The sequence below is a fragment of the Betta splendens genome, chromosome 13 (assembly GCF_900634795.4).
Source record: "Betta splendens chromosome 13, fBetSpl5.4, whole genome shotgun sequence".
Lineage (NCBI taxonomy): Eukaryota > Metazoa > Chordata > Actinopteri > Anabantiformes > Osphronemidae > Betta > Betta splendens.
Genome location: NC_040893.2, coordinates 3,885,192 through 4,029,370, shown reverse-complemented (window position 1 = coordinate 4,029,370; position 144,179 = coordinate 3,885,192). Strand labels below are relative to the sequence as shown.

The following is a 144,179-nucleotide window of genomic DNA, read 5'->3' as shown; positions in this document are numbered from 1 at the left end:
CCACCATAAGGTGGTGGTTATGTTTTGCAGCATAGAGGAGGGCAGTCTGTGGACAAAATGTGAGTATGTGATGCCACATTTTGTACAATGATAAGAAAGCTTCATCAAGAACTTCCAAAAGATGTTTCACATTTTTTGACATACGTGCAACAGTAGGTTTATCAGACTTTTAAGCACTAAACATAAACAGTATTTATTCAAATGATTGCCGATGTAATTATTCATTAGGGTAATCTCATACCTTTTTTTGCAAAGAGGCAATGTATTATAACTAATTACTACACTAATATTTACAGTACTGCATATAAAGCCTCTATACACACAAGAACTAAAAATACATATTTAAAATAATTTTGCACTGTACTGTACCATTCCATCAGCATCTTTGAGGTCTAGGCCATTAAGTGCAACCATCCTTTTAGCTATGGCGTAGCCCAGTGCCCTCTTCCCAAAACATGACACCTTATGGAGAGCTCTGGAGGGACATGCACAACCCATATACATATATATAACCCATAACATATAGTTACTTAGTTACCTACTTACCGTAATTGAGGTTTATTTGAGCATAAAACCTTGACAACATTCATCAAATGCAATACTGTACATATACATGCTTTAGATGCAAATTAAACATAGAAATATTTTGAGTATTTAAAAACTAAACATATATTAAACAAGACCGACCAGAAATAAAACGATACACCAAAACTTACGTTTTACCGTGTTCATCGGCAGCCAGCAGTACTGCATCAGAGATGTCCCCCAACTGATCCTCCTCTTTTTGCAACTGGGCCCAAAAGAAAGCAGAGCTATTTTGGTTCCAGGGATGTTTCTGAAGATGAAACCAGTTCTCCCCTCTACCAATGTCTAAAAAACTGGAAGGAGGAATACTGGTGTGGAGGAAGCTAGAAGGAGATGGAACCTGATGACACTTCGCTTTGCCCGTTGAGTAGCTCACATAGGATTCAGGGCTAGGGATTATTTCACCAGACTCTTCACTATTGCACTCCGCACCTTAGTCAAAAGATACAACATGTGAGAAGTGGCAGCTGTATTTCCTGTTAACTTGAGATAAATAGATAGTTTACATGAATAAAGATGGTTTTCTTGATAGACAGATAAATAACCTGATGAAGACCACCCAGGGCACACTGAAAGGGTGGAGGACAATAAAGTTTGTGAAGAGGAGTGGTAGGTACTACAGGTCCTAAGATCCTCCTCTAGCACCTCCACAATGATTGCCAGCTCTTCTAGGCTTTTTCTGAGGTGTTTTCCCTGAAAGCCAAAGACAGCCAAGTCATACATGTTATGTAAATTGGTCATCTGACTGACATGTAATTCTGTTCAACCTTCCTTTTACATGAAGAATGAGGAACCTTCTGGGAGGGGCTAAAGTCAGTGGTTTATATCACTCACCTTAGCTCTGCAAGTTTTGACCCGCTTCTTATCGCCTGTGGAAGAAAAGTAAATTTAAGTCTGCAAATACTTCTCATAGTTTGACTTCATTTACAGATACTGTAAAAACAGGAATCATTATAGTGGTTTACAAACATTTGCTGTATCTGACAAAGCAAACCAATAGCCTTGAAACAAGACAATTAATATCACGCATCTTAGGTTGTACTAACCTTTTGCTGTTTTGCTATATCCATCCTGGATTAACACATTAGTGTGACATGAAAAGAAAAAAAATGCAGTATTTTTTATCAGTGCGATTAGTTTTGTGTATGATTTATCAAACACTAACACAAATATGGCTGGGTTAATAACGGATACACTGAAAAAAATAGGGTCGTATTCTGCAGTGGTAATTTCACAATCGAAAAAGTTTTATAAAAAAGTAACAAACACAAACATGAAACTATAACAAACAGGGATTAATATTCAGTAAATTTTGTTCCTGTTTTAGCCAGTTGGCTGTGGGATTAAAATGAATACTAAATTAAAATATAAAACTAAAGTAAAAATAAAATTAAAATTGTTACTGTACTAGCAATTTAGTAAAAGTCCATGGTAAGTAATTAATTTACATTTACAGGCTTTTAGGCATGCAGTGTTTATGCTACATGCTATAATTTATTATGTTATTAATTGTTTTAGTTAGTTAAAGTGTTATTAAAGTATAAATATTAATTGTGCTATACAGTTGTGGAGTGATTACAAACAAACCATATTAAGTAGTCATTTTTATTTAATTCAATTTGTTAAGAAATAATCTCGCCATGTAACTTATTCAGTACCACACTACTATGGTGGCAGACCGGTTTAAATAATCCTACTAGACATGAATAATGTTTAAAATTTAAAATAAATGGTGAGAGAAGCAACAAAGAACATTAGTTCCTTAATAGAACTGATGACAGCTATTTAACTGTACAACTATCAAATATTTTTTTTTCTTGCAGATGCCCAACATATACTTTTCTGTTTTTTATACTGTATGTACCAACCAAAATGCTTACTGTGTGTACATTGTAACATCAAATTCCCAAATGAGGAATATCTTTACTATCACTCGTTACCTTCAAGTCTTGAGAGTCACTGCCTTTGGCTAGGCGAATATTTCTCAGCAGGTCCCTCACAGGCATTTTGACACGTACTCCAAGGTAGACCTTCTCACTAACATTGATCGAGCGTCTAGTACCTAAAACGATGAATTCAAAGTTCAACAACAACACTGGTCCACAAGAAAAAACACACTATTCCTTCATGTCTGCTGTGTCTGTCGGGTTTCGTCAGACTTATGTGATGCAGTTTGTGAAACAACTGGTAACTGCTGTCAGAGAGACAGTTAATATGACGCAATTGTTTCTGACAATTGCGTCATAATTGTTTGAAGTGTAAACAAATATATTGTTTGAAGTGTAAACAAATATAAAGCCAGCATGTTTAAACAACTATAGCTGTGACACTCATACCACACACTTGACTAAGTTCTTAGTAATTCTAATGCCTAACACTTACTGTGAAGTTTACTAAGGAATTTATTGGGAGACCTAAGTTTTACTTGAGATTTTAATTGAACCAAAACAAACATAACATTGTCACGGAACTGTTAAAGGCATTGCAACAAGCTCCCTACCTGCATTTCTACCGCCCATATCCGAGGCGGTCAAGGCGGCAACAGGTGCGTTTGGCTCGGCTGGCAAAAAAGCAGAGGGATAGAGGCTAGCGCCGATGTCCGCCGATTCATCGCGTACTTCTATCGGGCCCTTTATCTTGCATCTCCCTTTCATGCTTTCTATCGACTGAAAAGGTAGGAAAACAGTTAAAATGACGAAGGTTGAGAAGCAGCTCTGAACCGACCTACATAGAGTTCTAATCCAGATTCAGGGAATTACGGATCAGACGCCTGCGTGGTTCACACCCAAGTGATTTGATTAGCTGGAATGTTCCGTCTATTTGTCAGTGATGACTTCTACTTCACGGGGGCGGGTCTATCATTTTTAAGCGGGGAAACCTTAATAAACATAACTACATATTTCAATAATACCACCGACCAACCCCCATGTTAAAAGCTAGATGACAAATACTTGATTTATGATTACAACACAATTTAACATTTTCAATGGTTGATGATTCTTTAATGCAAACATTTGATAAATAAATATACATAAAAACATACATAATACTATAAACTCTCTACTATAAAAATTATTACAGGCAGAATTATAAACTAGTAATTATTTAATTTACAGCTGACCGCAATATTTTTGCCAGACTACAGTATACATTTTTAGCAAGCTGACTGGGATTAAAACTGCTGGTACCTGCACTAATTGGGCAGTTGGTGTCACGATCCCTGGGCTGGTTCTGCCAGCCATTCTGTGTCCCTCTGTCCTCTGCTATGGACCATGCCCACTCCCTCTCTCTCCCTCTGCAAACCCTGCAATCAGGACAATTTCACACACCTGGACCTTCCCCTCTGCCACCCTTTAAAGCCATGTCAAGCTCTGATCCTCAAGGGCCGATATGCCCTCTGGTTCTTCAGCGTGCTCTGCTGATTGCCTTGATCAGGTGTGTCAGTTGGCTTTTTCAGTTTGTCAATGACTGAACGCACCTGGTCAAGGTAATCAGTAGGAGCTGGGGCAGGGAGAGGTGGAAAACCAGCAGGTCAGCAGCCCTTGTCTGCATCAGTTTGACACCCCTGCTTTAAAGACTCCTCCAGCCCTCCAATGGCCACTGGGTGTCACAGCGACAGCTTCTGAAATGACGGACCCACATGCACAGCACAAGCCACAGACTTGAGTAAGGGTTTAATTCTAAATGGCTGCACTGAAAGTTGAGCTGGGAAAGATGGCTGCACTGGAGCTTGAGTCGCTGGAACTGGCCACGGTTTTGTGACTAGATCAGGTGGTGGTTCTGCAACTGGAGCATACTGCAGTTCTGTGACTGGAACAGGCTGGGGTTCTGTGACTGGAACAGGCTGGGGTTCTGTGGCTGCGACAGGGGAACCAGAGCAGCTAAGGCTTTCTGGGAGGGAGGTCCTCGGCCACTTGAACCAGGTTCCTGGTTCGGGAATTAGCCTGGGCACGCTCCTGTTGGGGGACCTCATCTGTATAATCTGTTATTAACAGAATTATTATTAAGGTCCCACATGCTCATACAAAGGAGGTACTGCGGCCTAAATGTAAAGTCTTCATTCTGATAGTAGTGAGTGAGAACAAAGATATTTCAAATCTGAGCACCAAAACCAGGCGCCAGGCGGGGGAACCAATCCTGGCACCCCTGCTAAGACGTCCGGACTCCTGCTGATGAAAAGCGACAAACGGAGGAGAAATTTAGACGTCAGCCATCCTGATTGGACCAAACAATAGGACGGGCGTGACCAAAAACACGGTTATAAAAAGCTGCCGTGACCAAAGACTCGCCCCTTGTTCTCTCCGACCTTGTCCCTTCCCCTTGTCTTCTCGTCTTTGAGTCCACTGCAGACCTTCCTTCTCTCCATCCACCTGGAGCTTTCTTCTGCCCCCGGCACGCCTGGAGCCTCCACCGCAGCCAGCAGGAGTGTGAAGTAGGACTAGCGTGAATAAGGCTTGCGGTCTCACAAACAAATCACAAATCTGGCGTTCCTCACTGGGAGCCAGCCCGGAGGTTGATGGTGGAGTCAGGACGCAAGAGGGGACAGAGTTCATTAAAAAAACTCCTCCACTGCACAGAGGGATTACTGCAGAGTCCGATTGAGACCGTCCTCGAGCAGGTGGAGCCAGAGTGCGGGCTAGAGATTGATGAGACGCTGGAACTGAGGCTCTCGGGGATAGAGGCAAAGCAGTAGCAGAAACATGAGCAGGACCACAAACAGAAACAGGAATTGAAGACTGACCTAGAGCGGGGAGCGCAGCAGGAGCTGGCGTTGAATGAGGGAACACTGTGTTGCAGAACGCTATCCAATTCCTTGCGCCTCAAGCACAGCTGGTCGAAGAGGGTTCACACTCCGGGGTAACCTAGCCAGAAATCCTCTTCCTCCAGGAACCTCAACAGTGCCCAGCTGTGCTTCTGGGTTGGCTGCTTCTCAGTAATCCTGTGCCAGCGCCGAGAAGCAGAGGCGGAAATGTCTGGGTAAGTCGGCACAGGCAAAATCCATGGCGCCCCAAAAACTCTTCTCCCCAAACAAACAAAACTAGGTTGAAACAAAAACTGTGAGTTGGCTGGGTCAAAGTCTGGCCAGATCGTACTGTCACGGCAACGGCTTCTGAGATGGCGGACCCATATACTGTAACCAGCACAGGAGGCAGGCAGGTAAGAGTAAGGGTTTAATTCAAGCTCGTGGTCAGGATACAGGTGAGGTACAGTATGTTACACAGTGGCAGATTAGCAATGGCCCCAGAGGAACAGGCCAAGATGGAGTCACAGAGGCAGGCATTTTGACAATGGAGTAATCAGGTAAGGCTATGGCACAGACAGGGATGATCCAAGTTGATGTTTTCTGTTGTTGTGTTTTTTGTTAATGTCGATGTCTTTTCTCTTATTGTCATTGTGTTTCCTGTTAATGTTGTTGTGTTTTCTTTTATTGTTGTTGTATTTTGTCTTTTTTTTGTTTTTGTGTTTCTCTGTGAATAATAATAAATCCGTAGCCTTGATGGGGCAAATATGTTTGTGTAAAGTGTAGATAATCCGCTTGGTAGTCACGTGATGTATCGACACCTCTCGCTCTCATTAGTCACTGCCTTTGACTTCAGGATGGAACTTTTTGCTTGACGAACGTGCTGTCCTGGTTTAATCCTGTCTGTTGTGTCATGTTTTTACCTTGTTAGTCACGCTGTGGGCGAGAGTAGAGCCATGGATGCCGGTTCTTTAGTATTTTACCCACCCCTCCAGCTATGTTCTACTCAGTCATGCTAACTGCTAACCCTCTTTGTGCTGCACTCTCACGTTTGGTTATGTTTAGCCTTGTTGGGGGACCTCGTGCATAAACTGAATCATTATTAAGGTCCCACATGCTCAAACAAAGGAAGTACTGCGACCTGCATATATGACCTGCATCTTCATCCTGATCCTGAGTTGAAACAAAGATATTCAGATTTGAGCACCAAAACCAGGCGCCAGGCTGGGGAATCATACCTGGCTCCAACCGCTGAGATGTCCGGACTCCCGCTGATACAAGCGACAAACGGCGGAGGAACTTGGACATCAGCCATCCTGATTGGACCACACAATGGGAAGAACATGACCGAAAACATATATAAAAAGCTGCCCTGACCAAAGACTTGTCCCTTGTTCTCCCTTTTTTTGTTCTCCTTTGGTTAAATTCAATTCAATTCAATTCAAATTAATTTACATAGCGCCAAATCACAACAAGGTTATCTCAAGGCACTTTACAAAGTAAGGTTTAAAACCTCACACAACTAAACATACCAAATCCCACATACAGCAAGCATTTAATTTGACAGCAACAGTGGAGAGGAAAAACTCCCTCTCTAACAAGGAAGAAACCTCCAGCAGAACCAGGCTGTATGTGGGCGGCCATCTGCCTCGACTGGTTGGGGTGAGAGGATAGAGAGAGGGAAAAGCACAGCAACAACAACAAGCAAAAACAAGCAACAACAGAGCACAGGCAGGATGGTTGGACCAGGGACTGGATACAGGCAGGATGGTTGAATCCGCAGCTGCCCATCACAGACACCAAACTTTCAGTCCAATGATACCTGTAGGTGAGGACAGAGTAGAGGAGAGAGAGAGAGAGAGAGAGCGGGAGAAAAGCACAACTACTGGAGAGAAAGAGACAAGGTTAGTTAAACATGGGACAATGATGGGAGGTTATTGGACGAAAAGGTAGAAGGAAACAGAGGAGCTCAGTGTATAAATTAAGTCCCCCAGCAGTCTATGCCTATTGCATCATAACTAAGAGATGGTTCCTGTGACTAACAATCATTGCCAGTGACCTGAACCATCTCTAACTATAAGCTTTATCAAAAAGGAAGGTTTTAAGCCTAATCTTAAAGGTAGAGAGTGTGTCAGCTTCCCGAACCTGAAGAGGGAGCTGGTTCCAGAGGAGAGAAGCTTGGTAGGCTTTTTAAGGAGCTGTTTGGACATCCTATGAGTAAGGAGTTACAGTAGTCCAGCCTAGAGGTAAGGTAAGGTATTTCTAAGATGGAAGTAGGCGGTTCTGGAGATTTGTTTAATGTATGATGTAAAAGAGAGATTCTGGTCAAACATGACACCAAGGTTCCTCACAGTAGAATCTGAAGCTAATGTTATGCCATCCAGGGTGGCTATCTGACTCAATAGTGTCTCTCTCACACTTTTAGGCCCGACAATAAGAATTTCGGTTTTATCCGAATTTAGTTGAAGGAAGTTTTGGGACATCCAGGATTTGATGTCTTTTAAACAACCCTGAATTTTGACTAGTTGATCTGTTTCATGTGGTTCCAAGGATATATATAGCTGAGTATCATCTGCGTAAAAATGAAAATTAATAGAATGCTTTCTAATAATCTCACCTAGAGGACACATGTATAGGCTAAACAGAATTGGACCAAGCAAAGAACCCTGTGGTACTCCATAGCTAATCCTTGTGCATATGGAGAATTCCTCATTAACATGAAACAAACTGGAATCTGTTCAACAAATAGGATTTAAACCATCCCAATGCTGTTCCTTTAATCCAGATTCTATGTTCTAGTGTCTGTAATAGAATTTTATGATCAATTGTATCAAATGCAGCACTAAGATCTAACAGGACAAGGACAGAAACTAGACCATTGTCTGAAGCATAGGTGACTCTAACCAGAGCTGTTTCTGTGCTATGATGTTTTCTAAATCCTGACTGAAAATCTTCGTACAGGTTATTCCCACTCCAGGGTTGGTTTTTTCAATAGAGGTTTGACCACAGCCACCTTAAAAGCCTGTGGTACATAGCCTAGTTGTAAAGATTGGTTTATTTGATTTAATATGGACGAGCTGATTAAAGGTAGAACCTCTTTGAATAATCTGGTTGGGATTGGATCTAAAAGACAAGTGGACGACTTGGAAGAGTTGATTATTGAGGTTAACTCCATATGAGTCATGGGGAAGAAGCTGTCTAGGTAAGACAGAGGATTTGGTTTATTTAAAGTTGATGGATCTAGACAGTGCTTTCTGTCGTTTGGAAGAAGTTGCCGCTGAATGTTTTTTCTAATGATGATAATTTTATTAGAAAGTAGTTCATGAAGTCATTGCTGCTGAGATTTAAGGGGATAGTAGACTCAACACAGCTATGACTCTTTGTCAGCCTGGCTACAATGCTGAAAAGAAACCTGGGGTTTGTTTTTGTTTTCCTCAATTAGGGAGGAATAATATGTTTTTCTAGCAGCAAAAGTGCTTTTTTTATAGTTTATTAGACTGTCCTGCCATGCAATGCAGTTTACATTTATTTTGTTGGAACGCCACTGTCTTTCTAGTTGTCTGGTCCTGTGCATTAGGCTGCGGATCTCTGAGTTATACCACGGAGCTAACCTCCTCTGATTCACTGTCTTCTTCTTCAGAGGAGCCACTGTTTCTAACATTGTACGTAGAGAAGCTGCAGCATCATCTACAAGACAGTCAACCTGTTCATAAGGATTAAGGTGACTAAAGGGGCGAGTGCTTTCCCTTTTCCTCTCTTTCTCCGTCCTTCTTCTTAGATTCAAATTTTGTGAATCTAAATTATAAACATAATTGGTATCTCCAGTCAGGAGCTATAAATCCAATTATTTTAGTTTGTGCTCCTTGCATATCCCCAACAGCCTAATTTTTTATCCTACCCGTTGATTATACAGTGTGTTGCAATTAAGATGTGTAAGGGAGTCAAGTCATGCTAGCCGCTAAACGTTCGTACAGTATTCCAACTGTTGAGACCACAAGTTATGTTTCTGCTTTTTGTCAACTACGCATTGTAACACATTTATGACAAGTAAGAGAGTAAAGGGTGCTATCCTTTGTTCATGCTCTACTTTAGATCTGGTCCATATATAATCTCGCTCTAGTTCATTTAAGTTTCACTCAAGCTCCCTGTTTCATGTGTAGCCATGCTCTAGCTCCTTCTTTAATGTGTAGTAGAGACCATGCCATCGCCGCAGCAGGAGGGGAGCCCAGGCGAGCGGCTATGACGACGGCGGAGCCAAGGCGGACGGCGCCGGAGGAGGCAGTGCCATGCAAGCAGCAGGAGGTGACGAGGGCGAGGCCATCAGAAAGGGCGACGAGTCCAGGATGGACGTGACGGTGGAGCCAGGACCAGAGACGAGGATCGGCGTGGAGACAGAACCAGAGGAGGAGCCAGGATGGACACAGCTGATGCTGAACCAACAGGAGCTGAGCTGAACGTGCCTGGTGACAGGAACGGGAGCTTGAACCGCCGGAGCAGCGACAGTTACAGCGGCGGTGACACGAATAGATGATGTGCGTAGGGCGCGTGCCAAGTCCCTCCGCATTAGCCGGAGTCTGTCAAAGAACGCCTGCACTCCGGGGTACTCACGCCACCAAAACTCATCCTCTAGTATTTCGATGTCTAGTTTGACTATGCAGAGCTGGGCAGGAAGACTGGACACTTCCGCGTATTCTCTGGCCAGCCTTTCGAGGTCCCCGCGGATATCCTCTGGTAAACTCGGGCAAAAAAATTCCATTACTCCGATGAGAGGTTCGTGCATGGAGCCGAACAGACAGGAAAAACAAAAACGGTCACTGACCTGGGTGAAGGCTGGGCACTGGCTGGGTCCAAGTCTGGCCAGATTGTTCTGTCAGGATGCGGCGGAGAGCGGACCCACATGCACAGTGCCAGAACATGAGGTAGGTGGTGAGAAAATCAGGGTTTATTCCAGTAATTGTTGTCACAAACAGTCCAGGTCATACATGATAGAGCCAAATAGATCCAGGCGAAGGTACAGTCAAGGGACAGGCAGGAATCGGAAAACAAACATGATCTTGCACAAGGTGACTAGACTGGAAATGCTGGAAAGTGGTACGGAAACTCAACAATCTGGCAACTGGCTATGGTAAGTACTTCTGGTTAAATACAGAAGACCGATTGCTAAATTATTGACAGGTGTGCATGGTGAACCGGGAGTGACAGGAAACTGCTGTGATCTGGGAGAAACAGGAAGTTCATAAAACTAAAACAGGAACTAGAACATGACAACATGGATGAAAACTCAGACCTTTCAAAATAAAACTGGAAACAAAACCAAAACCTGACAGAATTGAATGGGACCCAGTAAAACAGAGCTGAGACCAACGACAAACGTATAAGCTGGAACTAATATTTTAATTTACAGAAACAGTTAAAGACACCTCAAAAATGACTGCAGATGGCACCATGGAACGCAAAATCTCCATCTTCATCCTAGGACAGGTACATACAGTAATGCAATGAACGAGAAGTTAACTTGACAAACACACAACTGATCACTTGGTACTGAAGCATGGCTTGACTCTCAAATGTGACTAATAAACATGGTTACATTCTTAAGAATATTGTTTAGTTAGCTGATAGTTTATAGCTTAATTTAATAATCTAGCTTGAGCTACAAAACAAGGCTCATCTAATAAACATGGCTTGGCTCACATGCATGAAACTGCAAGTAGTGTAGAAGGCTTGGTCTGAATAAATGAACTATCAGAATGCCTACTGCTTGGTGTGACATGAAGTGGCTGAGATCCTGGAAAAAAGGCAGACAGTCCGGAAACTTACTGTAATTGTGTGTATATGCTGCTGGTTAAGAGGCTGGCACAGGTGAGCATACTTGGACAAAATAACCAGGAAATGAGTGACAGTGGCAATGGCAAGGGGTATGGCTAGAGTGAGCAAGGGAGAGCAACAGGGCAGACCACTTCAGGGATGACTGGGAGGAAGCATAAGGAACTATCATCATCACTAAGTGCTTTGTCGGTGAGTAGGCAAATTTTGAATTCTATTCTACATTTGTAGGAGAAATGTGATCTCTCTTTCTAAGTTCTATCAGAACTCCAAGAGAGTTATAGTAGTCCAGCCTAAAGGTTATTCCTTCATGATGAAGGTTCATTATGTGTTCAGAAGAAATGTAGCTCTAGTACAAAATTCTTCCAATCCTTTGGGAGCAAAATACAAAGTACATTGTTTTAGAGACTCTCACAATATTGTAGTAGACCTGGACTCGCTATGAACTATGGGTAAAACTGGGAGGGTGTTTTACATAGGTGTGTGTATAATTTAAGACTGAAAATTTTCACACTCCTGGCAAATTCTGACTGATTCATTCAAGTTACTTTTATTCAACCAGTAAAGGGTTTTTTGCCTGGAAAGGTCACAGACTTTTTCCAAAAGATAATAAGACAATGTCAAGAGGCACAATTGTCACAATTGTCTCAAAAAATATTACTTATAAAAGACTCAGTCACATTTAAAGAAAAAGTGGTAATTTTTTAATTATTCATTGCTTCTCAATAATCAATAGAAAAGCCTTTGTTGGCTATTACAGCAATCAAACACTTCCTATAATTGCTGGCCAGATTTGTGCATGCCTTCACTAGTATTTCTGCACATTTTTCTTTAGCAATGAGGTCCAACCTTTCAGGTTGGAGGGTCTCCTAAATAAAAGATGAATAGTTGTTTTTTTTTTACAAATCTTGTACATCATATTATCTTTTGAGGGAAGCCTGTGTCTTTTCCAGGCAAAAAAAAAGCTGGTTGAAAGAAAGTCAGTGTCATGTATTGTGTCATCGTTCTTGTCATGTTTATGTCATTTCCTGTTTTATTTTGTGCTATTTACGCTTTAGTTCTGTCCTATTTAGTTCCTGCTTGATATTTCCAGTTTTATTTTTGTATTTCCTGTTTTGTTTCCTGTCTACCTTAGTTCTTGCTTTACTTATCTAGTCTTGTAACACTACCAGCTGTAATCTATCAATCATTAATTCGGTTATTTAGACTCCAGTACTCATCTGTTCGCCAAATCGCGAGATTGTTGCGCTTTGTCACCACTTTCCAGCGTCTCGTTTGTTCACCAGCCAGTGCATGACTCAGTACCTGTTCTTGTTTTTGATTTTGTTTTGCCTAGGTCCTGTCAAAACCTCTGCCTGTGTTGGATTTCCTTGTTTCAGACCGCTGCCTGCCTGACCACTCTTTTGCCTGCTGTGTTTTGGAATGCTAATAAAGCCTTCTTCTTCCAAGTCCTGTCTCTCATGCTGTGAATGTGGGTCCTAGTGGATATGGATCGCTCCTGCTCAGTTCTGTGTGCAAGTGTGTAGTCAAAGTCAAGTTAAAGTCAGCCTTATTTTCAATACCACTGCATGTGCTAGACATACAGGGGACTGAATGTGGCAGTTTGCTGCATCCCATGGGGTATGAATAAGATGCAGAGGACAAATTTCCCCATCGTGGGATGAATATAGGAATCAATTTATTAAGTATTATTTATACTCGGCAGTTATTCATTTAAGAGTTGTAACAAATGCTTGTACGTCATGTCCATCGCCTTGACCTCGGCACCTCCTGCCGGTTGCGTGGCGCTGCCTCCTGCGGCACCGTCCGCCTCGACCACTCAGCCTCCAGGATCGTCGTCCGCCTGGAGGACAACGCCGTTCGGGGTGGGCCCCGTGGAGGCTGGCCCAGCTCAAGGGCACTGAGGGTGCCACCCTGCCTCAGTGGCGGCTCAGCAGGATCTCGCCGCGTCTCCACCCGCCTTGAGAAGGAGCAGCGAGACGTCTTTGTTGTTTCATGCACCCTGGACTTGCCTCATGGACATTCATGTTGTTTTTCTAGTTTATGAGACTCCTCTCTGGTGGGTCTTCTTGTCTGTCGTATTTGGGCGTGAGTTTTGTTTTGATGGGAGTTCCCATTGTTCCCTCCCCCAGTCCGCCCTCCGCCCGCCCTGTTGGTGTTCCATGCGGGTTGCTTTTGGTTCTTGCCCTCCGCCAGTCCTCCCTCCGCCCACCCTGCTTGGCTGTTTTGGTTTCTTTGGTCGTCTGGAATCCGCTCTTGGGGGAGGGGTACTGTCACAGCCTCTGGTCCTGCTCCTTGTTTTATTTTGAGTTCTTTATTTTCGGTATTGTCTGGTTCTATTCTAGGGTTTTATTTTGAAGGACTTTCTGCCACTCACTCCACAGCTGTGTTTATGGTCACGTCTTGGTTTCACTTCCGCTAATACTTTGAAAGGATTTCCTGTTTACCTCATGTCTCAGCTGTTCCCTGTTTCTACCGGTCATCAGCCACACCTGCACGTCATCAGTAATTAGGTCACTGTGTTTTTAAGCACCACTTCTCACCCTAGTACCTCGCCAGATTGTTAGTTCGTGTTGCGTGTTATTCACCACATTCCAGCGTTCTGTAGCCTAGCCCAGTCTTGTATTGTGAACCTTGTTTTGACCACCGACGCCAAGCCTGTCTAGTCCCTGCCTGTCTTGTATGCCTTGGTTTTTTGATCCTGCCTGATACCGACCTTGCCTGCTTGCCTGACCACGATCTCACGCCTGACGGAACGGTACTGTAATCCAGAATCTTGTATACAAACCTTGCCTGTCCCTGACACGAGTCTGCCTGATTCTCAACATTGCGCCGTATGTACTGTCTGTGTATGACCCTGCCTGATCTTGACTCTGAGTTGGAATAAATCCCTCTTGTTATTCATATCCCAGCTTGTCCGTGCCGTGCATGTGGGTCCGCCGCCTTTGACGTTCTGACAGAACAATCTGGCCACAATCGGACCCAGCCGGCTTTCAGGAGCAGACTCAGTCAGGAATTTTTTTCTTTTTTCTTTTTCTTTTTCTTTTCGCGTGCGGAGGAGGATTAAGCCATGGATTTTTCGTGCGCCGAATTACCCAGCGACCTCCGCAATTATTTTAAGATTCTTGCGGAGGATTATCGGAAGGCGCCCGACCCAGCGATGGGCCGTGGAGGTGGCGGTGTGCACCTTGGAGGACGAGGACAGCGTGCTAGAACGCCCCAGTGTCCGTCGCCTCTACGAGCGGATGTGTGCGCGACTCGGAGAGTTTGACAGCGCGCTCTGCACCACACCAGCCCCCACGCCATCTGCTCGGATTACGCCAGCCCTGGTCGCATCTCCGATGCCCCCGGATTCAGCTGATGCCCCTGCTCCTCCTCCCACACCAGGTCAGTCCGCGGTCCTGGTTTCAGTTTCCTTTCCCCAGCCCCGTCTGACCATTGCTACCGCACCAGCCTGCCCAGCTCCAGTTTTACTCCGCTAGGAGGACTTCCTGCACTCGTGCGGCCTGCCGTCTCATGCCCCCGTTCTCGCCACAGAATCACAGACAGTAGCAGTCCTGTCGTGTTTTGCTCAGGTTCCAGCCCAGTCGTGTCCCGCTCAGGTTCCAGCCCGCCCAGGTTCCAGCCCAGTCGTGTCCCGCTCAGGCTCCAGCCTGGTCATTTCGCGTTCAGGCTCCAGCCCGGTCACGTCGCGTTCAGGCTTCAGCTCGGGCACGTTGCGTTCAGGCTCCAGCCCGGTCATGTTGCGCTCCAGTCAAATCACGTCACGCTCACGCTCCAGTCTTGCCCCAGCCAGGTGGCACAACACGCCGGTCGAGCCCGGCTCTAGCCCAGTCGGGTCCAACGCCCCATCAAGCTCAAAGGTCGTAAGCAGCCCTGCCGGCTCCAGAGAGGAGACCGCAAGCAGCCCTGCCGGCTCCAGAGAGGAGACCGCAAGCAGCCCTGCCGGCTCCAGAGAGGAGACCGCAAGCGGCCCTGCCGACCTGGTAGCACTGACCGTCCCTGTCCCTGTCAGTCCTAGGGAGGCGGTCGTGTTGCCCACCGCTGGTCCAGGAGAGAGCAGTCTGGTCCTTGTCGGGCCTGACTAGGTCGTTCCAGCCGCAGTTCCTGTCGGCCCCACTGAGGGCACCATTCTAGTTCCTGTCGGCCCCACTGAGGGCGCCGTTCTAGTTCCTGTCGGCCCCACGAGGGGCGCCGTTCTAGTCCCTTTCGGCTCCACCGAGGGCGCCGTTCTAGTTCCTGTCGGCCCCACCGAGGGCGCCTTTCTAGTTCCTGTCGGCTCCACCGAGGGCGCCGTTCTAGTTCCAGTCGGCTCCACCGAGGGCGCCGTTCTGGTTCCTGTTCCTGTCGGCTCCACGGAGGACGCCGTTCTAGTTCCTGTTCCTGTTGGCCCCTCGGAGGACGCCGTTCTAGTTCCCGTTCCTGTCGGCTCCACGGAGGACGCCGTTCTAGTTCCTGTTCCTGTTGGCCCTGGAGAGGTCGTTCGTGTATCTGTCGGCTCCACGGAGGGCGCCGTTCTAGTTCCTGTTCCTGTCCCGACCCCCAGGAGGAGGTCGTCCCGGCTTCGGTTCCTGCCGACCTCCCGAAGAAGGTCACCCCAGCTTCGGTTCCTGCCGACCTCCCGAAAAAGGTCGCCCCAACTTCGGTTCCTCACGACTTCCAGGAGGAGATCGTCCCAGCTTCGGTTCCTGTCGACCTCCCGGAGGAGGTTGTCCCAGCTCTGGTTCCTGCCGACCTCCCGGAGGAGGTCGCCCCAGCATTGGTTCCTGCCGACCTCCAGGAGGAGGTCGCCCCAGCATCGGTTCCTGCCGACCTCCCAGAGGAGGTCGCCCCAGCATCCGTTTCTGGTGGCCCGGCTCCGGCCGCGCCTGCATTGGTTCCCGGTGGCCCGGCTCCGGCCACGTTCGTCTCCGCCCCAGCATCGGTTTCTGGTGGCCCAGCTCCGGCCACGCTCGTCTCTGCTCCAGCATCGGTTCCTGGTGGCCCGGCTCCGGCCACCATTGTGTCTGCTCCAGCATCGGTTCCCGGTGGCCCGGCTCCGGCTACGTTCGTCTCTGCTCCAGCATCGGTTCCCGGTTGCCCGGCTCTGGCCACGTTTGCCTCTGCTCCAGCATTGGTTCCCGGTGGCCCGGCTCCGGCCATGTTCGTCTCTGCTCCGGGTGGTCCGGCATCAGCTGCGTCCATCCCGGTCCCCCGTCTTGTCCCGTCTCCAACGTCATGTCCATCCCGGACTTGTCAGCTGGTCTGGTGGCCTCCCCCTCGGCACCTCCTGCCGGTTGCTTGGCGCTGCCTCCTGCGGCACCGTCCGCCTCGACCACTCAACCTCCGTGATCGTCGTCCGCCTGGAGGACATCGCCATTCGGGGTGGGCCCCGTGGACGCTGGCCCAGCTAAGGGGCACTTAGGGTGCCACCCTGCCTCAGCGGCGGCTGAGCAGGATCTCGTCGCGTCTCCACCCGCCTTGAGAAGGAGCAGCGAGACATCTTTGTTGTTTCATGCACCCTGGATTTACCTCATGGACATTCGTGTTGTTTTTCTTGTTTATGAGACTCATCTCTGGTGGGTCTTCTGGTCTGTCGTGTTTGGGCGTGAGTTTTGTTTTGATGGGAGTTCCCATTGTTCCCTCCCCCAGTCCGCCCTCCGCCCGTCCTGTTGGTGTTCCATGCGGGTTGCTTTTGTTTCTTGCCGTCCGCCAGTCCTCCCTCCGCCCACCCTGCTTGGCTGTTTTGGTTTCTTCGGTCGTCTGGAATCCGCCCTTGGGGGAGGGGTACTGTCACAGGCTCTGGTCCTGCTCCTTGTTCTATTTTGAGTTCTTTATTTTCGGTATTGTCTGGTTCTATTCTAGGGTTTTATTTTGAAGGACTTTCTGCCACTCACTCCACAGCTGTGTTTATGGTCACGTCTTGGTTTCACTTCCGCTAATACTTTGAAAGGATTTCCTGTTTACCTCATGTCTCAGCTGTTCCCTGTTTCTACCGGTCATCAGCCACACCTGCACGTCATTAGTAATCAGGTCACTGTGTATTTAAGCACCACTTCTCACCCTAGTACCTCGCCAGATTGTTAGTTCGTGTTGCGTGTTATTCACCACATTCCAGCATTCTGTAGCCTAGCCCAGTCTTGTATTGTGAACCTTGTTTTGACCACCGACGCCAAGCCTGTCTAGTCCCTGCCTGTCTTGTATGCCTTGGTTTTTTGATCCTGCCTGATACCGACCTTGCCTGCTTGCCTGACCACAATCTCACGCCTGACGGAACGGTACTGTAATCCAGAATCTTGTATACGAACCTTGCCTGTCCCTGACACCGAGTCTGCCTGATTCTCGACATTGCGCCATATGTACTGTCTGTGTATGACCCTGCCTGATCTTGACTCTAAGTTGGAATAAATTCCTCTTGTTATTCATATCCCAGCTTGTCTGTGCATGTGGGTCCGCCGCCTTTGACGTTCTGACAGTAGATACCTCATTCAGTAATTATGCATAAGCTCTCAACAGAACGTTTTGCTCTCAGAGCACTGGTGTGTGTGTGGTTCCTGGAATTTGAGAATATAGAATAGGAGGTAAAGTCTTTAGCTACTGTACCAAGCTTTTGTCTTATGGAATCAGCAGCTTAATTTATGGCATAGCGATAGTATGTCTAGTGTGAAAGCAAGAAAACCTGCTCTTATCAATTTAGTCTCATCTGTCTAAATTTGTTTATATTGGTAGTATGACATGTAGAAGAAAAAAGTCCAGTCCAAAGTAAAGTGATGTCCCCAAGCATATTTTTGGAGAGGTGTGTAGGTACTGGAAATACATCTACTAGACCTTTGCATCTCTGTGCTAAATTATTACAACAAACAACATTTAATTTTTGTTTAGCTGGCATGTCATTGGAATCAACATCTACGGAAGCAAATGATCTGTGGCTGAAAATTGACTCATTAGTATATTACACTCATTAGTAAATTTGTGGGTGCCTCAGAAGAACTGCAGAAAGATGAAAGGCAGCAAGTAACATTTTATTTTTAAGAAAGTCAAACAGAAAATGAGAGCACAGGCTGAAGAAATATTGCAAACGTTAAAAGAAGTTAAGTTAAAGGAAGGTAACTACTGTAAAGGTGCTCATTAGGGAGGACAGATTAAAAAAATCAGAAAACTACAATTTAAAAATATTAGTTAAACAATTACTGAACACAAGGAACTAACAAATAACTTACTGTAAAAAAACAAACAAAAATCTGAGTGTTACATATTGTCTAAGGTGATTATTTCCTGAAGCACTTACAGTAGAAGTACAGTACAGAGTTGGGGATTAACATCTACAATAGTTACCTTGTTTTTTCCAAATGTTTGGTTAAATACCTTTCAGTATAAAATGTCATCTACATGTTTTCTAGACAGTAGAATAGACTTCTGTATTTTTTTGTACATTATTGTTGCCTATTATTGTTCTAGGTATTCTAGAACTAGCTTTTAACCCAATATGTTCTAGAAAGGTGCAAGTGTTGAGTACATTTAGTCCTCTGACGCCACATAGTGGTTTCAGAAAAATCCTACAAGCCTTTGTTTGTGTCAACTGTAGTTTTAAGGCATTACCACTGGGTTGCAGAGGTGTATAATAATGAAACATCCAACCGCTATATTGTTGGCATTGGGACCTGTGAGACTTGACCTCTTTTTTATTTTTCCACCTTACTTTTAATTTTTACCTTTGAAATTAATTGTGCATCCTGCGAAGACCTGATCTGTCTTCATTCATTCGTTTTCAGTGGTGCACACTCACTGAAAGAGTTTAATACAATGTGGTTGTTCCTTTACACAGCCAGACAATCAAACAAGTTTCAGTATTTGTTTCTTATTCATCAAACAAATGTGACATGCATCAGCAGTAATAAATTGGAGTAAATACACTTTATTTCCCTCTTTTACAATTGAAACTGCAGGACATTGTGTGTGTGTGTGTGTGTGTGTGTGTGTGTGTGTGTGTGTGTGTGTGTGTGTGTGTGTGTGTGTGTGTGTGTGTGTGTGTGTTTAAGTCACTGTTTTGTTCTAGAAACCATGCAAGCCCACACTTGTGTAAGGGAGTATTCCTTAAACGGGTTTCTGTTTGGCTTGTGTTTCACTGCGCCTTCCTTTTCTGTTACCAGTGAGAACCACAGGGCTACTTCCTTGTAGGTATTAGATTAGTTCTTGAAAGAATGACAGTGAGTGATTTATTACAAACAACACTTTCAGTCATTTTCTTTTGCAGTACTGAGATAGTCACTGAATTCCAGTGTTTAAATATTTAACCAGGAAATGTTTATTAATAAGAGACCATAGGCAGATACTCATGTTTAATGTGCAACTGCGGGACGGTAGAACTTTTAGGGAAAACCCCACAAATGACCTGTATGGTTTTAGCTGTTAGATAATCGAAAACGTGACATTGTAAGTTAACATGCAATATCTCACAAAACTAAGGATAAACCACCCAATTATTTTCTGTATTTTTAATGGTGCAGTTCACTCTCACCTGACCTGACCTGTGAATCATAATCCTATATGGTTGAGTGCTAAAATATTTTCCCCCAGTTCATTTCTAAATGAGACTTTGGAACAAGTCTGTACAATGTAGGGACAACTTGTCTTTCTGCCACACGTGTGAGTGATAGCTAAGCCAGGACAGTTCTGGTGAAAGCTGATGTTTAACTAAGATAAACTGTAAAGGCACCTGGTGCAGTTATCCATGCCTCAGCAGAGAAAACAAAAGAAGGATGAATTTAAAAGATACTATAATGCATTTTTAAACACAAAGTAATACTGTCATTATGTTTTACATTTCATTACATTTACATTTCAACTCAATGTGTGAACTCCATGCAGAAAGGCATCCGTCTGAGCTGTGGATATAGAATTCTACAGCCCCTGTTAGCTGGCATTGCTTAGACACATACAGCTCCCAAACCTAATATAACCAGAAGGTACTGTGGACTGGATGTCAGTGGCTTGGTTGGTAAAGCATATCCAGTTTACGATATGTGGCCATATGTTGAGGCGTCCTTGGACAAGATACTGAACCCATGAGCTAAAAAAAATGTGACCCATGAAGGAGCACAAACTGAGAATACTCAGCTATGGGTAAATCACAATGAAACATGTTTTGGATACTCATATTTGAATTTCATTTTTTTGTTATGCCACAATATTTAGTGTCTTGTAGGGTCATGTTGGCTGGGCTCTTTTGTCAAACAAAACCTTAAAATAAAATATGTAAGAAAATTATGTAAATGTAAGTATTGTATAACATCAAAATAATGTACTTAATACACATAACATTAACATAGTAAACAGCATATACACTTGAAAATCCAATACAGCAATTAAAACATTGTACCTTTACAAATATATAACAATCCTCAATTTTGGTTGACAGTTTTTACTATATAAGTAATTACATGTATTTAAAAGAAAAAGAAGAAAATCCTATTATTCCACTTATACCCTTCGGCCAATCGTCAAAAGCTGACAAGAGAACACTAGTACTACTAACATTAGCTGCTTGATACTTTTTGTCTGCCCTCACTGTTTGGCAATTTATTCAAGAGCAGCTGTGCAAGCATTAGGAAGCTTTCCCCCTTCCACAGACTCGGCCCTCGGTAATAGTCCTCCACTGTCCTCACTTTACAACCTGACATTAATAATAATGTGTGTGTGTGTGTGTGTGTGTGTGTGTGTGTGTGTGTGTGTGTGTGTGTGTGTGTGTGTGTGTGTGTGTGTGTGTGTGTGTAAAATAGGGCCTGTGTGTGAAAACAGAGCGAGAGTGTGACTCAACAAGTGAAAGGTGAAAGAGGAGCCAAATCCCCCCAGAGCAGATTTTGTTGACTTTGCAGGTTGGAACATGTAGCAGGCCTCTTTGAGACCTGGTATGTGCACAAAGGCTAAAGACCAAGCAGATCCAAAGCTTGGCACACACACACACACACACACACACACACACACACACACACACACACACACACACACACACACACACACACACACACACACACACACACACACACACACACACACACAGGCCTGTTGAACTCTAGAAGAATATGTGAGTACTGTAAAGTCAGTTGTGTAAGTCAACATGACAGATTTTCATTTTTATTGCATCCTTTCATTAAATTATTTAAAATGGAATGTCTGCCTGTAGTTCTGACATGCCGATACATACAGCATGACTTAGTTACTCAAAAAGTAACTACACAATTAGCTGTAGTGAAGATCCTATGTGTCTTGTAGGCACTTGGTAATCAACTGTCTTTGTTTTGTCTGGTTTAGATGATAACAGAAGATAAGTAAGTCAAGGTGCATTAAGTGTACTGACAGCAGCGGTGATATAATCAGTGTTGCATCCCACCCCATAGGCTAAACTGACAAATGAGGATCATTCTGAAAAATAACTGTTTTGTGTGCTGAATACTCTAGTTCCTTGCTTCCTTAAGCTTTGTCATTTCCGTATAAGTCCTACAGAGACGCACACACATGTACATGCACACATGCACTCTTCAAGGTCAGACAGTCTGCACTCTTAATCTCTCTTCAGTGTGTTTTGTGTTTTCTGCTACACAATGAATACTGATGGTGAACAATCCCAAGCCCAAGCTCTCTCCTTTTTTGAAAGCCTCTTTGCAATAACTATCTGTACTAAGCCATACTTTGCATCACCCACTGCACATAAAAAGTCTTGTCACACAGTGGAGTGGTGAACTGAACAGAAACTCAGTTTGAACATGTAAGTTGCAGCTTTTTCTTTTCATTTCTCAGTAAGTTAGCACTGGTGTCTGGGTAGTGGGTGAAACGGAGTTACAGTAAGGATGTGGTTGAGGGCTTTTTCTTTTCGAGTCATCTTAGGAGGTGGCACAACTGTGTACTTTATATCTTCAAAACTAACAAATTGCATTGATTTCAGTTTAAATGGGCAATTAGAGTTAAATTTCTGTCACAGAACAGGCAATCATCATGTGCTGTTAGTACTACCACCTTTAAAAATAAAATGCATTTAAATATTTAAGCTGAGCAAACCTGCTAGAGTTCACCGTTAAGTGAAACACTGCAACGTGCAAATGTTTCAATTGCAGGAGTTTCTACTCATGTTTTCTGTGCATTGCTGGTTAGTGAACCTTGACGTACATGCAGGTGTTTCCCTGCTGCACCAAAATAGGCTTGTTTTACTGTCAGCATTACTGCATTTATGCAACTTAATCTTTCAATGTTTGTTAATTCAAAAACAAAAGTAACAGGTGTTACAGAATAAAGGTGCAGCGGATGTGACAATATTAATTTATTCTGCAATATCCACTCCATATGTCTGTTTTGTCACTAATTTTATTTTTAAGGTTCAGAAATAATATGAAACAGCAAAACTGGAAATTAAAGAGTCTTTTAGTGTCAAACTCTGTGCATACATCATCCTGACCAGGTCAAACATCCGTACAATCTAGAAGCATCTTATAATTACAACTTATGTTTGACTGAAAAGGTTTAACCCCAGCTAATGATGGTTGACCTGAGGCAGTTACCCAGGTCTGTTTCCAATGAAACAGACCTGTTTCCAATGAAACAGACCTGAAAACATTAATCAAAGAGAAAGTTCTTGTATTTTGATGCAAAATCTCATATTTGTGGCTGCCTTAAAGTCAGAGTGTCAAAAGGGAAGTTTACCCCAATGACTGTAAAAACACACAAGTTTGACACACTGTTGTATGACCAAATTCTGTCTCGTTTTAACATCATGTTTCTAACCTTGAAAAATGAAGTGAAAATCAGAGGAAATCTATGAAAATGTATTGTTTTTATTGACAATATATATATATATATAATTATATATATTTGTTTTGCTCTTATATTTAGTTCTTCACATGCTTAATCATTCTAATATTGCCTATTGCTGAGTCCTCTAATGTATAAAACACCCCTTATGTCCATATCAGATACAGGGAGACATCAGTTGACCTCTACATTAAACCAGGCATGTCAATACTGCAATACATGTGACACTTAGAAAAAAAAGGGCCTTATTGGGCAAAAGGTTGGCATAGGGAGGAAGACAGATTTGGTATGTAAATATGTCAAAAACCTGCAGAGTCTTTTAAATGTATTATCTTTTTACTGCCCTTTAATTTTTCTGTGCCTAATTTTAATCAAGATGTCTATGTGACAAAATTTACCTATTAACTTGTTTCTATTAACTGAACCTGTTTTGTCGTCATGGTGACAAGTGAATAGGCTGCCAAGATTAGTTAGAAAGGTTAGTTAGTTGATGCTATTTTGTGATAAGTGTGATAAATGTCATTAATTAATGCTGTAAAAAAAGAACAATGATATCAGACTCACCCCCTACTGGCCTGTCCTACTTGTCCATTTTTTGGCAGTCCATCGCTGGGTCACATATAGAGACTGTTACAAATATGGGACGAACTAGACTCGAAACGCTCACCTTGAGCGGGGACCAGGCCACTAAGGCCTATAAACTGTGTGGGAAAGGAGGACCCAAATGCAACAACCCACACACGTGTACAATTTAACAATAGAATGCTTTACTGTATTAAACAACGAAATATTAACATGAACTAAAGTGAAAAAAGAAGCCATAACTAACTTAAAGTGCTGCTAAGCAGGAGAATGAATAAGTCTAACCCTGAATCCAACATTAAACAGGGACTGAAAATAACTGCACCAGCAGGGTAAAACAAACCTGGACGAGACTAGACAGAACCTGGACGAGACTAGACAGAACAACAAGGCCAAAGCAACAGGTGACATCCATGTAACATTTAATGACAAACCGACAAATGACAGAACACAACGTAGGGCATAAGGAACTTAAAACACAGGTGAAGATGATTACCCCAACTACAATATGGAACAAAGCAGGAAGTGACATCACATGGCTGGGACAACATGAATAACACAAACACTGGGACCAAACACCACAGATGACCACCCGCAGCCTGAAGGCACAAACCATAACAGAGAGAGACAAAGCCATTTAGCAACCCATTGTATTGAAACCAGGAGATTTTTGCTGCAAGAATACTAACATTGTGCTATTACTGACAAAACAGTTTTAGTTACTTCTTCTTAGTGTGGTCATCACCAGGATAAGTTAGGAATGTACACTACATATCAGATAGTTTTGTGATGCCAAGCCTTATATTTATTTGTCTTTTTGGGTAACATCTTGTAGACAGGAACATTTAGGGCACCAATAATAAATAATAATGTGTTAAAGACCAAGTATACAGTATAACAAGTATATTTTATTTATCTGTTTTATGCAACTGTGCATCAGACTGTGACAGCATATGAAACTGAGTCACTCTATACATTGTTGGCATTTTCTGTGATTTACAAACAAGCCAATTTTAATCAGCATATTAATGTTGACTCACCTCTATATTTCCTGTTGAGATACTTTGTTAAAAAAGTTAATAATAAATAACAGGTTAAAGTCACTTATCAAGAATGTGTGATTACAAATTAACTGGACTAACTCAGTATACACATGTCCAAACAGGTAAGCGCAAACACTGATGCCACACAAATCTCGCTGAAGAGTTCATATTTCCCCCACATCGGGCTCATGTTACTCCTCCTTACTTCACGGATTGCGGACATTGTACAAAAACGTCCAAACAATCCCATTCATTTAACAAGTTAATTTCTTCTAATCTTTGACAAAAGTGTCAGGTCATCATACACAACTTCACAATCTCGTAAGAGTTTATCCTGTTAAGGCTTTTGGAGTCTTTATCAGCAGTATTACGCAATGCTGAGAGATAGAAATTGAGACTCCTATCATATGGGGTGCCAAATGTAAAAGGAGCACCTATAACTAGTTTTCTCACATTTAACTAAATGACACAACATGTTTTCTCACATTTAGTTAAATGTACAAAAGTCTAAATGTAAATGTTAAATGTTAAATGTTAAATGTTAAATGTAAATGTTAAATGTAAATGTTAAATGTAAATGTTAAATGCTAAATGTTAATTGTAAATGTTAAATGTTAAATGTTAAATGTTAAATGTTAAATGTAAATGTTAAATGTTGGCCAAGTGTAAAACTGAATATTCATGAATGGGCAAGTAGACTCCATCCCTACCCTCAAACAGCGCTGGTCTCAGATCAGAGACGCGAACTCAATCACCTCAAACAGTGCGCGCAAACCCCGCCCACATCTGAATCTGGATCGTGCACGACAGAGCTCCTCACCTTATCTCTAAGGGAGCGCCCAGCCACCCTGCGGAGGAAGCTCATTTCAGCCGCTTGTATCCATGACCTTGCCCTTTCGGTCATGACCCAAAGCTCATGACCATAGGTGAGGGTAGGAACGTAGATTGACCGGTAAATTGAGAGCTTTGCCTTTTGGCTCAGCTCCCTCTTCACCACGACGGACCAATACACCGACCGCATTACTGCAGCCGCCGCACCGATCCGTCTGTCAAACTCACACTCCTTCCTTCCCTCACTCGTGAACAAGACCCCAAGATACTTAAACTCCTCCACTTGGGGCAGGAACTCGCCTCCAACCTGGAGAGAGCAAACCACCTTTTTCCGGTCGAGAACCATTGCCTCAGATTTGGAGGAACTGATTCTCATCCCAGCCGCTTCACACTCAGCTGCAAACCGTACCAGCGCACGCTGGAGGTCCTGGCCTGATGAAGCCAACAGGACAACATCATCTGCAAAAAGCAGAGATGCTATCCTGTGGTCCCCAAACCAGACCTCCTCCGGCCCCTGGCAGCGCCTAAAAATTCTGTCCATAAAAATAATGAACAGAACCGATGACAAAGGGCAGCCCTGCCGAAGTCCAACATGCACCGGGAACAGGTCTCACTTATTGCTGGCAATGCAAACCAAGCTCCTGCTCTGGTTGTACAGAGACCGAACAGCCCTTAGCAAAGAGCCCTGGACTCCATACTCCTGGAGCACCCCCCACAGGATGTCACGAGGGACGCGGTCAAATGCCTTCTCCAGATCCACAAAGCACATGTAGACTGGTTGGGCAAACTCCCACAAACCCTCAAGCACCCTGCTGAGGGTATAAAGCTGGTCCAGCGTTCCACGACCAGGCCGAAAACCACATTGTTCCTTCTGTATCCGAGGTTCAACTATCGGCCGAATTCTCCTCTCCAGTACCCTGGCATAGACTTTCCTAGGGAGGCTGAGAAGTGTGATCCCCCCTATAGTTGGTTATCCTGTCCCCCTTTTTGTGAAGAGGGACAACTACCACGGTTGTGCAGTCCAGAGGAACTGTCCCCCTCGTCCACACGATGTTGCAGAGGCGTGTCACCCAAGACAGCCCCACAACATCCAGAGACTTTAGGTACTCAGAACAGATCTCATCCACCCCCGCTGCTCTGCCACCGAGGAGCTTACTAACTACCTCAGTGACCTCAGCCTGGGTGATGGGCGAGTCCGCCTCTGAGTCCCCTGCCTTTGCTTCCTCAGCAGAAGGCATGTCGAAAGGGTTGAGGAGATCCACAAAGTACTCCTTCCAAAACCAAATAACATCCCCAGTTGAGGTCAACAGCTCCCCACCTCCACTGAAAACAGAGTTGGTAAAGAAATGCTTCCCCCTCCTGAGGCGCCGAACAGTTTGCCAGAATCTCTTTGAGGTCGAGCGATAGTCCTCCTCCATGGCCTCCCCGAACTCCTCCCAGGCCCGAGTTTTTGCCTCCCCAACGGCACGGGCTGCAGCACGCTTGGCCTGCCGGTACCCATCAGCTGCCTCAGGAGTCCCACAGGTCAACCATACCTGGTAGGACTCCTTCTTTAGCTTGATGGCGGCCCTTACCTCCGGTGTCCACCACTGGGTTCGGGGATTACCACCATGACAGGCACCGGAGACCCTGCATAAAACGACTACACAGTCTATCATCGACCTCCGGCCTAGGGTGTCCTGGAGCCATGTGCACCGATGGACACCCTTATGTTCGAACATGGTGTTTGTTATGGCCAAACTGTGCCTAGCACAGAAGTCCAATAACATAACACCATTCGGATTCAGATCAGGGAGGCCGTTCCTCCCAATCACGCCTCTCCAGGTATCACTGTCGTTACCTATGTGGGCATTAAAATCTCCTAAAAGAATGATGGGGTCCCCAGTTGGAGCACTTTCCAACACTCCCTCCAGAGACCCCAAGAAGGCCAGGTACTCCACACTACCATTTGGCCCATAAGCACAAACTACAGTGAGTGACCTATCCCCCACCCGAAGGCGCAGGGAAGCCTCTCATCCACCGGGGAAAACTCCAACACATGGCGACTAAGCTGGGGAGCTATGAGCAAGCCCACACCAGCCCGCCGCCTCTCACCACAGGCAACTCCAGAGTAGAAGAGGGTCCAGACCCTCTCAAGGAGTTTGGTTCCAGAGCCCAGGCTCTGTGTGGAGGTGAGCCCGACTATTTCTAGCCGGTACCGCTCGACCTCCTGCACAAGCTCAGCCTCCTTTCCCCCCAGTGACGTGACATTCCATGTCCCAATAGCCAGATTGGTTATCCAGGGATTGGGTCGCCTAGGCTCCCGCCTTCGACCGCTGCCTAATCCACTTTGCACCGGCCCCCTACGGATGGTGGGTCCACTTGAGGATGGCCCCACGTCACTCTTTTGGGCTGTGCCCGGCTGGGCCCCGTGGGAATAGGCCCGGCCACCAGGCGCTCGCATACGAGCCCCAACCCCGGGCCTGGCTCCAGGGTGGGGCCCCGGCTGCGCCATACCGGGCGACGTCTCTGGCCTTGGTCTTCTGCCTTTCATAGGGGGTTCATGAACCGCTCTTAGTCTGGCCCGTCGCCCAGGACCTGTTTGCCTTGGGAGACCCTACCAGGGGCATTTAGCCCCCGACAACATAGCTCCCGGGGTCATTTGGGCACACAAACTCCTCCACCACGATAAGGCGGCGGTTCAAGGAGGAGTTTGTATTACGTGTAGTGGTATTACATTTTTGCTATACTATACAAATTCTCAAAAATACAGTATCGTGTTTACATGAAAAGCCTACTAGAAGGCAGTTATAGGTATTATGCTGAATTTAACCCATAAAAACACAATACTGTATATGACAAATGTCTTCAGAGATGTCTTGCACATGGTTCATTTTTGTTTTGGTTCATACTGTATCCTGCAAATTTGGCTTTTACAGTATATAGAAATGGTCTGGCTTAATGATACCCTATAATGCTTTTTCAGGCTAAAGAATATTAGACCTGGATGTCTCGATAAGGTGTCAAAAACATTTGATTAAATTGACTTCAAGTCTATCTCCCTGACAAAACAAGCTGTTTATAGAGTGTGTTACTTAGTATGCAAATGAGACCCCCCATTTCTTTGCAGGACATATTGCACATATAGTGCATATTGTAGACTTAGGGGAGGTCAGATCCGTTCACAGCGTCCTTGCTGTCATCCTGGTAAGGCCAAGATATGTAAAAGTCAGTCTTGGGTAACTCAGGTATATTAAAAGGTAGATTTTGTATAATAAAGGCCCTTTTTAACCTTCATCAGCTATGCAGCAGCATTAGCATTAAGCAAACTTAGATTAGCCATATCTGTCTATACAGAGTAGCTAATTTAAAATTCCACAATAATGATGGAGCAAAGGAATTTAAGAATACACAGCTGCTGTATACATAATGCATATACTGTATGTGCAGGTGGTCCCTGTGATGGATGCTCTGTGTGCTGTGCAAAAATCAGATTTATTGGGGAGACGATGAAATTGAGTGCACACGTTGCAAGGCACTAATTTAGATATACAAGCAGTGGCCAATAAAAAGGCTAAAACAATGGATCATACTCAGCTCATGTGTTTTTTAGCTAATGTAGTCTTGGGCATTAGCTTTAGCAATGCCTTTTACCTAATTAACTTTTTCTCTTATACTTTAAACACATGAATATGACATACTATACAGTAGGCCGAAAGTGACATAGGCTGAGGTTTTGGCACCACATGTTTCTTCCAAACTTTCCAAAGTACAACTCACCTGCTGTTGCTTTTGCTGGAAGTCATAGTTTCCCCAATAGCAGTTAATGTATTACTGTATAGCTTTCAGCCACTAAAGCTTTGAGTATTTATAGATATTATTATGAGTACAACATTTCAACTTAATGGTGTTTGATTAAAGATACACTTAAAGCAACAGCAATTAATAAAGTCGTTATTTTCAAATCTGGTAGGTATTGTTTTTATTGTGCAGTAGAGATGCAACTTAAACACCATCAACAGTGAAACTGAATATATTTGTGGTTGGAGAAGCTGCAGCATCTCAGGGGGATTGCTGGCTTCAGGCTGTTATAAAGTCCGTCAGACAAGCCACCACTTTGATTTTCTTCAGTGTAACTACAAGATATTAGCAAGATAGGCAGCATGCACTGGGAAAAATGTAAGTACAAAACTTCTAGGTTTTTTATTTACATTCCACTGTTGGTTGCACTTTTGCTAGACAGTCTATAATGTTGCCTGATAAAGTTTTTGACTTAAGCAAAAGAGGTAAAAGAGTGGCAGTGGAATTCATTCTAATTTAAAACTAGATTTTTGTACTCTGACAAGTATCGTTACCCTTCCTCATATAGAGCGTTTGAAACGCTAAACTTAGAGGCTTGAGCAAAGCATATTGTAGAAATAAAACTTTGCCTGAATGTTTTGAAAATTATGATTTTGTTATTGCAATTGTAATTTATGAATTTAAAAAATATAATTAATTTATATTTTATACAAACTACATTATTAGTGCATTTAGTAATTCTACAGCCATAAGATGCAACTTAAAACACTAACTTAAATTAGCAAATTTTGGAAGTCCATCAGTTAATATCAATATCAGTTTTCTAAACTGAAATTTGTGAGGGTCACTATTGTGTCGCTCTGTCAAACCTTTTGAAAAGAGGAAGGCTGTAATTTGGGGAAAAAATGGCTGCGTGTTGGTATTGAGGCTGTAATCTTGATATGCAAAATGGTGGCAGGCATCTGCCACAGTAAAATACTGCACAGCTGTGGAGCTTCCTCTTTTATGTTTTCCCTGTGCATGTACCATGGTGATAGTTTGTCCGTGTGTGTGTGTGTGTGTGTGTGTGTGTGTGTGTGTGTGTGTGTGTGTGTGTGTGTGTGTGTGTGTGTGTGTGTGTGTCATTGTTTCAAACTAAGCAATGCACATCAGCATGTCTTTAATTCATCTCAGAGATAACTTCTGTAGTATTATTGGTATCTTTACATCAGTGTCTTTTATTATGGTTTTCTTTTTTTGCAACTCAAGTTCTAAGACATCTCAGACAGATGGGTTCTCGTTTTCCACTCAATAATTTAGTATTAGAAATCATTGAAAATCAAGTTTAATGACCTTTAGTCATTTTATCAACACCATGCATGTCTACATCTTCCCTGAGCACTTAAATGTATAATAATATGTAATTTATAAAATTCACTTGCAACGAATGTTCTGTGATTGCTGATATTAATCACTTATGATACACACCACACCCAAGGTTCACCAAACTTCACACACACCTTTAGTCAGCTTCTAGGAATTCACAAAGCTGTTTTTTTAATTGTGTGCCAAAAATTACCTGTTAATTGGTAGGAGTGTTGTGAAATCTTTTCATGCACTGTTAAATTTCACCCGGACTTTGAATAAATACTTTGCTGACAAAATTATTGTACTATTCAAACTAGAGTTTCGAGATTAACAGGATTAATGGAGGTAGGCTAAGTGAACTATTTTAGCACACTAGCAATTCAGTATTAAACTGGAGCCCATAAGTTGTTAAAAAATTTTATTTCACAACATTCATTTACCACCCTAGTATACAGATAGATACCTGGTGGCCTGGTAGCTTAATCGGTAGAGCGTCATCCTGGGAAGCAGAGGGTTACCAATTTGATCCCACCAGGTATGTGTTTGAGCAAGACACTTTACACTAGGCTGGTGGTGGTGGATGGTCTCTGCCAAAAGGTGTGCCTGAACAAAATCCACGATTTTATTCAGGAAGGGGTTAATTTGAGTAAATCACTATTCACATCAATTAATGGGAGGTTAGGTTTCGGTTTAGTTTGTTTGTTCTTTATTATTTGGATTAATTTGACAACCGACACACACACACACACACACACACACACACACACACACACACACACACACACACACACACACACACACACACACAAACACACACACACACACACACACACACATATATACATATCCATGTTTACAATCCTTGCGCGCCTGGCAAGGCTGACGGCGAAGCAACTAGTAGCTCAGTGTTCCAACATCCACAAACGGCAACTGCTATCACAACTTACAACACAAATGACAAGGGGGAACCAGGACACCAGGTCAGGTCAGAGGGGAGATTTCACCATCTCCCCAACCGGAAATTGGGTACGAAGCCCCAATAAGCACAGATACGCATCTTTCAGCGACTGACCTGAAAGATAAGATCATGACGAGATTGAGCAGGCAACCCTGAAGACAACTACAAGTGAAGTACCATCAGAAAGTTTCATGGAAGATGTGAATGCAGCACTGAGAGCGATCCCTACCACAACAATCACAGAAACCAATGAGCTGATATATGCTTCAGCATCAGTGATCCTAGAGGTGCTTAGCTGTAAAAGCAACCATGGGAGCCATGAGAAACAATACCCACCATGGAAACGAAGGTTGGAGGCAAAAAATCAAGGTAGCTCGAAGGGAAGTGAGACAAATGACAGAGGCCCAGAGAGGTGCAATGATAAGACCGATGCCCAAGAGGTACAGCCAGATGTCCCTACCTGAAGCACTCGAAACTGCCAAGCAAAGGCTACAAGCCTTGGCCAGCCGCCTAAAGAGATACACCAGAGATAATGAAGCCAGACGAATAAACCGGCTGTTTGCAACACAACCTGCGAAATGTACTCTCAATAGCAGGGTAATAACAGCAGAGCAGACCCACCAAGGCTGGAAACTGAACAGTACTGGGAAAGGTATATGGGAAAGGGAGGCGTCACACAACAGTGATGCACAGTGGCTGGTGGACCTGAGGGACGACCACAGCAACCTCCCTGAACAGAATGCAGTGACTATCACAGTGGCAGACATCCAACAAAGAGTCTCAGGTATGAAAACCTGGACAGCACCCGGCCCTGACATGATCCATGCCTACTGGCTAAAGAAGCTCACTGCAATCCATGAGCGCCTGGTAGCACAAATGAACCAGCTGCTAAGGGATGGGACTCACCCTGAATGGCTAACTGAAGGGCGAACGATCCTGATAATGAAGGATCTTTCAAAGGGCACAGTCCCATCCAACTACCGGCCAATAACCTGTCTCTCCACAACTCGGAAGCTCATATCAGGCATCATCGCAGCTAAGATAAGTGGGCACATGGGTCAATACATGAGCAAGCACAGAAGGGCATTGTTAAGGATACCAGAGGAGCCAAACACCAACTCCTGGTAGACAGAACAGTCGCCGAAGAATGCAGAGTGCGACGCACCAACCTGTGCACAGCCTGGATCGACTACAAGAAAGCCTATGACTCAATGTCACAGACATGGATCACTGAATGCTTGGAGCTGTACAACATCAATAGAACTCTAAGGGCCTTCATTGCAAACTCGATGAGGTTGTGGTAATCCAAGGTAATCCACACAGAAGGAGTCTCACTCCCAGAAGGAACAATAGCAGACATTGCAGACAACTACAAGTACCTTGGAATACCACAGGCGAACAGCAACCTTGAACAGGCAACAAGGAACGCGGCAACAGTCAAATACCTCCAACGAGTAAGGCAAGTCCTAAGAAGCCAGCTCAATGGCAAGAACAAATCCCGGGCAACAAACCGCTACGCCCTTCCAGTGATCAGAAACCCTGCGGGAATAATAAGGTGGCCAAAGGAAGAGCTACAGACCACAGATGTTAAGACACGAAAGCTCCTCACCATGCAAATCCAGCACCCTGAGACTGTACGCTAGCCACAAGAAAGGAGGCCGAGGCCTAGTGAGCGTGAGAGCCACTATCTGGGATGAAACATCCAAGATTAGATAGAGATACAGACCACAGATGTTAAGACACAAAAGCTCCTCACCATGCAAATCCAGCACCCTGAGACTGTACGCTAGCCGCAAGGATGGAGGCCGAGGCCTAGTAAGCGTGAGAGCCACTATCCGGGATGAAACATCCAAGATTTTAAGTACATCAAGGATAAGGCCCCGACAGATGACATGCTGAGTGAATGTCTCAGGCAGTGAAGAACAGAGGATGAGATGCTGGAAGAGGGACCATCATGGGAGGACAAGCCCTTACACGGGATGTACCACCGGAACATAACTGAAGTGGCTGATCTCAACAAATCCTACCAATGGCTTGAAAGGGCTGGGCTGAAGGACAGCACAGAGGCACTCATCCTGGCTGCACAGGAGCAGGCCATGAGCAGCAGAGCCATAGAGGCCCAGATCTACCACACCAGACAAGACCCAAGGTGTAGACTGTGCAAAGAGGCCCCTAAGATGATCCAGCACTTAACTGCAGGGTGTAAGATGCTGCCAGGTAAAGCATACATGGAACGCCATTACCAAGTGGCTGGCATAGTATACAGGAACATCTGTGTGGAGTATGGACTGGAAACCCCAAGGTCAAAGTGGGAAACACCTCCCAAGGTGGTAGAGAACCAGCGAGCTAAGATCCTGTGGGACTTCCAGATACAGACAGACAGAATGGTAATGGCAAACCTACCAGACATTGTGGTGATGGACAAAGTGCAGAGGAAAGCCGTAGTGGTGGAGGTGGCAATACCAAGCGATGGCAACATCAGGAAAAAGGAACATGAGAAACTAGAGAAATACCAAAGGCTCAGAGAAGACTTGGAAGGCTTGGAAGGTGAAGGCCACAGTGGTGCCTGTGGTGATCGGAGCACTGGGGGCAGTGACCCCCAAACTGGAGGAGTGGTTACAACAGATCCCTGGAAATACATCTCAGTCCAGAAAAGTGCAGTCCTAGGACAGCAAGGATACTGCGCATAACCCTCAAGCTCCCTTGTCTCTGGTAGAGGACCCAAGCTTGGAAAGTGGATGAGACCACGAGACCCGGGGAGGGTGAGAATAGAGTGGTATATGGTGTGTGTGTGTGTGTGTGTGTGTGTGTGTGTGTGTGTGTGTGTGTGTGTGTGTGTGTGTGTGTGTGTGTGTGTGTGTGTGTGTGTGTGTGTGTGTGTGTAAAATATATATTTATTATGTATAAAAAAATCCCCACTCTCCCACTCGCCCCTTCCTTGGAGCGGTCTTTTTCCTACAAACTTAAGTCCCTGGGAGCCTTGAGGGGTCCTTGATGGTCCTGCACAGTATCTTTTCCTAGGACTACACAGAGGTCTAAGATGTTGTTCCTGGGAACAACATCAGATGTTCCTGTACACTATACAAGCCACTTGGTTATAGTGTTTCATGTATGCCCTGCCTGCTAGCATCCTGCATCCCACTGTTACTGTACATGTACGTGCTGGATTTCAGGGGCATCTTTGCACAGCCTGCACCTGGGGTCCTGACTGGTATAGTAGATCCCAGTCTCTATTGATCTGGTATTCAGAGCCTGCTCCTGTGCTGCTAGGATTAGTGCCTCCGTGCTGTCTTTCAGTCCAGCTTTGTCCAGCCACTGGTAGGATTTTTCGATATCAGGCACTTCTTCTATCTGCCGGTGGTAGGTATTAAGGTATTCAATAAGCACGTCATCTGTTGGGGCCATTTTCCATGGAGCTTAGTTGTTTCATCCTGGATAGTGGTTTTGACACTCACTAATCCTTGGCCTCCTTCCTTCTGCTTGGTCTACAGTCTCAGGGTCCTGAATTTGGGATGAAACCTTTCATGCATTTTAAGGAGCAAGGATACTTGATGCCTGAGAGAGCGTAGGTGTTGATTGCCTGGACTTAGTTCTTCCAATTCAGCTGACTTCTCAGTACTTGCCTTACCCTTTGGAGGTACTTAGTGGTTGCTGTTTTCATTGCAACCTCTCCATGGTTACCATTTGCCTGTGGGATTCCAAGGTATTTGTAGCTAACCTTCACATCTGCTATCTTGCCCTCTGATAGTTCTATCCCCTCAGTCCTGACTTCCTTTCCTCCCCTTGCTACCACCAGTCCACACTTATCCAATCTGAATGACATTCCAATATCTTGGCTGTATAACCTGGTATGTGTCAGCGAGTCATATCTTGTATATATATATCTGGCTCGCTCTTCACATACAGCTTGATATCACCCATGTAGAGAAGGTGGATGATGATTGTGCTATTCCATAGCTGGTATTCATAACCATCTTGGTGATCATCTGGTTGAGGAGGTTCAGGCCTTTGCAGAACAGCAACGGGGACAGAGCATCTCCCTGGTATACGCCGCACCTGACAGTGACTTAGGCAATCAGCTTGAAGTTGGCCTTTAGGGTTGTTTTCCACTTTCCAATTGAGTTCTGGATGAAGGTTTTTAGGGTCCTATTGATCTTGTATAGTTTCAAGCAATCCATGATCCATGTGTGAGGCATTGCGTCATAGGATTTCTTGTAGTCAATCCAGGCAGTGCTTAGGTTGGTATGTCTGGTCTTACAGTGTCGGGAGACTGCTTTTTTTATCAGTAGCCGGTGTTTTGCCTACCTGCTGTTACTACCAATTCCTTTCAGGGCACTGCTTATGTATTGGTCCATGTGTCTGCTCATCTTGGCTGCTATGATGCCTGACAGGAGCTTCCATGTTGTGCAGAAGCAGGTTATTGGGCAGGATTTGGATGGCTTCTCCCTTCTGGGGGTCCTTCAGGATCAGGACAGTTAGGCCTTCTGTTAACCATTCAGGGTAAGTTCCATCCAGTATTAGCTTGTTCATTTGTGCCACCAGACGCTCATGGAGTGATGTTAGCTTCTTCAACCAGTAGGCATGGATCATGTCAGGCCCTAGTGCCGTCCAGTTCATCATACCTCGGACCTTCTCTTGGATGTCTGCCATTGTAATGGTTACTGGATGTTGTACAGGAAGGTTGCTGTGGTCTGCTCTCAGGTCCACCAGCCACTTGGCATTGCTGTTATGTGATGACTATTTCATGTCCTTCCAGTCTTCCAGTATTCTTCAGTCTCCAGCCTTGGTGGGTCTGCTTTGTGTTATTACCCTGCCATATTCTAATAAAGGTTATTTTAAAAGGTTGTCAGTTTGCTCAATAAAACACAGGGTTAGGATGTTTCCCTGGTTACAATGATATTCTTTCTTCCTATTAATTCTATGCACCTCTCTTCTTTCTAATAATCATGAATCATATCTAGTTCTAGTAATCGACATGCTCACTAGTCAGGCAGCTTATCTCTGATTACAATCAGGTGAGAGGCAGGTTACAACCTGGATAAGCTGCCAGTTTATCTCAGGGCTACATATAGAGACAGACATGTCATATGTATATTTATTAACTTTTCCTATTCCTTCTGGAGAGTAGGACAAGACAACCAAAGGCACGTTAGGTCATGTTTATTTACTTCTTTTGTGTGTGTGTTATTGCTTTTCTAGCGTCACCATCAACACTAGCTCGATCCAGACCGTATCAGGGTGTTCGAGTCAGGGATCCAGTCAAAGAGCTGTTGAGGAAGAAGAGGAGTCTGGAGCCACACACCTCCAAAAAAGCTCCCCCTGCAGTAAGGACACTGTGACACAACATATCAACATTTAGCTTTTTATAACACACTTCTTTTTGCATATTTTTTACATTTAAAAAATTCTTATAAATTTTCATAAAAGTAGTAATGTTCTACTTCTTAGTTGCTGTAAGGTTCTTGAGGCATACAATAACACATACTGACATTACATTATTAAATTATTATTATTACATTATTAAATAATAATAATTAATGCAGATGAATAAAGATAGAGAATAGAGATAGATAAGCTGTTGTACAACTGTTTAATGATGAAAACTTGTGCAAAATGTGCTGAACAGAAGCTGCACCATGGCTCACCTGTACTGTATGTGTCATGGTGCATAATTTACAGAAAGGGTAATACAATTAAAAAAAAAGCAGGAGCAAAAACAAAAAACTCTTGCAGAACCATAAGGATGTTAGTAGTGGTGACCCAGGGGCTATTCCAAAGCCAAGGGGGGATTTTGTCCTTATATAATCCAGGTGTTTTCTGTGGCAGTTACAACCATTGCATGCATGCCTCCAGGGCTGGGCACACAGCCCTATGCAAAATAACTTGCAGTCTTTCCAAAGTGCCCTCCCACCTACTATGCATTACATCTACCAGACCGGGTCAAGGTGAGACATAAAAAAAACACATGCAGACACACAAAAGTCCTTAAAAACACTTTAATGTATAATAAGAGAACAATTAACAATAAGCAGCTTTAGCTTTGGACAAGGTTAACTTTTCTCCTTTTATTTTATATTTATTTGTTTAGATGTTTAGATAAACAGCAACCTGCAAAATTTTAAACAAGCAAAACAATACATTTAATACATTTTTCAGAATTAAGTTAATGTCTAGTTCTCTTTACAGCATACAGGTCATTTTATAGTTTTGCTGATTGAGCTCTGACTCTACAGCCTTATGAATTGTTTTGGTGGCAAAGTTTCCATGAACTTATGTGTAGCTACTGTAAATCTGGAATGTGAATGGAAGCTGCATTGCTATGGCAGATTTGAGAATTCTGATGGCATAACACTGGGTACAAGAGATTACTATTCAACCAGAGAGATTTGGTTTGACATCCTGGTGTCTGCAAATCTACCTCAGTTCACAATTCAACTTGTCCACTTAGCACTTATAACATGTAACAACAAGATAACTGATGTCAGGAATAATACTCATCAAACCTTCTTCTTTAAATGTCATTTTACAATTCAAGTAGTTTTTAAATGATCTAAATATGTGTAACCTTTCACTCATAGCACTTGCTGAATTGTAAAACTATCCAACTTAAGTATGTCTTCAGGTTCTTCTGGCACCTGACAGGCACATGTCCTAGTGTCTGACAGCAGGCAGCAGACAGCTCACTTCTGCTTATGGCAAGCAATACATGAACACTGACAAACTGTAACCACTGTCATTTCACCTGTTTTTCCCCTTTGCACTTTTGTTACACAAACAGCTCTGCACTGCACACTGGTGATCTGCATGGGCCATCATACCATCTAAATACCATTTTACTTACAGTATGCACTCCCATCTTTCAATGACTATATATTATTTAGTCATTGCTTTGCATGATGGATCACTCTTTGTACACAAAACAAAGATGTAATTTTTATTTTCATGTGAAACTTAATAGGAATAATAATGTCAAGTGATGTCTCCTGCATTTAGGAAAATCCAGCGATAACGACCATACAGGGCTGGTTGGGGAACAAGATAAACTGTACCACTAGTCCATGATCACACTTTGGAGTACAGTTAGGTTACAAGGTAACATTCATACAAAACCGAACAATTCAGTGCATTAGATTGAAACAAGATAAATGTCAGTTAATTTTACAATGAAGGATCAAAAGATGAATAAACACTCTGTGCCACTTTACTTAGTACATCTGTAAAATATAATTCAACTCAGTACAGCAACTCTTTTTTTAACGTGATATTTTTATTGACAGTTTTTGTGAGATAACATCTTCACAGCTCATTATCCAACAGTAGACAGGCACCCGTGGCCTAAAATATCAACACTCAACATCACTTAGAGATAAGGTTTCTTCTTGACCTTGGAGCAACAGTTGGCAAAATATTCCCACTCTAAGGTCCATTATAAGCTGTTCTGGAACTTTCAGGCACAGGATCCTCCCCAGCAGATGGAATATGCCCAGTTGTCATGTTTGTCCAAAAACAGCGAGTCAAGGAAGATCATATTACATATATTTAAATATAATTCTCAGCGAATCACAATTTTCACTGTTAGAGTTGTAAAACTCTAACAGTGAAAACTTTGTTTCCTGTTGTAAAACAGGAAACAAAGTTCTACCTAACTACCTTACCCAATAAACCACGATGTACATTTACACATTGCTAAGGACACACAAACCTCAAAATAACCTCAAATCAACTGCAGAAAATGGGTTAAAGTCCTGAGTTCCTCATTCATATGTCAACAGAGTGATGCTAAAGATGAGGCTGATAACTAAATGAGACAACAGGATTAAACAACATATATAATGAGACAATAGACTTGGACATTAACACAACTACAGTAGTTTATGTACTGTAACACTGGCACAAAGGGATTTTGTACGACAAACAACAACAGCTACTACTACAGTTTTTTGAGGAATTGTCAGGAATGCAACACCTGACGGCGGTACAGTGGGTAGCACCGTCGCCTCGCAGCGAGAATGCTGGGTTCAATTCCCGGAGGCGGCCGGTTGCCTTTCTGTGTGGAGTTTGCATGTTCTCTCCGTGTACCCCACATGGGTTCTCTCCGTGTTCTCCGGCTCTCTCTTGGCCTCTCTTCATTGCCCGTAGGTGTGAGTGCGTGTGTGAATGGTTGTTTGTCTATGTGTTGCCCTGCGATAGGCTGGTAACCTGTCCAGGGTGTACCCTGCCTCTCGCCTATAGCCAGCTGGGATAGGCTCCAGCACCCCCGCGACCCCGCATATGGGATTAAGCGATATGGAAAATGGATGGATGGATTGCAACACCTGACAAAAAAGGACAATAATTGTATCACGTTAAGCAGACACTGAGGTGAGCAGAAATCGCTTTTACCACTGCATTCCCATTTGACCATTCGCACACGCAGGCACTCACATATTGATTGAACTTGGGGTTCAGAGTCTTCCCTAAGGGCACTAACTCAGAAAAAATATCCTTTGATTGGTGGTTGACTGCTCTATCTTTTGACCACGTTGTAACAACAATCCAAATAACCTCTATCCTGTGACCGTTTGGCCCTCGAGCCTGTCGGAGGCACGTTTAGTTTTGTTCAGTTTTGTCTTCTTTATAGGTGTTGCATCATTTCCTGTTTGGTTTCCTGGTTTGTATTTAAGGCCTTTCGTCCTCACTACACTGTTTTTGGTTCAGGGTTACTGTGGTTTGTTTCAGTTACACGTCAGGCTTTGTTCAGATGTTACAGTACTTGCTGTTACTGTGTTCGTCTGTCCCGTGAGTTACACATGTCAAGGTCTGTCTGTGAGTACTGTATATATATTGTTCATTTGTATGAAGATGTCCTAGGTGTTATCTTTAGTCCTGACATTTTGTGTTTGGAGATATGGTCCTGCTTTGCAGTGCTTTTGTGTTTGTTAATATTTTTACCCAGTTAGTTCTTGTTGTTCCACCTTGTTTGTATTCTGTGTCTCACATTTTTAATAAATATTGAAGTTATATATTTGGTGGGTCATTACATTTGGGTCCTCCTTTCTTCTAAGTCAGCCTGGCCATCTCAAAGTAGGTAACTTCGAAGTGAGGGAATTTGTTTGTCTGCTTAGCAGCCGTTTAGTTTATCTGTTGGCCTTTGTAGTCTTAATGTGTTCAGTGTGTGATACATCGCAGCACTGTGTAACAGTTGTGGTTAAAATTGAGACTGCATTTTGACTTTGAAAAATGTGAAACTGTCTTTTAAGTGCTGAGGGTTTGAATTGTTAACAATATTTAAATGAAGCTTTCAAGTGTGTGTTTTTGTTTTTAATACACTGTAAGGACATTTGTGTCCACATAGGTATACTGTAATTATGTATTACACACACACACACACACACACACACACACACACACACACACACACACACACACACACACACACATCCTTGTATTTACCTGTACATTACATATTACATTACATGGAAGTGAGGACCTCTATTGACATAATGCCTTACCTAGCCCCTAACTATGACCATCACAACTAAAGTCAGATGTCTAACCCTTGCTCTAATTTGAACCTTATTCCAACCTCAGCCCTAAAATCACATCCTAACCCTCAAACAGGTCTTCAAGATGTGAGGACTGGCAAAATGTCCTCACTTTGTCAAAATATCCTCACTTTGGTAGGAAAATACATTCTACAAACACACACACACACACACACACACACACGCACGCACGCACGCACGCACACACGCACACACACACACACACACACACACATTGACTTGCACCTGGACTTGACGTGTAAGTGTAAATATTGCATATTTATATATCAACAGTACAACATGGTCTTTCACACTACTTTCACAGTAGCATGTGATGATTGTTTTACTATAATTATATAATTATTATAATATTATGTTTGTATAACTCTTTTTTGTAGGATGTGATTGCACAGAACCACCAGTCATCATATGCACAAGGTACTTGTGCATCTGCATCTGAGAGTTACCTGACACATTTAGCAAATGGATTCCTGACAGAAATGTCTCTGTCTCTGCATGTTGTCAAAGTCTCACTCTCCACTCTTTTTGAAATTCAGCCATCTTCAGTTCTAACGTTACCGGCAGCTCCCCAGCTGAATGTGTAGCTGCTGATGGAGGGGTGCAGTACACAGCATGGAAAGCTCCAACTGCTACTGCCAGCACTGGGCTGCAGTCTGCTATGACTCCCTGGTGTTCATCTGAATACAGCCAGCAGGACGCCTCAGCTCAGAGTCTGCCCTACCCCACCACCCCAACCCTGACTGCTGATGTGTATATGCAGGCTCTTTGCCCCAGTTACACCATGTTGACATACACTCACACACCACTGCTTACTAATTTTGGGGTGAGTAGACGTTAACTGAATCAACAAATTTTAGGTTTTATCAGGCAAAACACAGTGAAAATGTAGGGTTTAGCAGACACTTCACATACATTAGAAGGAGCCTACTAAGCAGAGATTTGGAGCCAAACTCCCCCTTTTTTATATTTCTACAGCTAAAGTTACCAAGCTCTCTTGAGGATTCGTTACTTTACTATAGTGAGGCCCCTACATTAGAAATAAAGTCTATGTACGTTTCCTATTTTGCTTGTGCAGTGGTGGGTATTTCTTAATATGTACTGTCCCAGCAGGAATTTCAACGTTGAGACAACACTGAGGCAACAATATAATTATGGTTGAATAACCTTAATCTTTATATTTAGATTTTAAAAGGTGAATCAACATTGATGGGGCAACGTTATTTAATGTTGCATTATGGTTAATATTCAACATTACATTGACGCTGATTTATGTTATGTTATGATGTTGACTTATGGTCAATTATCAACCTTATGTTTATTTTGATTTATGGTAAAGTTTCAACGTTACGTTTACGTTGATTTATGGTCAATTATCAACGTTACATTTACTTTGATTATTGTTTTTTTAGCAACCTTGCATTTTTTTGATTTATGTTTTTTTTAATCAACTTTGCATCTATGTTGATTTATGGTTTTTTATCAATGTTGCATTTATGTTTAATTAACTGTTGATTTTGAAAGATGAAAAACATTGAAATTGCAACAAAACATGTTAAAACGTAACTGTGTACCAAACTGTTGCACATGGAGGGTACTCTCCTGGAGTGAGTAGACTCTGACCTAGAGACTGGTTGCAGAACAGGCAATATTTATTGTTGGAGTACAGAGGTGAAACTGGATCTATTGCTATCTGGTCGCTCCGGTGTCTATATGCCACCTGGTTGATGAGCCGTGCTTGTTGCTACTTATTTTCTTATGTCAACCACCGAAATCCACCAATGCAATGACTGATGAAGTTAGTTAAAACAGTTTTAATGTTATAAAGCTGCCTTTTATGACAGTTTTCATAATAAGTTTAAATAACAACAGCAAATATTCCAATTTAACTGTATGAGCAGTTTGGAAGGTTCAGTTTGCAAAAAAAATGTGAACCTAGATACGATGGCTTTAAACAAGATTTTAGTTTCTCTGTGTATAATAGTGGTATGGCCTTATTTATTTTTATTACTTGTTCCATGCAGACCATACCAGTGGCACCTGCACCAGCCTCCCTTCCTCAGATGGACCTTCAAGACTCGGGGTTAACATATGTTCCTTGGGCTCAGCCCCTCACCACCATATCTACCATGCCCAGCACAGGTGTCCAGTTTGGTGCTGGATCTGCTACCCTGCCTGGTTCACCTCTAGTGCACATGCCCTTGTCCATGTCTTTGACCACCATGATTCCTCAGCTTGAAGCCCAGGTTGTAGACCCTCAGTCACAGATCTTGGAGCTCCCCCAGCCTCCAGAGCGCCAGTTGGACCCTGAGCGTCAAGACCATTCCCTGGATGAAGATCAGAGAGTAGAATCTGAATCATCAAACCTGCTTTTTAAGCTTCTAGGTGACAAAAAGGGAGATGGTGAAGAAGACGACAAAGACCCATACAGCAGCTCTCTGTTCACTGTTTGAAAGTGAAAAAAAGGTGTTTTAAAAAATGTATTTTTACTTTTTTCACAGAATCAGTTATATTGTGGTTTTATACTCAACTTACCTAATTGGTGTGGTATGGATGTCACATCCATACCATAACAGTATATGCTGAATGCTGTAGCCAAAGTATCTACATCAAGACCACCAGCTAAGATAATCAGGGAAATCTATGGCATATGTAATTACAAAAAACATGACTTGTAGATATCCTGTATTTTATTACTCTATACAGTATATAATATTTAATAATTTACTCTGTCAGGATGTATGATCTATTCAATCATTCTCTGTTAAATAGCCAAACAAAAGTTTTCTTTATGTTATGTTCATTTGAGAAGGTGAAAAAGCATATTTTCTTTCTTCATTCTTTCTTCATTCATTGTGTTATTTTACGATATGATGTACATAATGTATCAGCCAATTTTTAACCATTGAGACATTTAGATTTTAGCTGAGAGTGACTTTTGTATTTGATCAGTGTTGTCTTCGTTATTTTTTTTTTATTAAAACATTACTAACATTATATTAATACATAAATATAACATTTAAAAGCAAAAAAGACACTGTTGGCTTGCTCAGTCTGGGTAATGTGACACATTTTATCACAGTTTCTGTGGTTCATCTTGCTATGCAGGTTTTTCTTTAGTTTTAAAATATTATTAATGTACATGGCCTATTCTTTTTAAACATTGTTTACAAATCTGTTAGCGAATGTTAGTGAGCACTAAGTGCTCCTGCAGAAATAATGTGTGATTTGTTGGCTGTGAAATGAAAAACACAATTTATTTTTATACAATTTTCTATTTTACAAGGGCTGAAACATTTAAAATTGGTTCATTAATCATATCATTAATCATACTTCCCTACCACTCTTAAATTTTTCTACTGTGGGAGATTGAAACCAAGACCTGCACCCAAAAAGACTGTCAGTCTGCCGCATCTACATTCCAACCATGTCCTTGTGATCTCTGTTATCTTTATCTTTGATTACCCTGGATTACCCTTTGTTTATGATTTTCAATCTTATTTGTTTGTGGATCAAACAGTCAATAAACAGGCTTCTTGGCCTATACGTAGAAACTATTATTTGGAACTTTGTAAAGTCCTGGCTTCTTGATGATGGTATTTTGTGTGCAGAGGATTAGAGGATTAGTTTTTGTTGGTGCCTTTTGGTCCTAAGCCTCTATTTTTTTCTCTCTGACCACAAATTTGCTCTTCCTGTTACAACCTCAAGTTTCAGATGCAGGGCAAACCTGACCTAACAAGAGATGAGGACCCAAACATCAAAACTCAGAGACAAACTCCAGTTATTGAACAATTTAATTAGTAAACAAAAGGGCATACAAACTAAGAGCACTGCATAAGCAGGGTAGATAATATTTGTGCATTCAAACTAACTACCAAATCAAGCTAAGAATCACTACATAAGCAGGCAAGCTAAAACAAAAGGAACTAAAAATGTGAGTAAAGGCAAACACTCAAACAGATAGATCCAGCTTTTGATCTTGTGTGGTGCTTAGTTTTCGGTTTTATTGTGGTATTTCCGGTCTTGTCTCCTGTCTGCCTTAGTTCTTCTTCACTTAACTAGTCATGTGTCACACTTCCTGTTTTATTTTTCTACACTTCCGGTTCTGTCTCGTCATTCTTAGTTCACCTTTGTTTTCCAGTCATGTGATAACCAGCTGTGTTCATTTAGCAATTACTCTCCTGCATTCACTCGCCTGCTTGACTCATGTTTTTGCCTGCCGTTTGGGGTTGATTCCAATAAACCCTGTTTTTGCTTTAAGTCCTGTCTCCCGAGCTGTGCATTTGGGTCCATCACTCCTGCTCGCTCACGCTGAGCTGTGGCAGTACAATCTGGACATACTCGGACCCAGCCTGCTGTTAATCAGACGAGTGTTTTTTTTTTTTGTTTTTCCCCATCGATTTTCTTTTTTAATGGAGAGCGTTCCACCATGCTGTTCACCTGTCCTGGATTACTGGAGGACCGTTGGTGTTACGTGGAGCTTGTGAGGGAATACGCGGAGGCATCCGGCTTAAAGGCACGGCTCCGTGTGGTGAGACTGGCAGTGGAGATTCTCGAGGAGGAGCACTGGTGGTTTCACTACCCTGGGCGCTGTTTGACAGGCTCCAGGCAATGCGGGCAGATTTGGCACGCGCTATGTGCGCGGCGCCCGCCCACGTTTTACCAGCTGCTTCCGCCACCCTCTTCCCCGCTTTGCCGGCTCAAGTTCCTGTTGTCGCTCCGCCGGCTCAAGCCACGTTCCTGTTACCGCTCCACCAGCTCAAGCTCCAGTCACTGAGTTGCCGTCCGCCCCAGCCTGTTTTCGGGACCCAGGCCCGTTAGTGCCTTTACCCCCCCCGACTCTGCCTTGCCGCCTGTGGAGAGGGAACCAACTTCCCGTCGTCGTCGCCCTAGACCACGTCAGCGGAGTCTCAGGTCTAAAGGCCCACGTCCCGGAGGGGTCAGTTTCCATGGCCGATGATCCTCCTCCAGCAAAAGATTCCCCACCTTCATTGCAGGTATGTCTGACAGCCTCTGTAGCAATGCTAACCCCTAGTTGTGTTCCTCCTGGCGCACTTTCTGAATGCCACCGATGCATCCAACAACCCAGACGCCGGAGGACGTCTCCTCCAGGAAGCAGCGGCCCTGGTCCTCAGGACTCATGCGCTTTATGAGGCCTGGAATTATGCGGAGCCACGGTCAGACCCCACACCAGCCCCTGTGCCACAGTCGGCACCAGCCCCTGTGCTACAGTCGGCACCAGCCCCTGTGCCACAGTCGGCACCCATCACAGGGTTCTCACCTGTCCTGACCTCTGTTGCTGCCCGATCAAGCCCAGCTCCGACCCAGTCAAGCCCAGCTTCTGCCCCGTCGAGCTCCGCTGCCGCCCAAACCAGGTCTCGACTCTTGCACCTGCCGGCCCGGAGGAGGCCGTCCCTTCCCCTGCTGGTCCGGAGGAGACCATTGTTGTCCCTGTCAGCCCTGAAGAGGAGGCCATTCTAGCTCCTGTTGGCACCAACCACGGTTGCCTCAGCTCCCGGTGGCCCGGTTCCGGCCACGTTTGCTTCGGATCCTGGTGATCCGGCATCGACCATGCCCGTCTTGGTTCCTGTTGGTTTGGCACCGTCCACGCCTGTCTCGGATCCTGGTGGTCCAGCACCGACCAAGTCTGTTAGGGCAATTGTTAGTTCCCATTGTAAATCTTAAATAAAGCCGACACAATCAGTTGAGACCTTCTTCAGGGTTTTACTTGCAAAGAGTGAGCAGTTTACAGCAAAGACAACTTCCTCTCACTGAAGACAAGTATTCAGCTCATAATATGTATTGCATTTTGGGAAGTGCATAGTCACACAGTACGTTGGAAATATTTTCTGCACAAAGGAAGCATTGGACACATCAGATAAGGATGCTACACACTGGTACTCCCCATTTCATCAGAAGGGAGGAAACTTCAAAGCTATAGCACAGCTAATGAGGCTTCAGCAGATCAGCAAAATAACCACGCCCGCCTTGGTTCCTTGTCCTGGTCGTCCGCCTGACTGGTGGCCTCGCCATTGGCGCAGCCTGCCGCAGGGGTGCCGCTGCCTCCTGTGTCGTCTGCCACCTTGACTGTCCTGCCTCTGGGGCTTTCTGCTTGAAGGACAGCGTCATCTCTGCTGTCGCCGGTCGCCTCGACCCCTCAGCCTCCTGGAACGTTGCCCGCCCGGAGGACATCGTCGCTTGTGTTGGGCCGTTGGAGGCGACTTGCTTAGACGTCAGCCCCATTGGACTCTAGTTCGGCCCTTGGGCATTAAGTGTCGTTCTGACCCATCCATCCATGCCTTTTCCAAGCCGCTTATTCCCTAATGCGGGATAACGGGGGTGCTGGAGCCTAACTCAGCTGGCAATGGGCGAGAGGCAGGGTACACCCTGGAAGGGTTGCCAGTCCATCGCAGGGCAACACAGAGACAGACAACCAAGCACACACACACTCACACCTACGGGCAATGGAGAGTGGCCAATCAACCTAATGTACGTCTTTGGACTGTGGGAGGAAGCCGGAGAACCCGGAGAGACCCCACGCAAGCACGGGGAGAACGTGCAAACTCCACACAGAAAGGCACCAGGGCCGCCTCCGGGAATCGAACCCAGAACCTTCTGTGAGGCGACAGTGCTACCCACCGCACCACCGTGTCGCCCCGTTCTGACCCTTGAGGGAGTATTTGGACTTTTTGGACTTTTGTGTTGGACTCTATGTGGCATTTTGTTGTCTGGTGGGGTTTGTTTTGTCTGGTTCCGGCGTGGTTCCTTTTTGGGGGTTTGTTGTTGTGCCCTCCTCCGGTCTGCCCTCTGCCCGCCCTGTTAGTGTTCTGTGCTGTGTTTGCCTTGTGCAGTCTTGTTTGGTTTTTGTGTTGTTGGAAGCTGACTCACAACAAGAGTTATTAAACAACTGAATTAGTAAACACAGACATACAAACTAAGAGCGCTGCATAAGCAGGGTAGATAAACACCTTTTGAAGAGGAAGTGTCGTCAAGCAGAATCTTGATCGCGTAACCAATGAGAGGTATCGGCACGTCACGTGACTGCCGAGTGGCTTGTCTGCCGTTTGAACGGACTTGTTTCAATATGTCAAGGCTTTATAAACATGGCGGATCGGAGATGATCTATAAGATAGACAGGCTACACATTAGAGATGTCTGTAATGTATTTATGACAAGTCCAAACTGCAATTAAATACTACAACTGCATTTTGACAATTCACAATTCCAATAAAAATATCTTATATGTCCTGACATATGGGGTTGAAATTGATAATTTAATAGTTCTTCCCCAAAACCCTCTGTTATCTGACCATTTCTTATAAACTTTTGAATTTAGCACAACTGACCCTATAACAGCTGGAAAGAAATGTTACTATAGCAGATGTTTATCTGACAATGCTGTTGCCAGATTCAAGCAGATGATTCCATCATCTTTTGCCTCAATGTCTTGCAGATACACAGAGAACAGTCACCTTAATCCTTATGAACAGGTTGACTGTCTTGTAGATGATGCTGCAGCTTCTCTACGTACAATGTTAGACACAGTGGCTCCTCTGAAGAAGAAGACAGTGAATCAGAGGAGGTTAGCTCCGTGGTATAACTCAGACATCCGCAGCCTAAAGCAAAGGACTAGGCAACTAGAAAGACAGTGGCGTTCCAACAAAATAAATGTAAACTGCATTGCATGGAAGGACAGTCTAATGAAATATAAAAAAGCACTTTGTGCTGCTAGAAAAACATATTATTCCTCCCTAATTGAGGAAAACAAAAACAACCCCAGGTTTCTTTTCAGCACTGTAGCCAGGCTGACAAAGAGTCATAGCTGTATTGAGTCTACTATCCCCTTAAATCTCAGCAGCAATGACTTTATGAATTACTTTACTAATAAAATTATCATCATTAGAAAAAACATTTAGCAGCGACTTCTTCCAAATGACAGAAAGCACTGTCTAGATCCATCAACTTTAAATTTATTAAATCCTCTGTCTTACCTAGACAGCTTCTCCCCCATAACTCATATGGAGTTAACCTCAATAATTAACTCTTCCAAGTCGTCCACTTGTCTTTTAGATCCAATCCCAACCAGATTACTCAAAGACGTTCTACCTTTAATCAGCTCATCCATAATAAATCAAATCAACCAATCTTTACAACTAGGCTATGTACCACAGGCTTTTAAGGTGGCTGTGGTCAAACCTCTATTGAAAAAACCAACCCTTGACCCTGGACAACTAGCCAACTATAGGCCCATTTCAAATTTACCCTTTATTTCCAAGATTCTGGAAAAAATCGTGGCTAAACAATTATCTGACCACCTTAGTGGGAATAACCTGTATGAAGATTTTCAGTCAGGATTTAGAAAACATCATAGCACAGAAACAGCTCTGGTTAGAGTCACTAATGATCTTCTATTAGCTTCGGACAATGGTCTAGTTTCTGTCCTTGTCCTGTTAGATCTTAGTGCTGCATTTGATACAATTGATCATAACATTCTATTACAGACACTAGAACATAGAATCGGGATTAATGGAACAGCATTGGGATGGTTTAAATCCTATTTGTTGAACAGATTCCAGTTTGGTCATGTTAATGATAAATTCTCCACACGCACAAGGATTAGCTATGGAGTTCCACAGGGTTCTGTGCTGGGTCCAATTCTGTTTAGCCTATACATGTCTCCTCTAGGTGAGATTATTAGAAAGCATTCTATTAATTTTCATTTTTACGCAGATGATACTCAGCTATACATATCCTTGGAACCAAATGAAACAGATCAACTAGTCAAAATTCAGGGTTGTTTAAAAGACATCAAATCCTGGATGTCCCAAAACCTCCTTCAACTAAACTCAGATAAAACCGAGATTCTTATTGTTGGGCCTAAAAATCTGAGAGAGACACTATTGAGTCAGATAGCCACCCTGGATGGCATAACATTAGCTTCAGATTCTACTGTGAGGAACCTTGGTGTCATGTTTGACCAGGATCTCTCTTTTACATCATACATTAAACAAATCTCCAGAACCGCCTACTTCCACCTTAGAAATATAGTTAAAATCAGAAGCATCCTCTCTCAGAGCGATGCAGAGAAACTGATCCATGCATTTGTTACCTCTAGGCTGGACTACTGTAACTCCTTACTCATAGGATGTCCTAACAGCTCCTTAAAAAACCTACAGCTCATTCAAAATGCTGCAGCCAGAGTTCTGACAGGACTTAGAAAGAGAGATCACATTTCTCCTACATTAGCTTCTCTGCACTGGCTGCCTGTAAAATGTAGGATAGAATTTAAAATTCTCCTACTCACATACAAAGTACTCAATGATAAAGCTCCTTCTTATCTTAAAGACCTTATAGTTCCTTATGCTCCCAGCAGAACACTTCGTTCTCAGAGCGCTGGGCTACTTGCGGTTCCTAGAGTGTTTAAATGTAGAACAGGGGGCAGAGCTTTTAGCTACCAAGCTCCTCTCCTCTGGAACCAGCTCCCTCTTCAGGTTCGAGAAGCTGACACACTCTCCACCTTTAAGATTAGGCTTAAAACCTTCCTTTTTGATAAAGCTTATAGTTAGAGATGGTTCAGGTCACTGGCAATTATTGTTAGTCACAGGAACCATCTCTTAGTTAAGCTGCAATAGACATAGACTGCTGGGGGACTTAATTTATACACTGAGCTCCTCTGTTTCCTTCTACCTCCTCTGTCCCATAACCTCCCATCATTGTCCCATGTTTAACTAACCTTGTCTCTTTCTGTCCAGTAGTTGTGCTTCTCTCCTCTCTCTCCCCCCCCACCCCCACTCTTTCTCCCTCTCTGTCCTCACCTACAGGTATCATTGGACTCAAAGTTTGGTGTCTGTGATGGGCAGCTGCGGATCCAACCATCCTGCCTGCATCCAGTCCCTGGTCCTACCATCCTGCCTGTGCTCTGTTGTTGCTTGTTGTTGCTTGTTGCTGTTGCTGTGGAGAGGAAAAACTCCCTCTCTAACGAGGAAGAAACCTCCAGCAGAACCAGACTGGATGTGGGCGGCCACATCCAGACTGGATGTGGGCGGCCACATCCAGTCTGGTTCTGCTGGAGGTTTCTTCCTCGTTAGAGAGGGAGTTTTTCCTCTCCACTGTTGCTGTCAAATTAAATGCTTGCTGTATGTGGGATTTGTTGGGTTTAGTTGTGTGAGGTTTTAAACCTTACTTTGTAAAGTGCCTTGAAATAACTTTGTTGTGATTTGGCGCTATATAAATAAAATTGAATTGAATTGAATTGAATTGAGTTTCCTGTTTTATTTTTAGTATATCCGTTTCTTGTCACGTTATTTTAGTTCCCGCGTCACGTCCCAGTCCTAGTTACGAAACTCTCAATAATCTAGTAATCACCACCAACACATAAGCACCAGTAATCCCCACATCCGTTGCCAGATTGTTAGTTTGTGTTTGCATGTCTACTCTCCATCATTCAGCCAAGTTATTTTTTGCATTGACCCTGTTTCTGGTTTTGACCATGTCCTGCCTGCTCCCAGTTGGTTTCTTTTGACTCTGCTTTGTGTATGGAACCCAGCCTGATTCTTGATTGCCTTTTGCTCTCTCCCTGCCTGTGCCGTTGCCATTATCACTGTGCTGATCTGTGTACCGACTTTTGCCTGCCTGACCATGAGCCTGAATAAACCTTCTCAATACTGAGTTCATACGAGCTGTGCATGTGGGTCCGTCATATCAATGAGACGCTGACAGAACACTCTGGCCAGAATTGGACCCAGCCGGCTTTCAGGCAAAGACTCAGTTCGGGGATTTCTTTTTTTTTGCTTTCGCGTTTGGAGGAGGATTTCTGCCATGAAGTTTACATGCACCGAGTTACCCAGCGACCTCCGCAATTATTTTAAGATTCCTGCGGCAGATTATCAGAGGGCGCCCGACCCGGCGGCCCAACGAAGCGCCGTGGAGGTGGCCTCCCACACCAGATCAGCCCGCGGTCCCGGTTTCAGTTTCCTTTTCCCAGCCCCGTCTAACCGTCAATGCTGCACCAGCCTGCCTAGCTCCAGTTTTACTCCGCTGGGAAGAATTCCTGCACTCGTGCGGTCCCCCGTCTCATGCCCCCGCTCTTGCCACAGAATCACAGACAGACAGCAGCAGTCCCCGCTCAGGTTCCAGCCCAGTCGTGTTTCGCTCAGGTTCCAGTCCAGTCTTGTTTCACTCAGGCTCCAGTCCAGTTGCGTTCCGCTCAGGCTCCAGTCCAGTCGCATTTCGCTCAGGCTCCAGTCCAGTCCCGTCCCATTCAGGTTCCAGTCCAATTGTGTTCCGCTCAGGTTCCAGTCCAGTCGTGTCCTGTTTAGGTTCCAGTTCAGTCGTGTTCCGCTCAGGTTTCAGTTAAGTCGGGTTCCGCTCAGGTTCCAGTCCAGTCGTGCTACGATCAGGTTCCAGTTTAGTCATGCTCCGTTCATGTTCCAGTTCAGTCGTGTTACGCTCAGGTTCCAGTCCAGTCGTGTTCTGCTCAGGCGCCAGTCCAGTCGTGTCGCGCTCAGGCTCCAGCCCAGTCCTGTCACGCTCAGGCTCCAGCCCAGTCACTTTGCAAGCAGCCCTGCCGGCTCCAGAGAGGAGACCGCAAGCAGCCCTGCCGGCTCCAGAGAGGAAACCGCAAGCAGCCCTGCCGGCTCCAGAGAGGAGACCCAAGCAGCCCCGCCGACCTGGTAGCAGTGACCGTCCCTGTTCCTGCCGGTCCAAGGGAAGCGGTTGTGTTGCCCACTGCTGGTCCGGGAGAGACAAGTCAGTCGATGGGGCCGTTCAAGCTCCTGTCCGTGTCGGCCTCCGGGAGGAGGTCGTTCCTGTCCGTGTCGACCTCCAGGCGGAGGTTGTTCCAGTTCCTGTCGGCTGCAGTGAGGACGCCGTTCCAGTCCCTGTCGGCTCCAGTGAGGAAGCCATTCTAGTTCCTGCCAACCTCGGAAAGGTCGTTTCAGTTCCTGTCGACCTCCAGGAGGAGGTTGCCCCAGTTCCAGTTCCTGTCGGCCTCCAGGAGGAGGTAGCCCCAGTTGCGGTTCCTGTCTGCCTCCAGGAGGAGGTTGCTCCAGTTCCTGCCGGTCTCGGAGAGGAGGTCGTTCCAGCTCCAGTTCTGGTCAGCCTCCAGGACGAGGTCGCTCCAGTTCCTGTTCTGGTCAGCCTCCAGGACGAGGTTGCTCCAGTTCCTGTCGGCCTCCAGGAGGAGGTCGCCCCAGTTCCCGTCAGCCTCCAGGAGGAGGTCGCTCCAGCTCCAGTTCCTGTCGGCCCCCAGGAGGAGGTCGTCCCAGCTCCAGCATCGGTTTCTGGTGGTCCTGTCCAGACCACGCCTGCATTGGTTCCTGGTGGCCCGGCTCCGGCCACGCCTGCATTGGTTCCTGGTGGTCCGGCTCCGGCCACGCCTGCATCAGTTCCTGGTGGCCCGGCTCCGGCCACGTTTGTCTCAGCTCCTGGTGGTCCGGCGTCAGCTGCGCCCGTCCTGGTCCCCCGTGTGGTCCTGTCTCCACGACGGCCCTCGTCTCCGGTTCTGTCTCCAGCGTCGTTGTCCGATCTGGTGGCCTCGCGCCCGGCACCTCCTGCCGTTTGCGTGGCGCTGCCTCCTGCGGCGCCGTCCGCCTCGGCTCCGCCGTCGTCACGGCCGCTCGCCTGGGGAACGTCCCCTCCTGTCATGACAGTGGCGCGGCCTCTGCCGTAGTCGACCGCCGCGTCTCCTCGGTCACCTGGAGCGTCGCCGGTCTGGTGAGCACCGGCTCACGCGTTGGGTCACTGGAGGCTTTGTGTTCTGGTGCCGGCCCTATAGAACTCCAGCCTTGCCCTTGGGCATGGAGGGTGTCGTCTCGGCCTATCGGCTGCGTGGCCAAGGCTCTCCTCGCCACCACCCTCCTTGAGGGAATATCTGGACTTTGTTTTTTTTCTGTCATGGACTTCACCCTCATGGACTCCGCAATTCATGCCCTGTGGTATGTTCTTGTTGTGTTTTGTTTTGACCCGCTCCTGCCCTCCCTCCGCCCACCCTGCTTGTGTGCCTTGGCGGGGGTGGATTCGGTCCCTCCTCCTGGGACCACCCTCCTCCCGCCCTGATTTGAGGGGCTTCTGTGGGCGCCGTAGTAGACGCCCTAGGGGGAGGGGTACTGTCACGATCTGGGTTTTTGTCTCTCGTTTTATTTTGAAGAACTTTTCAGTTTCACCTTAGTTGACAGGTTTTGGTTCCAGTTTCCTGTTTTATTTTTAGTACTTTAGTACTCACGTTATGTTAGTTCCCGCTTCACGTCCCGGTCCTAGTTACGCACCTGTCAATAATCTAGTAATCACCGCCACTACATAAGCACCAGTAATCGCCACATCCGTTGCCAGATTGTTAGTTCGTGTTTGCGTGTCTACTCTCCATCATTCAGCCAAGTAAGTTATTTTTTGCATTGACCCTGTTTCTGGTTTTGACCATGTCCTGCCTGCTCCCAGTTGGTTTCTTTTGACTCTGCTTTGTGTATGGAACCCAGCCTGAATCTTGATTGCCTTTTGCTCTCTCCCTGCCTGTGCCGTTGCCATTATCACTGTGCTGATCTGTGTACCGACTTTTGCCTGCCTGACCATGAGCCTGATTAAACCTTCTCAATACTGAGTTCATACGAGCTGTACATGTGGGTCCGTCATATCAATGTGGCGCTGACAAGAGGAAGTTGGAGTGCCCTCTGGCGGCATGGAAGCTGACTCTCAACACCTCTAGCACACTGCCGTCTCACCCTCATTTCTTTTCCTGATTTTGTTTGTTCAAAGTCAACTATGGAAGTGTAGTGTGATTGGGGTGAGAGTTACATCTTTTGATGATGAAGATTAAATTAACATACAAAATATTTAAAATCATCTTGCCCATTTGTGCTGAATATTAGGAAATAGTTTTAGTTACCACAGCTACTGTAAGAACAGGAAGCTTAACCTTTATTAGTAGCTATGAAGTGTCATGTAACAGAGAGACCAAAACAAATTCCCCCAAAAACATTAGTGTATTTTAATGGTATTAGAAATGTGTTGCTTGTTTCTGTTTTGGTGTTACATTGAAATAGTTTTATATGCTGATTTGTCTGACTGGGCCTTCCTGTAGGGTAATCTGCTTGATGACACTTGAAAAACCAGGAAGAGTTTCTATGTCATTCAAGCTAAGGCGTGCAAGGTAGCTCATTTTAGTTTAAAACAGGAATGTGCACTGGACCCCAAGCAGAGCATTTTACCCCAATTTTCATTCTTTCTTTTGGCAGTGAAGTCTTCTTGGTTTTTCCCTCAGAGGAAACTGACACTTTTGGAGGGGACGTGTGACTCATGCAATTAGACACACCTGGAAACACCTGAGATTGTATCACATTGGAGAAAAAGTGTGAGGGTACACGTGAACAGATGCTGGCTTAGGCTCAATTTTCTCATGTAGAATATTTTCATAAAAATTTGTAAAATATACGAATATGGATGACAACCCACCGTCAAAAGATAAGAGGCAAGCTAAGAAAATAAAAAAATGACAGACGTGACTCACACTGTAAGCATGTGCTGTTCTGAGAAGCAGTTTATTGCAAAATTAGACTGAAGTTTCCTTATGGATCAAAGAAAGTGCAGTTGTCTGGTGCATAATTGCCATGAGCCATGTCCTCAGGCTGCTTCAGCAATGACAAGAATAAATATTGTTGAAAAGTAGTATTATGTGTGACACTTTGTGTATGATTTTTCATTGATTGTGAGTACAGTGTTTCCTTTCACCTTTAATCTGTGTTAGATCACAGACTGTATTTCAGCTGCCAGGGGCCTAATAAAAACTGTCATTCAGATCACGGAGCTTTTTCTAAAACATGCCTGTGCAACTTACTGAGGTAACCCAAATAGAGCCCTCACCAGTTCTAATTGTGAAAGGGTTCCCCCTAGACTGGTCACTATCCTAAAGACACATTCAACAATTTGTCTATGCAGTAATAGTGTGCTACATATTGTAAGTTCTAACTTCTGCCTGCACTGATGGTTAATCATTTACTAATGCTTTATTTGCCTGAGGAGCTGCACAGAAGTTTGGCATTGGATTAACCTGGAATGCCCTGATAAAAGAAATCACTACTGGACAGTGCATCTTATTGCAGCTCAACATTTAACTAGGGAAAGGAACAACAACCTCCATTCTTCAGATGTTGCTCTAAAACAAACCCATCTTCCACTCTTCAGACTGTTACCTTGTTGTGGCTGGTGCACCTATCACCTCTGATCTACTCACTTGGTCTAGTCTAATCCTCCCACAGAGCTCCTCGCTACTCATCACTTACCTGCTTTCTCCAGCTGCCGTTCTCTGTTTCTTTCATTTCTTCACTTTGGTTTCCAGTTCTCTTTTTCTGCATCTGAACATTTTTGGCTAAAACTAACAATATCAGGAGTGGGCAATCCCAGTCCCTTAGGGCCAGTGCCTAAGGTAATCAGTAATAGTTAGGGCAAGGAAAGTTGGAAAACCAGCAGGGCAGTTCCCCTCGAGGACCGGGATTTCCCATCCTTGGTCTAGATAATGATCAGGGCAGATTATCAGTTTGTTAAGTGCAGGCACAGACACAGTTCAAGGTCATAAACAGAACAGAATAAATGAATGCATCAATGATTGTATAAGGGTATATATGACTAGGAACAGGTAATGATGTTTGGAATGGAAACTAGTTAACACATTAACAAGAATGCTGTGCATGAAACCGTGCATGAAATAAAAAACACAAAATCAGACTAAAAAAACCCACAAAAAAATAAAAAGATACAATGTAAACAATTTGACATCCAGCAATTAACCAAATTCCAACCCAAACCTAAGAATGATAACCTAAATACCAACCTGAAAATTTTCAAGTTTTTTTAATGGATTTTAATGAGCTTCATCACAGAGCAAACATAGCTCAAAAACTTGCTAGCTCTACATAGGACTTGAGCCAAAGGAAGATTTTTCAGAGTTCTGAAAAGCTCATTAACAGACTTTAGAAGCAATAAAGAGAGGAAATCACATTCATATGGTGAGGTCAGTTCAGTTCAGTACGGTAGCCTGTACAAAAACATGTTTTGATCATTGAAAAAATATATTATAAATAAATATCAGTCATGTATAGGTGCACCAACTGCTGAGTGAATGTCTCAGGCAATGGAGAACAGAGGATGAGATACTGGATGAGGGACCATCATGGGAGGACAAACCCTTGCACGGGATGTACCACCGGAACATAACTGAAGTGGCTGATCTCAACAAATCCTACCAATGGCTTGAAAGGGCTGGGCTGAAGGACAGCACAGAGGCACTCATCCTGGCTGTACAGGAGCAGGCCCTCCCAAACTGGAGGAGTGGCTACAACAGATCCCTGGAAAAACAACCGAAATCTCAGTCCAGAAAAGTGCAGTCCTAGGAACAGCAAGGATACTGCGCAGAACCCTCAAGCTCCCTGGCCTCTGGTAGAGGACCCGAGATTGGAAAAAGTGGATGAGACCACCCGCGGAGGGTGAAAATAGAGTGATATAATACATACATACATACAAAAGCATCTAAAGCCAAGTCTCTTAGTCTCTTTGTTAAGAGTCCCACTGTGGAACCAATCAATTTGGTTGGTATTTTAAGGTTTTAAGTTGGTTTTCTAAAAATGTATGTTTTCTAAAATGTTAAGGGGCTTCATACAAGGTTTATGACACACTTATAAGAAAACGTACAGGTAACAGTTTTGATGTTTGAAAAAATGAACCAAAACCAAACCAAACCAATGGTCCAAAGTCTATTGACAACAATAGACAGTTTTTCAGTAATATTAAAAATGTCTGTGTTTTGTGCGTTCACCACTTAGCAATGTTCGTGTTATCTTAGTTCTCATCTATTAGGAAAACAAACTGTCATTAGAGCCATAACATCAACACTGTACTGAAAGCCTGAGTGGTCGTGCCGAGGCCTGTTCTTCTGGCTTAGCTTTCAAGGCAGCCTTTAATGTGAAGAATATTCTTACAGATTCCAGGATGCCATAGATCAAGATAGCAGGTCACAAATAGAAAGAGGGTTGGTTTAAAGTAGCCTGCATGGAATTGCTTTTTATCAAGAGTCTCACATCTAGATATCTCTACAGTTATCATGCAAGAGATCCAGTGCAGGTAGAGTCTTATTTCCAAGAATGTTGGAGTTAGATAAAGATAGAGTTAATGATTAAAACCATCTGGCGCAATCTACCTGAAGCATAGCAGCTATTTTTTAATCATGTTTGGCAAGTAAATTAAACATAAATATAAAAGTCACCATTCCAGAATGCAAATGCAAGAGCTGTTCTAAAACAAGAAACAGAAAAATGTATTATTTGAATTTGTATTTCACTTCCAGCAATATGATTATACAGTAACTCTTCCTTTTTTGTTTTGATGAAAACCTAGATACACTCCCATCATCTGAGTTCACCCTTCAGTCCTGTGTTTGTGTAAATAGTACTATTGTGTAAATAGTATTTTTATCACTTTTTATAGTTGCACACCCAGTGCCTTGCTTATTGCTAATACAGTGTGTTCCATGAGAAAAATATAGTATTAATAAGCCACTGATTTACTTTGTGTAATAAGAGCACACATAGGTGGAGGCTTATCAGGTATTGTGAAATACAGTAATGTTTGTTCTACTGTTCGCTACCGTGATAATATTTCAAAGTTTTTTTGTCTGTTCCGTTAGTGACAGTGTTGTTCAATGGTATATGATCTAGGGGGGTACAAGACACTATTACATTTTATACATATATTTAGTCATCACACTGTCATACTGTCATGGACTCAGTCATTACATCACTGGTTTAGGTTATTTCCGGTTTTATATTCTTGCCACTTCCTGTCTCAGTCATTATGTGTCATGTTAGTTTCAGTCAGCTTTACTTCTGGTTCTAATCAACTCACCTGCTACCTATCTAGTCATCATCCCTCTGTATTTAAGCACCAGCTCTAGCCCTGCCCAGTTGCCAGATTGTCTGCGTTGTACTAGCCAGCACTCCAGCATTGTATTTCATTTCAATTCATTGATCTGTGAAGGATCCTGTTTTCCCTGACCTTGCCTCCTGCTTTGCCTTTGATCCTGCACTGCCGTAAGTCTGACCCAAGCCTGCCTTTGGACCACCGACTGTCTGATCCTTGCCTGTACCTCAGGCACTGCCTCAATTGTGTATCGACCCTTGCCTGCCTGACCACGAGTACTATTAAACTTTTTCATCACCGAGCTTTGTCTCCGCCATGCATGTGGGTCCACTACCTAGAGCGCCGTGACAAATACAAGATACTGTAGTTTATATTCAGAGACATAATCTGCCCAAGACTGATTCAGTCAAGACCAAGAGAACAGCTGTGGAGCACAGTATATGAGGACTGTTCAAGATATGTACCAAAGTCAACTTTAATGTCAATTTCTACTATTTGCTTTGGACATACATAGAATTTTAATTATGTTGATTGGAAGGGGACTGTTAAAAATAGAATCAAAAAATATAATATAAATATAACATTGATAAGTAAAGTGGAGAAGATCTACGGCAGAAAATAGACAATGTAGACAATGTTAAAGTGGCCGTGGCATCGTTATAAGCTTATCATGACCATTATCATCATGCTTATCAACACTTATGTATGTGGTAGCAATAACTGTGTAATCTAGGGGGAGGTGGGTATGCATTAGGAATCGGAATCAGCCCACAGCAACTTTTTAATTGCAATGGTTATGGACAAGTTACTAGATGAAATCAGACAGGAATCTTAATTGACAAATATATTGGTTTATGACATTGTGAACCTAAGGTGGCTGAAAAAGATATGCCCTGGAACAAATGAGTAAGTAAGCATGATGAGGAACATGTGCATCAGTGAGAGAGAATATAGATTAATGGCACATTTGCAAGTGGTAGAGTTAGCAAACGTGTAAATACTAAGGATCAACAGCTGAAAGTAACGGGCAGTGTGGTGCTGAACTGAAATGGAAAGCTGAAGATGATTTCATTTCTGGTGGGTGTGATAAAGATCGGCACAGGAACATAAATAGGGTTATAAAAGTAAGACAGATCTTTGGAAACTGGCTAAAGCAAAGGTTAATGCAAAAGGTTACGAACATGTACATATTGGTGTGACAGTGATCACTCCTAAAGGGATGAATTCAGACTCTTGAGAACCAAAGTCTTGCCTATAAATATAAATAGTGTTTTACAGTGATAAAACGGTTCTAAAAAAGTGCACAGGACAAAGGTATGCTCAGGAATTGTCATAAAAGAGATTCTTGTATTTGGCGGCAGTTGTCAGAACCAGCTCATAAAATCTGATTGAGGAACTTTGCTGTAGCCTGAGTGGAGGCAAGCTGCCAAGACTCTGCAGGGGGATTTCCACATGTCCTTGTTCAGCAAGAACATGCCAACCGGATCTGTATACTACACCTTGTACACACACAGGCACGCACGCAGATGTCTGTAGTTTGCATCATAGAGTTTACGCCACACACAGATGAACCTGGTACAAATGAAACTGACTGGTACCTGAGGTCAAGGGCATGGCTGTTGAAAACTGACTGGACTGAACTTTGTCTCAGCAGGAAAGTATTTTATATAGACCAATTAAATATTAAGCAGAATCGATGTTTCGTTTTAAAACAGCCCAACAACTGAAAGAAACAAAATGTTGAAATATTGAAAAGAAATATATTATAATAAATTTATAATTGTAAAAGTATTATATTAATATCATGTGATTCTGTGCTGGAGTATAAAGGTGGTGTAGTTGTTAAAGCTGTTACCTCACACTCTGTTTGACCTTTCTGTTTTATGAGTCTGAATGTTCTCCCTGGACTCCTTCAGTCCAAAGACATGCAGCTAAGTTGCAGAGAGACTCTAAATTACCCATAGATGTAGTATTAAAGGTTGTCACATATGCAATGTGTTATAGACTGGTGACCTGTTCTGGGTGTACCCGCCTCTCTTCTAAAATAACTATGGCACTGAGGTAGCATACATCTTCTTCCATCCACTAGCTGATGGGTTGGAGCCAATCCCAGTTTTCACTGGGTGAAAAGTGGGATCCACCCTTGACAGGCAGCCAGCCATCACAGAGACACGCAGTGACAGACATCTATTGCTGCTGACTTTCTCACACTGCCAATTTAAAGTTGTCAGTTATTCTAACCTGCATGTCTATGCATTGTGGGAGGACCCGCTTTTCCAGAGATGTATCATGGATGTGCATGAGTACCACAGAAAAGCTCCAGCCAGTCAACGGTATACAACACCAAACTTTTGCAGAATCTGCTAAATTTCACAAAGAAAATGAAGGGTGAGTTTCCTCCAATAAGCACTGGGCACTTCCCATATTGTATCTTGATGGAAATCAATACAAAGGATTTAAAATCAAAATCAAAACCCTATGTCCCTCATAACTCAATCCCAGCACTTAAAATATTTATAGTGAACAAATGGGCCAATACAAATTGGCCAGAAGCGTAATCCAAATGGTCTAAACGAGTAGTAAGACTTACAATGAAAGAGGTAGACAAAAGTAAGGTCAGGGTTTGTCCCAGGTCCAGTAAACAATGTAGTGAATCAACAGGTCGGGAAGCGGGACAAATTATCTGGCAACATTTACATTTACACTTAACATTTGTGTAACATAACATTTAAGCTTCCAATAATATTACTTAAGGAAGACATTTACACTGCTGTGTGTATAGAATAATTTTTATACACATTGCTGTTTTATTCTCTATTTCTATTTATAAACACCAGTAATCATGTTTAACATTATGAGTTTTGGAAAGGATGGACAGTTTTACTATCAACATTGAATACATTTTTACAATCATTTAATGAGAAGAGGTAAACAAGACAATGATAATGATACCTGGAGAGGTGTGAATAGGAGGAACGAGGGAGTGAGAGGGAGACACCCTATTTAACGACATAGAGATTGGGTGAAGATCTCTGTCACCTGGGAAGAGCTCACGGTCACTGCCCCTTCACTACTAGTGGAGCCGACTGAGGTTGCTAGGGCATCTGTTTTGGATGGGGGAGGTGAAGAAGCCCCAAGGAATACCCAGGACACACTGCAGAGCCTATGTCTGTTAGGACCAGGGAAATATGTAGGCTAAGGCCTAATGCCTAAATATTTAAATATAATTAGATATCCTGCAAACTGTAAGTGGATTCATGAGCAATGAAAACCCAAAGAAGCCCATCTCTTCACGGCAGGACTGGCACAGGGAAGAACCTTGTTACAGTAGTAAGCTAATTGCTGAAATGGACAGCAGCTTTGTTCCAGTTTTCACAACTACACTTCACTTTTCTCATCCCAAGGAACACACTATATTTAGATTTTTCCTTATGTGTTAGGCCTTAGTCTGGATATTTCTCTAGATAGCAAATATCTAGGTAAAGAAGATTCTGGGTGCTGCTGCTAACCCCCCTCAGCTAGGAAAAAGTGGCTATGAATCATGATTCACATGAATAAGACTGGGCTTTAGCATTTTAAAGCTTTACTTTATGGAAGAGACAACCACCATTGTACACACGCCACCTATAAAGAGTCGGCCTGCATTCAGCTTAAACAGACTGATTTAATTTACTAATTCAACTTTGTAGAGTAGATCCAAACTTTAGGACACAACTTACACTACTATAATCCTCTGTTTGCGTTCTCATCAGAGGCCCTTTTTGGAACCTTATCAGAACCCTAAAGGTATATAACACGTCAACGCACACGTAGACACGCAGATATCTCTCGTCTCGTCTCAGCTTTGCCAAGCCACATGGTTGTCTCAAGAATGCCGTAGTAAGGACCCTTGAGGTAAACTGGTGACTTAAGGTCTGTTTACAGTCATACAGATTAGTTTAGGGTGGATCAGATCTTGATCAACTTCAGACTCTACTCGTGTCAGTTAGGAGCCTAACATTCCCAGCCCTTTCACTTTAATTCCCAAAAGCCATAACCTTGTCTCTCTCAAGGACAGTTTAACCATGTGTCTTTTGGGGAATTACAATCTTGATGCTAAGCCTTCAGCTATGCCTTTGGGTAATACACAACGATGGTTTAAATGAAGGTTTGAGTAGACAAAAGGAAAAGTAGACAGGTGGAGCAGAAACGCTCAGGGTGCAATTTGGTTTTCCAGTAGAGAAAAATATATCTGTAAATATACATCAACAAATATACATTGTAGTAAATTTAAATCTAAGGAACAAAGGAATCTAAGGAACAAATAGTAAAAAGGTCTATGAATAAGGAATTATAATAATATTCCACATGACAAGCTGTCATTCTGCGTTATAAATGGGGAGTGACAATGTTGTACATATAAAAAGGTTTGTCACAACATGCATATGAACGAATGGCCTGTGGTGCGTTGCCTGTGGTATTTCTACACGAACCTTTTGGTAGATTCAGGGTCTCTACCAAGCAGTGCAGCAAAAAGCAGCCAATTGTTTCTTCTACCACATGTACCATTCATCATTATTGCTAATACATATGTCAATATTGGCACTATTTTGTGATTGGTTGGTTTTTTGTTTGTCCATATGACCATATTTTCATATTTGTGGGGGTGCTTGAGCCTGTCCATCACATTGCAACATACAGAAACAGATTACTATTCACGTTCAAAAAATGTATACCCTTTAGAAGCAAGTTCCCACAAAGATGTGAGAACAACATGGCTGACACCTGGCCAACCTTGAGACGCAGGTGAAGTGCTAACCACAGCACCAGCAAATGCACTAAAATGATAAAGATACCCCAAATGGCCCCATATTAGGTGTCTGTGTAGTGTGAAAATTTTTGACAAAGAAGACAATGAGTAAACCATAGTTTACTCATTGTTTTAAAAAACAGACATCTTGCATCTTGCAGTGCATCCTGAATTAAAAAAAATCTCTTATAACCTCATCATAATGTTACACAAGAAGACACAATGACACAGGTGTAGCCAAACAACCTATATAAAGAACCCCAATCAAATTCTACTTTAACAGCACTAGGCAACATTGGAAAGGTGGACATGGAGTTTTCTTTGATGGAAGAAACTGGTTTAGACTGTACAACCATCCGACACAACAACAATATAATATTATAAATATAAATAACAAAACACAGGCAGGTTGAAAGGACCTGAAATTGCACACCGGAAGCCTACAGCTCAAGCGCAGAGGACACCTACAGAGACAGAGGGCGACAAGAAAGAAGAAAGTACCCAGTTACAGGGAATGAGGACACATGGTTAATGACATGCGACATGCAATGATGGCATATAAATGGATAGAGATAGGAGAGGAGAGGTCCGTGTATAAAAGGGAGGTCCTGCAGTCCTGCAGCAGTTGTAATCAACACCTGCTTAACTAAGGTTTTTTTTAAGTGACCTGAGCCAACTATGGCTATAACATTTATCGAACGTGTTTCAAGTCTACTCCTAAAACTGTAGCAGTTGTCTGCGACCTGAACCTGAATCAGGAGCTAAAGGCTCTCTAGAAGCTAGAGAAACCACCAGTAGATCTACACTCTGGACGTCTGCTGGAATAAAATGGTATGTATGATTTTTCATGTCTTTCAGCCATGATTTGATTATTGAGGTCTGCGACACAAAATTGATTTTATTTTTCTATCTTCTAGAATTTATGAGAAATCAGAGAATAGATGGTTATGTGGAACAAAAAGGACAAGAAAAATTCCAGACAGAAATCCGGAAGTGAAGTTGTTTAAGTGGGTAAAAAGCTCACTAATTTGCTTTTTCTTCAGTTTAGTTTCAGATTGTGATTCAAACCTCCTGTATATGAACATAGATCATAGATTTTAAAGCTAAATCTAATGGCTTGGGTGTATTTTACTTACTCACTATATGTGGTCATGCCTATTGATATCACAAGAAAGACATCTGTTTGAAATGATAGACATAAGAAGTAGGTTGAAGTATCCTTAAGGAAGACGCTGTGTACTTACACTGTACCTCCACATGATGCTCACTTCTAGTCAAACTTCTTTCCTTTTCTCTCTCTGTAATCTGCTTTAGCACTTCTACTGAGCTTTTGCTGCAGGTTAAATCAGATTTCCTAACTTCGGTACCAAGTGTTGCATAACAGTACTGTTCAGTCCTAACATGTTATTTGTGTTTCCCTCCCACATTTTTGCACTTCTTCGTAACAGATTAAAGAAACTGAGGAGACCAAGCCTTGCAGACATTATAGAAGCTAGTAGATCAAAGACGAACCTTCTCATGAAGCTGCAGGGGGCAGAAACCTATGAAACTGAATGAACTAAATGACACTGAATCAAGTTGCCATACTGTACTTCAAACAAGGCTTTATAAAAAAAACAATCAAATTTCCAATTCTGACCTCATTTTATTTATTTGTTGAAACAGTGTTTGTATATGAAAATAAATTTAAGTAGTAAAAAAGTCACAAATTATGTCAAACTTTCCATCCATTCAGCATTCATCATATTCACTTCAGCAAAGCAAAAGCCTGTTCAGAAAATGCAAGTTCCAGTACAAAGAGCAACCAGCCTCACTGACACAGAAGTATATTTACAGTCAGAGGATATACCATTACTGTCTCCATCATAGCACATTGTAACACATCTCAGAGCTCATCTGCAAATCTTTCCTGTAATAGTTCTCCTCTACAGTGCAGGCGTAAGAGTCTGTGGTGTTGCAGTATGATGCATACTCAGGGGCAGAAAAGTTCTGCTGCTGGACTGACCAGCAGTGGGGCAGGCTGTTGCAGTACTGGTAGTGGTAGTGCTCTGAGGTAAAGCCGTGGTAGCTGGACTCAATCCTGGTGGGCGAGTCATGGCAGGAAGAAGAGGAGGAGGAGAAAGAATCTTGTGGTGAGTAGCTGTTGTGATCCATGGGGCTGCAAAGCTTTAGTGATTCTGGCGAGGAGCAGAGAGCCTAGTAGGAGGAAGACATGGAGGATTATGATGAGAATTCACTTTTAGCAGGAGATTATGTCATGGACAGCAAGGTGACACTAGTCTAAAGGCTCACCTGGGAAGCCTGTGAGTGGTGTCTTTAATTTAGTTTTTGATGTGAGTTCGGTTAATTCCTTTATTAAAAGTACTGGAATAGTATTGTTCCTGCACTGCTGTGAGTAGACTGCCTATGCTGACTCTATTTTGGGTTTTATTTTGTTACTTGTTTTTATGTTGTCCCAAAGGACACTGAGAATCAACAAGACCTGATTATAAAATGAACACTATTACGATGGTTACGTTTTAATGTGCTTGCAGGCCCATTACAGAAATATATAGGTATAACATCTGTACAAGGTTGTATGTTAATCCCACAACCTAAGTCAGTGCTACGGACAGAATGCCATGCCAGGCCTCTATTCAAAACATACAGTATTAACATTATTTCCTGGGGTCTTAAAAAACATTTATTATTGAAAAAAAAACATGTTTATCTATTGAGGTTTATGAGCATCTGGCATACATCCTCGATTGTTCTCACCTATACATTTAAACTTTATTGCAACACTTGTAATATGATGATAAATTCAGGGTTTTTTATATAAGAAGGTTGTAATCTAAACATTTAAAAGAAAAACACTAGTTCGTGTCACTATAGGTGAGCCTACCATGTCAGGACCATAATAGTCCGCATCTGATGAGAGTCCATGGCACCAGGGCAGCGGTAATGTGGGAGGAGGAGGCAGGGAGGCGCTGTAGCAGATACCGCTGCCACTGTCACTGTTGTTATTGCCGATGAAGCCGTTGCCAGGCAACATCACGTCCCCAAAATGCTGCTGATTGTCGTTTAATGCCCCCCCTTGCATCTGGATGGCGCACGAGCCGTCGGGGACAGCGAACGCGGCAGCTCGCAGCTGGAGGGTTCGCGCGCCACCATTACTCATGTTCAATGTAGGGACGGCGGAAGGAGGGTCCACATAGCAATCTAATAGAAATAATTATGAAGAGTTAATTTAAATATTCAAAGTACAAAACTAAAGATGATGAGAGGGATAAATGTTATGTGATATATGGTGCTATTGTCGTCACGGGAAGACGTGATCTCTATTTCAAAATGTGAAAATATTTAGATATTATATATATATATATATATATATATATATATATATATATATAGTCTCTAGAAGTAGATGATAAAACACTAATGAGTTTTCGAAAAGAACCACATGAACACACACCACAGGGGCACATTTAAATAGACCTACAAATTCAGGTAGTGATGTCATGACACCATCAGCCACCAGATTTGAATGTTGCCAGTTTATAAGAAGCGACCCAGCACTGTAGAAATGGAACTGAAAATTGTAGGGTAGAATTGCGATGTAATGCTTTTCCCCAAGTAGTTGGTCGTTTAGCTGGTTTTCTGTTCAGAGCAGGCTACCCGAGGACTATTTTATGCTTTTGTCTTTGTTTCTTTTTGAATACTTTTTACGCAAACAAAGGGCATTGGGTGTTGCTGTGACTGTATTTTAATGTGAATCGCTGCATGCAAATGTAGACTCTTAGCCTGTGTCTGAAGTCAGGGTGGATGTAAATGTTACAGCAAATGTAAAGATTTAATGGATACATTTGAATATCAATGGACCTGGATGGTGTTACATCGAAAACTTACTTGGAAAAACGGGACCGCAAATATCCTGGACATCCGAGCAAGCCTGGTTTATCTGTCCATGTGAGACGACAGGAAGAAATGGGAAGAGACACATGGAGAGACGACACAAGCGATTATTAGAAACTTGTAGCCTGTTTACTTGTTGTGTTTTTAATGTGGAATTGTAGTATCCTCATAACTTTCAAGGGCTTTTATGTAGTATAAAGGGTAATGCTAATGCTGTGTGTGTGTGTGTGTGTGTGCGTGTGTGCGTGCGCGCGCGCGCGCGCATGCGCGCGCAAAACATTGGGATGTTTTCTGGAAAGACAGTCAATGATTTACAAAAGCAGTTTATTGCTTCGCGTTTTTCAGTTTGTCAGTGTCAGCCAGAACAGACACGAGAGAGGGAATGAATGAGTTGTTTAGGAGGGGGTTTACCATTTTAACTTTCTTGTTGCTGGCCTCCCTGGCTCTGTGCCTCTGCAGCAGCTCTTTGACCGTGGTCTTTACTCGGACACCCTGGTATACCCTCGGTTTTTCTGCATTAAAACAAAGTTTAATAAACACAAATCTATTGGGTAATAGCAGAGAACTCTATGCTCCAGCACACAACACCACACCCACCAGCTTCTCTCTCAGGTCACAGTTCGTTTTCTTTATAACAATAAAAATTTTATTCTTCGTTACGTTCATCTTTCTCCTTAGACTCATAAAACTCTACACACTAAAACTCTTACACTGTGACGTTAAAGAACGTGTAATACGTTGGTAACGAATACAGTATTTTGATAAACATTAAAAACTAGCGCTTCTGTGCGTAAAAGCGCAAATCAGCACACCCTGATCGCTGGGGTGTTTTCCACCGCTGGTCCCGACCTGAAAGCCCCCCAGCCCTCCCGCTCAGGGCTTTGTGGCACCACGCAGCTGGGAGTCCTCCTATACGCCGCCAGTAGACTCTTTTAATTGCAGCTTGTGTGTGTTTCGCTCTCCGGAGCCATCCCTCCCATATCAGTAACAGAGAAAACGGCTCAAAAAGCGCTTATGTAAGTACATAATCCAGATCTTAAATGGACATATGATAGATTGATACGATAGAACATATATATGCTGTGATAGATGCTGTAGAAATGAGACGACGAACTGTGTAGGTGTCGAGGTTAATACGAAGGTACGATCGTTTGGTAAAACAAACAAAAAATAAAACTCGTAGCGAGCGCGAAACCACACGAAATGTATTAAGCGATCGATACATAGTACATGAAACGTTTTTCATTAAATGCGTTACAGATGTAGATCTGAGTAAGAATTGCATGTGCACATAAAAACGTTAACATCAGAAGTATAAGATGGATCGGTGGCTATCAGTGACAATAGATCACGATCTGTTAAGAGAGGGTGACTGGTGGACACTTTGTAAAGGTAGTCGGTTTAGGGCTTCAAATTGGTCAGATTACTGTTTCACTGGGAAAAAAACGACAGTGATTTAATTGACGTAGTGTTTAAAACGTAGATACAAAGTCGATTCCAAACTATGTTTAAAAAAACACAATCTCTATTTTAATACGTGGCACAAAAAACCTGGCGCTTATACAGTACAGGTAATAAACGTAGCCTATTTTCCTATAGGTTAATTCCGATTGAGGAAACCCAGAAGGAACGTCTCGCATAGGTGCACGTAATTTAGCCCCAAAGGCGTAATTTAAAGCACTCGGGAGTGACATGCTCTGGCAAAGAGCATTTGATAAGAGACGAAACCACGGCAGAGAAACATCATCTGATAAATATTCATACAGTTAAATGCTACTTCATGATTTGTCTTAAATGTGGCAAACAGTGATTCAAAATCTCTCCACAGACACATCCCACTATTACAGTTACTCATAACGTCCTGTTACGCACAGAGTAGAGACTGGGAGAATAACACAGAAATATTAGCTTTAAAATTAATCATTAGCAAGAACAAAATAAAATGATTACAAAAATCATTTACACGTCTTGACGTGTGTCAAGAGATGCATAGATCAGGTAGGAAGTATTAAACGCAATTCATAAGTGAGGGTAGAGCTACTGTATGTGTAGGAGTGTGTGAATGGGAGAACTCGACTTTCCCAGTCTGTCCAGGTGTAATTAAAACAAGCATTCAACACATAAAGTCATGTAAAGAGAATTCCACTGTTGGTCATTTTTAAAGTCTGCTTAATTTAGAATGATAATTAAATGCATCTGCTCAGGGTAAATTGTTTGCGTTTTTGTACGCTCTTCTAATGTGATATAGTAATCTTGCTTTGTTTTCCCCCCATCTCTATTTCTCTTTTCACTTTGTCTCGTAACAGGGAAAAGGCTTCAAAATTCATTTCCAGATGAAACTTCGAAATGAAACTCACCGGACATGATGGCACAGATAGAGAGGCAGTCTGGAGAAGACCAATGGGGCTCCACAACGTCCTTTTCTGCTTCAGCAAAATGGCCAAGAACGAAAATTGTACAAAAGTCTCCAAAATTCTCTACGAAACTGTCTTACAGTATAGCCTGAGCGTGCAACTAATGTCTAATATAGCTGGGCATATATTAGTTTGGGATTTTCTTCCTCCATGCCTACTATTTAAAACCCCTAGAACTCAATGATTTGACAATGATTTGATTGCGCGTTACTTTCAATTTGAATATTCAGAGGCAACCGAGTTATAAAGATTTTTCATTAAAAATCACAACGCATGGCCATAATAGATGTTCTACTATAATATAATATGTATATTTCATTTATTTTAATCAAAAGGAAATCATACTTTTATTCATTTTATCTTCCTTTTGCATTCTCACAGCATCACACCCCCTCATTAAGCACTACAGCACAGGATGCTTTAACACCGCTAATCACATTAAATGTGTGTTCCTGCGTCCGCCAAAGCTACAATAAGTCTCAACTATTAATCCAATCCTATTTTTAAGCCTAATTTATTAGAGGAAATACATAAAAATGGGAAAAAAGTGGGCGTGGCAAAGGGCAGTAGCCATCTTTAGCATCGCAGGCCTGAAAGCAGCTCTTGCAAGGTGCTCTATGCACCACAGCTGAGGGAGACTGTGATTATTGACAGTTTAAAACATTTAACATTTTTGTTATTTGTGTTAATTGTAAATTAATTCTCCAAATATGATTTTTACAAGCATAAAACCTCAGTTCAGAAAATAATAATTTTAATCAAGCTTCTAGACTCAACATTATATTTTTTTACGACAGATGAACAAAACCAAAATATATAGGATATTTATGTAATAATTCTTTGAAGAAACAGGTTTATATCTGGCAGACAGCAGCCTATTCAATTTCTCTCATCATCTTAACCTTAACCGGCATTAAAAAGTGCTTTGTACTTCCTGTCGCATTTAAATCTTAGTTTGTGGGCTAAACATAATGGGACAATTAATTAAAAATAAAGCACATTACAAATTCGGTATTTGAACTAATTAATTACTCATCTCTAACCAAGAAACACATGTTTAAATATGTTTCTTTTTTATTTTGTTTCTTTTGTTTATTAATTACAACTTTAAATTTTGTAATGATCAAATAACTGCTATTGTACCTCTTTAAACATTGTTTGTTTTTATTTGAGTAGTCCTGCAACCAACGTCAACAGCATATAAAAAAAGCAATAAAATAAATTATATATAATGTGTTTGTTAAATGTTTTTCAGAGCCTTTTAATAGTCTCGAACATGTGCACAATTCCTTGTGCACTACGCTATACACCAGGAAATATTTATTTTGCCCTCTGGTCGCTCGATCAAGGTTTTTCTTTGCCTCTACTCTCCGTTCAGCGGCGCCTCACCTCCAACCTCAGCAGCGTTAAGGCGGCTCCACCTGGTGGTCACAGATGTCAAGAATAAACTGGACTAGACCTCTAGATGAGTCTTTATATTTAGCTGTATAAAATGTATCCTAATTCTGAATATGAACAATTATGTTGTTAAAAGAAATGCCAAACACGCAAAAATAAATTTAATGCACAATTTTCAAATAAGGCAACATATTAATAGAAACTAAAAAAGCAAAACTAAAAAATAATTCACAAAGACTCATCTGCTTGACTTTAGGCTCATCTGTGCCAGTTACATTCATTTAATTGAGCCTTTGTGCAACTAAGTGTAAGCCAGTAATCAAAAAAGAAGGGAAGATAATCAAACTCTAATTATTAACTAAACTGGATACGGTTAACTCTGTTTTTGTGCAGCCACACCAAAAATGAATTCATTCAGGATATCTGAAAAATCCCAGCTCAGTACCTTGTCTTGGTATTAAAAATTCTGTTGACCTTATTTCAACCACAGCTGTGATAGTGCTGAGGCAAAGGTTTAGGAACTTATCTAAATAAATACATTTTCACATGGTATTCATAAATACACCAGATTCAAGAGATAATATATTAACAGGTACTTAGACGCTATTCTGGTATACAACATGTGGCTGCATGTTCCTCATATTATAATACAAACCAATTTAATATTGTTCATATTGGCAGTTTTAAATGCTGAAAAAATAGATTCAGTTCTATGTTTACAACAAACATGTCTGAAAACTGCTACAAGCAAAACTCCAAAATTGCATTGTGCTTCTCATTTTTAAAACGGGAAAATGTCTTTAAATAATTTGCACCTCATGTAGCCAGTGTTTACCTAACTCATGTCCCGTGAATTGCAAGTATTTCTCTTATTAAAATTTAATACACTAAACGTCTGACTTACACTAAGTTTATTCTACACTATAATTTATACAGCACACACATAATGTACAATAAGAAAAACTTTTTCAATGAAAAATAATTTAATTGATTTAATGACTTTGATTATGTGCCATGTTCAGCCTTTTTCCCATAGTTTAAATTCATTTTTAATTCCAATCAAACAAAAATATTTACAAATAAGTAAGCAAGACATTGGCATGGGTATGATAATATGGTACTTTGGAAATGCATTGAAATTGTCCTATTAACAAAACATGTTCCAGTGAAATCTTCTTCTAAAGTCTGAGGACCATTGTGTAGTCAGTACGCCCTCCTGATTTCATAGGTTGACCAGGAGCCCACCCCATCCTCCTTAGCCCAGGAGGTATGAGCCTCAGTGCTGGGCGGGAGGCTACTGTGACTATCAGCCTCATCTGTCACCATTTTGGTCACCAGGTCGCCGATGGAGCTGCTCATGTAAGGAGGACAGGGGAAGGAGGAGGAGGGGACAGAGTAGGAGCTGTTGGTCGTTAGGGAGTGGTAGTGGGCCTCCTCCAGTGGGTGCAGGGTGTAGGCCTGGATGCTGGACGAACATCTGCTGGGGGCTCGGTACTGTGATGGGCTGGCTGGGGGCTCCGGGCTGGGCATAGAGGATGGGATAGAAGCCAAACTGTCAGGACAGAGAGCCTCCACCTGGGGCACTGGTTCTGAAGCTGTCTGGTCCCACGAGTCTCTCTGAAGCAGGAAGTGAGGAGAGAATTAATCACTTAATGACTTACTGTAGTTCCTCTGCTTACTAAAGGCAACATGCCACTAGATACTGTCCCAACAGCAGGCTGATACTAGGACAAGTGCGCTTGTGATGTCATGTCAGTTATTTTTCCCTGTAACTCATATGGGTTTTCTTTCAAAATGATTTTGAAATAATTAAGTATCTACAATTATGACAAAATAAAACTAGTTCTGTTGCTTAGCTATGATAATGTTTTCAGCCTATATAGTTCAGATTTTAACATCTTAAATCTGCAACTCTGAGGTTTACAGAGCATCACAATGACTCGCTCTGAAGGATGATGCTGATCCAAACATACAACATGTAGATCAGGATGACATGTCAAATATATTCAGCCCTTGTTTCCACTATATCTGTATTTTATCTATGATGTCTCAAATAAAAAAAAACAATCTGTTACTATTAGATTGTGATGAGGGGTGATGTTAATAACAGATAGGGGGCCAACCCTTGATGCCTAGTATGCAGGGAAGACTCATTTAATGTATCTTAACCATCCTATCGTATATATGTATCATCTATATGACAGTGTTGCACTATCCAAGGAACAAAAAAAGAACACATACTATAAAAATACGAAAACTGGAAAAAGTCTCTTTCCTAAGGCCTTTCTTTACCATCATACTCATACACAAAGACATGACTTCTGACTCATACCAGAAATGAATGTGAAGACTCAACACCAAAAGGAGGCAGCAGAGATGAGAGAGCAGTCGAGGGAAGGAAGGATCCCCCGGAACTGGAGAAGGCGGCAGCACTGCGGTAATCGCCAAAGGTCTCTGGGTAATAGCTGTCAATTAGAGAGGAGTAACTACTCATGCTAGAGGGTTCACAGCCCAGAGCTTTACCCCCAAGGGCAGAGGAGTAGACATCAGGGGAAAACTGCTTGGTGGATGGACAGAAGTCTGAGTCAGAGATGAATGGGCGTCTCATGCCATAATAGCTGGGCAGCATGTGAGAACCTGCACACAAAGAGAGTGGTTACTGAAACACAGTTGTGTAGCAACAGCCTATTCACACCTAAAGGGTGGATGTTGACAACTGGTTTACTGGAGAAAGTCTCACCTGGCACCTGGACAAATGAGGGTGGAGTGGTTGATCCTCCCTGTAACAGATCAATAAAAAAAAAGTTTAAGATCTGAGAAGACCATCAGAGGAAAAGAGAGAAATGAAAGAGATCACGCTGGGTCTTTTGTCCCCACATTTTGGCTCAGATTTATATTAATATATGTTCTTGTGAGTAATCGTTTAGATAGATGGCCACCTCAGGTCTTGTAATGTTTTGAGGACACTAGAGTCTAGTTATCCATTCACCATCCTAGACAGCTTGCCAGTGCATCACAGGGCTACACCCTAAAAAGTGCGGGAGTAAAAATATAACTCAACCATAACCCAGCTGCTGGGTCACTATTGGACAGAACACACGTTGGGTTGTTTTGAGCCAAGTGCTGGGTTACACTATTTTACCTCAGCATGCTGGGTTGTTTTTGTGACCCAACTTAGTGAGTCAAATTAACCCAACCATTAGGTTAATTATTATCTATACATTGGGTTATTTTATTCAACCCAACCTGATGAGTCAAATTAACCCTATTGTTTTGTTAAATATGACCTATAGACTGGGTTGTTTTATTTGACCCATCTGATGAGTCAAAATTAACTATATAACTGGGTTAAATATTACCCATATGTTATGTCATTACAATATTACCCATATGTTATGTCATTACCTACACCCCAAATGTTCTGTTCATTGGTGTCAGGTTCTGGCTCTGTTTTTAATTTTATTTTGAAGGCACTTTGTTGCTCTGTCTTATCATCATGTTTTGGGTTCCAGTTTCCACTTCCTGTCTTTATTTTGGTACTCTCCTGGTTTCTGTTTTGGTTCCAGCTTTACTTCCGGTTCTCATTAGTCACACCTGCTCCGTATTAGTAATCACCCACAGTATACTCAAGCACCATCAGTCCCAGAACACTTTGCCAGATCGTTGCATGTTACCGCCATTTTCTGTTTCGTTATCCAGTCCTGTCATATAGCGTGTACCCTGTTTCCGACCGTTGACTCTGAGCCTGCCTAGTACCCGTCTGTCTTGTCTGCCGTGATTACCTGCCCTGCATGTTGCCGACCTTGTTGCCTGCCTGACCACGATTCAACGCCTGACGTTTGGTATTGTACTGACCCTTCGTGTATGACCTTGTCTGTCCCTGACGCTGCCTCGACCTGATCCTGTTGTAACCACACCTGATCGCCCGTGTATGACCCTGCTTGAACTGGACTTCGTTTCTGGAATAAACCCACCCTTTTACACCGTACGCATCGTGTCCTGGCGCTGTGCATTTGGGTCCTTTATTTGCCGTTCGTGACAGAACGATCTGGCCAGACTTGGACCCAGCCAGCGCGCAGCCTTCACCCTTCACTTTTTTTCCCTCTCTGTTCGGCTCCGTGTACAAGCCGCTCACCGGAGCAATGGATCTCGTTTGCCTAAGTTTACCGGAGGACATCCGTAGCGATCTCCAGGGCTTAGCCAGGAAATATGCGGAAGCACCCAGCCCCCAGGTTCGGCTCTCCGTGGTAGAACTGGTCATCGAGATACTGGAGGACGAATACTGGTGGCGTGAGTACCCCGGAGTGCAAGCGTATTTCGATGGACTCCGACTAACGCGGAGGGACTTGATACGCGCTCTGCGCGTATCGCCTGGCCGCGCCTCCGTCGCCGCTCCGGCGGTTCCCGTTCCTGTCGCCGCTCCGGCGGTTCCCGTTCCTGTCGCCGCTCCGGCGGTTCCCGTTCCTGTCGCCGCTCCGGCGGTTCCCTTTCCTGTCGCCGCTCCGGCGGTTTCCGTTTCCGTCGCCGCGCCGGCGGCTCCAGCCCAAGCTCCAGACGCCGCCGGCTCGGTTCACCACGCGGACCCCGGTACAGAGATCCGGCCCCCGCCACTCCCAGCATCTCAAACGACGGACAGTCGCAGCCGCTCCGGATGACGTCGGCGACGGCGCGGTTCCAGAACCCCGGGTCCCGAGATCTCGGTCGCGGGGACCGAGCAGCCCTCTTCTCCGGCGGAAGAGTCCCTTGGTTTTCCGACTGACTGTGTTCCGTTTATAGCAGGCATCCCAGATGGCGTCGCACGGCAGATCCACCTCCACTGTTCTCCTCCGGTTACGTTCCTCTTCGCCCACCTCATGAACACCGCCAAGTCGGCAGCAGACCAGGGCACGAGAGAACAATTGTTTGAGGAGGCTGCCGCTCTCGTCCTGAGGGAACCTGTCCTGCGCGAGGTTCTGCAACTCCCAGGTCTGCGGTCAGCAGCCACACCAGATCCTGCACCTCAGTCAGGTCAGTCAAGCCATGCTCAGTCTCCAGTCCAGCCGCGCGCTGTTCAGTCTCCAGTCCAGCCGCGCGCTGTTCAGTCTCCAGTCCAGTCGGGTCCAGCTCAGGTTCCAGTCCAGTCGGGTCCAGCTCAGGTTCCAGTCCAGTCGAACCCAGTCCACGTTCCAGTCCAGTCGAGCCCAGTCCACGTTCCAGTCCAGTCGAGCCCAGTCCACGTTCCAGCCCAGTCGAGTCCTGTCCCAGTCCAGTTCAGTCACGTTCCTGTCCCAGTCCAGTTCAGTCACATTCCTGACCCAGTCCAGTTCAGTCACATTCCTGTCCCAGTCCAGTCCAGTCACGCGCAGGTTTTGTCCCAGCCAGAGATCACCACTCGCCGAACAAGTGCTATGCACACCCGATCAGGCCCGACGTCTGCTCCGTCGAGCTCGGCGGCTGCAAGCAGCCAAACCGGCTCCAGAGTAGACGCCGTTTCAGGCGCCGCCGGCTCTAGTGAGGAGCCTGAGAGCAGCGCCGCCGGCTCTAGAGAGGAGCCTGAGAGCGGCGCCGCCGCCTCTAGAGAGGAGCCTGAGAGCGGCGCCGCCGGCTCTAGTGAGGAGCCTGAGAGCGGCGCCGCCGGCTCTGGTGAGGATGCCGTTCCTGTCCCTGTTCCTGTCGGCCATGTTGCGGCCGTCCCTGTCGGCCATGTTGCGGCCGTCCCTGTCGGCCATGTTGCGGCCGTCCCAGTTCCTGTCCCTGTCGGTCCTGTAGCGACCAGTCCAGTCCCTGTCTCTGTCGGCCACGTAGAGGTCGTCCTAGCCCCCGTTCCTGTCAGCCTCGGAGTTGTTGCCGCGGTTCCCGCCGACCTCCAGGAGGGGGTCGCGCCGGCTGGAGTTGTTGCCGCGGTTCCCGCCGACCTCCAGGAGGGGGTCGCGCCGGCTGGAGTTGCTGCCGCGGTTCCCGCCGACCTCCAGGAGGAGGTCGCGCCGGCTGGAGTTGCTGCCGCGGTTCCCGCCGACCTCCAGGAGGAGGTCGCGCCGGCTGGAGTGGCTGCCGCGGTCCACGCGGACCTCCAGGAGGAGGTTGCGCCAGCTGCAGTCCCTGCGGACCTCCAGGAGGAGGTCGCGCCAGCTGCAGTACCTGCGGGCCTCCAGGAGGAGGTCGCGCCAGCTGCAGTCCCTGCGGGCCTCCAGGAGGAGGTCGCGCCAGCTGCAGTCCCTGCGGACCTCCAGGAGGAGGTCGCGCCGGCTGCAGTCCCTGCGGACCTCCAGGAGGAGGTCGCGCCCGCTGCAGCTCCTGCGGACTTCCAGGAGGAGGTCGCGCCCGCTGCAGCTCCTGCGGACTTCCAGGAGGAGGTCGCGCCCGCTGCAGCCCCTGCGGACCTCCAGGAGGAGGTCGCGCCGGTCGCAACTCCTGCTGCAGCTCCCGACGATCCCCAGGGGGGGTCGCTCCTGCCGCAGCGTCTGTTGCAGCCCCTGCCGGCCTCCAGGATCGGCTCCTGGCGGTCCGGCGCCGACCGCATCTGCATCGGTTCCTGGCGGTCCGGCGCCAACCGCATCTGCATCGGTTCCTGGCGGTCCGGCGCCGACCGCATCTGCATCGGTTCCTGGCGGTCCGGCGCCGACCGCATCTGCATTGGTTCCTGGTGGTCCGGCGCCGACCACGTCTCCACGTCTGCTCCCGCCTCATCTGCCGGACGGGTGGCCTCGCCCTTGGCACCTCCTGCTGGTTGGGTGGCGCTGCCTCCTTCGGCGCCGTCCGCCTCGACTCCGCCTCCGCCACGGCCGTTCGCCTGGGGTTAGCCCCCTCCTGCCACGACGATGGCGAAGCCTCTGCCGCCGTCGCCCACCACGATCCTGGGACTCCCCGGCTGCCACCCTCCAAAAGAGGGGGGTTTTCTGGGCCCCATGGGGCTGTTGGGGATGAACTCTGAACTTTCGGTTTCCGGTTTTATGAACTCCTGACTTGACCCTCCTCCAGTCCTCCCTCCGCCCACCCTGCTTGTATGCCTTGAGGGGGAGGGATTCGGTCCCTCCTCCTGTGACCACCCTCCGCCCGCCCTGGTTAGGGGGGGGTCTTCCGTGGGCGCCGTGGAAGACGCCCTAGAGGGAGGGGTACTGTCAGGTTCTGGCTCTGTTTTTAGTTTTATTTTGAAGGCACTTTGTTGCTCTGTCTTATCATCATGTTTTAGGTTCCAGTTTCCACTTCCTGTCTTTATTTTGGTAGTCTCCCGGTTTCTGTTTTGGTTCCAGCTTTACTTCCGGTTCTCATTAGTCACACCTGCTCCGTATTAGTAATCACCCACAGTATACTTAAGCACCATCAGTCCCAGAACACTTTGCCAGATCGTTGCATGTGAGTTACCGCCATTTTCTGTTTCGTTATCCAGTCCTGTCATATAGCGTGTACCCTGTTTCCGACCGTTGACTCTGAGCCTGCCTAGTACCCATCTGTCTTGTCTGCCGTGATTACCTGCCCTGCATGTTGCCGACCTTGTTGCCTGCCTGACCACGATTCAACGCCTGACGTTTGGTATTGTACTGACCCTTCGTGTATGACCTTGTCTGTCCCTGACGCTGCCTTGACCTGATCCTGTTGTAACCACACCTGATCGCCCGTGTATGACCCTGCTTGAACTGGACTTCGTTTCTGGAATAAACCCACCCTTTTACACCGTACGCATCGTGTCCTGGCGCTGTGCATTTGGGTCCTTTATTTGCCGTTCGTGACAATTGGCAGCGGGACTTGCTATTTCTTCTTGAAGACATGTAACTATTCAAACATCAGACTTCATTAAGTCTGGAGAAATGTTCAGAAATGAAGAAGCCTTTTAATTGAAAAATGACATGTTTTCAAGAAGAAACAGCAAATCCAAATTTCCAATGAACAGAACCAGAACAAGAATGAATAAAACTCTCCAAAGACAGGCTTGCCTAAGCTGTAAATCAAATAAATAAATAAAAAATCTAACAGCAGTAACATTAATAATAATACTCAACATTGCTTAACCAGACAAACACAATACCAAGAAAGTAAGTCAATCTGAGTATTTAATTTCATTTGCACAAATATTTAATTTATTTGTCACGTTTTGGTTTCTGTTCCGGTTTTATTCTGACAGGACTTCCGTTTTCTGGTCACACCATGTTAGTTTACGCTTCACGTTCCGGTCCTCATTACGCACCTGTTTCAGCTCAGTCATCACTCACCTGTATTTAATCACCAGTAGTCACCACATCCAGTTGCCAGATTGTCGAGTGTAAGTCACCACATTCCAGCATTTCTTTGATTGCCTACCTTGTTCGAAGATCGTGTTTCCGTATCTGACTCCTGCCTGTTCCTCCTGTACTGCTGCCAGAGATATTCTGTGTATTAGCTGAACCGTCTGTACTACGATTGTGGATTAAAAGTGTGATTTTACAACTCCCTTCGTGTGTCTGCGCTGTGCATGTGGGTCCAATACCTGCCGGCAATCCCTGACATTATTGGCTTCAGAATCTAAATACAGTATATGAAATTAATTAAGTGCAACTTAAATGAAAATACCTTGCTAACACCACAGCGGGTTAATTAATACAGTACAATAGGTACTGGTAAAACTCCTTGTTTATTGTAGTTTACATGAAAAACCAATAGATCATTCAAAACCAGCTTCCAGCAATAATTCAGTCACAACTTTAGGGAAAGTTCTGGGAAGTTGTTGTTTCATCCTTGAGGCCCAGATTTTGTAGGACTTGCTCCCCACCTGATGATTACACAGTACAGTATGAAGATTAGTGAAACAATCTAACTGTCTAATATTTGGCTATATTACGCTTTCCATTGTATATGAGATGAAGCTGGATGATAAATAGTCACCTTTGTTGCTCACCTTTAACTGTCTCTATCAGGTGTCCAGCAGCCAATCAGGTAATGTCTGTCAAAGTAGTTTGTCTGCATCAACTCTGTTCCTATAGTAATATAGAACAGTGAAGGTTAAGCACATTATATAGCTTTAATAATACTTGTAGTATTTCCTCCACTAGGTTTTTAGTTTAGTTCCCATCTGACCTTCTTCCATATACTTTATAAGAAAAGGCTTTGTTTGTATTTTTCAGTACATAAATTTGAATTTGTCGTGTTTCTTACGTGTTAATTTAACCAGATGGCTGTTTTACCATTACCCGGCACATTACTTAGTTCAGCGTTAGCCTCATTTTACGAGGGTAAACCTGTCCAGGACGCCAGTGCTCTGAACAGCGGATATCGTCGCTTCCTCTTCAGCTTTTAGCTGCGTGCACCGCGGCTCCATTATCTACTAAACATACTCCTTACGGCCCTGCGTCAAATACGGCAGCGCAGAACAGTCGAAACAAACAGGAAGCACGAACTTTTAATACAGCAAAACATGTTAGCTTAACCATGTTGATTTTTACGGTGCTCTTTCATTGTTGATTTAACAACAAACTACTGAAAACTAGAGAAAAACTAGATAAGCCCCATTTTCATATGTCGATATAAAATATGTTGAAGAGAAAAGACGTGTCTGCCATACTTGAAAGTTGTGACCAGTAGAGAATAGACTTAGGCTCCATTATATTCTGCTATTTATACTCTGACATAAACGCCTTTACGTCACGTTAGTCCATCAACGTTTGACTAAGCGTGGTAACATTTATTATGCCGATAAACTGAAACAGATGAGCTGATGCGCTGGTGACCTAATGTTAGCAAAGTGATTTTTTTACTCCAAATGGTATTAAAAAGACAGTCAGAGCGGGACAGTAGCTAAGTAGAAACTAAATAACTAATATGGCTAAGTGATTGTAGCATATGTAATTGCATCGTTTTTAGACGGTTAGACTAAATAGTACCTAGTCCGTGTTAGCTAGCTGTTTCTATATAGTATAATACTGTAGAAGTGTGTAATCAGAAAAAAAAACAGTAGCTGGTTAAAATGTAATTAATATAAGTATTCATTACGGTGTTAAGAATAGAAATAAAGATTTTATGAATATTTTACTTACAATTGCTCTCTGTGTGCTGTCCAGTTACCTTTTACCGCAGGAGTCAGAAGATATCTGTAGAACGTTCTACAAAGATGGAAGAGCCCGAAAATATTTGACCCACACGCTGGGTCACATTAACCCAAATAGGAGTTCAGTCTAAAGGCATTTGACCCAGCATGAACAACCCAACAGTATTTTTACACTTTATCAAATAACCCAGGACTGTGACCCAGCACACATAACCCATAAATGTGGTTACAGAAATAACCCAGCACTTTTTAGAGTGTACACTCAGACAGACTACTATACTATTCCCAGTCACACACTGTAGGCAATTTAAAGTTGTCAACTAACCAGACAATCTTTTTGTGGGAGGAAGCTGGACCAACAGGAGAACTGCTGTTAAAAAAGTAGTCGTGCAGTTGTCCCAAATTGCCCCTGACAGCATGACAGCCACTAGTATCAGTGTGTGAGTGAATGGTTGAATGAGAAGTAGTGTTAAGCACTTTGGATCCCAAAAGGGTGTTTAAATGGGCTATATAAGTTTGGACAATTTACCATTTTGTCTTTAATGTTAAAAACATATTGACTCACAACATCATTGGTTGATTTGTTGTTTTTGGTTTCCAGGTTGATTTGTGCAGAGTGAAAGGAACCGCATGGACAGGGTTTGACAGGCTTGTTTGCATATTGCTAACATGAAAGTGCTGATATTAAGCCTGCATTGGCTGGAAGGCAAGCAAATTTTGTGGACCGAATTTGAATGTAATTTGCCAATGCCAAGACTTCCTCATGTGACCCAGGTATGGCTCAATGCATCTCTGAAGGCTGTGTATGAAAATCAGTGAGCTCAAGCCCAGACAGTGTGTGTGTGTGTGTGTGTGTGTGTGTGTGTGTGTGTGTGTGTGTGTGTGTGTGTGTGTGTGTGTGTGTGTGTGTGTGTGTGTGTGTGTGTGTGTGTAACTGGGGGTTGCAGTGCAGGGTTGTTATACTGATGGATATATTTAACCATATTCTGCAGAAAAAAACTTAAACTTATGCAAAGCACTTTTCAGATTCTCATTTTTCCATATGCTGCTAGACACTGAAAACAGTCATACCTATGATTCCTTTTGTACATACAGCTGATTGTTGTCCTGAAAGTTATTCTGTTATATGTATTGTTTTATCTGACCGCAGATTCAGCACAACCAAGTGAATTTTTGCTCAAAATTAGAGTATTATTTTATTTATGTAATACTAACTTGTTGGGTCAGTCTGCCTCAACAGAAAAGTTCACAGAAATTATGTAAGACCTTGATATGTTCCATGTTCCAACATGAGGATCTCTGCGGCTAAAATTTGCTCTTCCTTTTCACTGACCTTTTATATCAACTAATAAAAGTGCTACCTTAAGTGTGTGGGTTTCTTTATGCACTAGTAATTCCTGGCTCTTTTCAGCCATGTGTCAAAGTTACTGTTAAGACACTGAATCCCAAGTTGCCCATGGTGAAACAAGTCAATTCGCACACAACAGTGTAGAAATGTGTGCAGACCATTATTAGCATTCATTTTCATTCAATTTCATTCAAATTTAAAATAAATTCTTCATCATCATTCTTCAACCTGATACCTGCATGTTATCCAACCAACAAGGTAAAAGAGTGAAAAAAAATAGTAATTTAACATCTCAACAGATTCATATCAACCAAATAATAATAATATTTTCACAATACACATAGCATACCTACTTAGATTTAGCTACTTTTGTCACTTGTGTCAGATGATTTAGTGAAATGGTAAAATGCGTAATAGCAGGATACAATAAGTACATCACAGCTAAAGTGAGATTCACAGGTATAGCTATCTGAAGGTAGTCAACATCTAAAGCCACATGGTACATACTGTATGGCACAAGTGTGATGAATTGATCACAAATTTGATTGCTTATTAATTCAAACATTATAGTTTCCTGTATTTGCAAAACAGAGAATAGATTCTAGCTACTGTTTTTCGTGTTACACATTGCAAGGTACCTGCAGCTGATCCCAGCCAGTAATTTCACTTCGCAATTCAGAGTCTCCAATAAAATGCTTGTGTCTTGACCCTAGTAGCTGTAAAACACGTATGCTAGCACATATGCCACTTTCACTTTCAAGTAGTGCTGAGCTAAAACAACAAAATAACAAGACATATATATTGTCTATAATCTAAATTTTTAGAACCTGCGTTCTTATTGTGCTATAGCAGGAAGTGACAGCTACAGTAATATGGTGTTGGGTGTTCAAGTACTGTTGTAGGCTGTTCTTTAAGTGTGGCACTGTGATCCATTTCATTTACCTTGTTCACTCAGTCAGATAAAGCAAACCACTAATAGTTACCCTGCCATTTGACATTTCTTCAGTGGAATCTAAGGTTAGCTCCGTAGTCCATCTAGTAATATATACACAATCCACTGTATGAAACATTGTAAACAGGAGAGAATAAGAATACGGAATTGCTAGATATGACCAAGTAATTCTTAATCAATGCAATGACACTTTAAAAATATGATTCATAAACAATACATAGATCTTTCGTAGTATAGTTTAGCAAAAGCAACTATTTTAGGTTGGTTAAACTTTCTTATGTTTCTGCAATAAAAAACAAGCACTGAAGCCTGTAACAGTCTTTCCAAAAGTTTAATTACTCACTTTTTACACTATATTTTATTCAATACTTGACTCCCCTTCACTGTACAGTACTTCCATGTGTAGTGGACTGCTTTTACTTCATTCATGCCTGTCATCAGGAAATTGCATCAGCTGTAAATGCTTAGGTTAATACCTCATTCTCACTTATCCAAACCACGTGTGTTGGAATTTTGCATACGTAAAGAGACAAAAAAAATCACATTAAATTGTTTTTACTGTAATTATCCCTAATGCCAAAGCACAGTCACAATAAGAGTAGCTTTTATGGATTTTCTCTTGGTGCATCTAATGATTTCTCTTTTACTTTTTACTCAGTCCTGTCATTATTCAGGTTATTCGATGTTTACATATCTATAGAGTGAACATGCCAATGCTCAACGAACAACATACAGTGGATACTGTCCCGAAAAAGCCTTCAGACAGGTGGTTGTGTGGAGTGAAAAGCCAGTCTTGCTTGTGCATGCAGATGACGAAAGCCAGGTCTGATTTCTCTGGTTCTATGTGTGTGTGAAACGTATTGGCGTTTCTGAGACAACAATAGGAGGTTTGTCTGTGGCCTGTACACAGTGGAGGACAATGTTGGCTGGCAGGTGCGTGTGGATTAAACTTTGCATAGGCAGCCTTCTGCACTGGCCTTTTTCTGTCTCTGTTGCATGCCTGTCCACTCCGATCCTCCCTCCCTGCACCCGCCTCCACCTCAGGGAAAATCATGACTGTCGCCACTGGCCTCATTGTGCTCCTGCTCTTTTGTAAGTTAAGGATGGAGTTTGGCGCTTTGTGTTCCTCTCCACGCACACCATGCTCAGCTATTTACAGAGTGGGTTTGCAAATACTCAAGAGTAGCAAAGATGTGGCGGGTGTGGGTGGGAGGGGAGGTAGGTGCAGATGGTCAGTGGCTCTTACCTGTTAGTTCACAATACAAGTCAAAATGTAAACAAGGAGAAGCCCCCTGTCCCATGTTTGGTTTGGAAGAAAAATTATGTGGGAGAGAGACAGTGTGGAACAAAAGCAGAGCATTTTGTACTTACACTGTATCTGGGTCCATTTGTTTGCCTGGATCGCTTCTCTGCCAGCAGGTCTTTGACCGTATGCTTGACTCTAACACCTTGGTACACCCTCTTTGAATATTCTGGAACGAGCAGAACATTTCAAAATATAAGAAAAAAACGATTCAGCCAAACCCAATACAAATTTTTATCCATCCCACAAATGTGTGTTAATTTGAATGTCTCACAGTTTTATGCATATAGGTGAATGACACGTTGGCATTGGTGTGTAAATGTGTAAATGGAAATTGCCTTTGGTTTGGTAAATGCAAATGTACTACTAAAAAGAGGCAATTTACTTTAAACATTTGCTGAATAAAGCCCAGTGGTTAACATTGGTTGAACAGAACTTCAGGACTAAAAAAATAATTAAATAGCTGTATATCATTTGAAAATGTGAAAGGGTACAATAAGCAGCAAATTTTTTTATACATTTGGCTGTGAAAAATCTAATGTGTGCCAGTGTGATTTGGTCACATTCCTAGGAAGCAAAAGCATAAACTCAATGAAAATGCAAACTTTATTATGCAAATGGATATTGCATGCAAAAAACTTCATGTAAAAGATCCTAGCATTTTGAATGGATCTTTTAGATAAGACCCTACTGTACTCAACCATATAAAATCTTTAAATTCTGAAGTGTTTGATGGATCACATCACAATATGGAAATGATCGTTTCAAGCACCGTTGCTTGTCAACTCTTGTCTTAAATCATTACAAATCACCATTTGATGCTAAATGCTACTTTGAAATATTAAACAGATTTTTGTAAACTGCAGTAAACAAACGTATGGTTACAAATACAACCATTTTTCATACTAAATAGACTATCTAAAAGAAACAGAAATAATAAAAATAAAGTTGCCACACAGAAAAAAACTTAATGTTAAAAGTTTTTCAAAGTTTTGCAGCAGAAGCAGCTGTCATTGTGATCTCACATATATTTGTGTATCTTACCTGTGTCCATGATGCTGTGGAGCTGTCTGACACTCTTACACACAGGCCTCTCTGTTCTCCCTGTGCTCTATTTGCCTACAGTAGTTAAATCCCAGAGTGCAGCACCATACTGTGGTGTGGCATGCCACGATGGGAGCTTTAACCACACTGACTGGAGGGCAGGGACACATGGAACATGCCACCTCAAACTGCAGTCAGGAGGAGGTAGCTTTTCAAAATGACCTTTATCTATTTGTTTAAATGCAAATGTTTGGTAGGGACGTTTTTTACACTATTTGCATTCACAGTCAAGATTAGGAGTTAGAAGTATTGGGAGAATGTAAGAGAGACTGGGAAAGAGCCTGTCATGTCTCCCTGGCCCCCAACGCATCATCTGGACGTAAAGGGATGTATTGTTTCCGCATTATGTTATTATGTGCTGTTGTTTGAGTTTCAGTGGCCATTTGGATAAATAAAACCGATAGGAGTAAAAATTAGGAATATAACAAAGCATTTGTCTACACGATGAAACTGTTTCACATGATGAACATTCCGACCAAGTTATACGTATAAAAACAGATAACCTAGCTAAACATTACATTGGCACACTTTATCCCTGTTTAGATTTGCATGCAGTTCGGCGTTTGTCTTGTCATACGTCACAAAGATCAAGCATGTTTTAAGAGTTGTCTTTCAGCCTTCAGAATTTCACAATGCATGACCTGAATTACACTGATGATTATCTCTCTCACACTGAGTGACACTGTGAATGAACCCATCACATACTCAGCATCTGCACTGTGCTGCCCTGGGGAGCCACAACTCCATACACAAGAACCTGTCTTTCATGACCAACATTAAAATGAGCATTTGCTTCTAGGTTCATTTAATTGTAGCTCACTGGAATCTACTGACCTGTATTAGAGAGCAACTAGAGCAGTATTTTTTATATCCAGGTTTGTGGAATGATTGTAAACAAATCAATAAGCTAGCATATTTACTTATTTTGTATTTCACTAAATGCCTATCACTCAAGATACTGTATTTTACGTTGACAAGAGTTAAATGAACAGTGAAAGAGTTACAGTGACAGAAAGTGCTATTCCACCTAATCATGAATTTAATGCCTCCACATGGTCAGCCATGAACATACTGTATAGTATTCCTCTGACTAATTACTAGCATCAGTATGTTCACTCACGATAGAAAATGTTACAGCAGCAGCATTTGCTTATTACAACAAAGTATCTGATGGAGAGTTTCAAAGGGATATTGAGTTGTGTCTATACTGTATGTATTTAATTCAAATAAATACATTTGCTGTGGTTTGTTTCCCAAGGTAAGTTACTGTATGTTCACTGTACAAAGATTACACAGCAACTGTAAAAATAAAAATAAATAAACCTAGTGATTGTAGATAAGCTGATGTGGCTCTGAAACAGGTCATTGCCTAAGGCAGAGAATAGCCTAATGCAGAATAATAAATAATGTCACGGCGCTCAAGGTAGCGGACCCACATGCAACAGCGGAGACAAGACTGGGTGGTAACGCAGTTTACTAGTTCTCGTGGTCAGGCAGGCAAAGGTCGATACACAGAGTAGGCAGGCACAGTACAGGCAGGGCTTAGACAAGCAGTAGTCACAAGACAGGCTAGGTTCAACTCACGGCAGGGCAGGATCGTAGGCAAGGCAAGAGTCTAGGTCAGGAGAAACAGGGTCATACACGGGTTTCAAGAGCATGGGTACAAAACGCTGGATTGCTGGCTAATGCTCGCAGACAATCTGGCAACCGGCTGGGGTGAGAGGTGGTGCTTAAGTAGTGGCTACTGATGGCTAGATGGGAAACAGGTATGTAGTCTGGAACAGGAAGTAAAGCTGGCAGCAACTAATAATGACTGAGGCAGGAAGTGACAAGAACATAAAACCGGAAATGACATAGACAGTGGTGCAGTGACTGAGTCCATGACAGAACCCCCCCGTCTAGGGCGGATTCCTAGACGGCCCAGGGAGGTCCGGGTGGGCTTGATGGAACTCCCGGATGAGACTGGGGTCCAGGATGTCCCGTGCCGGGATCCATGATCTCTCCTCTGGACCGTACCCCTCCCAGTCAACGAGGTACTGCAGCCCACGACCCCGCCGCCGACTGTTCAACAACGCCCGGACCGTGTAAGCCGGGCCCCCATCCATGAGCCGTGGTGGAGGAGGTAGGGGCGTGGGGGGAACCAGAGGGCTAGAGTTGAACGGCTTGATCCGACTGACGTGGAAGGTAGGGTGGATACGCATGGTCCTAGATAAGGAGAGTCTGACAGAAGATGGGTTAATGATGCGTTCTATGGCGAAGGGTCCAATGAATCTTTGAGACAGCTTACGTGACTGGACTTTGATGGGTAGGTCCTTGGTGGAGAGCCACACCTGCTGGCCTACTGCATAACTGGGTGCCTGTGACCGATGGCGATCCGCTGCCCTCTTGTGGCGCTCCTGGCTCGCGATCATAGCACGACGCGCCCGTAACCAGGTGCGTCGCCAACGGCGAAGGAGGGCATGTGCGGACGGAATGACGACCTCCCCCTCCAATGATGGGAAGAGTGGTGGCTGGTAGCCGTATGCGCACTGGAACGGTGACAGACCTGTGGAGGAGCAAGGCAGGGTATTGTGGGCGTACTCCACCCAGAGTAGCTGTTGACTCCAGGTGGATGGGCTGGTGGAGGCAAGAAGGCGAAGCCCGGTCTCCAACTGCTGATTGGTCCTCTCAGTCTGGCCGTTTGACTCCGGGTGGTATCCGGAAGTCAGGCTGACCTGGGCACCGAGCAGGGAACAAAAATCGTGCCAGAACCGAGAGACAAACTGGGGTCCTCTATCGGAGACCACGTCCTTGGGGAACCCATGGAGCCGGAACACATGCTCAAGCACTGCCTGAGCTGTCTGCTTGGCTGACGGGAGTCTGGGCAGAGGAATGAAATGGGTCAAGCGGGAAAAACGATCAATTACCGTTAGGACCACTGTGTTACCCCTGAAGGGAGGTAACCCCGTGACGAAATCCAGTGCTATGTGAGACCAGGGTCGATGAGGCATGGGCAGAGGCTGGAGGAACCCCGGAGGGCGCTGGTTTGAGGTTTTGTGGGTCGAACAGACTGGGCAGGCTGCCACATACTCCCTGATGTCTTTGAGGACTGACGGCCACCAGAAACGACTGCCCACCACAAAAGCCGTCCGTTGGACTCCCGGGTGGCAGCTAAAAGTGGAGGTGTGGGCCCAGTGGATCACCTCCCCCCGAAGCTCCGGGGGCACGAACAGCCGATTCGGCGGGCACGCTGGGTGTGGGGGCAACCCCCGGGTGGCCTCCTTCACCCGAACCTCGACAGACCAGGTGACCGCCCCTACTAGGCAAGATGCGGGCAGGATAGTTGATGGCGTCTCCACCTCCTCCCCTGACTCGTGGACTCGGGATAGGGCATCCGGCTTGGTGTTCTTTGACCCTGGGCGGTAGGAGAGGTGGAAATTGAATCGAGAGAAGAACAAGGACCAACGGGCTTGGCGGGAGTTCAGACGCTTAGCGGTATTGATGTACTCTAGGTTCTTATGGTCGGTGAACACCAGGAACGGCTGCTCGGCGCCCTCGAGCCAGTGACGCCACTCCTCCAGAGCCACCTTGACCGCGAGTAGTTCCCAGTTACCAATGTCGTAGTTGCGTTCTGCAGGGGAGAGTTTGCGGGACAAGAAGGCACATGGATGCAGTCGCCCACCTTCGGGATCACGCTGGGATAATACCTCACCCACGCCGGAGTCAGATGCATCCACCTCCACCACGAACTGACGAGCAGGATCCGGCATCCGCAGCACCGGAGCCGATGTGAAACTGGCCTTGAGCTGGAGAAACGCCTGGTTGGCTTCTGGGGTCCACTGGAAGGCTGTCCTGGGGGAGGTGAGAGCCCGAAGAGGGGAAGCTATTGCGCTGAAGCGGCGGATAAACCGCCTATAGAAATTTGCAAACCCCAGGAACCGTTGGACGTCCCGACGAGACTGGGGTACGGGCCACTCCGTCACAGCCTGGGTCTTGGCAGGGTCCATCTGTATGCCCTCCGGGGAAATCACGAAGCCTAGGAATGAGATGGTGGAGACATAGAACTCGCATTTTTCTGCTTTGACGTACAACCGGTGCTCCAGCAGCTTCCTCAAGACCTGACGGACATGATGACGATGTTCTTCTTCATTCCGCGAGAAGACCAGGATGTCGTCTAAATAGACGAAAAAACAAACACATTAATCATAGAACTTAGCACATCGTTCACCAGAGCCTGGAAGACGGCCGGCGCGTTGGTGAGTCCAAATGGCATGACTAGATATTCATAGTGGGGTATTAAAAGCTGTCTTCCATTCATCCCCCTCTCTGATGCGAACTAGGTGGTAAGCATTTCTCAGGTCAAGCTTGGTGAAGACCTTGGCGTCGGCTAGGAGCTCGAAAGCGGACGAGAGCAAGGGTAAGGGGTAGGAGTCCCGAATGGTGATGGCGTTGAGCCCCCGGTAATCAATGCAAGGTCGCAGGGACCCGTCTTTCTTCCCCACAAAGAAGAACCCGGCCCCCGCCGGCGAGGAGGACGGACGGATGAGGCCAGCGGCCAGGGCCTGGTTGATGTACTCCGTCATGGCTTGGCGTTCTGGAGTGGAGAGCTGGTACAGTCGGCTCTTGGGTGGAGTGGTTCCGGGGCGAAGATTGATTGCACAGTCGTGTGCCCGGTGCGGCGGCAGGCTGGTGGCTCTGACCTTGCTGAAGACGGCTCGTAGGTCATGATAGCAGGCCGGTACCTCAGACAGATCGGTCTCCTCCATGATGGGCTCCGGGGATGGTTCCGCCGTGGTCTCGGGCCCTGCCCCGAAACACGAATCGCGGCAGCTGGAACCCCACTCCACCACCTCTCCGGTCCTCCAGTCGAGACGGGGGTTGTGTCGGCGAAGCCAAGTGTAACCAAGAACGACTGGGTGATAGGAGGACTCGACTACGTGGAAGTGAATCTGCTCGGAGTGGTTATCAGCAAATGTCAACGTTACAGGGCCGGTGCGGTGAGTTACCTTCCACAAGCGGTGTCCATCCAAGGCTGTTGCCTCCATTGAGGCGGGTAGGGGAACAGTGCTAACGCCTAGCCGTCTCACAAGGCTGGAATCCATGAGACTGGTGTCAGCACCTGAGTCCACCAGAACCGCTTGCTGGACAGACTGAGATTCCGCGGATAAGGTGACAGTGGGCATGGGGCGGGCGGAGGCATGACACATAGATGACTGGCTCACCACTATCCTCCGGACTAGTGGTGAGCGGGGGCTTTTACTGGACAAGATACTGTGATATGACCAGGCTGGCCGCAATACAAACACAACCCGAGTGCCCGTCTGCGGCTCTTCTCGGCTTCGGGCAGCCGAATCCTCCCCACCTCCATGGACTTGACGGCGGATCCTGACGCAACCGCTTCTGTGGGCTCCACCAATCCCGGGGCATAGGGCGTGGTCCGACGCGCGGGCGGTTGCGGAATCCCTCGTACCGCCAGGTTGGGTGGGGCTGCCGCATTGCGAGACGGTGGTCGAGGATGGCGGGGGGGCGTGGCCCGCTCCTCCTCCCTGCGTTCACGGTCACTGCTCCACAACCGGCGATCCACCTTGATGTCGAGCGCGATGACCTCATCCAACTCGGACGGAAGCTCGGTGGCCGCCAGGCTGTTCTTGACCCGCCGCGCCAATCCTGCTAGGAAAACGTCGATCAAAGCGGTGGAATCCCACCCCGCCTCCGCAGCTAGTGTGCGGAACTCAATGGCGTAAGCCGCCGCGGATCGATCGCCCTGACGGAGACTCGTTAATCTCTGGGCCGCTTCGCGCCCCGGCTTTATCTCCTGAAATATGCGCTTCAGCGCTTGGGAAAAAGCAGCGAAAGTGCTCAGGCAGGCGGAGTTATTCTGCTATTCGGCCGTTGCCCACTGCTCTGCTCTGGCCGACAAGTGAGAGACGGCGTACGCCACCTTGGCTCGCTCAGTGGGGAAATTCGGCGCGTGCAGCTCGAACTGGATCTCACATTGCGTGATAAACGCTCGACAGTCACCTGAGTCTCCGGAGAAGCGCGCTGGAGCTCCCAGATGAACATTCGGTGCAGGAGGACGCGGAGCCGGAGCGGCGGACGCAGCTGGAGCGGGTGACGGCGTCAGCCCCGCGGCGAGTTGCTGGGTAAGTAGCTTCAGCTGTTCCCCATACGCATTTACCTGCGCCTCTTGTCGTGCCGCGTGCTGAGTTAACTCCTGGAGCAGCACTCCGGTTTGTTCCTCTTGCTTGCGGATTCGTTCCGCCTGGGCTCGGAGCTCGGTCCGGATGGTCTCGGCGCTGGCTGGGTCCATGTTTGTCCAGATTGTACTGTCACGACGCTCAAGGTAGCGGACCCACATGCAACAGCGGAGACAAGACTGGGTGGTAACGCAGTTTACTAGTTCTCGTGGTCAGGCAGGCAAAGGTCGATACACAGAGTAGGCAGGCACAGTACAGGCAGGGCTTAGACAAGCAGTAGTCACAAGACAGGCTAGGTTCAACTCACGGCAGGGCAGGATCGTAGGCAAGGCAAGAGTCTAGGTCAGGAGAAGCAGGGTCATACACGGGTTTCAAGAGCATGGGTACAAAACGCTGGATTGCTGGCTGGGGTGAGAGGTGGTGCTTAAGTAGTGGCTACTGATGGCTAGATGGGAAACAGGTGTGTAGTCTGGAACAGGAAGTAAAGCTGGCAGCAACTAATAATGACTGAGGCAGGAAGTGACAAGAACATAAAACCGGAAATGACATAAACAGTGGTGCAGTGACTGAGTCCATGACAAATAATAATAAAATACCATGCAGAAAGAACAAGCTAATGAACAAAGTGGTAAGGATGTGACAAACAGACAAACAAGCCAGAGGTACACTAAGCATATATAGGGTTTTTTCCCCCACTTTTCTCCAAAATGACTGAATAAGTAAAAAGAGGGAATTCAGACCCTGGGTGAATTAATCTCTTATTTTTCTTATACCTTAATAAAGCATATCTTAAAGCTTTAAAAACTTTTTATTGTGAAGCCCATTTTAAGTGTGGAGATCAAATTATCTCTACAGAATCTGTTGACTCTTGCTGCTACTGTATAAAAGAAACGTTCTTTTAAGACCAAATATGTTACTGTAGATTAGAGGAATGCTGATAAGATACAAGGTCTGGCCAATAGACAGTAAGCATTCTAATTGAATCAATGTGAAATGTTTTTTTTACATTGTTTATAATGTTTTTACATGACTAAAGCTGTTTATCACAGTGTTTCAACACTACAACCCTAAAGTTTACAGTGGAGCGGGAAAGCTTACTTCCTTGTTAATAAGAATAATGTTTCTCTGTATATTTCTCATGAATGTTGCAGTATGTGCACAGAGAGCTTTATCAGTTAATGACTCATAGATAAGAGGGATGCACGGCTCTCCTTTGCAACGGACACCTGGGACAGAAGAGGAAGGGAAAGAATGGTACTATGTTGCATTCTGATAGCAACACTTTGGGGTCTGAATACTTTTACTCTCCAAAAGTTTTTAAATGCGTTTATATTCTCAAATGCGCATTTTGTTTAGTTAACTTTTCTCAATTATACCTGTGCTATAAAAAGATGGGACTGTGCTGTATGCATTGTGTGGTTAAATATACTGTATAGTGGCAAAATGGCAAAACAATGACTACTGTATGCTTCAGACCTACAGTATATACCAAGTACTGTAGGCACACATGATCTAGATTTCCAAAACACATAAACATATCTTCCTGTCCTTATATATTTGATCTTTTAGAATTAATAGTGTTCCTACTCAAATTTAACACACCTTTAATTTAGGTCATATTTTATTTGTTATGTAATTACAGTAAAGTCATATGTTCGAAGTGGTGCTTCAGTCCTTAAGACTGGGATATGTGACATTAAAATGGTTCTTTATAAAGCACTACTCTTGCAGTGCTCTCGTCATCGCATCTTGTAAATAGTTTTGAGTTTGTTTTAGAGTTATCATTTTTTTCCGGGTTTTGCCTTCAGTCTTTTAACTGGTAAACTTTTGTTTTATGCTTGTGCCTTTTATTCATGTGTTTTGATAGATTTTAGCATCCTTGTTTATTTTGATTAAGAAAACATGTTTATTGTCTAATCTAAATTCCCTTCTGCTTAAAGCTACCATGAGCTTAATTGCTAATTGTGTTAATTACCTTCTGTGCCTGTTGCCATGTGGTCTAGTTATATTTAGCGAATGTAGAGAGACTATGCGCTGGAGTTTCCTAGTTACTTGACTGGTGTTTTATGTGTATGCATGCATCTATGCATCTGTGTCTGTGTTTAGATTTTAGTTGGATATTGTTAAACCACCTGTAAGTCACCCTCTGGTTTCTGCCACTGAAAATATCAGCTGATGTGAAAGTGCTACAGTAGTGAAGACGCTGCAAAAACATGTGATTAGTAAATTTGGCAATCAATACTGTAAAACACTATTGTGGATCTTCACAGCTGTTTTGTTGTCTTTTACTTTCAACAAGGCTTTAAATTAAAAAAAAACAAAATGTGACATGCATACAGTATCATGCTGTGAACAATTCTAGGATCACAATGCTCATTTCCTAATGAGAATGAGACAAGTAAACTGTGGCCTGGCCCCATAAATTGTTTTATTTACTGGACCTTTAACATGTCTCTATATTGTATTATATATATTATTATATTATATTTATTTTTATTTAATCTGAGTCTTCATGAAATATTTATCATTATCTCATTATAAATAACTGAAATTACAGTAAAAATACATAGTCCTATCCATAGATGAACACAAGACAGTTGTACCTGATGTACTGTAGGTTGGAACTGGAGATGTGGAAATGGCTTTGTGATGCCCAGTGGTAAAACAAGAGTTGCACAATTGTTCAGTGCAAGAATTAAAATACAGTAGTTAACAACACCACAGTGATGTCAGGGTACTTTAGATGCACTGCAGTTTAAACTCTTATCTTTTACTAGACGTTTGGTTGTGCTGCCCATATCAACTTAAAATTGATACTAACCATACTTAGTGTAAATGTGGTACTATTAGTGGACTTTGGTACAGGTTGCCTGTATTGGAATTACAGAAATCTACAATCGACTTTAACTTGGGCATGTGGGAGCAATCATCAGTAAAACTAGATGCTGCATAGCCTTTGCTGCAAGAAGGTACTATGACTTACTGTACCACGTTCAGGTAAGTCAACACATCGTCTTTTAGAGCTGAAATGCAGAGCAATACCACAGAGTTTAGAACAGTGGTGCTAACAGTTCAGCGCCCAGTTACAACATTATCAGAACAGTTTTTTTAAGTCATTCATTTATATTATGAACAAAAGAATAAGGATTTTGATGATACACAATATTGAAATGTTGGAGTCTATGCCACACATACTGTCACACAGAAGTATTATATACATTTTTTATTCATGTGTTTTTTGATTAGCAAAATCAATTTTCATTAATTGTGCTGTTTGCTGGCACAAACAAGTGACTTTACCAAATATATATTTAACCATAAACATACTTTAGTCACTCAAGACTTCATCCACTAGAGTGCAGTAAGAGACAAGGCAAGATAAGACTAATACAGACACTGATACTATGAAAGGGAAAAAATGCACTGAAAATGAGAAAGTCAAATGCAGACAGCATAACTAGTTATGGATATCCAGACTGTCTAGACATATGACTAAGAGACATGGAACTCACAGGAACAGTGAAACTGGATATTACTCAGTGGCTGTCTTCTTGTACAAGTGCTTGCTCTCAAGGCTCGCGGTGAGTGGACAGGGGTGAGGGACCCAAACGCACAGCTAAGGAAACAGGCTTAAGCAGAAACCAGGTTTATTTATCAAAATCCAGAGAGTCCAGAAGCAAAAACGGGAGTCGGGCAGGCAATTGTCAAAACGTGTGTGATCACGATATCCAGCAAAGGCACAGGTAGGGACAAGGCAAAAACACAGTCAGAGCAGGCACGAGTCAAAAAGACTTACTTGGACACAGATTGCAGGTTGACCAACTGGGTAGACGACAAAACTATCTGACAGAGAACAAAAGACGTGCAGGTGCTTAAATGCAGAAGGTGATTACTAATGATACAAAGCTGGTGAACACATGACTAGAAAACAAGGTGAACTACACAGGGCAAGACAAAACCGGAAGTGTAGGAAAATAAAATGAAGGAAGTGTGACACGTGACTGGGTAAGTGAACAAAACCAAGCCAACACAAGATTAACTGCAGGGTCAGGACAGAAGTGGCCTGCACACAGTGAGTGCCCTGGATCTGTGGTCCGAGCGGTCGTCCCTGGACCCCTGGAGATGGGGTCCGGAGAAGGTGGCGATGCTTCCCTTGGACCCCCAGGGGCGAAAGCAGGCGTGTCTCTGTAGGGACCACCGACACCTCTAGGAATGACTCCCGTGTACAAGAAACAGAAGGCACCAGGCTCTGGTCTAAACCAGCCTGGACCCACGGAAGGAACAGGGCGTGGTCTCCTCATGACCAACAGGAACTCCCGGAGCGACCTCTTGGTTGGTGCCGAAGAGGCCTGGAGAAATTTCTTTGGGGCCGGCGGGAATCTAAGCAGGAGCGGGCCCACCAGGATCGGCTGAGGACCGACCAACCCCCAACCCCCTCCTCAGGGCCAACAGGGACTGAGACAGCCGCTGCTACAGAACCGACAGGGGCTGAGAATGGCCTCCTCTCTGGACCCAACATGGATTGGAAAGGCCTCCCCTCTGGCGCCAACAGGGACTGGAATGTCCACTTCTCCAGCGCCGGCAGGGATGGCCCTTCCCGGAGCAACAGGGAAAGGAGTCGAGACCTGGTTTGGCTGGGCGGCAGCAGAGCTCAACAGGGCAGAAGCAGAGCTTGACTGGGCCGGAGCTGGGCTTGACCAGGCAGCAACAGAGGTCAAGATGAGTGAGAAACCTGTGGTGCCTGTAGGCTGAGGCAAAGGGGCTGGTGCGGACTGAGGCACAGGGGCTGGTGCAGGCTGGAGCACAGGGACTGATGCAGGCTCCGCTTGTGGTTCCACATAATTCCAGGCCTCATACAGTGCAGGAACCCTGAGGCCCAGGGCAGAGGTTGTCTGGCGTCTGTATCGACAGGCTCTAGTACGACGACGATGGGACGCTGGTTCCCTCTCCACCGGCGGAACGGCAGAGTTAGGGACTGGAGCTGGCGAAACGCCATTTGAAATGTGAGCTTGAGCCGGCGAAGCGGCAAGAGGAACGTGGGCTTGAGCCAACGTTCCGGCGACACAAACGTGGGCTTGAGCCGACGAAGCGGTGAAAGGAACGTGCATCAGCGGCGCTGGGGAGAACGGTGGCGGAAGCAGCTAGTGAATCGCGGACGGACGCAGCGCACCCGCAGCGCCTGGAGCCTGGCGAACAGCGCCCTTACCCCAGAGCAGTGAAACCAACAGTGCTCCTCCTCAAGAATCTCCACCGCCAGCTTCAACACGCGGAGATGTGCCTTCACGCCGGAAGCCTCTGTGTATTCCGTCGCAAGTTGATCACGATATCCAGCAGAGGTACAGGTAGGGACGAGGCAAAAACACAGTCAGGGCAGGCACGAGTCAAAAAAACAGAGACTTACTTGGACACGAATTGTAAGTTGACCAACTGGGTACACAACAAAACTATCTGACAGAGAACAAAAGACGTGCAGGTGCTTAAATGCAGAAGGTCATTACTAATGATACACAGCTGGTGAACACATGACTAGAAAACAAGGTGAACTACACAGGGCAAGCCAAAACTGGAAAATAAAACAGGAAGTGTGAAACTTGAGTGGGTAAGTGAACAAAACTAAGGCAGACAGGAAACAATACAAGAATTATCAAAATAAAACCAAAGACTGAAGCCAACGCAAGATTACCTGCTGGAACCATGACACTTGCAGTGTTGCTCCTGTCACTTCTATTGCAGTACTGTACCAAATTTCAATATCACTGACTGTCACTAATACTTCAAAAGTCTTGTGATATGATAAGGTTTGCAGGTTTGTGAACCTATGTCATGCTTTTGAACTAGCAGTGTTTTCTTTTAAATACATTACGAGGGAACCAGAGACTGATCCAAAGTAATCTAGTCAGCATTCTAGAGATCAGGACCGAAAACACTAGGAGCTTCTTCTGAAAACCTGTAATGCATGGGCTGTAACTATAGAATGAGCTGACAGGTCTAGTTAGACTACTGTATACAGTGAGCAGTTCAGGCATTTCAGAGCCATTAAGAGCCATTAAGAGCGTTAAAGACCATCAGTGGGAAACACTTTACCAAGACAGCAATGTTCAAGCTAAAAAAGCCTCTGTCTTGGATTTACTGTGCATATGTACCTGTACTGTAGTACCATACTGTACCTTAATTCTCATACTATTATACACTTAGAATGAAATTAACCTAATAGCTATCGAGCCCTATTTAAGCCCTATTAATTCATTAGGAGCCGATTTGGCATACTCAAATTAAAATGGTTGTAGTTCCTGAATGATAAGGGCTACGATATTGAGCTTGGTGTCATTGGAAAGGAAACGCCTTCTAGTTTTCAAAGAAAGAAACAGAATTTGTTACAGTTATACAGGAGAAAAATAATGGAAACACAAACCTGAAATATTTTTTTGATAAACCCTCGCCTAGATTTTTCTACTATAGATATAAGCAAGTATCTCCCTGGTGACTGGTAGCATGACAAAAAAACAAACAGGATCTAAAACTAGAAAAAGCAATTTCTCAGAGAAATTATGTAGGAGAGCTGTTCTGTTGCTGAGAAGATGCCAAACGCTGATAAGTTGCTGACGTCAAGACGTTGACTATGACAAAACAATGACAAAGATTAAAACCCTAACCAAGGTAAAAAGATGATAAAGATTACAAAGTTAACCAAGGTAAAAAAATGACAAAGATTAAAAGACTGACCAAAGTAAAAAGAAGACAAAGATTAAAAAGATGATAAGGATAAAAAGTTCACCAGCAAAAGGTAACAGATTAAATAGGTGACCAAGATGCATCGTTGACGATCCTGAAAAAAATATTTTAAAAAGATTGAAGTATTTGTGGTTCGTTGCTTAACTGTTAAAATGTTTAATAATTCTTAAAGTCATAATTAAACAGTAATTTCCAAAAATCTTGACATTTAATGTCATGAATTACATCATTACTTTTATTTTGAAAGGATTTAGACGGCGTGCGTGTGGGTGATTGCTAAACTTTAAAATTGTCTTGAAATAGTCATAATTTACCAATCGAAAGGAAACAGTGCTCTTGAAGCTAAACATATTGCCTGCTGTTTTTATTTTAATAAAGACTTAAAGGAAATGTGTGTGCGTATTTACTAAACTGTCAATTCTTTAAATAGTCATAATTAACCATTCAAATTGGTGCTTTTATTATGAAAGGATTTAGAGGGAGTGTGTGAGTATTTACTTAATTATCAAGTAGTCTTTAAACAGTCATAATTAACCATTCAACAGCATAAATAGTGCTATTAAAGCTAATTCATTCCATTGATACTTTTATTTTAAAAGAATTTAGAGGATGGGGGGTGTGGGTAATTGTGTAACTGTCAATTAGTCTCGATAGTCAAAAGAAACCATTCAAAGGCAAAAATGGTGCTATTAAATTGAATTGGAGCTTTTATTTTGTAAAGATTTAGAGGAAGCATGTGTCAGTAATTACGTAACTGTAGCGTAATTCACTAATCAATAAGAAGCATGGGACTGCTGTGGACACTGGGCATCAGGAGTTTGACCTGTCAATCAAACTGTTTCTAAGATCAGTCCCTCATCTACTGCAGCTGTCCCGTTGTCATGGAGATGAAAGGCAGGAAAAATCAGGCTCACCCTGCTCTGTAAAAGTTTGGATTCACCGCTTATAAACAGGCTTGTTCCGACTAAACTATAGTAGTTATCACAAAAATAAACTTCACTTTATAAATCCCAAGGCTTTAATGAATAGCTAGTATAAATTTTAGGTTTGAGGAGCAAAGACTGTGGCCACAGTCGCAATTTCAAAATGTGTCTCCTTGCGTTCCTACCAAACATCTGCCAAAACTTATCATTAGAGTCAATGAGGAAAATTTTTGATCTCTGAGCTTTGAGGGCGACAGCGACTAAAGTGTAGGTCTGATGGCTTAGCCAGAGACATCATTAGAATGAAGACAAGTATGACTACGATTTAGTAAAAAAAATTACGTTGATAGAATGCAGTACACACTAAAAGTAAGTTTTTTAAAGTAAAAAAATGAAATTTAACAAAAAACACCCTGTATTTTAACGCTCACAAATTGAAAACTATAGAAGATGCGGGGACGCTGATTTAAACAGATAAAGTTAAAAGATGATAGATGCTTTTGAAGTTGAAATGACGTTTCTACTCCAAAGTATGACGATGACAGACGCTGATGAACAGAGCCAAGTTGACAAAAAGTTGAACGATGATTCCCTTAGACGACCAGTATAAAAAAAACATGAAAAAAGTTGAACAATAAAAGTTGAAAGGCTGAAAACGTGAAAAGTAAGAGCCCCCATCTCCTAAAGATGACGCACGTTTAGAACATTGAACAACGTTTCTACGATCAAGCAATGAGATGATGAAACCGACCGAAAAATGGCGCGAAATAAGAAGTAGAACTAAAATGCACAGTGAATACTTTCATGCTGAATGTATTGCCGAAGAATTGCTAGAAATAGCTGAAAATTAAAAAAAAAACATATCTTTCTTGCCACTGGGCCAAACCAGCTGCTTAAATCACTGCTTAGAGTGGCTGTATAGATCTTACTCTAAAAACTAAAACTTTCTAAAAGTTCTTTATTTCTGATATAGATTACTAACATAGTGATACATTAATGATATAACTCACTTTATCTGGGAAATACAAGTATTTATACGATAATTTGATTGCATAAACATACCTCAAACACGAATTGAACCTGGATCTCCCACTCCAGAGTCAAGAACTTAAACCATTGAGGTACTGGACATAACAGCTGCAAGATGACTTGGCTGAAGAGTTTCCTCCAGATGGAAAGAACTCCTTAGTGATTTTCACGTGTTTATTTTATTAAACAAAGACATGAGGGTTGCAACAGTCTCAAAACGCTAAACCTAAAGCAAATGAGAACATTTTAATACAAAATCATGCATCAATCATTGCAATTTCAATTTTAACACATCGTAGTGGCTCACACCAGTTAGTCACGCCATGAGCCGCTAAGGCCGTTCTTGTGTTTGTAGTCTTATAGTTAAAGTTAGGATTCAAAAAATTGTATACCTTTGGAGTCACCTGAGTGAGGGGATTGTGTGTGGGAGTGACGATCAACGAGCAGTGATTTGTTGGATGTGTTAAAAACAAATGTGTCTTGCTTTCTACAAAGGGAGCTCACCAAGAAGTGCAATTATTCTCTGTTGATTTGTTTGCACTGAGCAACTGAGACATGGATGATTTAACTCCAAAACACAAAGGATTTAATTTTATTTGTTTAATGTTGCAGTAGTCTAAAAGTGTTAACCAAATGTGTGTAGTTAAATACAAAAAAAAAGCAAAAATGATTTTTCTACCGTAGGCAAAAGAACAAAGCTGAAGAGCATTCTGTGATTAAAAAACAATTTAAACTAAATAAGTATTGTAATTAAACATAAAGATCATTCTCTTAAGTCAACATGAAGAGCCTAATCCAAAAATTGTTCAATATTCATTGCAAGCGTCACTCCTATTAACACCACGTTCTGTCATGGTGCATCACCCACAATGCATTGTGCTATAAATTTGCATATATTGTTGAATGCTGTAATGTGAATCAATTCCTTAAAAACATCCCTTCAACTATTAGAAAGACCAGGTAGTTTAAAAAAGCTTAATGTCTACACCTGCTCTCATGGAGAATCAGGAGTGCAATGAACTCATTAGTAATGCATAGAGCATGAAATAAACAATCTTATCATGTTTATTTTCTTAAACAAACGCTTGAAATTTGCAACAGTGCCAAAATGCTGAATAAGAGACAAAATACCAGCACCTAGAGATGTCCAACTCGAGACCTCCCACTCGACTCAGCGTCGATCTTTTGAAGCGGAAGTGTCGTCAAGCAAAATCTCGATCGCGTTCCGAATCACGTGACCAAGGAGAGCGAGAGGTGTCGATACGTCACGTGACTGCCGAGCGGCTTATGTGCGGTTTGAACTGTTGTTTTAATATGTCAGAGCTTCATAGTGGCAAGCGGTCCGCAGATGATCTATAAGATGATAGATGATCTAGATAGACAAGTTTCACATTACAGACATCTGTAATGTATTTATGACAAATTCAAAATGTAATTAAAGACTAAAACTACATTTTGACAAGTCGCAATTCCAATATGATATCTTTATTAGTCAGACATCAGTGCCGTGCAAACGGCTCCTCTCTAAAGCTGGAGAGGTGGTGAGAATGTGATTAAAGTCATGTTCTGTGGAAAAATAAAATGAAATAAAGGTCTTTGATTAAACTAACGGACAAACATGTCTCCTCAATGTATTAATAAAGCAAAGTTGCAGAAGAACAAATACAGCTCTAATAACATCGGACATCAAACATATTTGCCACATCAAGGCTACTTATACATTATTATCCAGAGAGAAACACAATTACACACCTTTGATTAATTAAGTTTTATTTGACAATAAAACATGGACTGTGATCCTGAACAACCACGTATCAGAGAGGGTTTGATGGTCAGTCTGCTCAAGCAGTTCTCACGCACAACCAGCAGATGTCGCTGTTCTGACTGTGTCGTGATGGTGTCGAGCAATGTGTCGATTTCAGCCCAACTGTGTCATAGTTGCTCAGTGATTCATGAGGCTTCGATTTCGCCATCTCTACCAGCACCTCTACTCGCTTTGTAGAAAGCAAATACCATTTACTTTTCACACAACCAACAAATCACTGCTCGTTGATAGTCACTCCCACACACATCGTCTCACTCAGGGTGTACCACACCGTGAGTGAGACAAAAGGAACACATTACAATTATAAGTGAACAAGATGCTAAATAATTTCACCAAAATTATACAGTTTTTTGAATCCTAACTCTAACTATAAGACTACAAACACAAGAACGGTTGTTTTACCCATAAGCCTTAGCGGCTCAGGGCGGTACTTACTGCTGTGAGCCACTACAATGTGTTAAAATTGAAATTGCAATGATTGAGGCATGATTTTGTAATAAAACATTCTCATTTGCTTTAGGTCCACCGTTTTGGGACTGTTGCAACTCTCAAGTCGTTGTTTGAACCAATAAATATGTTATATTCTCACACACACACACACACACACACACACACACACACACACACACACACACACACACACACACACACACACACACCTCTTCATCTTCAGCTACAGTGAGTCCTCTTTCAACTACAGTATATACTGTGGTTCAATGGCTTCAGTCCTTGGCTTGCACCTTTTGTTTTGCAGATCTAATCAGCTATACATTCAACTCATTAGCTCGTTTAAGTAATGTTTCAACTGATTGATTACAAATAGTTAATTAGATATAATATAGCAATATTTCTGCTTTCAAGTAGTTTATTTCTCAGCTTTTCCATTAGTGTGTATTGCGTGAGCTAGAGTGCGTTATGTCACAGCTAAAGTGCGAGGGAACGCTTTTTAAAGATAGAACTTCTGTCTTTAACTCCTCACTACAGACACAGTTTTTACTCAGCTCTATGCATATTACTGATTACTTCATTACACTGTTTGATTGTTTAGTAATTAATCAGACACTTCCTCTGAATCTTTCAAAAGAAAAGCACCAATCCAACTTTTAGCTTTAATAGGACTATTTATGCTTTTGAATGGATAATTGAGACTAGTTAATGAGAGTATTTTATATTTTAGCTATTAAGCACACACAGCTTCACATCCTTTCAAAATAAAAGCCCTAATCCTGATCTTTCGCTAAAGATAACAATAGTTCTGCTTTGAACAGGTTTATTATGACTAGTTATTTAGACTAATATACTGTTTAGCAAACACCTGCACAGGCCTTTTCAATATTCTTTCAAAATAAAAGTACCAATCCAAATTTTTAGCTTTAACAGGACTATTTATGCTATTAGATGGGTAATCGTGACTGGTTAATGTGACTGTTTTACAGTTTAGCTATTAAGCACACACAGCTTCTCCACATCCTTTCAAAATAAAAGCCCCAATCCTGATTTTTAGCTAAAGATAGCAATATTTCTGCTTTACTACTACTACTACTACTACTACTACTACTACTACTTTCAAAATAAAAGCACCAATCTAAATTCTTTAGCCTAAATATCGCTTTTGCGCATTTGACTAGTTTATTATGACTAGTTAAAGGTCCATGCGCACGCTTTTTTCATGCTCCACATTGCTAAAGAATTGGACTTTGATGTCTCAGTAAGGTGTCTAACTTTTCATGCCAAAAAGCGCTGTAGATTGCCCACACGGCCCGTCTGAAAATGTGTGTTTTAAGCTCTCGTCCACAACGCTCTATTTTCGGAGTGTGTCGGAAGCCAAACTGATCACCACACCTCTTTGAGGAAGCGCATAGCCGTGGGAATCAAACGTCACGGTCACTGAATCCATTGTAACAGCGACACTGGCTGACTCGTTCTCGTAGTGAAGTTCAACCTTATGTTTGATCCAAAATCTGACTCTGAAGTCGAATGGGAGGCTGTTGACGTGGTTACACTTCGACTGGCGCAAGGTACGTCTAACTGGCAGATTCACGTTTAATTTAATTTATTGATTTATATAATACGCAACTTGATTAGCTGCTAACGCTAATACTAATGGTTGCAAATTAGCAGCCTGAATTAATACAACAGAATATTTATAACACGACTACAGCTTGTTTGGGAGCATAGCTTGATAAACGAATATAAACTCATTTTTACATGTTTTTTTTATATCTCGTTTTGCTGCTGTGAAAATATTTTTTTTATAATGGGATCTTCAGCTGCAGCTTATATTTTGCCGTATTTGTCTGTAATTAAGTGCCAATGTAGGAACAGTGAATGCCTACAGAGGCATGGTGTGACAGCAACTATGCTGTCAAGATATTGCATGTGTTTATTACTTTTATTAATAAATTAAAATTTCGATAAATCTTACCTCAAGACGCCTATACTAGTTGCCAAACCTACTGTCATGTATGGTTGATGATCCAGGACTGGAGCCAGTATGATTGAATGTGTATTCATAACAGAACACATTTAATATACAGTATATCAGACAATTACACATGCATGGAATAAATCAGTATCTCAGAAATTCATAAAAAACTTCAGAGCATTTTACTATTTACAGATTAATCATAATGTACCTGGGAACTCGGGTTTATAAACATAGTTTTGTTTCTAAATACATATTGACCTAATATATTTTTAATTGCTTTTAGTATGGTTGATATGATATATCAAGTGCTAATATATAACTAAAAGAAATGTAGTTATTGTTTTTTTCAGTACTATGTCTGTGTGTATCTCAAGTTGTTGCAGGTTTCTAGCCTAGAAGTCTTGTCAGCTGGTGCTGGGGACTTCTAGAGCAAAGAGTCCAAGTCATCCCACCTTCCCTGGTCTGGATCAGGGCAGTGTTTCCTGAGGGACAAGGCACCTATGTTGGACTTAGACCACCTGTGAAACACCTAAATTATTGGTTTTTTTGGCAATACCTCAATAAAAGCTGAAATATTATAAAACATTTGTCTGTTTTCCCTCATTAGGTATATACATACAAAAATAGTTCAGTGAAACAGCAATAGTCAAAGCCAACTTTATTTTTAACCAATGCACCAGCACTATAATGCTGGATAAGTTACATCCAAGTTCAATTTGCAGACCACAAAATGAACGGGTAGGATTCATAGTTATGTTGAAAGCATTGCTTCTGGAGTGGAACAGGTACAGTCGTAAGCAGTTGGCTGGGGAGATGTGAAGATCTGTTTTGTCTTCACGTGTTGGAAGACATCGGAAGCACTGCAGCTGCTGTACAGATGGAGGATGCAGCTGTTTTCCTTGACACCACTCTAGAAGGTATAAAGAATAGCAGATTAATGAAATGACCAGTATTTCCTATGTATCTCACAACCTTTACAGATCTAAACAATAAATAGAGGTACAGTAGTTAGATCAGTTTTAAAGGAGTCATATCATGCTTTTCATTCTAAAAAATATTAGACTTTGATGTCTCAGTAAGGTCTGTAAATTTTCATCCCATAAAACCCTTTAGATCGTCCACACTGCCCCTGTCAATGTGTGGTTTTCACTCTCCATCAGCAAACGCTGTGTTTTCTGGGCGTGTCGCAAGCGAAGCTGCTCATCACACCTCTGTGCGGAAGCGCATACTTTTTGTTTTTTTTTTTAAATTGGCTCCATGGATACGAGCCACCGCACGGTTACGATACAATAGGTGGCAGTAGTGCGACATTGAGAACGCAATCCACCGCAATCCTCCACAGAAGAAGAAGACCCACTACAGGACTGCACGACATTAGTCAGCTGGTTCGTAGCGTAGTGGAACCATACGTCTACGATCCCGAATCTGACCCTGAAGCTGAAGAGGAGGCTGTTGAAGTCACCACATTTCGGCTGATGCAAGATGTGTCTCATTGGTAATGTCGCATTTACTTCAATTTAATTGATTTATGCAAAGTGACAAGCGGTTGCTAATGCGTATGCTAAATGGCGTGTGCAGCTTCAATATTCACAACACGACTTACCTGGAAAACTCTCGTTAATAGATAACACTACTTTAGCTTACATTATACAAAAATAAGTTTGAGAGCATAGCTGAAATAATATAAATACATTTTACATTTACACATTTCACTGTTTTTGTCTTACTTGTGCTGCTGCTCTGACATAATTTTATTTAAAAAATGTGCATTAATATTTAGAGCAATCACTGCATGACCTTCCTGGGAACAAAAAGCATCGGTTCAAATTATATATTGACCTAATGTATTTTTACTGTTTTTAATTATGTTTTGTCATTGATAAATTTGACAGTAATATGTCTCTGTATCTAAAGTTGTTACAGGTATCTAGTCTACAGAGGCTAGTGAGCTGGTGCTGAGGATTCCTGGGGTGAAGAATTTGAGTTGCCATCTCTTCATGCTTGGGTTGTAGATGAAGGCAGTTTCCTGATGGATAAAACACTAAAACACTCATAGTATGATTGATGTAGACCACCTGTAGAATAACTCCTTTACCATTTGAGTAAAAATTTGTGAGTGCAACACCCATTAAGAATTTTTTTAACTTTATAATTTATATGAGTTTTATTTATGGCTTACCATAATTAGAAAGAGAAAAACATGTAATTTCAATACTATGATTTCCTAAATAAAAGTGTTTTCCCTTCAGAAACAGAGTTCAGTGAAATACATAATAGTTAAAGCCAACTTTATTGTAAACCAAAAAAATACACCACTACTCCAAAGCTAGAACAAACTGTTACCTTCACACTCCAATGTGCAATGTATAGGTTACTGAGTTAATTAAGAGGTCTGGGGGTTTGAGGTCAGAAGCTTTTGCAGGGCCCTGCAGACGAAATGCATGAAAGTAGGGTAAACAGGGAGATGTGGTGATCCTTGTTCTCATCACTATTTGGAAGACTGAGCGGAAGCAGTCCTCTACCAGATGGAAGCTGTGGCTGTCCTCACCATCACCTCATCAAAACAAAGGGTACTGCAATCAGAATTGTAGATTAGTGAAATGTTCATTATTATGTAGGTCAAAACCTTCTCTAATGTAAGAACACACAATACCAGACAAAAAATTAAACCAAACAAGAGGACAGGCCTGTCTGTGCTAAAACAACAGATAAACAGTTGTTACAATTCAAATATAAAATCTAAACAGTATATACCAATTAAAATCTTCTATTACCTATCTTACTGTTGGTACATACAAACTTACATACCTTCACTCCTGAGCTGGGCAGCAGATGTCTGTGTACCAACAGTCTGCAGTGATTTCTCTGTTTGACAGCCTCCTTGCATGTGGGCAACTGGGATTTGCCCTCCTACAGTATAGAAAAGACTGTTACATTTACTGTAAATTGTATTGGTCCTACAAATATAATGGCTATGGTACAAGCTATCGGTAACTGACCAGATAAGCAGCAGGTATTGTAGAGATGTGACTAATTAGCAACTAAGCTTGAAACACAACACAGTAATCATTCCAACTAATCATGTTAGAATTTGATAGAACAATGACATAACCCAAAATCACAAGTTGATTTAGCCTGTGACACAGGACGGGGTAATAAACATAACCGCGTTCATCTGCAGGTTCTTTTTGTAGCGATCGACCAGCTGTAGCTCTAAAGTGCAAAGGCCTAAAGACATGCTAATGGCTAACGCAACACAAACAGGAGCGGCAGCACGTCAACAGGACAAAAGCTCGATCCACCGTTTCCTGCCTGTCGCCGATCGAAGGCCCATCGCTATTAGCTGTTCCCCACACAGGTGTGTGGTTGCACCAACTCAGATTAGCACATTTGAAAGGGACAAAGGCTCGGTTGACTCACTGTAGCCGTTAGCGACGCTAGCGATTAGCTTGTCTCACATGTGGGTTACTGCATTTTAAACAGACCCAACTAACATATTTAGATATCACAAGTATCAAGCACAAATTTACTACAGCGAGCTAGATCCACCGCTTCCTGTCTGTCACCGCTGGAAGGGCGATAAAGATCAGCTGTTCCCCGCAGGTGTATGAGATTACAGAAAAAGGACAGACGCTAGACCCACCGCTCCCTGCCCGTAGCCGCTCGATGCCGTTAGTCATTAGCTTTTCTCCACACAGGTGTGTGGCTGCAGGAGCCCACATGAGCACATTTGAAGGGGACAAAGGCTCGACTGGCTGTAGCCGTTAGCATAGCTAGCTAGTAACTTGCCCCACACATAGGTTACTACATTTAAACGAACAAACTAACATTTTAAAACATTATAAATATCAAGCATGTACTTACTGCAGTGAGTGGATGACGGACTTTAGGAATAGGTCCTTTTTTTTTCCAACAGGAGCCGTGAAACAAATCCAGCATTGTACGCACCCTCGTTTGAAATGCACATACGTATAAATGCTGAGGCACTGTTTCTGGCACCGGTCCGTTAAAAATAAAAGTGACCCACAAATCCTCACTTGTTGATCCCTTGGTAAAGTGAATAGACTTTGGTGTTGGTTAGAACACCTAAGAACCGAACTATTTCTATGGGAGGACTTGGGCGCTGCCGTGCTGGTCTGTTCACGGTGAGTGAGAGGGGGGAAATGGCGGAAGTCCAGTTTTGGTTCGGGATCATTGTGGGGGTGGTGGTTCAGGATTTGCAAGGAGAACTTTCAACCAGTATGACGAAACCTGGGGAACGGTCTCAGAACAGTAGATATCTCTCTCCATTGGATGAGAAAATTTACGTTTTCAAAATGTGAAAAAAGCAGGAAATGCATTTCTACCGTGCTCAGTGTGTGTATATGTGACCCATAGAGTCATAGGGACGCTCCAAAATGTCTAAAAAGTGGATTTTGCATGATATGGGCCCTTTAATGGTGTGTGGAGCAAACACGTTTTCAACTTATTTTATAGTACTGGTTTGTTAAATCTTAGCATGACATTAATGACCTCCTTTCTGTCAAGTTGCTCAAACTCTGCTCAGAGGTCCGGTGGGACAGGGATGTTTACAAGGTCCTCCATAGAACAACCTGAGTCCAGCAGGACTTTATTGAAGATGGTCTCCATCACATTTTCCACATAATCTGCACCATAACACTAGAGTTACAAATTACCCGTCAACAGACTAAAATATCAAAAAAAGGTGACCAACTACATACAGAGTAAATACATAGGCAATAATATAGATCAGATTATGAATGCCACAACTACTGAAATGTGAAATGCAAAATCTCTGTCAAATAAAACTGCATATTGGCCAAAAAAGATTATACGGCTGTTAAATGTACATACCTTTGCTCCTGAGGTGAGCACTCTTCTACAAGGTAGCCGCGTGTCAGTTTGAGGAAGCAACCTCCTCGCGTTTCGGTAGCTGGCATGCGTCAGCCTGTATAAAAAAATACGTCACGTTTACAGCTAAAGTAGCTGACTAGGTAAGCAACAACACACATGTTAGACTTAGATAGAACCTGCCATAACCCAAATTCACGGGTCTATTCGGGCTACAACATACACACAACAGGCTCGGTAGTAATTAGAAACACAGCTGACTCTCACAACTTACTAGCGCTAGCCGCTAACGCTAGCCACTAACGCTGCGCTACTATCGCGCTAGCAGCTACAATGTGAGCTGAGTGAATCTCTCTCTGTCGCTGTAGCTGTTAGATTCAACGGTTCTAGCAATTAACATTCCCTACACAGGAGGGAAGCTACATTATAAACAGAGAAACCTCTGGAGTACATACATCAAATAAGTATCAAGCATGTACTTACATTTGGGGAAGCAGCAAGTGGGCGCTTCTTCAACATGAGTGACTTCTTCTTTTGTCTTTAAAATGGCGGGTGGCAACCAACTTAAAGGTAAATTAGCGCCACCTCCTATGGTAGACTGCGCAGTGAGTGACTTCTTTTGTCTGTGACTGGAGGGACTGAACTGAAATGTTTCAGGTATATTTAGGGGTCCAGGTTTGTCTGGGGGGGCGAAGCTGGTTCTGTGATTGGTCAGCGCAAATGCAGACGTATCGAGGCCGCCAAATTTGAAACGATGGTTCTTGAACCGGATTGGATAAACTCTCAAAAATGTGAAATAAGTAGGGGGCGTACTTCTAACACACCAGGAGTGTCTTAATATGACCCAGGGAGTCAAATAAACGTACCAGAATGTCCAAAAAGTGAATTTTGCATGTGCAGGCACCTTTAATGAAACTATTTTACTGTTTAGCAATTATCTGCACACACTTCCTTTAGAGCTTTAACTTCTATCAATTTAAATTCAAATACTTGTTCTGAAGCAAATTTCAGACGTATTAAATATTTCCAAAACGTTGAGCTACTCATTCAGCTCTTGAAATTAAAACTATTTAATTACAATATTTAGCCATTTTGATACATTTGGCTATATTTCAACAAATTAAGCAAACCTTTACACACTTCCTTGATTTTTGTCATGGAACAGCAGAGAGAGGACCCAAATGCACAGCGCCAAGGCAGCAGACAGATGGTACGGAACAGGGTCGATGACGAGATGAGCGGAACGCGCAGACATGGATTCACTAACAACGATCTGGCGGATAACTGTGGTGACTACTGGTGCTTAAATCCGGGTGGCTGATTACTGATCTGAGACAGGTGTGTGTAATGAGGACTGGGAGTAAAGCGGAAACTAACACGATGAACAGAAACCGGAAGTCCTTCAACATAAAACAGGAAATGAAACTGGAACCAAAAACATGACAACTAAGACCTTTCAAAAATAAAACTGAAAACAAGACCAAAACCTGACAGTACCCCTCCCCCTAGGGCGTCTACCACGGCGCCCACAGAGGCCCCCCCCCCAACCAAGGCAGGCGGAGGGTGGTCTCAGGAGGAGGGACCGAATCCCTCCCCGCCCGGGCACACAAGCAGGGTGGGCGGAGGGAGGACCGGAGGAGGATCAACACAAGGGTTCATTATGAGTCCACATAAAACAGAAGCAGAGAGTTCAACAGAGTTCATCCCAAAGGACTCCATGGGACCCAGAAACTCCCTCCCAAGGAGGGTGGTGACGGGGAGAGCGGCCCGACTCCGGAGCCGCTGAATGGGAACGGCACACAGGGTACCCAGGGGCGAAAAACGGGCTCTGGGAGGCCGGCGCCGAGTCCAGCTTCCGCCAGAACCCCACAGGGAACAACGGCTTCCTCCAGGCGGTTGATGCTCCAGGAGGCTGAGGGGTCGAGGCGGGCGGTGGCGGCAGACCCCGCGCCACCGCAGGACAGGGCGCAGAGGACACCTCCAGAGGCAGGACCGCCGAGGTGGCCGACGACGCCAGAGGCAGCGCGACCCCCGCGGCAGGCGGCAGGAACAGGAACTAGAACAGCGTCCGCGACATGACTGGGCTGAAGCCTGAGCGCGACATGACTGGGCTGAAGCCTGAGCGCGACATGGCTGAGCTGGGACCTGAGCGTGACAAGGCTGAGCTGGAACCTGAGCGTTACAAGGCTCAGCTGGAACCTGAGCGTGACAAGGCTAAGCTGGAACCTGAGCGTGACAAGGCTGGACTGGAACCTGAGCGTGACAAGGCTGGACTGGGCTCTGAGCGTGACATGGCAAACTGGAACCAAAAACATGACAACTAAGACGTTTAAAAAATAAAACTGAAAACCTGACAATTTTAAGCAGTTCTCTAATTTCAGGAAATCTTTTTCAAGTTTCCTCCATTTGAAATTCAACTACCTTAGCTTCTTCTGTAAATTTTCAGCACTGTTTAATCAATTCCTATTTCTCCTTAGATACATTCAACTATGCTTTACATGTTTGAGCTATTTTCATCTGTTTTAAATGTTTCAGCTACTTTCAGTAATTCTTCAGGAATACATTCAGCTTGGAAGCATTCACTGTGCATTTTCTTATGGAATGCTTTATGTAGTTATTATTAAATTTGTTCTTCCGTGCGTTTTTCCGCAGCTACCTCCTCCCGCATCCTTTGAGCTACAGAAACCATCGCAGTATCAAAATGTTCAGCCTTTTAAGGAACAGTGTGCGCTATTACTTTTCTCATTCATATGTTTTTTAAGTTATTAAGCTTTTTTCAACTTTTTTTCCCCCATTGAAATGAATGGAAGAAGGATTTCAAATGCTCTTCGGCTGTGTCTACTTTCAGCTTTAACTACTTCAACACACTTTAAGCTACAGACACCATTTAAACTACAAAACAATCTTCAACTATTAATGTCTTGTTTAGCTTTTTGATATCTATATCATATATATATCTATATATATATATATCAGTTTTCACTCTATCAATGTATTTTCTTCACTCGTTTGTAGTCATACTTGTCTTCTTACCAATGATGTGCCTGGCTAAGCCATCAAAACTGTACTTTAGTCTGGATCTGCCTCAAAGCACAGAAAGTTCCAGAAATCCTACCATTCACTCCAATGGAAATGGACTTCTGGGTAAAATCACAGAGGGACAGGCATTTTTAAATCACGACTGTGGCCACAATTTTCAATCCTGAAGCATAAAACGCACACCAGGTGCTCATTGAAGCCTTGGGATTCATAAAGTGAAGTTATTTTTGTGATAACTGTTAGGGAAATTGTTAGTTCCCTCCGTAAATCTTAAATAAAGCAGACACAATCGGTTGAGACCTTCTTCAGGATTTTACTTGCAAGGAGTGAGCAGTTTACAGCAAAGGCAACTTCCTCTCACTGAAGAGAAGACAAGGATTCAGCTCATAATATGTATTGCATTCTGGGAGGTGCATAGTCACACAGTACGTAGGAAATATTCTCTGCACAAAGCAAGCATTGGGCACATCAGATAAGGATGCTACACACTGGTACTCCCTATTTCTTGCAGAGCAGAAGGGAGAAAACTTCAAGGCTATAGCACAGCTAACAAGGCTTCAGCAAAATATGTTTCAATGATTAAATGCAGTATTTTTTCAACATTTTCCTCCTGTTTAACATTGAAACATTCATTAAACAATCATGCATACATCAGAACAGCACAACGTCTTTTGATTTTGAGTGCAGTCATCATAAAACATGGAATAAATGTTAGAACATCGGAGGTAGGGTCAAAAGCACAGAAGCACAATATTTACAGCTTAGCGTCCATTTCCGTCGACATCGTGGAGGTTCACTTTACAGTTATCAAGCTTTAAAGTTGTATAGTGTATTTGTTGAGAGTGCATGACTGTGCACACCCTGAGAAGGCCTTGATTCACCAGCCTGATGATCATGGCCCTCAAACAGGGAATTACGCACAACACTATCAGCATCAGAACCAAAAGAATCAGTAGAATCGGTCCAAAAATCTTCATCATAATGTCAGTCCATGTGCCAGACCTAAACCAACCAGGATTTGTCCTTCATTACGTCAGCCGCCTGCACATTGGATATGTGCTGTAGGTCACGGAGTGCCTGTTGAGTCATTCAGTAATTTATGGTTTCAGCTCTTAGCATGTTTGTTCCTACCCCCAACCTTGGAAATTGGGATAGTGCCACTTTCTGGCCTGTAGTCCAGAGCTTCTTGTCCATGGGGACGTCTGATCCCCAGATCCGATCACTTTCCTTCAGATCAAGCTCTCGCTTCCGTAGCCGTCCCTTGGAAGTCGTCTGCTATGGTGTTATCACGTAGGAGCCATCTGAAACATAAACAGGGGCACAGCGTCCTACCCAATTGGGTGGAAGATGCACATAGATTGTGTGCCCACAAACATAATTGATATCAGACTGTGGGAGAGTCCCCATGAAATCAGGACCGTCATAATAAGAGACACACTGAACCAGTAAAGTTAAGAGTGCTCTGTCTTCATTTAACAATACCACGTGTTAGTGTGATACTGGTCAGGAGGTTTCTCCTCATCCTCACTGAGGTTTGGGAGTGGCCTAGCATCAATCAACAGTACAAGGGCAGTTAGTACAACTCCCGTGGCTGGACAGTGTCCCCTCATAGTATCTCCTTATGAGAATGTCCCCTAAGTGAGAGAAGGTACCGCTGGTTTCTTCACTGCCGTTGAGACGACCAGTGCTCTAAATGCTGCTGACCCCCTTTGTAGGCAGACTTTTCCTCTCCCTCGGTTGGGTTTTTTCTCACGGACAATACTACTTGGTTGCCTGTACCTGTTGTCTTTTACAGTGTGTGTTGTGTATCCACCGGGAGATGCCTTCGACTTTGCAGGCTGTAGGTGTTGTCAGCGTCACTCTATACGGGCCTTCCCACCGGGGTGAGGTCCAGTTCTTGCGCTTTATGACTCTGGTGAACACCCAGTCACCAACCTGCAGTGGTCCCTCCTGTGGGCAAGGCACATCTTGAAAAGCATTTTCAGAAAAACATTTCTTGTGATGTTTTAACACCTTTGACATATGGAAGGCATTGGAAGGGTTGTTAAATTTAAATATTGTTCTGATTTGCACAAATGGTGCATAGAGGAGATTATTACATAAATCACTGATGCAGTAGGTGAGTTAATGTAGCAATAGGAAGTTAACGGTTCTGGTTATATAGTCTGATAGCAGCAGGTAGGAAAAATCTGTGTTGTCCGTTTTCACTATAAATTCGATCTGGTAACCCAAATCGTATTATATCTTTTACTAGAGTTTTTTCTACAGCTGGTGAATCATTAGTAGTTGTGGGGAACACCTTTACCCATTTGGAAAAAAGGTTAATAATTGTCAAACGATACTTTTTACATTGACACCTAGTTAATTCACAAAAATCCAATATGCAAATAATGAAATGGATACTCTGCTATAGGGAATGTTCTTCTTGTTTGTCAAATAATTCGTTTAGGGGTTATATTTAGAGCAAGTGATGCATCGGGAACAACATTTTTTTAGAATAATTTGTAAATGCATAAGCAGTATAGTAGTTTGTTTTTTATCCATACCATCCCCCCCGTTGAGACATGGCAAGGCCCGCGTCTCAATATTGCTGCTCCTTTATAGAGGGATGTTGGTAGGACAGGTTCCCCTTGTCAAACATCGTAATAACTTTTCAGCAGTTTGTCCTTTGAGTCCATTTATTTATTTATTTTTATTTTTTTTTTTCACTTTTGAGAGTGCAGTGCATCAAATGGCTATTTTTGCTGGTAGTTGTACCGCTTTTAACAAATTTTTCATTAAATCACCTTCATTATAGTCTGTCCCGTTGATGTCATCATGCCTCTATTTTCCCACTGACTGGTAAATATATGAATAGTTCATTGTGCGTATCTGCTATCAGTATAGATGGTAACTATCTGACCTGAGTCTGCATGTCTCTGTCAGTGCAATTATTCCTGCTGCTTGTGTTCTGTAGTGTGGGGGTAGCACACTACAGAACACAATCAATTATATTATTATTGTATTATAGGCTATTTTTTATATTGATATAAAACAATTATTAAATTATATCTATTATATAGTTTCTATAATATTTCTATCATTTCCATTAGTGCTAGTGCATTTTCATTAATATTTTTTATGTCTTCACTTAATTTGTTCCATACTTATACACCCCTTTAGTGTTTATTTTTAATTCAAAATTTTGTTGTGCATATAGCATGAATTTTTAACTGGTCCCTTTATTATATTCCCCATCTTGTTCTTTTAACTTTTTCAGTTATCACAGTTATTTTATCCATCAAATTTTTTACACAATTCTACTTTTTTAAATTTCCATCAAATCCAAATTTCTTTTTCCACTATGGTAAGTTATGTATATATTATTATAGTCGACTGAGAATGTCTTTTAGACATGTATTTGGAATCACCTTCAAGGTTTTCACCCTTAGTGTTCTTTAATTTGCTTCACTACGAGGATTGAGATCAACGATCAGTCACAGCGTTCACAGAGATCATCGACTGTGCCAAGCTTCTACAGGAACTAGTTTCCTGCGGACACAGCTGTCTGAGCAAACCAACCTCTCAATTTTGATCTCAATCAGACACACAACACAAAAGGTCTCTGAGTCTTCCTCTAAGAAGTTAAAATTCACTTAGAGACCGACAAACAATAACACTTATTTATATAGTCTGATTTACTCCAGCTGATCACAGAGTTTACGTTGACACCGTCAGGTTTCCACTCTGCCGCTGCTTCAATCAGACAAACTATCATTAATCTATTTTACGAGGACCCCGTCCTCTTTTACCTCGTGACCTTGTCACGGAACTCTTCTGAAGACCCAGTCTTCTTTTACCTCGTGAGCCACTCACGGAATTCTTATGAGGACCCGGTCCTATTTTACCTCGTGACCTCGTCACGGAACTTTCTGAAGACCCAGTCTTCTTTTACCTCGTGAGCCACTCACGGAATTTAAGATACCTTAGGATTTACTCTTTTCATACTCGCCTGATCTGTGTCCTGGCCCTGGTTCAGGATCCCGTCACCTCGCCTCGTCGGACCACCAGCCGACGTCTGACCTGGGCAGGAATTCACCTCCCAGGATTTTCTGCAGGTTCCAAACCTGGCTGTGCACAGACTTCAGTCGCCGACTCGATGTCCCGGCAAAGCGAGGATCTTGGGATCCCGGACGAGCCCCCAATTATGTTAGGGAAATTGTTAGTTCCCTTCGTAAATCTTAAATAAAGCAGACACAATCAGTTAAGACCTTCTTCAGGATTTTACTTGCAAGGAGTGAGCAGTTTACAGCAAAGGCAACTTCCTCTCACTGAAGAGAAGACAAGGATTCAGCTCATAATATGTATTGCATTCTGGGAGGTGCATAGTCACACGTAGGAAATATTCTCTGCACAAAGCAAGCATTGGGCACATCAGATAAGGATGCTACACACTGGTACTCCCTATTTCTTGCAGAGCAGAAGGGAGAAAACTTCAAGGCTATAGCACAGCTAACAAGGCTTCAGCAAAATATGTTTCAATGATTAAATGCAGTATTTTTCCAACAATAACCTCTATGGTTTTGGAGTAACAAGTCTGTTAAGCTGGGGTGGAAATCAGCCTTACTCCAGCTCTTTGTGCTGATCAGTGGAGGTTCGTACCTGTTCCATGACAACAGCGCAGCTGCAGCAGATAAAGGATTGATCTCAGTAGCACTTTGACTTACAAGTCAAACTCCTAATGCTAACAGCAGCTTTATGTAATTATTGATGAGTTCATTGCATTGTCGATTCTCCATAAGAGTAGGTGTAGACATTAAGCTTTTTTAAACTACCTGGTCTGTCAAATAGTTATGGGGGTGTTTTTAAGGAATTAAGTCAACATTACAGCATTCAACAATATATGCAAATTTATAGCACAATGCATTGTGGGTAATGCACCATAACAAAACGTGGTGTTAATAGGAGTGACCCTTAATAATTAACAGCTTTTTGATTAGGCTTTTCATGTTGACATAAGAGATTAATATTTATGCTTAATTACAATGTTTTTTATTTCAATTGTTTTTTTAATCGCAAAATGCTCTTCAGCTTTGTCCTTTTGCTCAGAGTAAAAAAAATCATCAACAAATTTTTATTTTATAAAAAACTATGGAGGAAGACTTTCCAGACTATAGCAACAAACAATGAAACAACTTTAGAGTTTTTCTTGCAGGCAAGGACAATTGACTGAAGTTTCAGCTAAATCCTGCATATATCTATTAAATTATTATTAAATTAAACTATCAAATTAAAATGTGCAGACAAAGCAACTGAGGACAATTGCACCTCTTGATGAGCTCCCTTTGTAGAAAGCAAGCCACATTTGTTTTTCACACACCCAACAAATCACTGCTCGTTGATGGTCACTCCCACACACAATCGTCTCACTCACGGTGTACCACTCAAAAAAGAACAAAAAGAACACATTACAAACATAAATGAACAAGATGCTAAATTAATTTCACCAAAGTTATACAATTTTTCGAATCCTAAATTCAACTATAAGACTACAAACACAAGAACGGTTTGTTTTCCCATATGGGCGATACTAACTGCTGTGAGCCACTACAATGTGTTAAAATTGAAATTGCAATGATTGATGCATGATTTTGTATTAAAATATTCTCATTTGCTTTAGGTTTAGCGTTTTGAGACTGTTGCAGCTCTCAAGTCTGTGTTTAATAAAATAAACACGTGAAAATGACTAAGGAGTTCCTTACATCTAGAGGAAACTCTTCAGCCAAGTCATCCTGTGCATTTTCCTATGTAAATGCTTTAGCTTGTTGTTGTTTCTGTGCTTTTGTCTCTTTCTATCCCGTCACTGAATCCAGTCAAGGCAGATGGCTGCCCACATTTAGCCTGGTTCTGCTGGAGGCTTCGTCCACATTGCTGTCAAATTGTAATAAATACAATTAAAGGTTTGCTATATGTGGGATTTGTTGGGTTTACAATAGTTGTGTAAGGTTAACCTAACTAACAGACATGACTGGAGTAAAAGAAGGAGAGCAGAGCAGGCCATACCAGCAACATGACATGTAGCTATACAACACACATACCAGACCCGGAGGAACCAACACTAAACACTAACTATGTCTGTCAGGTAGACATAGTGTAGCTTTTCTTTATTCAGATGCACAACAAAATCTCTGAATGCTGATAACAGCTACTGTAAGTGTGTGATTGCTTGTTTTGTGTATCAATAATAATAATCATAATAATCATAAGAAAACAAATAAATATTAAATGCTTGCATACATTTGCAAACACTAAAGATGTCAGTGACATTAATGTCTAGCAACATTACCCAGGTCCAAGGATTGCTTTGATTTGTGTTTGACCCAAAATATAAACAAGTCATAAATGTATCTGCAAACACATTTTTGGCTTTTGAGTTTATAAGTTGCATTTGGAAGCAAGCAAATGTAAGGTAAAGGTACCTCCTTTTGGCTTTATCCCGTCATGGGTCAACACAAGGAATAATTTGCAAGGTTGGTTTTTCGCAAGTTTTTACGCCCAACCCCTCTCATACACGATTTGAGCCTGTGACCTGAGCGTTCCCAGTCTCTCTCAGAATAGAGAGAGTTCTACATGACATGATACACAAATCTGGTGCGCTGTTGGTGAAAATTTGGGTCTGATTAACTGTTAATGGAAAGACCATAGATAACAAGACAAAAAGGACAACAGGAACTTGACCATGAATAGAAAATTAAAGAGGAAAAAACATTTAGACATGTTTTAGTCTAATGATTTTTGTTTTTTATTTACACTTTACTTTTGCAAAAATGACTTTTTTTAATAATAACAACAGGACTGAAAAGCCAGAACACTAGCAAAGATTCAGAACAACCATGAACTCTAAAATACAGAGTGGTCTTGTCAATTTTTAAACAGGCAACTGTGGAATATGATTCAGTTAAAACACTCAACAGCAAAAACACCAGTTCCCCCTACACAGTGTACAGATTTCTTTGTGAGCTGGGATGTTTTATACAGTTTTTTTCCTAAGCTACATTTTAAATAGAGTATCAAAGACACAAAATACAACATCTGTCTGAAAGCAGGTTGTACTCAAGTAGCCTACAGTATAAAGAATATGCAACATAGTATGAGTGTATATACTGTATATTTACAATATGTATACAAACTGAGGACAGTCACAAAACTACCAAGGCCCCATATTCCCAGACGAAGTTGATCTATTCACATTTAACAAGTATATTTAGAAATGCCATGAAACAGCAACTATAGTACAAAAGTCACTAAAAATATATATGTCATTATGAAGGGTTATCAGTTTATTTTTCTAATATTTTTCTGCTTTTAAATGAAATATAAAGACAGGAGAAACATTTACAACACCAAGTGTACATTGAAAAGTCAATGTCCTGTATATAATGAAGGTATCTTAAAAACATTTAAAAATGTGTAGTGAACAAAACAAAAGGGCATGCTGAACAGATCAAAGCTATGCAGAATGAAGGGGCATCAAACTTGGCCAACTCATGACATGCTCTCTACTTCACAGAACAATAGGAACATGCATCTGTACAAACAGAACGACAGAAGCATACTCAACAGAACCAGTCATTTAGATACCAAAGCCTGTTTCGCAAATCACGTGGTCCTTACTTGTTTAAGTCACATTTAAATACAATATAAATGATACATTCAGTTTTTTATAGAATACATTATTCCAAAGACAAAATTAAAAGATTTTAAAACAACACTTGTCCATTTATTGCACACCATTTGTTCACAAAAATACTGTATTTTGGGCACTTCACGTTTCAACAACAGCAGCATTTCATTAAAAAATTGTTTTACTTTGAATACAGATGCTGAACACAAGATGAGAAGAATGACTTACAACGGGAAAATAGACAGGTTTTATAATTTTGATATTGTGCAATTAGAGTTAATAGGTCCATCTACTAAAGCTAGTCTCTGAGGTGAATAACATTTAACAGTATTCTAGAGGGAAAAGAGCAGGACCCCTTAGCTAAATAGTACAAACCAATTATTGATTGCCACAGAAAACTTTCAATGAAACTGAAAAAATTAGGTCCTTTAAGAAAAAGCTTGATTGGTACCATGGTAAAAAGGGCAAATGGTGCAAAAAGTGACTGATGTGATGGCACAGCATAACACTCTATTGTTAAAACAGTTAACACAACTCTAAGCAAATCTCTATGATCAGAAACAGTGTTATCTCAATACCCTTAACAAAGCAATTTTCACGTCTAAATTTACACTGTCGTGCTTTGATGATTTTGTGGACTAGTACTACAACGTTTAGGGGACCAAGAACAAGAAACCCAGTTACAGTGGATACCATTCAACTCATTATCACTACAAGCTTCATTATCTTACATGTACAACAATGTCTAAGTACAGATTTACAAACACATTGACATGTAACAGGACTTGATGCAAAGGTCAAAATAAAAAAATAATAAGCTGCCAAACTTTCATCGGTCTAAAGTGAAGGATAATCTCTTGCCACAAAATATTTAAAATGATTCAGATATTATATTACTTGCATTCATGCATTCTGGAGAAAGGTTACCACATTATAATATGTAGCCTAACTGAACACTGGTCATCACAGATAACCAACATTATCTGTTGGTTATCAGTCTGCTCTTGATTCTCCGAGAGCAGACCTCAATTTTAGTCATTTAGGGGGAGAATACTTCCTTCCCCAAATACAGAAGGGTTCTTATTCATCATTCAACACTAAATAATAGTGCACTCACTCAGTTTTATATAAAAATGTGAAATATCAATTTGAACTTTCAACAACATTTTGTTGGTATCTTATGTCAACTCTGATTTAAATTACTACTTTCACCCTTTCCTCAATACCTTCTCTAATAATCAAAATTAAAACAGACCAGACTCATTGTTATACTGTAAATGCAACAACTGTAACAATACTCATAATATAAAGTTAGTAATATAAAAGTAGATTTGAAAATGGTCACAAATTAAAAAAATCTATGGCTCACAATAGACAGATCAAAATAAAAGAGAAGACAGCACTTTCTACCATTAACGCTTTAATGTCATTCATTCAATTGAATAAATCCCAAACTTTAGGTTAATAGATGCAATATAAGCCACAAAATCAACATTCTGTGCTCATCAGCCACTATGAAGAGGATTTATTTTCCATTTATGTCCATCTTATTTTAACTAAAAAGGGCAGCAAATGACAAATCCATTGAACTGCTGCAGATCCTCTATTCCTCAAACTCTGCAAGCATGCCTTAGTAAGACCACACGAAAACCAAAAAAACATATTCTGTTTTCCGTGCTAATGACACCAAGCTTAATAATGGAGAATCTCTGGCATTTGCTTAATGTCTTAAAGGGACTTAATGGGTTATTCCCTGTAGATAGAGAATAATTTGAATTCGATTTTTCTTTTTCAAAATTCCTACATTGTATCTAACATTAGTGATTAATTAGAGATAGATTAACAGTAGAAAACTCTATACTTTGCATCTTAGGGGGATATTCCTAAAATAATTTTAAGTTTTAAACCAAAAAAATTCAAACATACTGTGTTGAGGTTAAAAAAGAATGCACATATGCACACTTTACTTAACTACACCCAACATACACAGCATTCAAATAGTAAAACTACAGTATAAGCTATTTCAATATAGATAATATTGACATTTAATAGTTTGCCTATAGCAATGGCACTGAAGGAATAACACAGTCTCTGCCCACACAAATGAGCATTATTAGTACAAACGGAATAAGAGATTTCTTTTAGATAGCTTAGTTTAGAGTCATGATTTGTCACAGTTTTGGAAAATCAAGACCACTTTTTTTTTTTTTTTTTTTACCAAACTGTATGTCTCCTAATTGGAACTTTTAGGCACTTTCCAATAGCAGGGCAATGGCTGGATTTTACAGAGCTCAATTTGGCAAAAACAGAAAGTAACTTATGCTGTATTTATGCCATATGGGAAAATAGGCCTCCCTAGTATTACTCTTAAAAACACTTCACATGTCTTTCAAGTGATGATTAATAATCTGAAATTTACGTTAAGGCATGTACTGAACACAGGTTTTATGGTCTGCCATTTCCAACATTTGGGATTGATGTGCAAAAAAAGAGAAAAATATAAATGATATTTTTGCTGGATTGGAATGGAATCTTAGGTAAATGTACACTACTAGTCAAACATTTGGACAAGTCTTCTCATTTAAATGGTTTTCCTTTTTTTGTGACCCTATTAAGGCAAAAGAAATTTACAAACTAACCCTGAAAAGGCACCTGTGGAGTCAAAACCATTTCAGGTGACTACCTTATGAAGAGAATGTCAAGCATTAAACCAAATATGTTATCCAACATATAAGGTATGTTTTAAATAATTAAAAACTATTTTCTTTATTCAAAGTTTTTGTTTCTTCAGTTAGAATTTTGATAATAGTAGATAGATAAAAGAAAGAGGTGGTATGTCTACTGTACAAACACTGGTAGTGTATCTGTATTGCGTGCAATGGACGTACTCAAGGCAACATAGTCTCTAAGTGATTTCTTGATATCTTGGTATCTGGTTGGAGTGTACACTACCGTTCAAAAGTTTGGGGTTACCCAGAAAATTTTGTGTTTTTTCATTAAAAGTCACTTTTATTTACCAGCATGAGTGGTAAAATGAATGGAAAATATAGTCTCATTGAAAATGTTAAAAATAATGATTTGTGTTTGAAATAATAATTTTCTTTAATACTCAAACTTTGCTCTTGTCAAAGAATCCTCCATTTGCAGCAATTACAGTATTGCAGGCCTTTGGCATTCTGGATGTTAATTCGTTGAGGTAATCTGGGCCTTCTGACGCAGTGAGCAGACACATTGGACCATTACTACACTGCAGTGACAGTTGCTGGAAATGGGTCTCTATACACCTAAACAAGTAAATATTGCAGCAAAGAATATGACATTTACCACATTAGTGATGTAAACAGTGTATTTCTGAATTGTTGCCTTTCTGTAAAAAAAAGAGGTTTCTAAGAGACCCCGAACTTTTGAACGGTACTGTAAGTGTGATCTAAAGTTTAGTGATATAGGTGTTCCTACGACCTGGGATTTCATTTTTACAGAATGGTAAAGAAAATAACGAGGGGGTTATGGGTGGTGGTTCCTCTTCTGGTTAGTGGCTGTCATCCACTGTGCAATGCTAACACCAATAATTGACATCATGTTCCAACAGATATTTCCATATGACATAACTGCACAATAAGACGCCATGGGCAGACAGAATCCTTGAATCATTATATGGTGATAGAAGCCAGATCCCTGTCCTGGGCATTTTGTTGCTGCTGCTCCTCTTCAGACACCTCTGGTGAACTGTCTCGTACACCATTCTCCAACTTGACCTCCTCTGTTATAGTTGCTGTTTCAACAGAATCCATCTTGAGAGAAGCTGGAGTTTCCAGGGGATCCAGGGACTCGGTTGAAAGGAAACCGGAGGAACTTTCAAAATTCTGGGTGGAGGATGACACTTGGGAGATGACAGACATTTGGACAGAGGAAGAGGATAGGGTGGCAGTGGTGGTGGAGGTGCTGATGGGGTACACAGGGTGATGTTGGGATTCCACTAGCCCATACTGAACTCCCAGTGCCTCCTCCTCTTCCTGTACCTGGCTCAAGTAGTCGGGCACGAGGAAATCACTGCAAGGATGAAGATAATATGCTGATGTTACAATAGCTTATCTGTTAATCTTTAACAAAAAAGCACATGCCTAGTCTTGGGCATTGTTTTACAAATTCACAGATTACACATTAGGTCAGGATTCCATCAATGTGCAAGGTTTATCTAAAATCTAGCACCAACTGGTTTTTAAACCATACACATTTTTAAAAAAATGTAACTGAGTTTAAATGATATAATATGTTGTATGTTATATGTTGGAGAATTTCATACAAAATAATAAAAACAAATTTGACAGTTAAAATAAGCATTGCAACAAATGTTTAACCAGGAGTAGAATATAGACAAAATCTTGCCATTTAAATTCCTTGTTTTGTTTAGCAAATTAATAAAACTACTAAGGAATTAGTGATTTTTAAATTATTAAAATGATGATATTGGAATGGACAGTTCCAACGAGAAAGGGGAATAGCAAGGCTAATAGAAAGGTTTATTTTTCAATTTAAGATCAAAAGATGATTATCAGACTGAGTTTAATATTAGCTTCCATTTGATAGAATTTACCTACTATTTTGTTTTGTATGACCATAACTGGGCAAACACACAACTGACAGGTGTTTGTTGCTTTAAACAATTTCAAAAGAGAAACTGTGTTTAAACACTACTCTTATTTCCACCTGCAAAAAAAGCATTTCTTGTTCAAAGAAGAACAACATGATGAGCTGTCATTGGGTAAAATGTAATAGAAAGGCAAGATATTTAGCAAGCTTTACCAGTGGTTCTTTGAGGATCTACAAAATTTGTTATAGCTTTATCAAACGTCGCTTCATGCAGCTCATTATGTTCAGACTATTAAAAAGTTAGTTCAGGTATAGCTCAGCATCAAATATAATAAAAAATATAAAATATTCACTTTTGCACAGGCCAGTCTAAGAAAATGGTCTCAAAATCAGTAAAGTGGAAATAAAGTGTAGTTCCTTAGTCCATCGAACATAAAACTATTTAAGAGTCAAGTTGCCTATTTGAGTCTTTCTGACTTGTAAGTCTTTCTGACTTATTTACTTGAGTCTTTCTGACACCTCCACACAAAGCCTGGGCTCTGGAATCCAACTCCTCGAGAGGCTGGACTCTCTTCAACGCCCACGTGGGCAATGACAGTGACACCTGGAGGGGCGTGATTTGGAGAAATAGCCTCCCTGATCTGAACCTGAGTGGTATTTTGTTATTGGACTTCTGTGCTAGGCACAGTCTGGCCACAAATAACACAAGGGTGTCTATCAGTGCACATGGCAACAGGACAGAACAGGCCGGCAAGTTGAAGAAGGAGTCCTATTGGGTCTGGATGACTTGTGGGACTCCTGTGGCAGCTGATGGGTACCGACGGGCCAAGTGGGCTGCAGCCTGTGCTGTTCAACCACTAATAGGGAACGTGAGCGGGGATTAAACCGTCATGAGACAGGTTAGTTTTACCCTACTGATGATGTGTTGTTGCAATAGTTATGTTCAATAGTAAATTTCAGGGAGGCCATGGAAGAAGACTACTGTTCGGTTTCCAAGATTCTGGCAAACTGTTCCGACACCTCAGGAAGGGGAAGCAGTTCTCCACCATCTCTACTTTCAGTGGAGGTGGGCAGCTGTTGACCTCAACTGAGGATGTCATTGGACGGTGAAAGGAGTATTTTGGAGAATTTCCTCAATCCCTAGGACATGCCTTCTGCTGAGGAAGCAGAGGCAGGGGTTTCAGAGGTGGACTTGCCCATCAACCAGGCTGAGGTCACCAAGGTAGTTCGCCAGCTCCTCGGTGGCAGGGCAGTGGGGGTTGATGAGATTCCATCCTGAGTACCTAAGGTCTCTGGATGTTGTGGGGCTGTCTTGTCTTGACACGCCTCTGCAACATTGTGTGGATTGACAGGGACAGTTTCTCTGGATTGGATAACTGGTGTGGTTGTTCCTATAGGGGGCTAACACTCAGACTCCATGGGAAAGCATTCGGCCGTGTCCCGCGTAGCATTCTGTCGGTGGGGGCAAATCACCACCTGCATGCGCTGGGGTGGTTTGCAGCTGAGTGCAAAGCGGCTGGGATAGGAATCAGTTCTTCCAAGGCTGAGGCCATGGTTCTCAACCAGAAAAAGGTGTCTTGCTCTCTCCAGGTTGGAGAGCTCTTGCCCCAAGTGGAGGAGTTCTTGGGTTCTCCAAAGTATCTTGGGGTCTTTACAAGGGAAGAAATGAAGGAGCGCGAGATTGACAGATGAATCGGTGCAGCGGCTGCGGTAATGCGGTCACTGATCAAGGCAATCAGCAGGGAGAGTTGGAAAACCAGCAGGACTGTGGCTCTCGAGGACCAGGGATGGACACCCCTGCTTTATACAATGTTTAGATCTAATCTATAATAAAGAGGTCAAGTTACAACTTGGGCCTATGACTGACCTCATTGTGGTATTATAAATGATAAACCTATTTATTAAATGTAGAAACCGATTACCGTAATTTCAGGCCAATCAGGCCTGAACAAGGTGACACTGCACATATTTGATGCAGGTTAACTTTTGTTTTAAAACATTTTTGTTAGCAATTTTCTGCCAATTCACTCCTCTTAGTTTGTTTTTATGGAGTGATATTGTGACCCTGCAAAAAGCAAACCTACTACAGAGACACCTGCAACCTGTGCATCCCTGAAGAAGTTTAGGTGTAGAGAAAAAAAACTATTATGTCTCCCCAATAATACACTGCTTAAAAAAATAAAGGGAACACTTAAACAACACAATGTAACTCCAAGTCAATCACACTTCTGTGAAATGAAACTGCCCACTTAGGAAGGTGACCACAAACCACTTCTCAGTTCCTGTGCTTTCTGGGAGATGTCTTGGGATGGCACACACATTAATGCAAGCTGTGGAAAGAAGTTTTGCTGTGTCTACCAGGAGACAGGCCAGTACATCAGGAGACGTGGAGGAGGCCGCAGACCAGTAGCAGGACCGCTACCTCTGCGATTGTGCAAGGAGGAACAGGAGGAGCACTATAAGAGCCCTGAAAAATGACCTAGCAGGTCACAAATGTGCATGTGTCTGCTAAAACAGTCAGAAACAAACTACATGAAGGTGGGATAAGTGCCAATGTCCACATGTGGGGGTTGTACTTACAACCTAACACCGTGTAGGACGTTTGGCATTTGCCAGAGAACACCAAGATTGGCAAATTGGCCACTGACGCCCTGTGCTCTTCACAGTTGAAAGCAGGTTCTCCATGGAGTCTGGAGACACCAGCATGACCAGTTTGGCAGTGGATCAGTATTGATGTGGGGTGGCATTTCTTTGGAGGGCTGCACAGCCCTTCATACGCTCGCCAGAGGTAGCCTTACTGCCATTAGGTACAGAGATGAGATCCTCAGACCCCTTGTGAGATCATATGCCGGTGTGTTTGGCCTTAGGTTCTACTTCAATTCTGAGTGTGACTCCAAATCCAAAACTCCATTGTTTAATAAATTTGATTTGACTGATTGATTGATATTTTCTTCAACTATGAAAACAATGTATGTAAATGTATGTAATAAGAATATTTCAATCATTCAGATCTAGGATGTGTTATTTCAGTGTTCCCTTTATTTTTTTGGCAGTGTATATTTATTATGTACAATCATTAGCAGAGCAGAACATGGGTGAATGCTTAGTCCACATTGTGCCTTCACCACGTAAGTTATTCTTCACTGCTCTTCTACTTTGTACAAATCAAGAGGCATGTACGCGTCGTGTGTGACCATGTTTGATGCTACAGACTTGAAGCGTAGCCTCTTTCGCTGTCAATTGCATTACATTTAGGGTCTCCAATTAAAATTTCACTTAATTTTGACTATTATATGATGAAATATCACAATTAGGTATGACAAGCTTTCAGCTACCAAAAGATCTTGTCTGATACCTTAAAAACAGAACTTCTTCAAAAACAAAGTCATATAAATGTCCCTGTTTATGAACTTGTTTCATCTAAATTATTTTTAGTCATTGTTGTTGTCTAGGGAAGTAGGGTATATACAAATTTGGGAAAATGTAAATATTGTATGGAAAAATATTATTACAATCCAAAATTTCAATGGGTTCATTTGTACCTCCAAGTGGAGCGGTTCTTACAAATAGGCTTCTCAGATTAAATTTTACAGTCTCACCAAATCATGGAAGAAAAACATTCCACACAAACACAGCCTAGAACATTTATTCATGCAGGGCAAATGTTGCTATTAAGGCTACCTAATGTAGTTACTGTTCCTGCATGTCAGTGGCTTATATTAATAAGCAAATTTCTGAAAATGACAATTGAGAAACTTTCATATCTATTTATTTAAAATTTATATTAATAGATATACATTTTAAATAAATAAGATAAAAAATTTTCTCAATGAATACAGTCAAATACTCCAGGGACACTTGATCATTAAAATGTGCATTCAACATTAAAATGTTTTAAAAGACACAAGCAAATCTCTGGAATAAAAACGAAGAAATGTACGTACACAGTATAGTTATAATATTAAGATCTAAACTGAATTTTCTGATCCAGGTGAGATCTGAGTAAATGATGGGTGTCAGCACTCCTGGACTCCTCACCTGCTCTGGAAGTAGTTTGCTAGTTCGGATGCCTCATGGTTCAGACTCCTCAGGTGTACAATTAAATTGCCAGAGTTGGTGAACATGGCGCCGCACGTTTTGCACTCGTAAATCCGCGGCTTGCGGATTATGTGTCGGGAGACCCTCATATGGTGCTTATATTCACCGAAGGACGTGAATGTGGCGCTACAAATCTGGCACCGGAAACAGCGTTTACCTTCGTGCTTCAGCCGATGCATCTTTAGGGAGTAGGCCCTTGTGAACTTTTTCCCACAGCGGTCACACTGGAAAGGCTTAATACCTGGGAGTGGAGAAAAAAAAACCCAATACTTAGCTCAATCAAGTTTAAATACACCTTGATAACTTCACTAAACCCCAAGTGAGTCTAAAAGAACAAAATCCAAATCTAGCATTTCCAAGAATGCTTAGAAGAAGTGATTTTTAGTATTTTAACAGTTAACTGTACTTTTAAACCGATTGAGTATTTACAATGTATGTACAACACCTTTACTTTGATTATACTGTTGATTGCTTAGATTTATCAAATAGAGCAATCCCTAAGAACAAGATAAAACAAGGAATTACCACAAAACATGTTTTCGCTGTCTTTAATTACTGTAAATGTCCTGAGACATAGCTACAGTTGTGCATCTGAACGCATCTATGGCTTCCATCTTGTGAACTTCAGAGCCTGTGGCGTCAGTATTGCAACACAATGTTTTCCATACTATCTTACCTCAGTACTCCTGAGAAGTACTCAAGTTCTGTGGAGTACAATCCCAAACTGATCCCACATCAATATAGAAATTGTCCTAAATATATTGCCATTGCCTTAACAGTCACTAAAAACTCCATGCCATAATCATCCCCCAACAAGACTTGGCACAATGCAGTCAGGAATGTACTGGCTTTAAGGCAACCACCTAGACAGTTCCAGTGTGATTCACTCCAGAGAACACGTCTCCACGCCACCGGGGTCCAGGGACCTCAGGGAACTGCATTAGACACTTTATATTGCTGGCCAATAGCGTGCAAGTTTAAACAAAGGCAGTAAGACAGATATAATGTTTAGCAACATAATTTTAACACTTATAATTACGGTTTTAGGGATCGTAATTCATGAAACAGCTGGGAATTTAGTAACCAGCTACCCAAAAAAAAGAGTTGTTTTTCTGCATCACAATGTGACTTACAATTACATGGTGCTGAGGAGTTTGTTGTGAAAGTAACATTATGCTTAGGCAGGACATTTTCATGATAAACAACCTAATTGTGTTTTTCTGTGAATAACTATATACTGTAACATGTTTAACCAACGTTAGAGTATTGTTTAGATTGAGATGTGATTTAAAAACAGTTGAAATTACTGGGTCAAACTGGTACTGAGCTTTGATGGTGCATGTCTGGTGAACTGGAACAATCTAAGAATCTGGTCTTTGTTGAATCTTGTAACTACCTGCATGTAAAGAGGCATCAACTGATTACTGTATTTTTTGTCCTATAAAGCAGTTTAGCATGCAGCATGTAATTGGCTGAATGTCGTATTGTAATGTACCATTTTGCTTTTTCAGGAAGAGTATAGAGATACAACTCTATACACCTCTATACACCTCACAGATTGATGATCTGTGAAAATAATAATAATCAGTAATCACAACAATTATATAATAATAATTATTATAAAATACATACATAGAGTGGATAAAAAGCAGGAGACACCCCAGAGCCATGCTACCCATTACCACAGACTCAGAACAGCTACAGAAAGCTATCCAGTCCATGTAATGCTATGAATTTTCCTCTGGGTAATTCCTGATTAGTTGGGAGTGTTGATGATGGTATTATATCATACACTCATTGTATAGGGAAATAGAAATGAATCTGTCAGAAATGTATGGCCATTCCCAGAGCCAGGTTGGGACAAGCCAAACAATAGCAGACCATTGAAAACAGCCCCACTAGAGATGATTGTTTAATTTTTTTTCTGTCTGTGTCAAGTCTAAGTCTAAAGTGCTTATTAAGTGCTGTTCTGTATGGATCGGTGCAGCAACCTGGTTGGTTGGCTGCCCTACAAAAGAAAATAATTGATAATGATGATAATAAATACCCTACTTTTATCATATGGGGGAGGAGAGATTTTAACATATTTCATGCTGTCTTAAATGTTTGGTCAGACCTGATGTGCAGCTAAAGTTGCAGCTAATTAGGTTAAGTATTGTCTTTAAGGTGAAGCTGTTTTTGATCCTTTATTGGACTTGCCAGCCGTTTAAGCAACCTTCTATATAAACAAATGACACACAAAATTTGTTACAAGTTTTGGAATCAATAGGAAGAATCAAAGTTAGGTTTGTGATATGGGTACAATACTTGTTACTTTCCAATAAGTTTGTTACCCAAACCAATATGCCAGTAAATTATACAGAAGGCTTTTGAATTGAAGGTAATATGTATTCAAGAATTAGAAACTAACAGTTCCAGTTGTCTTAAAACAACAGAATCTTTGGGGATAAAACTATTTTGGATGAATAGGAAATTTTACAGACATAAATTTGTCTATACTTATAGTGTAGCATGATGATTTCTTACCAAATACTACCTAAAGGTTTGGCAGTCACAAATAAAAAGTGGACTTTGTTCAGTTTTAAACACCCTGAAAATTTCCTTGAATATTTTGTCGGCATTACAAACAATAAAGTCAAATTCTTCTCAATACTGTATGTACTGTAGAAATATTCTTTTTGGACAAATTAGGAAAGTGATAAGCCACAACCCATCTGTTTAGGTACAAGCTTAACCATTCCTAGAGACTTATTTTGTACTCAGGTAACTTCCTTAATTTTGGAATGATCCAATACACAATATTTGTTTACATGTCTTATGTCGTTTCCATCTCAAGTTGTACTAGTTACAGGCATCTAAAATATATAATAGTCAAAATTAATTTGATTTTTAAACATCAAATAAATAATGATTTATACAAGTTGGCAGATTGGTTTAGATTTCATTATTTCGAATTTTCTTCAGGGTTGTAATTCCTATCTACTTTTTAACACTTCATCGTAGAATCGTCGTTCAACTTTCTAAACGTGTGTCATCTTTAGGAGATGTGGGCTATTACTTTTTATGTTTTTACCTATTAAACTTTTAACGTTATTCAACTTTTTTCATCGCTTTTTATAATGGTCGTCTATGGGAATCATCGTTCAACTTTTTGTCAACTTCCCACTTTTTATCAGCGTCCATCATTGTCATACTTTGGCGTAGAAACGTCACTTCAACTTCAAAAGCGTCTATAATCTTTCAACTTTATCAGTGTCAATCAGCGTCCTCGTATCTTCTATACTTTTCAACTTGTCAGCGTGTAAATATCGTTTGTTTTTTGTTACATTTTCAGCTTTTCCATTAGTGTGTATTGCATGAGCTAGAGTGCGTGATGTCACAGCTAGAATGCAAGGACCCCTATTTCAAAGACAGAACTTTTGTCTTTAACTCGTCGCTACAGCCATAGTTTTTACTCTATCAGTGTAAATTTTTCACTAATTCGTAGTTATACTTGTCTTCTTTCTAATGATGTGTCTGGCTATATATATCCTCAGACCTATACTTTAATCGCTATCAATCTCAAAGCGCAGATAGATCCAGAATTTCCCTATAGACTCTAATATTTAGTTCCGCCAGACGTCTGGGGAAAAACGCAGAAGGTGACACCTTTTGAAATCGTGACTGTGGCTACAAACCTTAGTCCTCAAACATAAAATTAATTACAGTTGTTCAGTGAAGAAAACAAAACTCTGCTTTCACAGAGCAGAGTGAGCCTGATTTTCCCGCCTTTTGTCTCCACGGTGACGGCGCAGCTGCAGATAGGATTGACAGGTCAAACTCCTGATGCCCAGTGTACACATCAGTTCCATGCTTATTACTGATTAGTCAAATACACTATAGGATTGTGTAGTAATTAGGCAAACACTTCCTCTAAATCCTTTCAAAATAAAAGCACCAAGCCATTAATTAGCTTTAATAGCAATATTTAATAATAATAATTATGACTATTTAAAGATTGATTAAAAGTTTAGTATTTACTAGTTTCGTATTTAGTACTTTCAAAATAAAAGCATCTTTTTAATCTTGTCATCTTTTTTAATTGAGGTCATTGTTTTAATCTTCATCAACATTTTCTCATTTTGTCGTACTCAACTTTTTTACATCAGCAGCTTAATCAGCGTTTGGCATCATTCTGGCACCAGAGCAGCTCTCTCACGTAATTTCTCGAGAAATTACTTTTACTATTTTATTTTGTTCTTACTTTCTTACAGTACCTACCAGAGTGTATGAGCATGTGCTGCTTCAAATTTTGAATCCGAGTAAATCGAACGCCACAGGTTGGGCACTGAAAGGGTCGGTCGGGACCATTGCCACCAGGCCGAGTGGAAGGACTGATATAGAGATGGTATGGATACTGAATACCTTCCAACCTGAAACACAGGAATTAAGAGAAACACAAAACACTATCTTTGTTTAAAAATGACTTTAAATTTGCCATAGAAGTCTGACTAGTTTAACAAAAAACAAAATCTATGAAGTTGACATTTGTATTAACATATTAAGGCAATACGTAATTAAAGCAGGCAATTTTGATCAATCAAGCAATTAATTTGACGTTAGTAATGATGTTATCTGTGTCAGATTGTTAAATCTCTGACATTCATATATTTCCAGTTAGTGGCCTTATTTTTCATACTGTCTAAACATCTTTATACAAGATTGCATCATGCTGCTACCATTTCAACAGAAAACCTAAATAACAGATGTGGCCCAGACATAGAGCATGATACCTTTCGTCATCTTCTGCGTGCCCTCCAGCATTAGAGGTGCTTTGCATTGATGGTAAGCCCTCGGACACTCCCTCATCCATTGATCCTGACAAAAGGAAAAGGGAAAATCCATATACAGCATTTGTCAAATTTTCTTATTCACAAAATGAGTCTAGAAGGCACGCATTATTGGCATGGAGATAAGCTAATATACTGTTGTCCTTTAAATTTAAATATTTAAAGACTGATCACTGTATACAAATACACTGCACTTTTAACCGTTCAAGAAAACTATGTTTTTATTTCTCTTTTACTCACTGCAGGGCAGAAAACCATATTGGAATCTCTTTTGTTTTAAACATATGAAATCTACATTCTGAACACATAAATGCCTCTAACCCTAGGTCACACCTAGGTGTAATTTTAATTCAAACTGGAATAAATAAAATAAATAATTCAAATTCAACAGGATGCCCATACGTGCTGGTGACGTCACATCAGAATAACCCCACCTCACGTTCAGAGATGCCGGTTTAGGATGGAAGCCGATGGAGTGGGCAACCTAGATAACTCAAGGTTGCCATAAGGGAAGTTTTTTAGTGATACCCGGACCCAAATTCTCACTGAGAAGCCTGTTAAGGATGGTTGCCAAATGAGAGTGCAAGTTCCACAGTCTACTACCACCTGACCACATGCTAAGAAGCCACCTAACTCTGTTCAAAGACAAACCACCTATCAGCAAAGCTGAAAAATAATCTCTTTGTTGCATTTTAGAGAAAGGTCGATATCTAGAGGTATAACTTTAGCCTAATCTGCCCTTGGCAACAAGTTGGCTTTGATCTGGTTTAAATTTCTTAACTCTTTCCCTTTCTGAATTCCTTTTCTCAAAAGAAAAAAATGTCACACAAACACATACACACACAGCCACCAATTGGTGGCTTTTTCTTTCACATAAAAATACTTAGTTAATACCTATCCTAGACATATCATATAAGTTAATAGTTGCACTATCATAATTTTGATTATTTAATCCATATATTTCGCAATGTTAACATCTTTCAGGCAGCTGAAAATTGAATTGAAAATTGATCAGCTCAACAATGAACACCAAAATTGTTTTAACAAATTTGTAAAGTGTTATTTTTAATTTGTGTTGTCTCTCTGTTCCCAACAACCATCACAATGTGCGTTTGTGCAAAAATAAAATATTACAGTGGCACGTTTTACAAGAACAGTGTATTTGTATACAGATGTAGCTGGATTATATGGATTGTGTGTCTTGTGTTGTGTTGTGTTGTGTTGTGTTGTGTTGTGTTGTGTTGACAAAACGAATTCTACAGGTATGTAAAGAGAATAGCCACACCTATAGAGGAGGATTGTGGACTAATAAGAAGCTCCTCCTGAACCTGTTCACTCCCCGGCACCGTCTGCTGGTCACTTAGTGAACTCTGGGAAGCACTAACTGGTTGAGAAGACGCCTCTTGGACTTCTTCGTCACTGAGACGTTCTACTTTCACCCTCACGTCTTCCTCCTCTGCAGGTACTGGTGATGACACTACTTTGGAGCTCTCACAAGTAAGGTAGTCACTGAGTCGTCGACTAACCACCGCTTCTGATGACCCTGCGGCACCCTGTTCTAAACAACGGGGACTCTCTGGAAGTTTTGATTTGTCAGAGTGGAACCTACGATCAATACCAAAAGGGAAAGTCCATGGAAATGCCAGTGAAGATTCCACAGGCTGGGCTGTGCTGTCTGAAAATAAAGGGGAAGGGTTTGGAATCTGAGGGGAGGTGGTAACCATCTGTGTAGTGCATTTTAGCGGACTCTCAGGTGAGGCCATTGATACAAAGTTCTTGCGTTTCCGGCGTGACTCACGACAAATAGGAACATTTCTCTCCATCACACTGCAGTCTGATGACACAGGTGAAACACTTCCATCTAATGGAGTCAGGGCACAGTTTGATGAAGTGCTCTCTTGTGTTGCTTCGTGTGGTTTATCTGTCGTAATATTGTTGTTGTTGCTGTTACCCGGGCTCCACAGAATACTTGACTTCATGAACTCTGAACAAGTGCTTGCCACAGCAAACATCTGCATGTAACTTGCAGCTGCCAGAACATCAATGATGTTCTCCGTGCTGACAGAGAGAGTAGATGTATAGGCATATTCCAACAGAGGAGCAAAGCCACTAACAGTCACATGATGAAGGTCCAACACGAACTTGTCCTCCTCCTCTGACCGACCCACCAGTTTAGATCGGAAGAATTCACTACAGCATGCCAGGACCACTTTGTGAGCCAGGAAGAGCTTGTCTTGGACCCGGATGGTGACGTCACATAAGTGACCCTCATTGCGTAAAGCATTTAACTTGTCCAGCATCTCCTGGCTGTGGGACGTCGAGCTGTGGGTGAAGGTTTTGAGCCCCATTTTGGAGTCAGTCCTTGACTCTGTACAGGGAACGCACCCTGCAAAAGATAATTCAATAGACACACACACGCACGCGCACACATGCACACACATACATACGCACGCACACACACACACACACACACACCGCTGAAACATGTTTGCAAATAGGTAAATAAGATAAAGTGCTTCTGATTAGTCAGGAATTTACTATGCTTTCTTACCCAATAAGTTCATACTGTAACTGTAAATACAGTATAACAAAGAATCAGTTGCAAAATATCAGTAAACACCAGTTCCAGGATGATGAAGACATGATGACAAATTGTGAATGCAGTGTTTGCAAGCACAGTGGATTTCTAATGTGCTCTATGAGGGGAAGGCAAGGTAAGGAAATGGGAATAAAAGGAAAGCATGAAGGACAAATGCCAAGTTATGCAACAATCAAAGCAGCTGTAGGGCAGTGCAAGTCAGACTCAAGTGGAGGCCAGTACACGTCTGGATGCTCAGCAGCTGTCTGTGAGACATGTGCATTATAGTTCTTCCGTTCAGCTTCAGATTTTCCATAAAACATAGGCTTAGGGAAAGGGGCTCTCACAGGGAGCCTATGCTTCGGTCAGACATGCATTTAAGGAAAATACTCCTGGACTATATTGGGCCAGTAAAGAAAGTGAATTATACACCTATAGGGGAGTACTTAGACTAGAAGAACAAAAAGGCCAAATAGAAAAGAGCTAAACCCGCTCCAGAGGGGGGGGTATAAAAACTCCTAAATAAATTTCTTTTGTTACATGACCTCAAGTTAATGACAAAACAAATGGCAAAAGGTTTGTGTCCTATAAGTTCCTGACTTTAGGTAACTCAGGTAGATGATTAAAATTAGGCAGACAAAAAAATAATAATGCCGTTTTGCCAAAATGTTCATTAGGAGAAAATGTTTTCCCTACTTAAAATATATTACGCTTACCAGTTTAGGCATAGCCACTAAGCTGGTACTGTTTACACCACGCAGCGTTACGGTTACCAAGCAAGCAAAGGCATTTTAGGGAAACAGTCTGCATATGGTTTATACAACAAAGAAGAGAGTCATGCGGTGAAAGAATGCAGTGAAAGAATTGTTGACTAAACGATCCCGACAAAAAAAAAAAACACTTCATTACCTAACAAAGTCAATTTACTGCCAAGTGAACCAAGGGACGAAAATAATATCCGGTTGAAACTCTCAAAATAAGACACAAATAAAGAAAACGGTGCGCTATTACGATTCAGAATGTTACATAAAATAATTTCGTTTCAGTTCCAACTGTCTAAAATATTATTTTAATGTATTTAAACGACCAATGATAAAATTATAGGCAACAATGAGCTTTATTTGTTACTTCTTACGACCTCTACACTGACAAGTGTTTGAAAACAAAAATAGTTGTTATTGTACTGTATCCTACTTTTAATAGCTTCATCAAATTCTCTGTTAAATATTGTAAATACCGAATTAATATTACGAGTTATATACAAATTTGTTTTTTTATTTTTTTATTATTTTAAAGCCAAAGAAACATGTCCGTTTTAAAAGGCATAACCAGAATCGGCTGACTGACTGCCCGTTAGCTCTCAAGCTAGAATTACCTGCCACAAGACAGACATAAAAGTCGGCTTCTTTGCTTTTAACATCGCTCACACAGAAGTTGTCGGACTCATATGTACATCGTGTTTTTAGTGTTCTATGGTATGTTCCACAAAAGGAAGTTACCTTGTAAACCGAGGCCTATGATAACGGCTGGGCCCCGGGATGCACAAACTGCTCAGCTGACTGAAGCAGCAATAGTCGGAGACAGCGGTGCGCCGTGCCGCTCTATCACATTCCTTTCTCCTTTCAGGCAGTTCTCGGCCTGCCAGCTTCCAATACTCACAGCATAAAAAATGCTCACGCCAATTCACATCACAGCAGGCTGTTGTTGTAGTACTCGAGGTGGTGTTGTCATGCCTTTGTGCTCTCTGTTTTCTGCGGTGTTTGTATCCCCACAATGCAACGCGCAAACCTCGATGTAAACTACTACTGTGAGAAACAGGAAGTATCACGTTTAGCGACATACTGTACAGTATAATACAAATAATAGCGCAGGAAGTCCCACTTTTTATATTTATGTTAATTCCGATTATATAGCCATCTTTAGATATGTTAAATAAATCAGACAACGCATGCAAATCTGTGCTCTTTAATATAAAGTGTATGGAGTTGTTAGTAACCACAGATACTAACGCTCCTGAGTCTTTCATTTAATGCATTCTTTACAGTTTATGATGTTTGCGGGGAAATGATAAGACCTCAGAATGTGTGCGCTGGTATCTGGAGTCAAAATTTAACAACCAAATAATGCCTAAGTCCTGTGAGTTCATCCATCCCTCACGTTAAAGTTGTAATTCATCTGTTTTCCATAAAGGTTAACAACATAATCACAGTGAATGCTGGAAACATTTACTGTTTAGTTGTTCTTTAATAATCTTAATAATCTAAGTAATCTTTATTATAGTTCTTCCGTTCAGCTTCCTCCTTTTCCTTATACAGTAAAATAATAATTGATGCGTGATTTTGTGTTTAAATATTCACATAAATTTGCATTTCCTACATTGTAGCAACATTTAGGACTGAAACTGTCTTTCTGGACTGATTGGAACAAGAGTTAAGTAAGGTCATGTGACTGACTGTCCAGTTAATTCCTATGCTTAACTATAGGTACAAATATAATTGGCTTATTCAACTGCAGAACCTCAGATTAGTCTGTGCAGGTAAACAGACAAGAGAAATAGCCTTTCTCAGGGTACTCCCTGAGTAAAAGGCAAATCCCATTTATTTTTCACACACACAACAAATCACTGCTTGTTGATGGCCACTCCCACACACAATCCCCTCACTCATGGTGTACCACACAAAAAAGAACAAAAACCATTACAACCATAAATGAACAAGATGCACAAAATTATGTTTAATTACAATATTTTGAAGTAAGTCAACCTTGTCAATGTTTTATTCATTATTTTTTTAATTCACAGAACACTTGTCAACTTGGACCTTTTCCATCCATCCATCCATCCATCCATTTTCTAAACCGCTTATTCCCTAATGCTGGGTCACGGGGGTGCTGGAGCCTAACCCAGCTGACTATGGGCGAGAGGCAGGGTACGCCCTGGACGGGTCGCCAGTCCATCGCAGGGCAGGACCTTTTCCTTATACAGAAAAAAAATGATTGATGCACATTTGGCTTTGTTTTGTATTATAATATTCTCATTTGCTTAGGTTTACACCTTTGAGACTGTTGCAACATTCAAGTCTTTGTTTGATAAAATAAACATGTTAAAATGACTAAGCATTTTTTTTCCATCTGGAGGAAGCTCTTCAGCTACGTCGTCTTCTGCTTATTGTATCCTGTAGCACAATGGTTTAAGTTCTTGACTCTGGAGTGGGCAGTCTGGGTTTGAATACTGTCTGAGTCATGTTTATGCTATCGCATTAATATATAAATATTTGTATTTACCACATAAATTGATTTATATGCTTAATGTATTACTATATTAGTAATCTATATTATAGATGAAGAACTTTTAGAAAGTTTCATTTTTTCGAGTAGAATGTATACAGCTCCTCTGAGCAGTGATTTAAGTAGCTAGTGTTGCTCCGTTGCAAAAGAGCATGACTCTCTTGCAGGACTTTCTGGTTCGAAACCCGACTGGAACAAGTCTTTCAACATGAATGAGAAGAAGGATTTACCACACTGTAGTTTATTGAAATCATACTGATTTGTTTTATTTGTGCACTTTCAGCTCTACAACTTCTTTGCAGATCTGATCAGCTATACATTCAACTCATCAGGTAGTTTTACAGTATAATAAGGCATGTTTATGCATTCAGTTTTTAATATAAGTACACTGATTTCCTTCAGATAAATTGAGTTAAATACTTAATTTATCAGCAACCTTCAGATATATTATAAAAGGGTCGTCTGTGACTAGTCATTCACACTGTTTTACACTTTAGCAATTAACCACACACACTTTACAAAATAAAAGGACAAATTCAGATCTTCAGCTTTATATAGTAATATTTCTGCTTTCAACCGGTTTATTATGACTTTATTATATCACTATTTTACGGTTTAGACAAAATAGCACATTTTCTGCTTTTGACTGGTTAATTATGATTCGTTAATTAGACTAAATTACTGTTTAGCAATTCCTTGCACATGCTTCATAAAATGCTCCAACTTTTCCAAATTTAAAGTTCAGCTGCTTCCTCTGCAGCTACTCAGCTGTTTTAAATGTTTTCACAACCTTCAACTATTCTTTCAGCTCTTGGACTCTATTTACCTGGTTTAATACATTCAGCTATATTTAATCAAATTCAGCAATTCTTTACATACTTCGTTCATTTTAGCTCTTTCTTTAATCTCTTTGAACTTTCCTTAATTTGAAATTCAACTGTTTCAGCTTCTTTAGAAAATATTCAACACCCAGTTCTGTTCAGATACATTTATCTATCTCAAGCTACTTTCAGATATGTTTTCAATGTTTCAGCTATTTTCAGCAATTCTTCAGCAATACATTTAGCATGGAAGGATTCACTGTGCATTTTCTTATGGAAATGCTTTATCTAGTCTTAGCATTGATATTTCCTTTCTACAAACGTCAACACCTAACTCCTTCTACACGCTTTGAGCTACAGAAACCGTTTAAATATCATGTTCAGCTTTTCAAGGAGAAGTGTGCTATTAGTTTTTTTAGTCATATGTTTTATACTTTTGGAAATATGAAGCTTTTTCTTCTCTCTATTAAAACAAACTGGATTTTTACCATTGACACTAGGATGTGTAATGTAACCATTTAAAACTATGGAAGTAGCTCCTTTGGCTCATAAGGTGGATAAAGTCCTTGATTCTGAAGCCTAAGGTTTCAGGTTCAATTCCCAATTAGGGTTACAGCAATATGTAAAACTAAGTTGTTTACAGGAACATAAAGCTCTAATGTAACCGTTGTAAAACATTAGAAGCAAATATTAACTAAACTTAACTTGTTTAACTTAAATTCAACCATTTTTGTTTCCTTTGTGAACATACAGCTCTTTTTAAAAAAAAAATAATCGTTAGATATATTTATCTATGCATTCAACTTTTCAGCTATTTCAAACTATGTTTTCAATGTTTCAGCTACTTTCAGCAATCATTCAGCAAAACATTCAGTTTAGTAGTTTTTCAAATACAATGTATAGTGCTGCTTACAGTTGTATTGTCAGCAGTTATTGTGGCTCAGTGGTTAAGTGTTTGACTTTGACTTTGTAGCCTCTGGTTCAAGTCCTGGCTAAGGCAGCCGTGAAATCATGTTTTGCATGAAATTATTAAGAATATGCAAAATAGATTTTTAGATATATGCACCTAAGCATGTGCATTAAATTTCTCAACCGCTTCCAGCAGTTTTCAGTGCTTAAGCTACTTTCAGCAATTCCCCAGCAATACATTCAGCATGGAAGCATTCACTGTGTATTTCTTTTATGAAAATGCCTTTTCTGGTTATTTTTCTACTTCTTATTTCTCCGCTTTTTTGGTCGCTTTCTTCTTCTCAACGCTTTGTCATAGAACCATTGTTCAACTCTCTAAATGTGCTTCTGCGTCTTTAGGAGGTTACGGCTATTAATTTTTTCAGGTTTTCAACTTTTAGCGTTATTCAACTTTTTTAATCGTTTTTTTTATAATGGTCGTCTATGGGAATCATCGTTCAACTTTTCATCATCTTTCCTCTTTTCATCAGCGTTTATTATCGCCATGCTTTGGCGTAGAAATGTAATTTCAACTTCAAAAGCATCTATCCTCTTTTATCTTTCTCTGTGTAAATCAGCGTCCTTGTATCTTTTATAGTTTTCGACTTGTGAGTGTTTGAATATCAGGTGTTTAAATATTCAGCTTTTCCGTTAAAGGTCCATGCACATGCAAAATTCACTTTTTGGACATTCTGGTACGTTTATTTGACTCCCTGGGTCACATTAAGACACTCCTGGTGTGTTAAAAGTACGCCCCCTACTTATTTGACATTTCTGAGAGTTTATCCAATCCGGTTCAAGAACCATGTTGGAAAAATACTGCATTTAATCATTGAAACATATTTTGCTGAAGCCTTGTTAGCTGTGCTATAGCCTTGAAGTTTTCTCCCTTCTGCTCTGCAAGAAATAGGGAGTACCAGTGTGTAGCATCCTTATCTGATGAGCCCAATGCTTGCTTTGTGCAGAGAATATTTCCTACGTACTGTGTGACGATGCACCTCCCAGAATGCAATACATATTATGAGCTGAATCCCTGTCTTCTCTTCAGTGAGAGGAAGTTGCCTTTGCTGTAAACTGCTCACTCCTTGCAAGTAAAATCCTGAAGAAGGTCTCAACTGATTGTGTCTGCTTTATTTAAGATTTACAAAGGGAACTAACAATTTCCCTAACATAATTGGGGGCTCGTCCGGGATACCAAGATCCTCGCTTTGCCGGGACATCGAGTCGGCGACTGAAGTCTGTGCACAGCCAGGTTTGGAACCTGCAGAAAATCCTGGGAGGTGAATTCCTGCCCAGGTCAGACGTCGGCTGGTGGTCCGACGAGGCGAGGTGACGGGATCTTGAACCAGGGCCAGGACACAGATCAGGCGAGTATGAAAAGAGTAAATCCTAAGGTATCTTAAATTCCGTGAGTGGCTCACGAGGTAAAAGAAGACTGGGTCTTCAGAAAAGTTCCGGGACGAGGTCACGAGGTAAAAGAGGACCGGGTCCTCATAAGAATTCCGTGAGTGGCTCACGAGGTAAAAGAAGACTGGGTCTTCAGAAAAGTTCCGTGACGAGGTCACGAGGTAAAAGAGGACAGGGTCCTCGTAAAATAGATTAATGATAGTTTGTCTGATTGAAGCAGCGGCAGAGTGGAAACCTGACGGTGTCAACGTAAACTCTGATCAGCTGGAGTAAATCAGACTATAAATAAGTGTTATTGTTTGTCAGTCTCTAAGTGAATTTTAACTTCTTAGAGGAAGTCTCAGAGACCTTTTGTGTTGTGTGTCTGATTGAGATCAAAATTGAGAGGTTGGTTTACTGAGACAGCTGTGTCCGCAGGAAACTAGTTCCTGTAGAAGCTTGGCACAGTCGATGATCTCTGTGAACACTGTGACTGATCGTTGATCTCAATCCTCGTAGTGAAGCAAATTAAAGAACACTAAGCGTGAAAACCTTGAAGGTGATTCCAAATACATGTCTAAAAGACATTCTTAGTCGACTATAATAATATATATAAAACTTACCACAGTGGAAAAAGAAATTTGGATTTGATGGAAATTTAAAAAAGTAGAATTGTGTAAAAAATTTGATGGATGAAGTAACTGGGATAACTGAAACAGTTAAAAGAACGAGATGGGGAATATAATAAAAGGACCAGTTAAAAACTCATGCTATATGCACAACAAGATTTTGAATTCAAAATAAACACTAAAGTGGTGTAAAACTATGGAATAAATTAGGTGAAGACATAAATATTAATGGGATG

The 144,179-nt window shown here is 42.3% G+C and overlaps 5 protein-coding genes and 1 long non-coding RNA gene across 27 annotated transcripts in view; 1 reads left to right on the top strand and 5 right to left on the bottom strand.

The window, feature by feature from the left end:
* The window catches only part of zgc:113279 (uncharacterized protein LOC553749 homolog), a 6,681-nt gene extending 3,286 nt beyond the window's left edge, over nucleotides 1–3,395 (bottom strand). The window contains exons 1-9 of one of the 4 annotated variants that reach the window (XM_029172146.3): nucleotides 3,086–3,395; nucleotides 2,526–2,647; nucleotides 1,632–1,656; nucleotides 1,420–1,454; nucleotides 1,131–1,278; nucleotides 926–1,017; nucleotides 717–790; nucleotides 370–475; nucleotides 1–46 (exon numbers count right to left, since the gene is read on the bottom strand). The exon at nucleotides 1–46 is cut by the window's left edge and continues 101 nt beyond it. In XM_029172146.3, coding sequence (XP_029027979.1) covers nucleotides 1–46; nucleotides 370–475; nucleotides 717–790; nucleotides 926–1,017; nucleotides 1,131–1,278; nucleotides 1,420–1,454; nucleotides 1,632–1,656; nucleotides 2,526–2,647; nucleotides 3,086–3,239 — 802 coding nt within the window. In that variant the 5' untranslated portion in view covers nucleotides 3,240–3,395. Of the gene's footprint in view, nucleotides 47–369; nucleotides 476–716; nucleotides 1,018–1,130; nucleotides 1,279–1,419; nucleotides 1,455–1,631; nucleotides 1,657–2,525; nucleotides 2,648–3,085 lie in introns of all 4 variants that reach the window. The other 3 variants (XM_055513752.1, XM_029172145.3, XM_055513751.1) reach the window with 3 other exon arrangements.
* Nucleotides 3,396–29,442: 26,047 nt separating this feature from the next.
* On the top strand, nucleotides 29,443–44,053 carry LOC114868392 (POU domain class 2-associating factor 1). Its single transcript, XM_029171924.3, has 5 exons — nucleotides 29,443–29,547; nucleotides 36,674–36,798; nucleotides 41,397–41,436; nucleotides 41,556–41,842; nucleotides 43,041–44,053. Exons 1-5 carry the CDS (start codon nucleotides 29,532–29,534, stop codon nucleotides 43,467–43,469), a joined length of 897 nt encoding a protein of 298 aa, XP_029027757.1. The 5' UTR covers nucleotides 29,443–29,531; the 3' UTR covers nucleotides 43,470–44,053.
* A 21,278-nt stretch (nucleotides 44,054–65,331) lies between these two features.
* linc.pou2af1 (lnc RNA pou2af1) lies at nucleotides 65,332–69,964 on the bottom strand. Its single transcript, XM_055514128.1, has 6 exons — nucleotides 69,958–69,964; nucleotides 68,413–68,472; nucleotides 68,012–68,112; nucleotides 67,595–67,646; nucleotides 66,591–66,907; nucleotides 65,332–65,902 (listed from the first exon to the last, which is right to left on the bottom strand). Exons 1-6 carry the CDS (start codon nucleotides 69,962–69,964, stop codon nucleotides 65,570–65,572), a joined length of 870 nt encoding a protein of 289 aa, XP_055370103.1. The 3' UTR covers nucleotides 65,332–65,569.
* Nucleotides 69,965–72,308: 2,344 nt separating this feature from the next.
* Nucleotides 72,309–98,292, bottom strand: LOC114867915 (POU class 2 homeobox associating-factor 2-like). 13 transcript variants are annotated; one of them, XM_055513755.1, is made up of 6 exons: nucleotides 86,054–86,778; nucleotides 85,078–85,178; nucleotides 74,153–74,192; nucleotides 73,936–74,049; nucleotides 73,745–73,866; nucleotides 72,309–73,029 (listed from the first exon to the last, which is right to left on the bottom strand). In XM_055513755.1, the coding sequence occupies exons 1-6, from the start codon at nucleotides 86,061–86,063 to the stop codon at nucleotides 72,616–72,618; spliced, it is 801 nt and encodes a 266-aa protein (XP_055369730.1). In that variant the 5' UTR covers nucleotides 86,064–86,778; the 3' UTR covers nucleotides 72,309–72,615. The 13 variants fall into 13 exon arrangements, 3 of the variants coding, with proteins under 3 accessions (XP_055369730.1, XP_055369729.1, XP_040929400.1); XM_055513754.1 differs by having other exon boundaries at nucleotides 73,745–74,049; nucleotides 86,054–86,764; XR_008696377.1 differs by lacking the exons at nucleotides 72,309–73,029; nucleotides 73,745–73,866; nucleotides 86,054–86,778 and adding exons at nucleotides 80,261–80,339; nucleotides 97,496–98,287 and having other exon boundaries at nucleotides 73,941–74,049; nucleotides 74,153–80,134.
* Nucleotides 98,293–107,805: 9,513 nt separating this feature from the next.
* LOC129604973 (uncharacterized) lies at nucleotides 107,806–112,057 on the bottom strand. Its single transcript, XR_008696385.1, has 4 exons — nucleotides 110,561–112,057; nucleotides 110,081–110,174; nucleotides 109,091–109,872; nucleotides 107,806–108,136 (listed from the first exon to the last, which is right to left on the bottom strand). It is a non-coding gene; the product is annotated as an uncharacterized LOC129604973 (long non-coding RNA).
* Nucleotides 112,058–113,413: 1,356 nt separating this feature from the next.
* zbtb44 (zinc finger and BTB domain containing 44) lies at nucleotides 113,414–142,744 on the bottom strand. 7 transcript variants are annotated; one of them, XM_055513749.1, is made up of 7 exons: nucleotides 138,534–142,744; nucleotides 135,582–136,682; nucleotides 134,240–134,324; nucleotides 133,728–133,879; nucleotides 129,408–129,708; nucleotides 117,004–124,829; nucleotides 113,414–115,066 (listed from the first exon to the last, which is right to left on the bottom strand). In XM_055513749.1, the coding sequence occupies exons 1-6, from the start codon at nucleotides 138,898–138,900 to the stop codon at nucleotides 124,430–124,432; spliced, it is 2,406 nt and encodes an 801-aa protein (XP_055369724.1). In that variant the 5' UTR covers nucleotides 138,901–142,744; the 3' UTR covers nucleotides 113,414–115,066; nucleotides 117,004–124,429. The 7 variants fall into 7 exon arrangements, with proteins under 7 accessions (XP_055369724.1, XP_055369722.1, XP_055369723.1 ...); XM_055513747.1 differs by having other exon boundaries at nucleotides 113,414–116,915; nucleotides 117,012–124,829; XM_055513748.1 differs by having other exon boundaries at nucleotides 113,414–116,929; nucleotides 117,025–124,829.
* Nucleotides 142,745–144,179: the final 1,435 nt, after the last annotated feature.

Coding starts and splice junctions, on each gene's coding strand:
- LOC114868392 (XM_029171924.3), top strand. Junction 36,799..41,396: donor CCAAAAAAGCTCCCCCTGCA/GTAAGGACACTG, acceptor TCTTTTTTGTAG/GATGTGATTGCACAGAACCA. Junction 41,843..43,040: donor CACTGCTTACTAATTTTGGG/GTGAGTAGACGT, acceptor TGTTCCATGCAG/ACCATACCAGTGGCACCTGC.
- linc.pou2af1 (XM_055514128.1), bottom strand. Junction 68,113..68,412: donor AAAACACCCCAGCGATCAGG/GTGTGCTGATTT, acceptor GTTTTAATGCAG/AAAAACCGAGGGTATACCAG. Junction 67,647..68,011: donor GCAACAAGAAAGTTAAAATG/GTAAACCCCCTC, acceptor TCACATGGACAG/ATAAACCAGGCTTGCTCGGA.
- LOC114867915 (XM_055513754.1), bottom strand. Junction 74,193..85,077: donor CAAATGGACCCAGATACAGT/GTAAGTACAAAA, acceptor GATCTGTTACAG/GGAGGATCAACCACTCCACC. Junction 73,030..73,744: donor AGTCTTCACATTCATTTCTG/GTATGAGTCAGA, acceptor TTCCTGCTTCAG/AGAGACTCGTGGGACCAGAC.
- zbtb44 (XM_055513749.1), bottom strand. CDS start 138,900: ATGAAAGACTCAGGAGCGTTAGTATCTGTGGTTACTAACAACTCCATA. Junction 133,880..134,239: donor CACGCAGAAGATGACGAAAG/GTATCATGCTCT, acceptor CCTGTGTTTCAG/GTTGGAAGGTATTCAGTATC. Junction 129,709..133,727: donor GCACATGCTCATACACTCTG/GTAGGTACTGTA, acceptor CTCCACTCCCAG/GTATTAAGCCTTTCCAGTGT.